General features: G+C 40.2%; 1 protein-coding gene and 1 pseudogene across 1 annotated transcript; one reads left to right on the top strand and one right to left on the bottom strand.

Annotated features, from left to right (window-relative positions):
* Window positions 1-41,685: 41,685 nt before the first annotated feature.
* On the top strand, window positions 41,686-66,740 carry LOC139462636 (A disintegrin and metalloproteinase with thrombospondin motifs 20-like). Its single transcript, XM_071244469.1, has 6 exons — window positions 41,686-42,003; window positions 42,808-42,898; window positions 43,964-44,137; window positions 64,299-64,576; window positions 65,907-66,074; window positions 66,582-66,740. The coding sequence occupies exons 1-6, from the start codon at window positions 41,686-41,688 to the stop codon at window positions 66,738-66,740; spliced, it is 1,188 nt and encodes a 395-aa protein (XP_071100570.1).
* Window positions 66,741-76,559: 9,819 nt separating this feature from the next.
* Window positions 76,560-116,040, bottom strand: LOC139461739 (cell surface hyaluronidase CEMIP2-like; annotated as a pseudogene).
* Between the last annotated feature and the right edge of the window lie 18,444 nt (window positions 116,041-134,484).

Consider the following 134,484-nt stretch of genomic DNA (forward strand, 5'->3'; position numbering starts at 1 on the left):
CATGGGTAGGTAATGAAGTCATATGGGTAATGAAGCACATGGGTAGGTAATGAAGTCAGATGGGTAATGGAGCACATGGGTAGGTAATGAAGACAGATGGGTAATGAAGCACATGGGTAGGTAATGAAGTCAGATGGGTAATGAAGCACATGGGTAGGTAATGAAGTCATATGGGTAATGAAGCACATGGGTAGGTAATGAAGTCAGATGGGTAATGAAGCACATCGGTAATGAAGCACATGGGTAATGAAGTCAGATGGGTAATGAAGCTCATGGGTAATGGGGTCAGATGGGTAATGAAGTCAGATGGGTAATGAAGCACATCGGTAATGAGGTCAGATGGACACGTTGGATAAAGATTAAAAAGATTAAACAGTTATGACAAACTGATTGGATCCTATTTAAAATAGTTTTTGCTTGATTAGATCTTCATAGGCAGACGAAACTTGACTTGACAGTGACAGGTAATCCAAATCTTACAAGAATTATATTGAACATATAATCGAACCATTGTCTCCAAGATAGGTTTTATCAGAACACTTTGAAACTTAGAGAAGCAAATGCGTGAATTATTTCTTAAACATATTCATTCAAAATAAATAAATAGATACAACAAACGAAAACGAAAGAGATAGGAACATTGTTTTTACAAGAAGATGGTTAATCTGTTATTCAAATTATTAAGTGCCTTCGTGTTTGTTTCGCCTTTGCCAATACAACTTTATCCAATGAGTACGAATCCTACTCCATCATCGAACGACAGAATGAACGTTGACACGTTCACGCAATGTGTACCGACAACACAGGCGAGCGTAAACACATCAACATATTCATACACGCCAGGGCCATGATAATGCGAAACCACCTACATACACTGGACACGTGATCGCAAGACTCTGTCACTCATGGTTTTGCAAGCACTTATTATTTCTCATTCAGTCCCCCCACTCATTGTAGAATAGACTATATTAAAGGACTGCTGTGAGTCGAGGTCTTCCTGTGCCTACTGGAACGCTGCCTCGTTGCTAAGGTGAGGTCTCTTCTCTTCTCATTATGCTAGGGCACTGTCTCTTAAGAGTGATGCGTGTTTCAACTGAAGGACATGCATCATATTACTTTCTTCGAACGTTTTTGTTATTCTTCTTCCCATGAATCCATCATTGGTACACTTTTAGCGGATTTAGTAAATGTAACTGAAAGCTATAAAAATTTATTTAAAATGTTAATTTGCGTGTTTTGGCATTCTCTGGTGTCATTGATTTTCAAGGAACCTTTCATATTATTTCAATCCCTATTTTGCCATTTACGTTCAATTGAATCTGTTTCGGCAGATAATTGAGACTGAAAATATAGACGTTGTATATTTAAAGCTGTATTTTCTTAAACCATTTTCGTGCCTTAAGCTTTGCTAATGATGCGTTTCCTTCATAAAGAAATTTGTAAAAGTTACTGCAAATAGATCTCCGTTGAGTTATTAGTATGTAGAGCTGAACAGAAAGTCCTGAAGTGAACTGATCGATGTATGTACAAAGCCAGGCGTGTATCAGATGATATCACAGATGCTCCTGGATGTAAAAAAAAGCTTACGATTAACTGTCGGTTACAGTTATGGAGTATTCTGTTCGATGTAGTACAATAGCAAAGATTAAGAACACCTTTGAAGTCACCGTATTGTTTGCACTATCCATGAATTACTTTTTATGAATGGTCAGGTGAATGCCAATTATTCACCATGCACCGATTACATGAATGTACACTTGAAATAATATTTTCTTGGTATTCTTACGCTGAAGTGAATGATATCAAATTTTGTCGGAAAAGATTTGCCGCCAGCAGTGCTCGAACCCACACCGTACGATGGCAGAATGGTTAATCCACAAGAAAGAATTGTGTGAAATTAACATAATATTTAAGATATCTGTTTAACCTTTAAAGGCTCAGACAATAATATGTAAAATGTTGTGTCGCATTAAGTTACCTGTAATGATGTCCATGGTAAGTAACCAGATGACCCATTAATGAGAAAAACTAAACTGCAGGCCAAATATACAGATCCTTGTGTAGAGCTCTTAATTTTCCTGTAATTCCCGTTAGCATGCTCTCAAAACGTGAAAGCGATTGATAAAATACTTGTTTAAGTCTCCGCTAAATTATAAAGACTCTTGTACCATGCGGCGTGCAGAACAACTTTGCGCACGTGCATCAAATGCAGAAAAAGTAGTTCACGTGCATCACACAGAATATTTTCCAAAAAGGAATGTTGGGAAAAAGTCTAAAACTGGAGATGTGAGAAATCGTAGAAAGTTGGGATGTGCTTTAACCTAGAGAACTAAGAGTAACTGTAGGCTCGTGAATGGGAATTCCCTTGCCCCCGCGGGACTCTGCGATTCCAATTGACGAACCGAGAGTTTTGTACTTATATGTTTCTGTTGCGGCTTCCGAATGTAGTATCCCATAGATGGTCATTGATCCAGTGAAACCTTGCTCCTTTGAATCGTTGAATGCTGTACAGCATCTTCTGCGTTCAGACGTGTCTGTACGAATGAGACATAAGGACACAGAGAGACATGTTCCTGTCTCTTTACTGAGGAATCATCATTCATAAAAGATTACACTGTTATAGACCTGATGTATTCTTCAAGATAAATACTCGGTCATTGTGTGTATCTAAACAGCATACTGGCGGGTATGGATACATTTTTCATGTAGGTAATAACATACTCTTATGCAACTTTGCAAGGTATAAAGCAAATAATACATAAAACTAGCTACCCATTGATGGCCCTTATTGGTCTGTAATGTATTTATTTATTCAGATACATTACTCGATATAATACCGCCTCCGTGGTCTAGTGGTAGAGCGTCCGCCCGGAAAGCGAAAGGTCCGGGGTTCGATCCCCGACCGCGTCATACCAAAAGACGTTAATAGATGGTACTTGTTGTTACCCTGTCTGGCGCTCGGCAGTAAGGGGCTAAAACAAGGACTGGTCGGCTCGGAGTCAGTATACTGTGTCTGAGTGGGGTATTCATGTTAAACTGCGACATGGTATCTCAGTGAGCTAGCACTATAAATCGTCATCAGTCCGGACTAGTACAAGCAGCCACACACGTGCATGCACGTCGCTATATAAGTGCAATAATCTTGGACGCGACGTTAAACCCCATTTCACCTCACCTCACCTCACGATATAAGGAACGTATCAAATAAATATGCAATTCGCGTGTTTTATTACAATTGGGTCACAGATGGCCCCGTCGAGTAAGGCGTGGTATTACCTGTGCAGAATTGCGTCCCTTAGGCGAGCCAGGAACGTTGGTTGGAATTCCGATTCGCACCGATTATGATCCTTGGTTTGTCATCACCATACAGTGTAAACGTTCAAACCCGCATATCTTCGGGATCACCTCCTCATATGCCGCATTAAAACTGAAATATCGTTCAAGACTGCGTAAACCACAGATCACTCGTTCACCGTTACTCTTCCTGTTACGAGTGTGATTATAAACAGGGTGACGAGTTTGGTCGAGGTCATATTTTATATCACCTTCCACGGACAAGTTACCTTCAACTAGGATCAGTCCCTGATCTACTATGATTCCCATGGAAACTGGAATAATTAAATCCTGCTGACAAAATTAATGTCATCATTTCGAACATTTCAGATTTAGGTAGTTAAAATTCCAAATCGCAGTCATGAAGATATAAAATATATTTTGTGATTAGAATATTTATAGTCGGTACCAAAAGGTTTGCTATTTGAATGAATTACCTGAGAAGATCCGGGTTAGAATAGGACTAACCAATTCTTGCCGTAAAAGGCGACTATGCATGTCGTAAGAGGCGATTGACGGGATCAGGTCATCTTCTCGAGGCAAGGGAGTTAACTGACTATAAAAGTCCAGTTTCCCCCCTTGCCGAACTGGGCTTGAATTGTGGAGATTCATTTTGGCTGGAGTATATGCAGGAGTCTTAATTTTTTAATGTTTTTAATCAAGGTGCTCAAGTGATTTGATGCACTTCGCGGGGTAAGACTCGTTTAATTACAATATAGATCTTGATTAGCGATCAGACCATCTTGACAAGGTGCCGCTATTTTGTTTGTGGAAAATGCAAGTGATATGAGTGATGGAGTCTGATTGGTCAATAGGAGGGACATCACTCTGTAACTGTAATACTGTAATAGCCACTGGTGGCGCTACGATCGAGCTTGGAAATCCCAGCCTAGTTCGGCAAGGGTGGAAACTCAGTTAACGCCCTTGCCTCGGGAAAATGGGATCGGGTGGTCAGACTCGCTGACTTGCTGATGCATGTCATCGTATCCTAATTGTGAAAATTGATGCTCATGATGTCAATCACTGGATTGTCTGGTCCAGACCCGTTTATTTACAGATCGCCGTCATACAGCTGGAATATTGCTGAGTCCGGCGTTAAACAACAAACAAATAAACAAACAAACAAATAAACTTGAATGAATGGTCATATAAGTGACGAGCAACTTGAGAAAGTACTCCTGGTATATGGATATGTTCGATCTGTTATTACAGTATTGAAGATGACAGATACGATCAAGTATGATTCATGTGTTCATGTGGGCATCTGATAGTATCAATAGGGATTCCTGACCACGTGACGCCATGTGTCCAAGCAGTCGAAGACGTTCTTGCTTTTTCAAGGGCACATAGGACCAGTGAGGTGGCCTAGTGGGTAAAGCGTTCACTCGTCACGCCGAAGACCCGGGTTCGATCCTACATGGGGACAACGTGTGACAACTTGTGGGTGCTACACTTACGACCTACCTTACTTTGGGGAGTCATTTTAGGTTAGGCTGGGGTAGGTATTTAGTGGTTAAAGCCTTCGCTATTCGCACTAAGAGCACAGGTTCGATTCTCTATAAGGGTACACTTTGTGGAGACCTATTTTATGGTGTCCCAAGCAGTGATGTTTCTGGAATATTGCTAAATGTAAATCCCAACTCATTCACCAACTCACACACACTCACGCGCACACCGGACGATTCAATGACAAATTAAAGGGGGTTCCCGTGTGTATCCCCACCCCAGAAATATGAGTGAAATGATTCTAAAACGGCGTTAAACCATCCCAGTCACTCACTCACTCAAGGGCACATACACACACGACGTTCTTACACAGAGAACACAACATATCTCTTGTAATGTTTGATCGTGTAAGGGACGACTGGGTAGACTTGACGGTAAAGAGTCCGCACGTCACGCTGGCTACCACACACGTGGACATTGTGTGAAGTCCATTTGTGCTGTCCCCTACCGTGATTTGGCAGGAATGGTGCTACAAGCGGCATGAAACCCGACTCACTCGTTCTTCTCTATATGTTCTCGACGACAGAGGAAGGGTGGAAGGGTAGGGACCCACTACACGATGTGCAGAGTTATGTCCCCTAGGTCAAGAATCCGTTCGAATCTCATATCCATGCCTTCTGTCATCCTTATTCTATATCTTTCGACTCAAATATTTTCAAAAATAGCGTTTAATCGTCAAACAATAAATTTGGGAAACAAAAAGAAATATATACCCATAGTATCCACATTTGGCATAGAGTTCAACAAAGCGAGACATTGTTGTCGACCATATGTGCCTCTCACGCCTCTGTGGGTGCAGTCAGCTTTGTCCAATGAACGCGTGCATTAGATGGTTACAAAAGATTCGCGAAGAGACATGTCATTATTCTGGAGGTTGCTGGTTTCTTCTCAAATTAACGGGTAAGCATGATTTCCGGTCTAACTAGACTCATCACCAGTCTTCCGGGTGCTGGAGTTGGTGCAGGGATGAGGTATTTCTGGGTAATGAGCCGATTCTAATGTAGATCCACTGCATCCGATGCAACTCCCCATTTTGACTTTATCACTCTTCCCGTGTTTGCTCAGGCGAACACGCGACTAGCTTTTGCATGTATTTGTAACGGGTACCACCGGTGGGGCAGGAAACGCTCACCTGATACCACAAGTATTTGAGGGTGATACATTTACACTTGTTTTTATGGTATAGTTGGAAACATACAATGGACTAAGCTTTAAGCAGATTTTTTATGATACGGAAAACGTTTTGTCGCATCTATTTTCATACGTGTATTCAAGAGGAACAATAAGTTCTGACCAAAAATCCTCACCATATTCACAAGAAATATCTGTAAAAAATAAAAGCCAACTGTACGATTCCCACTCTATCAGGAACAGGCGTATATTAATCACTATTAACTATTGATGGAAACAGGTGTCCGCGGAAAAGGGTAAGAGCAACCTTTGTACAACGTCTGTAAACTGGCTGTTCCTGATTCACCGATGGGACGAGATACGCGCACCTGTTCGCTTACATCTGCTGTTATAATATAGTCGTACAATGGACTGCGCTTTTAGCAGAGAGATTTCTTTTGACTAGGGATAGGTTTGAGACTGATTTCAACGTCTAGGCTACCCATGAAATGGGCTCCATTCTTAAAGAGCAGTCCCTCTTTAATCACTTCCTACCGTGTGATAATGCAGCGGAATGACCAGGCAGAGTCTTTAATTCACACGTGGAATCTTAAATATACGATCACGTTCACTGGCGTGGCATCTTTAAAACGTGACACGAAACAGGCTGTGGCGACACAATACACCGTCGTTGTACACGCTGTCACAACATGTTGTCACCGATCCTGCGATGTCCATCATTTCCCGATATAGTCTTCTCTGAAGTGACATATCAATGCCATCAACGCCAATCTCTGAAAAGTTCATTCTGTTAGTAAAGTGGTGTTTTATCTCAAATGTATCCCATCGGTAATGATTCGACAATGATTTCAACAAAAAGCAATAAATGTCAATGATACAGACATTCTCCTATTTTTCCCAGTAGGTTATTGACGTCAAGCGTTTTGAAACAGCCTAGACGAGAACTATGCTGCACAGCCTTGTATCCATTTACAGTCTTGATCAAGATATTGTGATTTGTGTCAAACAAAGACATTAAAATTTATCTGTGTATGAACGTACTCATTAACTGTTAGATTGACATCAATACACTTTACACTCAAAGAAGATTTTGAATCAAACTTGCAATAATTGTCAAAATTACCCCAATCCCATGTAATATGGAATTGGACGTACCTCATTCAGACATGCAAAGATGTTCAAAACGCGATGTGACGGTGGACTATCAACGGTAGACTATCATGCTGATTTATCTTAGAGATAACCTTCGATTCCTCATGAAGCGTACTGATGAATTCAGCTTACTATTCGGTTCTTAAGTACCCAATCCGAATGCAGGTCAGATAACGTGAGGTTGTAGGTAGGTTGTGTGGAGGTTACACTGGAGTTACTAAAAAAACCGAACGCCAGTCACTTGATGTCAAGCTTAAAGCATCTCCACTGCGTTGCTTTGTAAACAAGAACCGATGCGTCTTGCAGGATTTACTTTTCTGCCCTACTTTTCAAACTTTATTGCTCATATATACACTGTAAACAGAATTTATGTACTTATCTACTGTGACAAACTCTTTTGTAAATAAGTACTGACACTTTCCAAAGCTTCATTGTTTATTTATGCACTGTAAACAATTCCATATAAAGTAATCGGTTGGGACCAAACCTTGTGGACAAGAAATGATCTTTTTCGTATGATCTACTCTATTTTTTACCATTGGTAGTTTTATATACTCTGTTATCATCTGGCGCTCCATCGTTACAATGGATAACGATTAAGGAACAATGTATAATGGGCCGGTGGCCCCCTTACGAAATAAAGTCATTCGTTCATTCATTCATTCTCTGCCTTGCTCGTCTTTCATCCTCAATCTCCGTATGTTAAAAATTCGTATTAAAGATATTACTAATAATCTCTGTATCTCATTTGTTATTTAACGTGATCTTCCATGTTTCCGTCCTTTCTGAATCAACACAGACACAGTATGAAATCACTTTCTAGGGATTTAGTCGAAATTATCCTGGTTAAAAGACAACTCTCCAGAACTTGAGTTTAAGTGCAAATTATCCCCTGAACACCATTTAACCAAACACAATCTGAGTGACACTCGCCCTCAGTTTAAGTGAACAATGCGCTAATAACGCCGTACGTTGCGCCTGCGGCCAAGTGGTTTATGGTGGATTAATTCTCTATGTAGAGTTACGTCCCTTATGCATGGCAGGATATCCTTGTCGCTGGTGCGACTATGAGATATGCCATGTTTGAAATCATTGTTATTTCGAAACAATACCATGTGCATGTTTGTTCACTGAAGTGGCAAACGTGTCGTGCGTCATTTGGAGTTTTAACGAATTCAACATGATACGAATGAATTACTGCTCGAAGTGGTGTGGACCCAAACAAACCAAACTCTCTAACTCACTCAGTGATAAAATGACCCAACAGGGTGGAAATGTCTATTTACCAGTTTTCCTTCCTTTAACGTGGACCACATGCACTAGATGTGATTCCTCATATTCACGAAAGTGCTCTCCATGCTGGAAACGTCTACTCTATATAAGGGTTTGGGAGTATATTCTCGGTTTGGGAGTATATTCTCGGTTTGGGACTTGAATTTTTCAAGTTGTTTTTTTATCAATATTGTTCCCGAAAGAAACGAGCAAAAAAAGCTTGCCTCATGTTTTGCGCACAAAAACAAAAATTGTTCGCTGTATTGTGATCCAGGTCATGACCTTTCCTGACCTGATTGGCTTGCATCCCCAGCAAATATCGCCCAGTGTCAGCACAGACGTAAGGCAATGTAGCAATTGTCTTAATCAATACACATATCATGTAGCATGCATATCACTAATGAGACGCTGGTACCTAAAGTGTGCGTTTGAATATCAACCTGGCTCTGTCACCTCCTTAATGAACAACAGGGGATCATGTTCAGAGAATATTGGCCATGCACTTCTGGTTTTGTGAAAGAGACATGGTAATTAGTGCCGCGGAACCATCATCCAGCTTACGCCCAACGGAAACTGCTAATATACCTTTGTTAGCCACCGAGAACCTATTGTCATTCAATGTACAATAGAAGTCTAAACGAATACAGTCCAGCGTTATGCAAGACAACCATCACTTTTTGCTGCGTGGGTTTAATAGAATCGCTGCGTTGTCGCAACCAACAAAATGATTACATGTAAAGAATCTTTTAGAAGTTTTCAAGCGACCCTTAGATTGCGAGAAAACACTACTTGTGTCGTTGTTAAATTGTTTGATATATGCCTGACTTGATCATACACGAAAACAATGTCTGTTCATGCTCTTCCAAATTAGGAATTAATTCTGCGTCAGAGAACTTGGGTCGGTTGTCGTTTAAATCTGACTTTAATCATGATCTGAATAGAACCACATAAAACATATATGCAGTAATTGATATTTGATAAGCCAAGTACGAACATCCGAGAAATATGACACTGATTGCTCTCATAAAGTCGACATGCACGTTCGTGGCCAGTCATTTAGGAAGCACAGGCAACTTACATGACAATTCCTGTCCAATTAGTTTTCGAGTGTGTGTCATTTAAGTACTAAAGTATAGTTTACGAAGGGACAGTCACATATTCTCTAAATATGTCTTCATTTGAGACGTTTTCTTTGCAGTAATGTTCCTGTTTATGACAAACACCACTCCTCACATGTTTCATCGTGGTGCCAGGACGTCAACTTATATTGGATCATAAAAAATAATTGAAGGCAGCTACCTTCAAGAAATGTGATATAGTCGTCATTCTGTCTTTTTCAAAAACAATACATAACGATGATTAGAAGAGAAGTTTGCCAGGCTTGTATTATAGATGTCATAAGTTGTAGCAGGATCACGAGGCGTACATGAGGTTTTAAGCGTCCAGCGTTAAGTTTTATACAACGAGCCGGATGCGAGTGGTGTAAATCGTGGGACGCATAAAACCTCATATACCCCTCGTGATCCTGCATCAATGAATTTATCTTACCGACATGTTTTAATGTGACATTGTAAAAGATATGACCCAAATTCAAAATTGATAGAAAACAGCTGTTCGACTAAGCTGTCTCGAAAAAGTGTGTTTGGCTTTTTGCTTCGAAGCGGGGTACAAGAGATTTATTCTGCCTCTGAGAAATCCACGTGCAGCCTGTATTGCTCGTGGCGGGGTATAAGAGATGTATTCTCCGCTGAGAAATTATTTATATCCCCCAAGGTGGGTTACAGAATACTTTATCAAGATCACGTGGGCCAATCAGATCTCATCATTCTGACGGATGTGTGATAATATCATATGTAGATAGCAACTTCTTTATTACTCGAATGCAACTCATCCAGTGTGCATTGTAGGATTCTGACTATATCATAGGCTTGTGTGTATGAATCACTATCAAATGCTGATAACAGACGTAAGGTGGGCCTATCCTGCTCAACCTGTGGCAAAGATAAAACAAAGATATTATATCAATTTCGTTTTATTTATTGAGCGAGTTTGGTTTTACATTACTTTACAATTACCCAAAGCATATCATGGCGATGGCAATTAGGAATGAGCTTTACACTTTGTTTCCATGATAGGAATCAAACCCCAGCCTTCGACTAGACGACCGAACACGTTAACCAATGGGCTACCCACGCGCACTTACTTTGTAAAATATTTCCTACGGTGATTTCCATCTTATGTTGCATTGCTAATAGACGGCTTGTGGAATAGGATAAAACAAAGAGAGGAAGAAGACACAACGCATGCCCCGCAGACACGTCGTGGTACGATACGCTGTTCAATGATACAGTATCCCCTCTTGGTGAGACTCATTCTGCTGACTACTGCCTGTTGGCATCGCCAGTCACCCTGCTGTTCCTTATATCAAGTTGCGTGTATTGAGCCCGTGGTAACGAATCTCCATATCCAGCTTAATACGTTGCACTAAGGGCTTTGTCCCAGACGTATCGAATGGCTGTGGTCAAGACGATCCCCGACTTGACGAGATCTAGACTTTGATGCGTATGTTCTGATTGAAAGCCAGATCTTACAGAATAATAACACCCGTGTGTTGTCAGCTTTAATAAAGCTCTCATAGTTTACAACTTATGCATCGTTGCATTTGTCTGAGAAGTGGATTCTTAAATGAGGTGAAATGGGGTTTAACGTCGCGTCCAAGATTATTGCACTTCTATAGCGACGTGCATGTACTTGTGTGTGTGGCTGCATGTACTAGTCCGGACTGATGCCGATTTATAGTGCTAGCTCACTGAGATACCGTGCCGCAGTTCATGGTTCATGAATACCCCAACTCAAACACACTGACACCGAGCCGACCAGTCCTTGTTTTAGCCCCTTAATGCCGAAGGACAGGGTAACAACAAGTACCATCTGTTAACCACTTTTGGTATGACGCGCCCCGGGATCGAACCCGGACCTTTCGCTCTTCGAGTGGACGCTCTACCACTAGACCACGGAGGCGGTCGGTACTTCAATTACTCATCAGAACAAACTAATCATGGCCTGGACCAAGCGGTCCGTTAAGCAATGTGGAAAAGAATAGATCTGTGGGGTCGGAAACAAGAAACATTACTTATGACACAGCCGCGTGCCTTCTTTTTTTACAATATAACTACACTTCAAAAACGATCATCTCGAAGAAAGATTTTGCTTACCGTACCCTCACGATATCAACATAGTATACCACCAAGTCTCTGAAAATATTTAACAGATAAACACCTTGTTAAATGATCTTAATAAATGGGAATACGAGAACCCCGACTCTCAACAGCGGCGTAAAACCATACACACTTCAGTGTCATTCAAACTCTTAATATCGCCACGTCTACCAATCTCAATTAAGAGATCGTGCATCTAAACCGTGCAAGGGCTTTTCGAAATATATTTAAACCTACGCGTAGCTCTTTCAAGTGTTGCTCAGCAGTAATGTGAAGTTTGATTTTAAGATAATTGGTTGTCTTATTGGGAATGTCCTCCCTGAAAGTAAATGTCTTTCAGATATAAAACGTCAACGCCAGAGAATAATCAGTCTCAACTATCTGCCGAAACCGATTCCACTGGGCGTAAAAGGCAAAATAGTTGTGGAAATTGTGAATGAATCGCTGAAAATCAGTGACGACAGTAGGTGTTCACGAAAAGGGAAGGTAAGGATGGCCTGCCCCATCGGTTGCACTCGTCACTCTGCTGTATAAAACGGTCTGGTGTGCGTATCTTTTGTCCAAGCCAGAATATAACCTCATATATGTACTTCTGAAAGGAGGGCTGGCGGCTAGCCTAGTGGTTAAAGCGTTCGCTCGTCAAGCCGAAGACCCGGGTTCGATTCCCGACATGGGTACCAAGTGTGAAGCCCATTTCTGATATTGCTGGAATATTGCTAAAAGCGGCGTAAAACCATACTCACTCACTCACTTCTGAAAGGGCGAAAGAAAGTATACACTTGAAAATGGAATTTGATCAATAAATTACGAACTTCATCAAAACGTTACAAGGCTAACCTGTTTGTGAGATACTCGTGATACGATGCAACGGAAACCATACACGGTATATGGTCTTTGTAATATCGCCTATGATACCCGAAGTAAATATATTACTATTGAGGGGCAGTCGGGTAGCCCAGGGTAGTTAGGGCGTTCGCTCGTCACGCCGAAGACCCGGGTTCGATCTCCGTCATGGGTACAATGTGTGAAGCCCATTTCTGGTGTTCCCGCTGTGATATTGCTGGAATATTGCTAAAACCGGCGTAAAACCTCACTCACTCACATCGCTATCGAATAAATGTTTCTTGTCTTTTTCATTTTTAGCCAACATGGGTGTTTACTTTCTTTTGCACGGCAGTATATGTCAATAACATTCTCTTGGATATTCGCCAACTTTGCAACAACCAGTTTCGACATTATTCTACTTTATTATTAAATGAAATTCTTTATTAAAACAGGGGAAACTTAACACTTGGCTTTGCAGTGGTGCACTAGGTGTGGTAGAGAAAACACATGTGTATTAGGCTTGAGGACAACCCTTAATCTTTGTTATGGATCATGTCGATCGATGAGGATCTTCAGATTTGAAATGTTCAAGATGTTTAACGATATTCATCCACGAGAGAGGATCTTGACATTATTCCAAATGATGATTGAAATAGATCGATCTCATCGGGTTCTACTTGTGTCATCTGACGAGTGTTAATGTCAGTTTCAATGTAACGTAATATTTAGGCACAATTACACAATGAGTGAAAAGAACACACATCAGTTAGACATGGAGATGATATTCACTTTTTTAAGTCATCACGCTTATGTGAAATGACAACATGTAGTGCTTTTGAACATGTTTTTAACAATTTTTTTAGGTTCAACAAAATCAGTTAATAGGATATCGTGAGACTGGATTCTCTGGTCCTTGACTTGATTATCTGGTTTTGTTATCAGGCCGGGTTCTTCCGGTAGGGCAGGACATGCTTACCTTTTTCCCCGGTGCCAACACTGATTTCAACGATATTTTCCATTTTACGCCCATATGTTATCGGTTTCGCCGGATATTTGATATTGGTTACTCTCTGGCTTTAGCATTTTATATCTATTAAACTTAATAAGTGATTTCCTCGAATGTAGAAATCATTTAATGAACAGATTATACGTCTGAATACAATTATAAGAAACAATTTTACAGTAACAAGTGAATATTACACTGACACTCCCCAATGAGCGATGAATGCAAGACCTAGTCAAAGACATGCTGATCTCTGTTTGGTATTAAGTCTCTATGAGGCCCCATTGTCTTCGAATTCGAAAGCTATCCGTCGGAGTGTTGTTGTGAGTGTATGGTTTTACGCCATCTGAGCAATATTCCAGGAATATCACAGGGACACCAGTAAAGGTTTCACATGTTGTACCAGGAGGAGAAATGAGCGAATGTTTAAGAACACGGATACCCCCACGCCCCACGTTATAAGAAACCGACCACTGACATACTGTTTTGATAGGATGCTGTTAATGATGACAAAGACGACCACCCTGGAATATGTCTGGAGATGATCGCATGATAGATAGGTCTTTGATAAGTAAGGATATGATTTATGGCCATACAGGCCATACAGGTCATACAAATTGTGCAGGCCATACAGTCCATATATATCATGCAGGCCATACAGGCCATACAAGTCATACAGGTCATACAGGCCATACAGGTCATGCAGGTCATACAGGCCATACAAATCATGCAGGTCATACAGGCCATACAGTCCATACATATCATGCAGGCCATACAGGCCATACAAATCATGCAGGTCATACAGGCCATACAGGTCATACAGGCCATACAGATCATGCAGGTCATACAGGCCATACAGATCATGCAGGTTTATGCAGGTCATACAGGCCATACAGGTCATACAGGCCATACAGATCATGCAGGTCATACAGGCCATACAGATCATGCAGGTTTATGCAGGTCATACAGGCCATACAGGCCATAAAGGCCATACAGATCATGTAGGTCATACAGGTCATACAGGTCATACAAATAATGCAGGTCATACAGGCCATACAGATCATGTAGGTCATACAGGCCATACAGGTCATACAGGCCATACAAATCATGCAGGTCATACAGGTCATACAAATCATGCAGGTCATACAGACCATACAGATCATGTAGGTCATACAGGTCATACAGGCCATACAAATCATGCAGGTCATACAGGTCATACAAATCATGCAGGTCATACAGGCCATACAGATCATGTAGGTCATACAGGTAATACAGGCCATACAGGTCATACAGGCCATACAGGTCATACAGGCTATACAGATCATGCAGGTCATGCAGGTCATACAGGCCATACAGGCCATACAGGTCATACAGGCCATACTGGTCATACAGGCCATACAGGTCATACAGGCTATACAGATCATGCAGGTCATACAGGCCATACAGGCCATACAGGTCATACAGGCCATACAGGTCATACAGGCCATACAGGCCATACAGGTCATACAGGCCATACAGGTCATATAGGCTATACAGGCCATACAGGTCATACAGGCCATACAGATCACAAAGGTCATACAGGTTATTCAGATCATACAGGCCATAAAGGCCATACATGCCATACAGATCATGCAGGTCATACCGACCATACAGATCATGTGTCAAGGCGATATGTTTGTCCAGGTCAACCTTTTCTGTATGAAGAAATTGACAATGCATGACAGTACAATATTAAGAAGGCCCTGTCGGTTATTAATTGTCATTCTTGTGTGTGGAGAACATTTACTGACCATTCCTTGCCCAAATTGACAAGATCAAATCGTTTTTCTTGATCTTATAAATACTGTTATTTGACATTCATCCAGTTTGAGTGACATACCAGAGAGAGTAACAACATTGATTCTATCAGTGTCCATTAGTATTCGCCAAATGATGACTCCGACTGCGTTGTCTCTGTCAAGGTACCGCATCTCTTTGCAATGCTAATATCAATACTTTTTCCTTAACAGTTACTGTACATAAATTCTTTGAGACAATAACATAAATAATTAATGATTAAATAATCTTTTCAGACGTATTCGTATCAACCGTATTTGTTTTTTATAATGTATGTTTCCGTACTGCTTTAAAATATTATGGAATTAATTTACACCCGTTCAGATTGGATATGGATAGTCCAATCGCCGCATTTCGGTAGGCAGTGTTGCGTCTCATTGGCGTTCGAAGCAGCAAATTCGCGTTAATTATGAGCCTTGTTTTGTCGGAATTGAGTATTCAACTCAAGAAGCATATGCTACATGGTGATTGTTATGATTCGGATTTCGATTAATTTTTTTCTGGTCCTTTCATCTCGTGTTCCCTGGTACGTTTAAATGGAAGATACATATATTGTGTTAGCCTGCTGTATCAAGTTAATAATGAAGAAATATCAAATATTATGTAACAAAACACAGTCGGTTCATCTCATTCGTAACATGAGACAAGTTATACTACATGCGGACATTTTGGTGATATCACACATGAGTATTGAGACTTCAACTAATGTTTTGTCGTCACATGACCTGGCAAGTTACGAGAACCTCACTGCAGCTTACAGTGAAGCTATTTAGTAATCGATTCCCATCCCATTTTATGGCAAAGATTTGTTTTCACATGATTTGAATGGTGCTCAAAACAACTCGGTCAATTAACACGAAGGAAGAAACAGTAGCAATATTAATTTACCTGATTGCATCTTAGCAATAAGATACGGACACCGAATCATTAATATTAAATTCCAAATGAATGTTTGCTGCATTTCGTAACAGAACAGGCAGTGTCAGATTGTCAGTATTTTTACCCTTATCATTCATCGACCGCACTTTAATCTGTGTTCGTCGGCAAAATGCGAAAATCAAACTGTCACACTTTATAGGTAATCGGTAAATATTAGTAAGGTGATAGTTATTCTGGTTTGATACCTCTGAATCGTGGATTCTCGTATGACTTGTAAGCACGTATTCTGTTCAATTTATTTTCTATTTCTGGATGCATGGGTGTCTTCGTGGTCTTTGACGCCATTACTCTTCCCACTGGAGAGCTAGAATCAGCTGGTTGACGGCCTAACCCCTTGACTCACCTCCAGCATGACCCGGGGGGGTCGGGTAGCCTAGTGGTTATAGCGTTCGCTCGTCACGCAGAAGACCCGGGTTCGATTCCCAACATGGGTACAATGTGTGAAGCCCATTTCTGGTGTCCCCCGCCGTGATATTGCTGGAATATTGCTAAAAGCGGCGTAAAACCGTACTCACTCACTCACTCACTCGAGCATGACCCCTGGCCAGACAGTCTCGTGGTTTTCAAATGACAAACAACTTGTGCCTCAATGGTATGTTCATGCATATGATACAGAGAATATATGTTAAAGCGGAATTAAACCCAAGCCCACTCACTGTATAATATCCCGAAGAACCCAGAAGTGTTATGATTAATCATTCTTAACATTCTTGTATTGTACTGTTCCCGGTTGTCCAGATCATTGTGACGTTGAGGTATTATTCACATATTCTTCTTATGCCCGCGGCTTTAGACTATCAGACAATTCTCTTATATTATCTAGCATTAAATGTCTCGCCTTCAAGACACACCATGAATCATTCAACTTGCAGTCCATATCTCGTTATTTCATCTGATTTTTTTACCGACACCATAAATTCCTGGGCAAAAGTAAGTATACATTCGAAAATTAGATTTGACATAAATATTACAAACGGTATCAAAACTTTACCAGGCTGAAAACAGTTGCCGAAAAATAACGAAATAAGCTTAAGTCCAAATAATTACAATGATCGAATAACTATTTCTTGTTTGTTTTTAGCCACCATCAAACATTGGTGTATACTTTCCATTACGCCGCAGTTAAGTGCATACCTTGATGAGTTTTTAGTACCATCACAAGTAGTAAGTCGTATTTTACAAGAAATATGTGACCCGTGAAGATCCGGGTTAAAATTAGGTCTTCAGCAACCCATGCTTGCTGTACAAGGCGACTATGCTTGTCGTAAGAGGCGACTCACGGGATCGGTTGGTCAGTCTCGCTGATAATAAAGAGATAGTTTTATTTTCCATGTATGGTGTGATAAAAGTTACATGTGGAACCTGTTCCTATTGATTCTGTTTACAGTGCGACGCTGTTTTGTGATTTCAGTTGGAATAATGTCACATTCATTTGGTATTGTTACGATGTTTGGCACCGTCAAGGTTTCATTTTAATCGGTTAGATTGTCTTGAGGTAAATGCATTGAACAGTTAAGATAGTTAAATACGCCATTTCCCAAAATGGGCTTAACCGCAGAGAATGAAATTATAAAGTTGACATAGTTGAATTGGAAAACCGAAGTCACACAGTAATGGTTTGATTTGATGAATAACTGGAAATGAATTACTGGTGATGAATTACTGGTGATGAAATACTGGTATCCCATTGCGTGGTTGGATACTCTCATGTTATCCCGTGCATCGCAGTCTCGCTTTGTGAACCGCTGTGCTGGTGTTAATTTCTGACAAACAAACATGTGACGTTGCACTTATATCAATAATCATTACAATCAGAGTTATATCTGGTGAGTGAGTGAGGTTTTAGCAATATTCAAGCAATATTCCGGAGGGGGGCACCAGAAATGGGCTTCACACATTGTACATGTGGAATCGATCCCGAGTTTTCGGCGTGACAAGCGAACGCTTAACCGCTACCTTACTACCCCAGCTTTACCTTCAAATCTAAGAGCGTATTACTAAACGAGGACGTGTTTCAACAGAAAGGATTCACATCATTGTATTTAATACTCCAAGATAAACCTCAGTCGTATAGAACGTATAAATACTATTTAAGAGTCAGTATACGATCAATACCATAACACTTGAATACATCTACAGCGGTATGCCGAAACCCAGTAAGGATGTTATACGTGGGTTAGAAATAGATACGTGGGCGCCAAATTGTCCAAGAAATTCCTGAAAATACAGTAGAATGTGACATGAAGACCTCTGCAGATCTCTCGGGATCGTGACTTACATTCATTGCGCACACACTTCACATTGCCTCGTCTTTAATCCTCGTTCTTTTGTAACACTCAAACCTGCGGACGCACGTAACTGTGTCTTAGGAGCAGTGATTCTTGTTGTATTGCCGAAATTCTGATTTAACACCTCATGGCATTGTCACTATATCTTTTTGGACAAAATACATTGTTGTAATTATCTCCTTCCAATGGAATGCAAGGTACAAATCAATGCTTATAACAACTTACAGTCGCACTGATTAATAGCGATTTTAAAAGGATAAAACTAGATAAATAGATTCATGATTTAACACATACTTCTTATGCTTACTGACTTCCGTTGTAATGGCCGTTGTTAGGCTCAAGTTGTAAAAGGCGACTTACGGCAGCGGGAGTTCAAGCTTGTGATGGATGTCATCACAATTGCGAAGATCGATGCTCATGATGTCAGTCACTGAACCGTCTGGTCCAGACTGGACCGACCGCCGTGGTAGAACGAGAATATTGCTGAGTGAGTTAAACAATAAGCAAAGTAATACACATGAAACTTCGTCAATCCCAATGGCACCGCATTAAGTGAAATATACAGCGGATTAAAAAATGTCGTAGTTATGCTTCACCCACAGTAATCGACCGTAAAGCAGAATTTCATATTCATGGTTTTGCTGTATAGGAACTTTTTCAGAGTGAATCTTTGCCTACCTAAACATCACATATATTCCTACCCTCAAATGCCAAATACAGTACACTACGAATATAACAAACTCAAAGGGACCACTAATATTAGTTCGTAATAACCGAAGTTCGTTATAAGCATATCTACAACATAATTACAACAAATGGCCGGGAATAAACTATAAGCTCGTTATATCGGTCAGTTCGTTATAAGCGTGTTCGTCATAAACGTAGTTTACTGTAGCTCACCCAGGTTACACAATCCTCAAAACATCAACATCACCATGATGGTAGCAAATTCTCCTTACCATAATCCAAACGTTTCATATACACCACTTGAACCTTGGATTGGGTTGTGTGAGTGTTGACAGTGAAGGGGCAGCACTCACATGGCTGATCTGGATAACAGTGTAAATCATGACGTTATCTAAGCCTCGGGTCTTATCCAGCACATTTCTGAGCCAAACGTGGGTGAACATCTTGAGTGTTAGGCGTCACATTTTCGAACTATTTTATAACTCATGTATTTTTTACACGATCCGTGAGAAGTATGTGGAATAAATCTCTTGACACTGATTTAGAAATGGTTTACAAACCAGACATACACATTTAGAACGTAGAATCGGCTTTGGTTTTAGCAGATATTTCTGATGAATGTTGAAAGAGCTTTGTCGCTTGTACGCTTTCACTGATTGTGACATTAATCTAGAAACACACTATCTGTTTTTGTATCTTTACTATCAGATGCGGCTGATTGTGTGAACAGGCGTCATACGTTTACTATAATGCCCGTCGCCCAATTGTACTGCCAGATGCTCTAAGAAGTTGACACCTCTTACATCAATCCGGGATTCGAAACCACAATCTGAGAGAGTGGGTTTGAATCCCGGCTGGGATTCAACCCCCAAAAGTACTAGAGTCTGTACTTTACCATCTTCCCGAGGCAAGGGCGTTACATGACTATAAAAGTTCAGTTTCAACCCTTGCTGACATAGGCTGGAATTCCGGAGTTATATTTTGGCTGGACTAATGCGTCTATGCATAGCCCAATCAAAATCGTGTAATGAGCTAGACATCCGGTTCGTAAATAACATGGGTTCAACGCGCAGAATTCAGTCGACTGCAGGATTTGCAAAGGATGTGTACCGCCAACTCGGCGTCGACAGATATTTTGCAAATCTTTTCATGTTTTTAATCGAGGTGCTCAAGTGATTTGATGCACTTCGCGAGTTAAGACTCATTTTATTACAAATGAATACTAGTATATATCTTGATTATCGATCAGATCGCCTTGACTGGGTGCCGCCATGTTGATAGAAGTAAATGCACGTGATCTGTGTGATGGAATCTGATTGGTCAATAGGAGGGACATAGAAGGGACATAACTCGTAATAGCCACACGATCGAGCTTGGAATTTCGAGGCTAGCTCGGCAAGGGTGGAAACTTGATTTGTATAGTCAGTTAACGCTCTTGCCTCGGTAAGATGGTAATTTACTAAGAAAGTGTAATCCCAAATATAAGACTTGTTAAATTTGACCACTTTCTAAAAGGCATTGTTTATTCATACACCAATACCACCGACATGAAGGCCTTAAAGGAACACCTTGATGTCTATACAATTTCATTTGATCTAAGTTACACAAACTATCATCAGGAAAGTGTTATTGTGAGTAAACATGTTTTGTCGTTGCAGTACACAATTAAACAGTAATGACTGTTCAGAAGTGCCAATCCTCACGACACGTATATATATCACATGTTGTATACGTACAAGCATGCTGCCTCTATTTGCGCAAGGGGGACCACCGATCTACGCTGCCGCACTTCGCTATGCAGAGTTGCATCCCTTAGGCGTGTCAGAAACCTACGGTCGGCGGTTCGAATCCCGGTTCGACCTAATAACGTTGAGTTTGTTTCTAGGCTTGCCAGCATCTTACTCGGGTCCGTGCGTTTCACAAAAGCGGTAAATGTCAAAGACCTGAATCACTTTGAACTTTCATCCCACATCAAGCTGACGCTCACTGATCTAACTGAAATACTGTTCAAAACGGCGTTAAAAAACACTCCAAACCAAAGACAATGGCAGTTTACATGTTTAACATGTAGATAAGTGTTTTACATTGTAAGTGTGTAACACTTCACAATGAAGTGTCGATGCTCGGACCAAAACATGAAACCACGTTTAAAACAAGCTCTGTGAAGAAAGAATGACCTACTGACAGAGTTTAGTATAATGGCATTGCTTACAGACGTAATTTAAGCAAAGCATTTTTATTGTTTCGACATTTACGGTAATGAGTCCCTGATCGGATGGATAACAGGCAGTTTTGAAATTACAGACAATGTAATGAGTTAGAGTATTACTTTCACAAATAAAGAACCCGATTTTCATTGTTTCTCTCCAATAAGCTACCACCAATCCCTTTCAGCGCCACAACAGAATCTAGAATGTCTTTGAATCTAAGTAACAGGAAAGCAGATTCAAGGTTTTAAGAAAGGTTTTAACTTTATGGTTACCTACAAAGGATAAAAGTTGTTAATGTCGAACATTGTATTTATGTAACAAAGAATGCGCCATCACGAATAGTATCTTTTCAAACCCATCTGTACAAATGATCAATGTCGTGTATCAGCTTTATTTAAACATGATCACGTTCTATTTCTTAACCGCTAAGTGCAGTTTGACTACTCAGGTGTACACAGATCTAGAGTACGTGTAGATTGACAGCAAGTGAATTCTTAGTCTGGAATGTTTCTGCACAGTAGAAATTCAAAAGTAACCGTAAAATATGCAAGCAAATATATTCATTCTTAAATACAAAACGCTTGTATCTTTGGACCCAAGGCGATATATAGACGGAAATAACACATTTGCAACTCGAAATGCCGATGTATTTAAACTAATAAGATACATTTAGGCGAAAGTGAATTAATCTCCGCAGAGTATGACGCCAAAAGGACCACGGGAGCTTTACTATTTCACTGTGGTGTCTATGATTTCAATGATTCACATTTTCATGTATCACATTTAGCCACAAAAATAGATCATTCACCCAAGAGGACAATGACGAATGAATGACGTTAATTGTTAGCATATTTTAACTGACTGGGCCATGACTTTTGTTTCATATATTAATATCATGCTTCTCAGTTTCCCATTCTGGTGGCTAAAACCTGGATATGTATCCCGATATTGTTATCTCTTTTACGCAAATAAAGTGGCCCAAAGGGAAATTTCAATTTCAAGATGTACGTCATTTTTAAGTCAGCTGCATTGCAACGTGCACATTTGATATCGAACACGTTTCTTATCAAATTAAATATGGGTAATACTATTGTTATTCAAGACTATTATTTCGCATGGAGAGAAATACAAGTGACATGATCAATATTGCCATGTGCTTGAATGTACAGACGTTTATGAAAATTGAAAATGAATTTCAAAAACATATACTGCGTATTTGAATGTTCTTTGGATATATTTATATCTTAGCCTCTTATCAAATCCCAACATTTGACGGCTAAAAAATGACTCTCCTAACATCTTAGGTAAGAAAACAGAATGTCAGAAATCTGAAATTTAACACATTCATATATGGACATAATTGTTCACACCACCATTTATACGTTATGTTTTCATTTCCAGTACGACTAGTAAAGGTTCATGTACTAAATACGTTTCAAACAAATACTTGCAGGAAACAATTAAGGTCTGTCATTGGAAATAATCATTGCGCAGATAGAACGAGTACGTCAGCTGGGTCGCGTCTCCCTTTCAGATTATTTCTGTATTCAAGTGAATACTCCAAACCCTTGTCACACATCAATCCGATTGGAGAAAGAATTGAATATTGGCTGTATCATCGAGACCTCTAATTCGGAGAAGATGTCAATCAATAACACATGTCAAGTATTTACTTCCTTGAATGAATGCAACATCATTTCAAGAGAAATGCAAATATAAGTGATTGCCTATTGATTGTTAAGCAACTTCACCAAGTCGATAGAGTTATCTATCTTTTTTTTAGTAATGACAAAAGAAGAAAAAGCAATGAAAGTTTCACCCGTCTGCAATAGTTTGCAATGACAAGTAGTTGTGTAGAAGTTCTTTTGTTCTATAACAGATAACATATTGGAAATGTATAACAACTTTATATATATATATACAAGTGATTTCTTCAGGTGTATAAGTATTAAATATAGAAAAAACAGAGTCCAGATATTCGTGCTTGTCAAAACTCCTTTTTCCACACAAGATCTTTTGCCGTTCAACGGCTCTTCAGGTGTAATGAAAACTTTAACTCACATTGTAGTCCTAGGCGACACATAACAGTAGTATTTGTGGCGTCATGTATTGTAGAAGGTTCAGCATACCTTCATAAGTATATAAAGTTGTGTACATTCTTGTTATTCTCAAATCAGTTTAAACGGTTATTAGTTGCAAAAATAATCACTGCTCGTATAATACAAATGGAGTCAGGTTAAATGGCACTGGAACCTTTTAGTTTTTATGTCGTATCTGGTGTTTGATGTACTTCCACATGAAACTAATTCCATTCCCAATATGCATGATATAAATAGGTAGATCATTTTATGAGGTGACCGGTATTGAGCAAAGAGTTATGTTCGGCATTTGAAGCTAATATTGTTCCACTGTTGATAGCGACGTGAGCTCGCCAAACACAAGCGTACATATTAGTGTCTCTTGTCAGAGATTCAATGGATGTGACGGTCTGTGTTTACACACCAACTGTTCTGGTCATTGCAACAATACCCCTCCTCTCTTCTTATCGGCCTGTAACATTGTATTCCCCCTGAAACTAAAACACGACGGTCCATTTAACTACGTCAGTCTACATGACAACAATGTTACTTGATATACGGAGCCCTGAAACTGTAGCGTGCTGAGCAACGATAATGATATACATGTTTTTGAAACTAATAAGAATCGTCTCGCAAAGTCTCATCTTCATACACATGTGGATTGAACCCATCTTATCTGCCTGCATTCATTCGCAAACTGTTTACATTTGGCTATCATTATAGCGGAAAAAATATCCTTCTGAGAGCTCTCATTCAGCGAGTGCTCATTGAACTGTCTATAGAAATAAGAACACACAGTCATCACGTTGTCCGTATATGTTCCTGTATGTCAAAGATGGAAACGTGTAATTTCTGTATGGAAGGTGATAGACATGGAAGACAATATAACTTTTGCAAAAGTGAGTTGGGTTAATCACCGCTTTGAATAGTATTTAGCTTAATGTGGGGGGAAAGCCAGAAGTGATGCAGGTCTCAGACGTTTACCAAGACGGTGAAACCCACGGGTATGGTGCTGACAAACCTAGACACGTATACATAGCTTCGAGACGACTTTTACTTAAGTAGTCAGGGCTAACAACTACATTCAAATGTACATAAATACACCTGACCTGTGACTGAAATATAAAACATATGTCGCTAAGAGTGTGTGAGTTGACTTTTGCCGCGTTTGGTATTAGTCCAGCAAATCAAGGCGGAGGACATCAATGATGGGATTGACATGTATCCTCCAGGGGAACAGAGCCAGGGCCTTCAGCGTGACGAGGCCACGCGTTAAACTAACCTTGTCGCTACGAAGCAGTTCTATATCTATGACAGAACAAATGCTATCAAGCTTTTGCTTTTTAAGTTTAGTGAACGTTTAATAATAATATATAAAATACTAGTTCATCCGGTGATTCGGAACCTGAATTTTAGCTACATGCACTGTCGGTCACGAACATGAACAAATGAAAATGTCACGAGAAATGTCCCACCGACAAAACAGTCTCCTCACGGACGTAACAAAGGACGCCACTTCCACACGTTAAACTGCAGGCTTCTTTGTGACGTAGTGTAGGTTGCTATTGTGGTCCATCTGTTTCCGATATAATGAGGCAGGTAGAACCCATTACGATCTCTCACATGTTTTAAAGTCTTGGATGGGCATTTAGAAGTAAGAACATGAATACATGACACTTTTTATGGATAAACAACTTCTTGTATTCTTTTCAACGACGTTTGAGAGCTACTTCCTTCCCCTTCTTCAAGTGGATGTTACATTGCGTCAAATTAAGCAGTTTTGTAAGAATATGTCATCCGCAATGTATCTCATATCTTTGTTTTAATTAACTTTACTGATGCATTACTGTGGAATTAACAGTTGGGTTTCTTTTCCGATAGATTACCTTTACGACAGACGTGAGGAGGTGCGGTGAGATGGAGTTTAACGTCACATTATTGCACTTATGTAGCGACATGCATGCACATGTGTCTGTGTACTAGTCCGGACTAATGACGGTTTTATAGTACTAGCCCACTGAGATACCATACCGCAGTTTAACATGGATACCCTACTCCTCTAGGCTATACTGGCACCAAGCGGTCCTCTCTTTGTTGTGTCTCCTTAATACCGAGCGTCAACAACTACCATCTTTTAACGTCTTTTTATATGACGCGTCCGGGAGGCGGTAAAGACAGACATGATATTCCCTAGTATTATTCATTGTACTTATACACATGTATCAATATACAAATATATTTCAGAAATGTAACGCAAATAAAAAGAAAACTGGCAAGCTAATATCGCGTTACTCGTTTTATTAGATGATGAGTGGTATAAATTTGGGTTAGTAATGCGAATACAGTTTGTTAACGTTTTTCACTGAAGTTTTCCATTATACCTGATAGTGCGTTGGTATGTAAATATTGCATGGTGAGTAAGATACGCCAATTTGCAATGCAAACTTAGCAAATGGTGAACGAGCTAGCATTGACACAGACGCTTTAATATTACTATGCCATGGAATGGAAATCTGTGTTAGACATCAAAGTCAAAAGTAGTACACAGTTTGCAATAGTATATAGACAGATATAGGTAGCATGCTGCATCGATACATTCAATTGATGCGACTACATATATCATTAAGTTTAAAATGTGTTCACATTTACAAGTAAAATGCAGTGTACAACTTGATCAAAATAACTATTTCAGTCACAGTCAGAAGTTAAAGTCAGATCCAGGGCTTCAATGCAAATGCCATGTACCGCCAATCTGTAGTATCCGTCTTGGTATGGGCGGCAAGAGACACAGAGGTTAAGCGCCACTAAAATGGAAATATGTCCATATTGATACGTGCCATAGTTTGTGAGACTCACGTGTGGATGACACAATGATACGTACAATGGTTTTCTTAGAAGATATGACAGTCCAAGCATGGATTGAACAAGAATCTAATCAGCCTCTGAAACTATATTAATGATTCTCGGCTATCATGAAACCAAGTGTTGATGATTGTAGACCATACCTACAAGCTGTTAAACAGTAATGGTCTGTGACCCTCGTGGACAGTCCATAACAGTGTACAGACGCTGCTGCAGTTGCTTTCCGTCCTCATGCTAACAAGATTACGCAGATGTGGCCCTGGAAACCCTTGACAACATCGGAAGTGGTGACCGGAGTTAATTGTTTAGTATCCATGCTCTTTCCATGTCAGGTAATTTGAACTTTCGGATCGTTCCTTTGAGGGTTGTGCCTATTCATGGGTTTGACTTGTCCTCGCCAAAACCCTTTGACCTTTGGACAGAAACGACGCATGTGTATAACGATGATTCCCTATGTGAATGGGTTGAAGGGCAGACCAGGTATATTTTGACGGAACATGCCAAATACCAATTAGCGCCATATTCTGTGTATTAAAGTTCGATTTTGTCTCATAATTACGTATCTACAAGTATGGCGGAAAAGACAGTTAAGAATGTATGTTAAATAGTCAGTATACCTATTGTTGAATATACTCTTAGACTATATGTGGATGGCAATCAAATATTTGCCTTCGTCTTTCCATTTTAAGGTATTAACATCATGGTTAAAACACGCCACAAAGTCTTGTCATGCACAAGCAAATACTGCAAGACAAAATAGAAAGAAATATAAGCGTGAAGGCGTATTCCCGTTTGAATAGATAAAAGCATTCTTTCACTTTCAAGTCCCATGGATTATAGTTAATGACTGCGGCGTTAAAACAAACAATCTCACATATTCAAAATTATATACAATGTTATGTACGTGAAGGGCCGTAGGAATGGTACGATGGAGAGACGAGGCTAATCTTTCATCGTCTTCATAAGTGCTTCAGACGTTTTTGTTCATTACAATGTGTGGTTCACTGTCACCGTAATTCACTATCTGTTTAACACATTGAAGATCACACCAAACTCGACAGTCTTAAGTACGTAATGCTGTGCCATAATCGTATAAGCTGAGCTTAATCACTTTGACAATACTCATCTGAAGCCACCGATGTCATTGCTTCAATGCTAATTACTCGCTACGATGTATCATTCCCAACGAATTACCCAAGTGGCTGATGTGTAACGGATGATTCAACGTGAATAACGGACGTGTGGTGTTTGCGTTTTGGTTTTCAAAGTACATACAAGATCAGAGTACTTTGACTTAAACGGATTTAAAGACGTTTGGAGTGTCAGTGTCCGACATATTGTATTCGTGTAATGTCACAGAGGTACTGTATTCAGAATGTTGTTGAATGAAACTGATTTGATAGATAGTTGTCTTTTACTAACATTTACGCAAACAGATATACCCTCCTCTAACCTTTTGAACAAGGCGTATGGGCTTCTAGAAATTTAAAATTGCAGATGAACCTTCTCTTGTAGGATTTCGTCAATGTTTTCAACAAGTACACAACAACCAACAAGCAGTTGGAGTCAAGGATTTCGTCTATGCTTTCATAATATACACCACAACCAACAAGCAGACAGAGTATCTATAGAGTCTTTATATCATCTACCGGCTGGCGTCATCTGTGATTTTCATTGATCCATTCATATGATTGTCACTGCAGTAATTGCCTTTTACGACCGATTGCATCTGATAATCCAGACTGGCTTTTATCTGGCGTTGACGTTTTCTATTTTTTTGTATTCTTGGTTGTTTGCACAACAAGAGAATATTTTCATATTGAAACTCTTTTTGAGAAATAAATCAATTAGGTAAGCCATGTAGAGAAGGGGAAAACCTGTAAATGTCATCAGTACTCAAGTTCAATTTGGCACCTTCTTCAAACCAATGTCACTTTCACAGGTCACGAAAACAGATGACGTTATCAGTCTTAAACTGGTGCTATGCCTTCTAGGAGATCCTGTTCTTCAAACAAACGTTACAACCTCACATTGCTCACAGCAATATCTATGATAACACGACCTCTTGTCGAAACCTTGTTCTTTAAAGGTGAGTGAATGAAGGTAAACGATGCTTTGAGCAGTGTTTCAGATATATCACAAAGCGTCAGCAGATTCTATGAGAGAGTGATTGAGTGAGTGAGTAATACAACAATGGACTTCACAATTTGTACTCATTAAGAGAATCCAACCTAGGCCTTTGGCGTGACGATCGAATGCTTAAACCACTAAATGACCCTCACTTCAACGGGCACCCCCGCCCCCTCCACCACACACCAGTCTAGAAGGACACCCTAAAGTAAAGCAGATCGTAGGCTCTTACCACATTATTAAAAGCGTGGTGCTGCCAGATCTAGGGCCATCGTATTCGAACTTCGGATCCTTGGCGTAACACTGCCCGGCAGATTGAAGCGCCAAAGGCAGTGGGACCACCCGTACTCCATCAATAAGCATAATTATTATTATTATGATGACAAATACATATTAATACATTTAGCATGACTAAGTCGTAAAACTTTTCTTTTTTTCAGAAACAAGATGCAGACAATGAAAGCAACCGTGCTGGTAGTGATGGTGATGATGGCAGCTACAGCAACAGCACAGCACCTCCCCTTATACCCGTGCGAGGCATGCACGCTAGATGACTTTTCTGACTCCCAGATAATGTCAAGAATGAACACCTGTGCAGGCTGCGGTGCTATGTACGGACCAGTGCTAGAACACTGCTGCATGTGTCATGATAAGTTCTTCAGTTTGTGCGAACTTGCCAATGCAAGAAGGAGGTAGACAGGAACCAGGCTTGCAATAGGTTCTAAAGACAATAACGCCTTTCTTGGGGCATCTCGAAGAAACTTGCTCTTGTTTTGCTGGACATGGTGTTATGTTGTAAAATTCTCTCGAACCAAACAGTGTTTTTAAACCAAATGTACCACACACAGATCTTTTTGGTAGCATTCGAATAGGTTAATGTGAATCTATTTGCTTTGTACTATCTCAAATTCATGTTGAAATAAATCGCCTGTTCGTCTAATATTTTCTTTTTTTCGGGTTGTGATAAATATGTGGAGGACCCTTCGAAATTTGATACAGCAGTCACCAAAGTGATGACGATGCAATTCCCTTCTTTCACTTGAACCATATAAGCCCGTGTTTATTCAAGGTGACACTTGATCTGCCTTTGCATGTGTTTGTGGTGAGTGACGCCGCTGTGTCAGAATACGCTCACCGTTTCGTGAAAACCTGGTATCATCACTATTTTGCTAGTGTTAATAAACACATGCTTATGACACAGTCGGAATCGTAAAATGGACTTATATCGCTTACGGTTATGGAAAGGGTTTGTCGATTTCAATTATTCGAATATTGCCTCGAGAATACTTAAACATTATGAATATGTTCAGGGGACTGTAGCATATGTGTAATTGTTAGATTTTTTAGACTTAACTTGTAGTGAGTGACGGAACTCCATAACAATCTGTACAATTAGAGAGCTATTGTAAGAACCAGTAATGTACCACCACACAAAGATTAACCATAATCCTAAATACAACCAAGGAAGGACATTCTTCATATTTACAGATTGAATTTTTGCAATCTATTTGAAAGACGTTCACTTCTGTCAAAATGTTTGATTTTTCAACTTAATACACAACTATCCCTCCCGACAAATTTGAGGAAACATTCAATTCTTGATTCATGGGGCCTTTGTGGTGACCATGGATATATTTATATAGCTATCTTCAGAGGTTCTGGACAATTTATAAAAAATGAAATCAAATGCCATCTGAAGTTTACTGAGGACCTCCTCATTTATACCATCATTGTGGAATTTAGGGATACGTCATTTAGACAAGAATTAGGCATCCCCATGGGCACCAATTGTGCTCCCCTCATTGCTGATCCGTTTCTTTCTGCATATGAATCAGAATTTCCTCTTGGACTGGCAACACAAAAAGGGAATCGGGTCAAGAAGTTTCAGTGTCAGGTATATCGATGATATGATACCGTTCAATATTCATCAAATAGCTAATTCCCTTCCACTGATTTACCCCCCTGAACTAGCAATAAAAGTGACAAGTGAAACTGCCTCCATAGGCTAGTGCATAGAGATTCAGAGTGACAAAAAACTAATCACTGCACTGTGTGACAAGTGTAATGACTTTCCAACAGTCAACTGTCTCGTTATGTCAGCAATATTCCATCAGCTCAAGCCCGTGGTGTCCACATTTCACAATTTAATGTACAATCGTTGGTTGGTTGGTTGGTTGTTTAACGCCGCACTCAGCAATATTCCAGCTATAAGACGGTGGTCTGTAAATAATCGAGTCTGGACCAGACAATCCAGTGATTAATATCACGAGCATCGATCCACGCAATTGGGATCGATGACATGCATCAACCATGTCAGCGAGCCTGACCACCCGATAGTCGCCACCCGTTAGTCGCCTTTTACGACAAGCATAGTCGCCTTTTACAGAAAGCATGGGTTGCCGAAGACCTATTCTACCCCGGATCTTCACGGGTCTTATGTACAATCGAGCATGGTCTTTCTTCGAAGACTGCAAAGAGCGACCTCACAATTTTATAGTGATGCATAAACACATGCTTTTGATACAGTCGAAATCGTACAACAGACTCTGCCTTTGCCTTTCTTTTGGATATGGAAAGAATTATGTCATTTTTATTTACGTCAAGGATGTCGGAGAACCATCATGGCATGTCTTACTCTCTGTTATCTTGCGTTGAAACGTGTAACGTAAATACGCGGTATGACATGTAGGGACGTTTTGGAGCAAGTTTTCATCACAGCCTATGTTAGACGTGTGCTTGTGTCATTGCGGATGAATGAATGGTAAATAACACAACATCAGCAATTAGGATGCTGCACGCTACATTTTGTTATTCAATACAGACATAACTTAGTGACCTGTGTCAGAAAGGTATTCTCAAGGTTCGCGACAAAATAATAATAGACATGAGGCACGGAATCAAGTAATAAACTATTCATGGATGCACACGCGCTCTGGGAAACACACCAAACCTCAGGCTCTTCAACGAATGCAAGGAATAACGACCAAGAAACCAATAGATTAGCAAAATGATCTTGGCGCCATCGATGCACAGATGTACGTTCGTTATCTGTCTCAGCTCTGAAATATGCTGTTCATCAATATTAAAACACTATTTGTCACTCTGCACGTGTTTAGATGTCAGTTCCGGATACATGTTCAGGGCTGATGGAGTGTGTATAGAAAAGCTGTAGGAAGTATAGCATGTGTGAGAACTGGTCTCCAGCAACCTAAGCTGATCTTAAGAGGCGGCTTAATGGATCGGTTGGTCAGGCTCGAAGACTGAGTTGATTGCGTCCCATTGTACTCCGACGGCGGGCATCGTTACTCGTAATATCAATCACTGAATTGTCTTGTTCAGACTCGATTATTTAGGACGACAGTCTCTAAATACATCACCCAAATACTTCACACAAACAAACTGTCCATGAACGGATAACAACAATCGGTAATTATGCAACAGTTGTACAATTATGACAATAGTATAGCGATCGTGTTTTAAACATCTCGATATTATGATAGCAACAGAGCGAATGAGACTTCTCCCAGGAAGATTCAATGATATAAATGATTTCATTGGATTTATCAAAAAGGACAAGATCAGGTTTGTTGGCCTGTATTCGTCTGAGGCTGTAAATGGGCCTATTCCAAAGAAGTTTGTATTTATCATTTTCCATGACGCCCTCTACATATTCCTGGTACGGATATCATGAACATTGATCCACACAATTGGGAAACAAGGACATGCATCAACCGAGGCAGCGAGCTTGATCACACGATCCCGTTAGTCGCCTCCTACAAGCACAGTCGCCTTTTACAGCAAGCAAGGTTGCTGAAGACCTATCCTACCCCGTATCTTCAAGGGTAGAGGACCGCCTCCGTGGTTTTGTGGTAGAGCATCCGCCGGAGTGCGGAAGGTCCGGGGTTCCATCCCCGGCCGCGACATAGAAGACTTTACAAGATGGTACTTGTTGTTACCCTGTCTGGCGCCCGGCATTAAGGGGCTAAAACAAGGACTGGTCGGTTCGGAGTCAGTATACTGGGTCTGAGTGGGGTATTCATGTTAAACTGCGGCATGGTATTTAGTTAGCACTACAAATCGGCATCAGTCCGGACTAGTGCAAGCAACCTCTCTCACACACACACACGTGCATGCACGTCGCTATATAAGTGCAATAATCTTGGACGCGACGTTAAACCCAATTCAAGGGTAGAGAATATCCATGTATGCAAGTTAATTGCTAAAGTACTGTATTACACTACCTTGGTATACATTCCAGCCATCTACATCTTCAGATGTAAACACGCAGCTAATACCCCGTGCACGTGCAGAACATGTACTAACTAAAGTAATTTGACACATGTTTAATTATACATACATGCGTATGTATAAATTTACTATGCGTTCACATGAAAAGCATCTTAGGTGTGTAAATAAAGTATGTAGATTGAGTAAGGCACACATATTCGTCAGTCTGTTCACGAATATCAACACAAAACAGGTTGTTTTCCAATCAAAGTTGAATGAGAAGAGAGTTACTTCACCGAAAATTTTCGCGTGAAGCAACATGTGTTTGATTGATTTTATACACAAAGTTTTGACTCCTTGAAACCAAAAGAACACACCGTCCGGTATACGCATAATAGTTGGCAACTGTTGACAATTTGTTTGGTGTTGGCAAACGGACAGATATTAATAAGAACCTCCTCTGACGTTGGCATAAACATTCACATTGCAACATAACATACAGTGCAAATTTACATTTGCACCTGCTCCAGACATGATGCAATTTTGCTCATGGTGTAAATATACACACATGAGTTAACGCGTTCACGTGACAAGTATACACACGTATATTTCTACACACATATGCAAATATGCACACATGTGTATAGAGGTGCATGTGAACGGGGTTTAAGTGTCACATCACACTGTCGAAGGTTCAAAGGGGCGTCCTTCGTTAGCGACGGGAAGTCAGTGACATCGATTGCTTCCGTGATCTCAATAACAGTTGTGAGAGTACATCATGGTCGTGGAACACCTACTCTCACGGTGTCAACAATTTACACAAAGTGGATGCTTTCAATCATATTTTAATTAATCCCTGCACGTGGGTGGGTGTATGAGAGTCGTGTACGAAAAAAAGGCCGTTGATCCTGTTATCGTGATACTGTGCTCAGTAATGGTCAACATAGGCCTTAAGTACGCATAAAGGTGTAAGGGTACTTTTGTTCGCTTTGGCCGTTTCAGTTGTACCAAGGTGTATCTGGAAAACTGTGAGGTGAGGTGAGGTGAAATGGGGTTTAACGTCGCGTTAAGATTATTGCACTTATATAGCGACGTGCATGTACGTGTATGTGTTGCTGCTTGTACTAGTCCGGACTGATGCCGATTTATAGTGCTAGCTCTCTGAGATACCATGCCGCAGTTTTACAGACACATTATGCTGACTCCGAGCCGACCAGTCCTTGTTTAAGCCCCTTAATGCTGGGCGCCAGACAGGGTAACAACAAGTACCATCTTTTAACGTCTTTTGGTATGACGCGGCTGGGGATCGAACCCCGGACCTTCCGCTCTCTGGGCGGACGCTCTACCACTAGACCACGGAGGCGGTCTGTGGAAAACTGTAAGAGATATTCTCCCTAATTAAAATGGCAAAAGAGCGAAGATGCGAGATCGCGAGATTTGGCTATTAGCGTACTAAGGAACTATTTTGAACCAACAATACCAGATATGAATATATGAACAACCATAATAACTAATTAACTAATCCATACCTTCCATGTATTGTCACCGTTGGGTTTATAGGTTGGAATAGATCTTCAGCAACGTATGCTTGGTTTAAAAGGAGTTTAAATGGTTCGAGTGGTGAGACTCATTCGCTTGGACAAGTGAGTGTGATCGTTCCCGATAATAAACATCACTGGATTATCTGATCCAGATTCGAATAATTACAGGCCAGCCTAATAAGCTGGAACATTGCTGTTTGGTAATTGTAAATTGTTCGATAATCTCTGGGAAGAGAAAGGGGGGGGGGGAAGAGAGAATGTTTCGATCACTGCTTCAAAAACAAGTATTTATTTTGAAAGGAGGTGTCGAAATGGGTTTAATTTGCAAAATATTATTTTTCTCGGGTAAATTGTGATGACAAATTATTTCGGTTTCCATTAAATATAAATACCATTTGACAGGTTGTCATGCATTCCTGCTGTCAGGCAGCGTAAAGGTCACATGCATAAACGTGCACACACGCTGTGAAACAGTCGGTGAGGAATACATATATAATATATGATCATGGCTTCCCATCTTTGTGTTTCTTCTCGTAATTTTACAGTAGAGAAATAACTTTCAATATCCTGATAATATCTTCCACTGAGATGAGTGAGTTTGGCTGAACGCCGCTTTGAACAGGTATGCAGTTATATCACGGCTTGATGTGGGAGGAAAGCCTGAAGTGTTGCAGGTCTTAGACGTTAACCATTATGGACGGGAACATTTACACTCTTGTTCAATGGTGACGCGTGATAGTACGTTATATGGATCATTGTGCCAGTAGAATATAACACTAACGTTCGTCATCATTGATATGAAGCCAAAGATCGTTTGCATTGCAACAACGATCTACAGTAAATCATTCGCACGTCACGTCGAAGCCCCGGGTTCGATTCCTGACATGGAGACAATGTATGAAGCCCATTTATGGTGTCACCATAACGGCGTAAAACCAAACTCACTCACTCATCCATTTAGGTTAGGTGGTGGCCGCCAGGGTGTCTGTGTTAAAGGGGTGGGGAGAGTGTGGGGTGAGGTATCTGCATGTGTTTGTGACGGGTGCCTGGCAAAAACGTACACACAAACCAACATAAACTATTCTATTTGTGATGACCCTGTGTTCGTTTGTATAGGTCATGTCTATATAAGCTTAAAGAGAAGGTCTTCCCTTCTTCCGGAACAGCGACACGATACCCCACACCAAGTACACTTGAGGCGTGATGGAGATCTTTAAACTATATCTCTCAGTTGTAACTCAAGTTGCTATGGAATCCCAGAAGACACATGGTCACGTTGTCGCATTGTAGCCCTTACAAAAACAAGCAAAAAGTGTCAATATTAACCAAAGCGAAACAATCCGACAACGCGACGTGTTGGCCATTTGTCGCAATGTCGCCTTTTAGTTAAAAATAAGATTATTCAAAGCGCGACATTGCGACAACGCGATAATGTCCCTGCTGATTACATAAGTCACAGAAAAGTATGACCCGCATATTTTTCAATTTGAGGGGGAATCGTGTCTGTAAATCGATGATGGTACTAGTTTTTATGTCATGATTATATATCATGAATATAGTGGACCAGAATGAACACACCTGCAACATATATGTTCAGTGCGATCTGAAGAAATATGTAAGAAATATTTTCAGAAATATGTGAAGAAAGGTCACAAGAAACGTTAGTAATATAAGATATACCAAGATGTCCAGTTGCAAAAGCACGCACCACACATGGATGTTTCAGCTCAGAGGCAAACTGCAACTGATCAAAGGAATACTTTTTATTCCGAATTCATCTGTAAAAAAGATTGTGATAAAAGCGACCAACCTATCTAAGCCTCGGGAATGAGTGTTGCAGCAGACGGTGTCAGGAAATGGTCTGGGCGGTCTACACATACATATAACTATTATAGTTGACATATATACACGTGTTGTACGCCTTGGGTTGGAACACAAGCTTCAAGTTCTGATGGAGGCTAGATACAAACGACTGACACGACTGGATCTATGACAATGTTTGTACAGAAAGTGACGTACTCATGTTTTGTAACGGTTCCATTGTGATAGCTACGCGGCTACTTTTACTGCATCCGTCAAACAGAGCATTTAGCCATAGGTATACAGTAGATGTTTACAAACGGTACATGGAAATTCCAGGATACACGAAAAGAAGACGTGTTGCTTGTTATTAAACCTCAACATGGCAAGAATACAATAACGTTGTGTAAGCTTGGAGCGTATTTCATCTCTATCATTTCTAAGACCTTGAAATCAGATGTGAGCAGCGCAATTAGCCTGTCATTAGCCTTACATTTACGTATTTTACATCAATACACCTGTGGCAATTAGGTGTTTGTCAGCATTGATAATTTGGCCAATCTTTGAAAGATCATCGCCTTCAAAATCATTGATTTTTCACTGATGACGATAAGGATTAAAACAGTTAAACACATATGAAAACATACTATTCCCTTTATCCAATTAATGTAACTTGATTTCATGTTAAAATGGCCTTTTGTCAATATTTGAAAATAATATATAAGGAACACAGAAATTATTGAAATTAAGAATGTGAGATCCTTTTCTTAAAAATATTTTTTGTGTTTTTGTTAAATTAACATTAAGCACAGTCGTCGGTCCATTCATTTAATGATTTTCGTGTTTTGGGTTATCACTTATGATATCGGGGGGGCACGGGGGGCCCAGTCGTCTAAGGCGCCGCGACTCGCTGTGCAGAGTTGCGTCCCTTGGGCACGCCAGAAACCTATGATAGTGGGTTCGAATCCCGGTTCGGCCCGATTATGTTTCTGGGTTTGTCAGCACCATACCCGTGCTCGTGGGTTTCACTGAAGTGGTAAACGTCAGAGACCTGCATCACTTCGGGCTTTCCTCCCACATTAAGCTGACACGCCGCGATATAACTGGAATACTGTTAAAAGCGGCGTTAAACCCAACTCACTCACTCACTATGATATCGGTGTCATCAGCATAGAGCTGTATTAAGAGCTGTTAGGTTCACTTCAACAAACGTCTGATTTAAATACAACGCACCGTGGCATTCATGGCACTATAAAGTACTATTCTATAGATGTAACGCTGTACCGAACAGATGGAAAGTTATATCACGACAGTTGGAAGTATTTGATATTGGAAAGTGGTCAAATGTATGAAATGTTATATTGCGATAACACTTTCTCAGTAAAGTATACTTTTACTTTTTTGGGTTGGGTCCCAGCCGGGATTCGAACCCATGCTCTCAGAGTGAGGTACTTAATCGCCAGCACACATATAACCTCGTTCACAGATCGCTTGATTTCCTGATTTTCAAACGATTTACTCGCAATAACATTATTATGCTACACATTGTTTTGGTTTGTGATTGATTAATTTTGTCATGTGTGTATGTTGCATGAATAATAAATAGATATGGTCGTCGATAATGGAGTTATTAGAAAATAATAACGTTTTACGTGTAAAAAGACAAAAAAAACTTTGATACGCTGTATTTGTGCCAAGGCCCAGTTAGTACTAATTCAGTTGTTTGATAATTTATATATTTTGTATATTAACTGCATTTATTTAAAATCTGAGATAAAAAAAACAAACAGTTTTTTTTCATTTCCGCGAGTACTTTACTAACATAATTATAGTGTTGGGAATGTGAGCTAACTTGATGGGAAAAGTGTACCAACAAGAACGATACAATTCAAACGAAACGTTCGTAAAATATACATGACGTCTGAATGTTTTGAGGGTAAATGACAGCAACAAAACCCTGCCCATATTCATAAGAGATTTCATCTTCACGAGGCAAGTGAGTTAACTGACTATAAAAGTCCATCTTCCCGAGGCAAGTGAGTTAACTGACTATAAAAGTCCATCTTCACGAGGCAAGTGAGTTAACTGACTATAAAAGTCCAGTTTCCACCCTTGCCGAACTAGGCTGGTATTATAGAGTTACATTTTGGCTGGACTAACGAGTCTATGCATAGTCCAATCAAAATTGCGCACCGAAATCGAAATCCGGTTCGTAAAGTGTCATGCAGATTTCGGCCGACTGCAGCATTTGCAAAACATGTGCACCGCTAACTCGTTGTCAACAGATTTTTTCTAAATCTATTCATGTTTTAAATCAAGGTGCTCACGTGATTTGATGCACTTCGCGATGTAAGACTCGTCTTATCACAATATAGATCTTGATTATCGATCAGATCGTCTTGACTGGGCGCCATCGTTTTGTTTGAAGCAAATGCAAGTGATACGAGAGGTTGAATCTGATTGGTCAGTAGGAGAGGCATAGAAAGGACATCACTCGCAATAGCCACTGGTGGAGCTACGATCGAGCCCAGTAATTACAGCCTAGTTCGGCAAGGGTGGAAACTGGACTTTCAAAGTCAGTTAACTCTCTAGCCTCGGGAAGATGAAGTGATCTCTGCCAAAACAGAGTCGACTGTACGATTCCGAGTACATCATGTATGTTTTCGGTCCAAGTTCGTGGGGGGGCACGGGTGGCCCAGTCGTCTAAGGCGCCGCGATTCGCTGTGTAGAGTTGCGTCCCTTGGGCACGCCAGAAACCTATGATTGTGGGTTCGAATCCCGGTTCGCCCCGATTATGTTTGTAGGTTTGTCAGCACCATACCCGTGCTCGTGGGTTTCACCGAAGTGGTAAACGTCTGAGACCTGCATCACTTCGGGCTTTCCTCCCACATTAAGCTGACACGCCGCGATATAACTGGAATATTGTTAAAAGCGGCGTTAAACCCAACTCACTCACTCACCCAAGTTCGTGGTGAAGCTGAAACTGTGTAGCTGTTCAACAATAAGGGTATTTGTGTTCAAAGTGCAGAGTGAGTTAGTTTGGTTTAACATCACTTTGAGTGAGTGAGTGAGTGAGTGAGTGAGTGAGTGAGAAAGTGAGAAAGTGAGTGAGTGAGTTGGGTTTAACGCCGCTTTTAACAGTATTCCAGTTATATCGCGGCGTGTCAGCTTAATGTGGGAGGAAAGCCCGAAGTGATGCAGGTCTTAGACGTTTACCACTTCGGTGAAACCCATGAGCGGGGGTATTGTGCTGACAAACCTAGAAACATAATCTGGGCGAACCGGGATTTAAACCCACAATCATAGGTTTCTGGCGTGCCCTAGGGACGCAACTCTGCACAGCGAATAGCGGCGCTTTAGACGACTGGGCCACCCGTGCCCCCTAACGTCGCTTTGAACAGCATATCAGTTATATCACGTCGTGTTGGCATTATGATTGGGGAAAGCCCGAAGTAATACAGGATGTAGGTTTACTACTTTGATCAAAACCATGAACACGAATATGCTGACAAACCTGGAAACTTGTACAACGGAGAACCTTGGCCCCGAACCCACGATCGTAGGTTTGTGGTACGCTGAAGGGAGGTAACTCTTCACAAGGAATAACAAGCGCCTTGAAAACTCAGCTATCCGTGCACTCTCAGCCCCATCACATCCCCTACCGCTATTTTGAAATGGATAGCTGCTGTTCCGATTAACGGAGTAATGTCATCTCGTGAAGGTTGTTCGGATTAACGGTGTCCGGACTAGTGAGGTTTCACTGCATGTTCTAACACTAGCCAACCTAATTAACATAAGTACCCGATTAATATTCAATTGCGTGTTGCACTACTTTCACAATTCTCCCCTCAAGAAGACCACTTGTCTCATTGTTTGAATGCATCGTCAAGTATCTCATTGTCTGAATCAATTTTCACTTACAAACACTCCCGACAACTTTATTGATTCATGATGTATAAAGTCAGCATGATTTGCAGGCACTGACAGCAACGCTTTCCTGTGTGGCAGTGAAGACAGAGGGTTGCCGTCACAAGGCTTAATTGTGTCAGTTTTCCTTGACACTATATCATTGAAATGTAAGTGCCATTTTCATCCTTCCTCGGTCTCATATATGTATTTATATATGGTAATCACCCATTAGTTACACATAATACATTGTTGATTTACCTCAAATCTTCTGTCATGTACCTGCACATGTTCATGGAATGATCCAAGGTAACAGACAGAAATAAAGGGTATCTTTTTATGTACAAATTTACTTTTAATGATCCACTGTTCCGAGGGCGGTCGGGGAGCCTAGTGGTTAAAGTGTTCGCTCGTCACGCCAAAGACCCGGGTTCGATTCCCGGGATGGGTACAATCTGTGAAGCCCATTTCTGGTGTCCCCCGCCGTGATATTGCTGGAATATTGCTACGAGCGGCGTAAACCATACTCACTCACTCACTCACCCACTGTTCCGAATGAAGGTATATCAAACATATTTAATGTCTTCCAATGAACATCCCAACATCTCAACATCACTTAATAGTAAATATGAAATGTACATGGAACATAGTACGTCAATCTTAAATAAATACCCTACGTTAGTCCGGCAGAGAAATGAATATTTTCCCTCAACCCAGAATTAGGGGATAAATTTTTTAAATCCACAAGCATCCTAGCTGACACTGTATAATATAATAACAAATGTTTATATAACGATATATACTGATTTGGGGGTTTTCATAGACAACATTGCCTATTTTTTATTAATTACATTTCCAAATGCAACATTGCCTATTTTTTATTAATTACATTTCCAAATGAAACTATTTCATTAAGAATAACATATTCTAATATGTTAAAGGCAAAACAATAGTGATGTGCACCAAAAGTAGTCCAATATTCCATACATACGGAAGAGATATTTTCATGTTTTAGCGGCCATTTTGGCGGCCATCTTGAATATTTTAAAATGCCCAAAGATGACAGAGTGTCATCAGTCAATTTCATAACCTAGAATGTCTACTTAAACAAATCCCCCAATTCTTGTTTTTTGTCCTCTCTGCCGGACTACATCAGACCGTGATATAAATTACATACTGTTCAAAACGCCATGAACTCACATCCGACAACCCACCAACCCATCCACCCACTCACCCAAGCAATCACCCCCACAAGCAAACACCCACACTCCCTGTCAGGTTGGGTAGTCTAAAGTAATTTTTTGTTAGCTCCTTTACAATTTTATGCTTAATGAGTGTTTGTATCAAATTGCAAGTGTAACACATCAGAGACAACCGTTCATTACACACCCATTTAAGATTCCACCGCTTCATAATTTCGTACACTCTTTCTGTCATGTTGATTGTCAGAAAACTTCACGCGATGTGAAAAAAACGGGAAATTGATCGTGTGAACTTTCGCCGGAACCACTTTTGGGAGTTTCCCCGATCTCTCACTGTTTAAAATTAACTCGTATTTCTATTTTATTTTCCATGTGTAATCTTTGTATTTTAACACCTCGCAGGTCCGCATTGTTTAACCAGGGCTTTTAAATTGTTTACACTTCCATGAACACACCCAAACTGACTTGATTTTGGTACTTAAAATTAGTATTTTATCAACAGAAATCATTGAAGCTTGTCTGCCTGAAGCCGCACAGACATGATGAAGGATCATCGTCTACATCAGTACTATTTCCTGCTGCTGATGGTCGTTGTCACCGCGACACAGATATGCACGGACGTCAACATGCTGCACCAAGTACAACGCGGTGTAAGAGTGACCTCGCCTTACTTTCTGCGGACTGTGACTTCTGGTCTTATCACATGTGCTGTGGAATGTTTGTTGCGGAGCCGCTGTAGGGCCTTCAGTCATGGAAGTGGGGAGTGCACTTTATTACCATACAACAGTTCTTCAAGTGACTTCAAAACGAATTCGGATACAACATCTGTCTTCTCAGACATTGGTCACTGGCCACAGGTATGGTTATGCTTTAATGTGAGTGAGTGAATGTAAACAGACAATAAAAGGATGAAATGAAAAGCAAATTAATTCCCAGGTTTTATGACAGGTCGAATATTGCTAACGGTCCACCCTTCTATATTATGGCGTTACATACCAGTGTGAGTGAGTGAGTTGCGTTTAGCGCCGCTTTTAACAGTATTCCAGTTATAGCACGGCGTGTCAGCTTAATGTGGGAGGAAAGCCCGAAGTGATGCGGGTCTTAGACGTTAACCACTTCGGTGAAACCCACGAGCACGGGTATGGTGCTGACAAACCTAGAAACATAATCGGGGCGAACCGGGATTCGAACCCACAATCATAGGTTTCTGGGGTGCCCACGGGACGAAACTCTGCAAAGCGAATCGCGGCGCATTAGACGACTGGACCAATAGACAGGTTCGATAGTAGCAAATGTTAATTCTGTAATTAGTTATTTTGAAAACAGCTTGATATTTGGGGCATAACTACAATTAGCTCTGACATAATGTCAGATTAAAGTGTGTTACGAATTATTGATATTCCCTCAAATAAAAATTCAATTATAACACTATCTTCTGCCCTATGACGTTGCTAACATGATCAGTGGTTCTTTACATAATGGAGGCCTCCGCAATTTAATGTGTCAGATATTTTGTTTCAGATTAGATTCATAGGTATCAACGATAACAAACCTCAAAGTACAAGACACTTATGTCCGTTGTGATTTTTTTGGTGTGTTTCGTAGTTAAATATTCCCATTGGGCAGGCGTGAGCTGTGTATGTTTGATCATGTTTTCACAGCGTGTCATAGGAGTGTGTGCTTCCCACGACTGTCCACCCAATGCGAGATGTCAAGAAAACTCAAAAGTAGACCACAAGTGCATCATTACAGGTGAGCTCAAGGGAACCTTTTGTAGCAGATGTGTGGAGGTTATCTCTTGCTAATTTCAATAGCCTGCTAGTTATCTTCCTAAAACCCCAGTATATAGCTGGAGACGGTAAGTGTCCAGTAAATCAATCAATATACAGGACATGACGACTCGAAGGGTTCCTTTGTTACTGTCGTAACTGCTTTCGGGTGTCCAGTGCGACCTTAATACAGTTACTAAATGTATTGCCTTGAAATGAAATGTACCTTGAAACTCTATATTTGTTTCATTAATAATGAACGATAGCCTGGAACCAATCAAATGATAATTATGAATTATGTTCAGAATACACTTGTGATAAATGTGAATCTATTGATTCCTTTCAAACTAAAAGTTCTGTCACAAACTATATCTAATGCAACTCCTCATTGCAGCTATAATGGTTTTATTTGTTATCATTTTCTAGTGTTTTTTAGATGCATATTTAACCTTATAACATTACGTTAATCTCTTATTTTCTTATGCTTCAAACTGGATCTGTAACGGTCGTTCTTGCATCTGCTGTAGACAACGTGTATTACATAGTATTCATTGATTGCTTACAATATCCAGTCCGGAAAATTGAGATATGATTATATATATGACCGTGCCGCTTCCATTTCGAATGGGAAAATATATGCCCGAGGAGACAGCATGCATTCTCAATTCTCGTCATGGCCAACTGATGAAGTATTAGATATGCTGAGGAAATATGTTTCTTGTAAAAAAAAATCCCTCAGCTTCATTAGAATATGTTGACTCGTTTATTTTGTACCAATAAAACATTTTTCCTTTGACCGTCCGGATGTGGGATATGTTTTGTTTATACATGTATATTAGTGACGCAGGTAGCTGACATCACATAAATTGCCATCGAATTAGAGTTGAATCAAATACATAACCTTTTAATCAACAACATTATAGATATGTTTGGAACTATCCCTTATTGTCGATTGTTTCAGATGAAAAAGAGCCTGGTAAACACATTGTCAATCAAGCTAAATATTCACAATGTTTGCTTGACGCTTTTGAATAACTATCATTGTCAGGTTGCCTAAACCATCCCGGTATCGATAACGCTACACTAGCAGCAACAGCCAATCCTCTGGCAGAGACCCCTTCTGGCAGCGTCATGAACTACACGTGCGATCCTGGTTTTCTACAGGAGGGAAGTACTGTGACATGTCTACCCAACGGAACATGGTCATCTGTGAGGTGTCGACGTGAGTCATGCGTCATCTCTTTAGATATGAAAGGTCGGATAAAGAGCTAAAATTATACACACAAGTAAAACAGATTCATACATTAGTACCAAATTCAAAACTCCAACGCCAGAACATAATTAGTCTCGAATATATACCTTTAAGGGAAAATTGTGATAACAGTTTTACAGTTTTTTATACCCTTTTACAGATAAATGAGTCCTCCACTGCAGGTTTCGTTTTTTTAATAATTTGCTGAATACAAGAAGAGCTAAGAAATTCCTGATAACTTCATTTGCGTAAATTTAATTCAGATATGTTTATTGTACTCAAGATCATTGGCTTACATACATTTTTCACACAAAAGCAGAAAAGGCAAAGTAAGTACCGCTGAAAATGAGCAATTTATCTTTAGTTTTCTGTTAACGTAATAATACCATATGTTTACAGAATTTCATTAAGTTAGCTACAACAAATGTTCGCTTTTCACACATCAGAATGATTCGAAGGTACCGTTATAGAATATATTAGGAACATTTTTTCTTAGCTCTATATATACTACTCAAAAGAAGTTAAGGATCACCCCATTCTTTCATATTGGTAATGTTAATCTGTCATGGCGTGAAACATTACACTATTGTAATATGAAAGAATCAGGTGATCCTTAACTTCTTTTGAGTAGTATATACAATGAACATTTTATAATAACATAGATTTCATCTTCAACAATATATATATTCCAGAATGTGCACATTCTTTCTTAATGTTATGACAGCGACCAATTGCCCAGTTGCCCAAGAATATTTTTCACACATCTAAAACGTATAGCATTCCATAAGTCTTTTTAGTAAGAAGGTAATGAGGCATGCCAATCAGTGTTAACCAGTACTTAATACATTTAAGAATAAAAGAATGATTAATTAATGGATACCTACCACACTCACCATTCACCATGACATGAGGTGTAGTTTGTGAAAACAAGACTTTGCCAGCAGTATTGCATTCGCCTGAAACTTATTCGTCCTGAAACCTCAAATGTCAGAGCCATACACATTTATAGGTATTATTTTCATGTTGAATATTGTGAAAAACATTTCATAGGTCAAATGACCGAAACTATTCATGGTTCTTAAAATTTCGTACAGTGCGCGTATTTGTTGTATACTATTTCTTCATCACTATATTTCTAAGGCTCACATTTTTTCAGAGGTCCATATTTTCTAAAGGCAAATTATTCAGTTTTAACAATATTTTTAATGTCCATTTATCACGATGACAGAGTGTTCAGATGATTCTGAAGTCCAAACATGGTATCTTAGAAAAGTACAGTATGGCTGCAAATAGTAATATCAACAACGCTATAAGATCTGGGTATAGATGCGTTTCTTTTTGACGGTTTATATTGAATTTGGAGAAAAATAACAAAATAAATGGACAGCTGCTTCGTCGCGATAACGTGATTAATCTGAACATTCTCAAACGCACACAGCCACCCGCTATCCCGGCTGTGCTTCTGTGCGAGAACTAACGTTTCCAGTTAGTGAATTAGTCCCTTTTGGTGTATGTTGGAAAACCTTATAAACTGCGGTCATTCCTACTGTAGACTCGTTACAGATGTCGAGTACGTTAAGCATGATCTAAACTGACGCCCAAAAGAAAGTTTACCATAGTTTTCAATCACTCTAGTTTAAAACCCACAAAAGATTGATACATGAAGTAAAATGTATTGACAAGAACGAAATCCTGCATTTAAAAGTATTGTCATACAGCATCCGATATTGGCATGACAGTTGCCTGAATAAAGGTGGGTAGCAAACACAAGCTTTCCAGGTAAAGACAAAGGGCACACACATCTAAAACCGCTCAACTTCAATGACACGTCACATTGATACGTGTATGACCACCCTCCGCCACAAGAGACGCACGAACTCTCCGGCGTACAGAAGTCAGTTGTCTGATGAAGTCACGTCGCCATTCTTTTTAGAGGGCCTGGATCAGTTCTTGCCAGTTGACAGGATGATGTTGTCGCTGTCGAACGCGACGATCCATGACATCCCAGAGGTGTTTTATGGGGGGACAAGTCTGGGGAGTGGCTGCAAGGAAGTTCAGGCTATATGGGGTCTGGCGTTGTCATGCTGATAAAGGACATCACGTTGCAGCTGTTGTAGAACTGGTAGGACCATCGGACGAAGAATGCCATCCCCATGTAACTCTGAGATGTCAAATTTTCGTTGACGATGGCCAGTGGTGTTCTCTCATGCCAACAAATTCCACCCACACCATAACACCCCTTCCACCACACGGCCCGACCCCCAGAACGCAACATGACGCCGTTCATTCTTCCCTTCGGCGGTACAAACACTGCCTTCTATCAGGTCTGAACAGACAGAAGCAGCTTTCATCAGTAAAGACGAACCTCAGCCCGTCACGTCGATGGATCAGTCGTGGCATTTCTGTGGTGACTTTTCATCAGTGTAAGAGTCTGATATGCCGTCCGTATCATTTTTATACCCTTATTGCAAGTGTAGTTTCAGCTGCCTAAGCGGCACGTGTTTTTCACTTTTACGCATTTTTATCAAAAAAAACCCGTGCCCTGGACGTGTATCACTTTTTGTACAGAACATTGTTGTGTTTAGACGATGCATTTTGCATTGATTAAGTTTAAACATGTGCTTTTGAATTTTTGCAGTTTCAATTATAAGGTGGTAAAGTGTCTTTTAGCCATCAATTTAGATTGGGCTCCCGTCTCCACACATCTGCTCACACTCGTTATTTATTCAACTTACCCAAATCAATACTGCCATCCCTAAATCGCTTTGACAGTATCGTCTCCTCACAGTGATGTTTATATTGCTATGACATATAAAAATCAATAAAATGGGGATGGTTGTAGTTAGATCCCAAACAAATCCTCCCAACAACTGCATTAACCATTAAATATTTAAACCCAACTCAGAAAAAGCCAAACGCAATCTAACTCTTCGTAACCAGTCTATTGTTGCAAAGGGGGAATTAATGCACGATGACATTTTACCTGATCTCAAAATATTACGAAGGGATATCGAAAGCATATTATAAGTAATTAATTTAATCCATAGCTGCAAAGCAACAAATACCATTTTCATAATCATTCGAGATTTCTGCTGAAAGTCCATTGTATGCTTTCGACTATATCATGACATGTGTTGGCGAATCAATATTAAGGGGTGATGATACCATGTGTTTGCGAAAAGGTGAGCGTATCCTGCATAACCAGTGCACCCGTCACAAACAAGCTGAAGATCCGGTGTAGAATCGGTCTTCAGCAACCGATGCTTGCCATAAAAGGCGACTATGCATGTCGTAAGAGGCGACTAACGGGATCGGGTGGTCAGGCTCGCTGACTTGGTTGATGCATGTCATCGATCCCAATTGCGTGGATCTATGCTCATGAGGTCAAACACTGGATTGTCTGGTCTAGACTTGATAATTTACAGATCGCCGTCATATAGCTGTAATATTGCTGGGTGCAGCGTTAAACAACAAACAAACAAACAAACACAAGCAAGCGACGTGTCAAATTGAGTAAATCCATCAGAATGTCTACCATAACTTTTCTGGATTTACTCAACCTGACCTTTCATGGTCAAAGCTTCATTGAAAATCTTGATTGTAAGCAAACTGCCTTTTCCCAACAAATTTGAATAAACTGGATATGCTTCTAAGTACCTAAGCAACTAAGCAAACTTTACGATTGAAAAGTCGAAATGATCCGTCTCGTCGTGCTGACGCTGTTGTCATTTTGAATTTCTATGCTCAGATCTAGAAAGGACTTTGCATTGGGTTTCTCTTTAATGTCTTCGATTTCCAAAACTCTTGTGGATAGGTGAGGTGAAGATTGTCACCGGGTCGTAAAACCAAGGTCGTCCCAGAGAAGTGACCGTAGCGCTTCCCCAACTCCTTTCTGTCTGACTGTCCGGCGGTCGGGACAGTTCGGGGTCGTCCGGCACAGCTGTATGTCTTTGCGTTGATTAGAGTATCGTTTGTGAATTTGTTGCCTTTACATTTAATTCTCTAGAACGCATACTTTTGTCATGTTTTCATTTGATATAAGTTATTTCATAGATGTATGCAAACTTATTCATGCATCTACGTCTCCAATATTGCTTCAGTAGTTAGTTTGCTAATCGGGTTTTCCCTATTTTAAGAAGAACAATGCTGTAGTATAGCATGTGCCCGAACAGTTTGGGGAGGTTGTCGTCTCCGACGTCCGCACGTCTCGTGTAAGGTCCTTAGCGCTATTATGTACCATCATGCAATCAGCCTGAATCAATTGTTCACTTGTTGCTGGAATGTTAAGAGCATATCTTTGGTATTCAGCATTGTGGAAAAATAGATTTTTACAAAATGGAAATAAACTTCGTATTTATAGATTGTTCAAACACTCGCTGTCAGCCACACCCTATGTTACATGTATTATGAACAGGTCCCATCGTAGTATTTGTCTGCTGACCGGATGTCCTACGCTATTGGCAGCTAATGACGTCACAGTAAGAAATCTGTTCCTCAGATGAAGTACCTGTAAAAAGCGGTCATCCTGCGGAGTCTTGACCTTTTGTCTGCCACTCCGTGGTCTGTCTGCGGTTCTGCAAGTCTGTCGAAGACGTGCAACCAGTCTGGTAATGGTCATCTTGGACCAGTTCATGTTAATGGCAACCGCTCTATGTGTCGCTCCCATCTGCGCTCTCCCTCTGGACAGCAGTCAGTCTTGGCATATCCGTTGGTATTAAACATCAGAACCAATGATACGGAACAGATCCGTGCATAATTTATACCCGGAAATTGCATGATAATTTGGGAAAGAATGTTTTAAAAAATTGCTGAAAAAACCCAATATCTCCTCAAATCCGCAAAGCACGTGCAAAAAACGACAGAGAACATGAAGGCAGTATTCGTGAGATGTGTACTTGACTGTTTTTGAACAGGTTGGCATCTTTGTTTTAAAGTGGCAAATCAGTTAATGTTGGTAACGTTTCTTTTGTCCCTCAGTTTTTGTCGGCGAGTAACAGTACATTAGTTTTTAAGTACAGATCATGATAATCGCCTAAATTCTTGCAGCCTAATTTATCCCACACATTAAGAGCGTGTTTATCATCAGCACCGGTTATTTTGGATTCTGTTAAGTTACTATAGAATGATTCAACGGGTGGTAATTAAATTTCATCGATTCTAGACCATATATTCCATATATCCATATATTCGTAAGGATATACACCTTTTCTCGGCAACAAATGCCATGTTAAACGATCAGTATATTGATTTGTTATAGCAAAGTCATCGGGATTGTTTGCATGAGCTGAATTGTCCAGGGAAGATAACAGAAACTGTACACTATGTATAAATCTAAGTCCATTAGTTTGTTTTGTTCTCGCTTTCCCATCCTTGTATAATGTATAGTTTTAGTCAACGAGAATGATATATATCTTTCCATATTATTAAGATTGCATGTTAAACCACCATCAGTCTTTGAGATAGCTTGCATGATGAGGAGATGAGAATCATATCCTCCAAGGAAATGAAACACAACGCGGATTTGTATTGTTTGAGAATTCATGCTAAGTTTCAAGTTACACTCATTATGCGCGGCTCCTCTGTACTTACCCGTGACGTGACAATGATCTCTTAGAGAATCCCAATTCAGGGATTTATCATACAAACATGACAACTCGTTAACTTCTTATAGGTCCTTCAATCATCTCTCGTCATTCACATGGGTTTCTTACGTGAGTAATGTTCCCTGATTATTCTCTCTTCATTTTGTGAAGATTCTAGGAACTTTCCCGGTGCATCAGGACCTCTGTAAATCATGGGCGCATTTGTTTTCCCATCATACCTTACAACAATACTCAACAACAAAAGTTCTTGTGACACCAATACTTTAGTGTATTTTTCAAACAAGTAAAGTTGCGTTTTCAGTATTGTAGTACATATATGGAATCAAGTCACAACAACGCAACTGCTACAGAAAAGCATGCATTCCATGCAAAAGTTGACTTTTATGCATGCCACATGCTTTTCACTACCAAAGAATGGGTATAAAAACATATGCGTTAACAGGATTCCATATGCATTGTTGAGCAACAGCCACTTAGAAAAAAACATTACGAAATGCCATTACGTCTGTCCGAAAATCAGCGTCTGCGAGTCATTGGTATGCTTGAAGCAGGATTGAGTCAACGTGATGTTGCAAGACAATTTAACGTCCACAGAAACACCATTTGGTGTTTATGGCAACCTTGGCAACAGATCAATGAGACTATCCTCGGAGTGGCAGGCCACGAGTAACCAATAATCGATAAGACAACTGGATTCAAACAACACACACCTACAAAATCGATTCCAGCCAGCAACAGTGACTGCAAGAAGCATCCCTGGCAGGCATCCAGGCATTACCTTTCAACATGACGACGCCCGACCTCATATTGCTCGACTTGTTCAGGATTCTCTTCAACAAAACAACACAAATGTCATCCCCTGGCCGGCTCGCTCCCCTGATCTCTCGTCAATCGAGCACATGTGGGATGAGATGGACACTCCAGGAACTTCGAAACATGCTCCAGCAGATATGGACAGATATCCCACAGGACTTTGTGCGATGTCTGGTCCATTCCATGAGATGGAGATGTATTGCTTGCATCGCAACCAGAGGTGGATATACACGCTATTGATTTGTAAATTGACATTTTGGCATGTTCATGTATTTTTATGAAATCATGCTTTTTCTGAAGTCTGTATGGCAAATTAAACCATTTGAACACTTACAGGAGTCTTTTATCTGTTGCAAACCGAAATTGTTTCAGATTTGGTAAAAAAACATAACTTTGCATTGCATCTTATTCAATGTCACAGGAACTTTTATTGTTCAGTATATATATCCAAACCCACAAGGAGTATGTTCTTGAGTTTTGTATGTAAAACTACATTCAGTACTGTGTTCGGTATTTTCTATCCGTTTCATAAGTGCTTTGAAATCAACATAAATTATGTATGGTACTGGCATTTGATTACAATAATGCCCAAATTTAATATATTTTTTATCCTCTTGAGGCATATCTATCCTGATAGCAGTCTGCCTAACACCTCTGCAATCTTCTTTATGCACTTCTAAAATATCTTGTCTGCTGTATCCATGCAGACATCTTTCTTTTTCTTATGGTTTGCTTGATTGTATAACAGCCAGTCTAAACATTTTATCCATGTATAATGATATTCCCCATCTTTTCCGAACAGAAATTAATTGATTCTGGGAGTATTTTCTGGGGCAGGGCTCAACCTGTGTACAACTGTTCCTTTAAAATGTCCGAAAACACTTATAGCTAAATTATTTAGCTTTTCCACCTTATCAGTTTGCGAGGTCTATCTGAATTTTTGTTTGCAGGAAACAAGGCAGATCTTAACATCCATCTTAAACAGTTATTACCATTATATTTTACATTAATTAGGGCTTGTTTCTTCATATGTGGGTAAATCTATATCTGGTCCATAATTTGCTATATCTAAATATCAAATATCGATTCTATCGACACCCGACCCGAACCTCTATCAGTCCAGCGGTCTAAAGTTTCTTGTATCTGCTGAATTGATGCATCTAATGATGCACTTATAGAATCAGATTCGGTTATAACTTCTTGGTTGCCGCTTAGATAAGTTTCAATATATTCAACGCTATCATCCTCGTTATTTTTACTTAATGACACTTGAACTGTTAGCTGCTATTATATACTATTTAATTTATCTAACTCCTCATTAATTTTGCTTGATATGATGGGTTGTTATTAACATCCATGTTAGAATTAATATCTATCTTCCAAACTCTTAGATATTTACTAACAGCATGATCTGTGGGTACAATCTTAACTGTGTAACAACTGGTTGATTATCCAGTAAAGTTTCTCGCTTAAGCTTTGAGTTCTCTAACAGTCAGGGGATTGTTGTATTCAAAACTGAGTAAGGTAATCAATTCAGCTTCTCCGAGCTTCAGATTCTTCGAGAAACACCACGTAGATTACGTTGTTCAGCCCTCTGACATAAACCATTGTGATGTTATGGTATACAGAAAATAAAACAAATCTCTAAATGTTTTTATTCATATATCTAAACACTGATTCTCCCCAACCTATTCCTCTCATTGATGTAATCCCTCTAGTTAATTGTAAATGATCTGGTTTCTAATCTTGCCGTGAGTCTTGCATGAGCAGTAATGACATTTGACCCCAATCCTGCATACATACTGTGTAGTTAACAGTACCCTGTCTGACTGAGTAAGAATGAATCCCCCAATGTAAACCGACACACCGCCTGTTACAGTTTAGTGGTTTCCCCATAAGCGTAAATCTTCACCAGTTTAACATCATGTCTGTTAATACACCTCTCGTATCATTTGTCTAAATGCAAATCAGCCGAGTCTCTGCCCCGTCATGGTTCTTAATACCGTGTCACAAGCATATAGCAAATTATACCCACCAATGACAATCCCAGAACAATAAAGGTTATATTGCGGTCTATCTGAGCCTCGGGTGGTGTATAAAACTAAGAGAGTGGTGGGTTTGTACAAATTAGGTCAAGTGTCTTTCCGTAAACAAGGAAGTTTTCATGCATGGCTGTTTCAACATCCTTTAACGTTTGAATTGAATGATTTTGCCAACACAGCTCATCATTAATAAAATCAAGCCTCTGTATTCTTTTCCTGGACCATTGTGACTGGGTGTTTTCAAGTTGTTCTAATGCTTTATTGTGTTGTTTCTGCTCCTCTCCTCTCATAGTAGAGAATAAAAAAATACACCCCCAAAAAGTTAGAGCATTTATACAATAGCTCAACCAACCATCATTGCAATTGATGCCATACTATGTTTATAAATATTCAAATGTTAAATTATTTCATTATATCTTCTGGGATAAGCCCTTGTTTGATTAGCATATCTTTAGTAGCCATAGCTACATCTAGGATCATCATACCAATATCATAACCATTACAATCTAGCTTGGGTGGTGGTGCTTTAGCAATCATTTTACCTATGTGAGCATAGCCTATAGCTAAGCCCCTAACAAATATTAAATGATATGCTGCATTTAGCAGCATTTTACCATCTGTAACTGGAGTAGTCATGTTTTATAACATTACATGAGGGTTTAACTCTCATTAAAGATGATATTTGAGTCTAACAAAATGAAACATGAAATATCCAATACATCCCAAAATAAGAAACTGTTGCAAAAGAATGAGGATTTCCAACCACATCATTACATAAATGGCTGCTAGTGTTCAGTTTACCGCATTTCGCTATATTTTGCTAAGTAGTTGCTAAATTTTGCTGAGCAGTTGCTAAATTTTGCTTAGCAGTTGCTAAAGTTTGCTAAGCATTTGCTAAAACTTATTAAGCAGTTGCTAAAATTTGTTAAGCAGTTGCTAAGCAGTTGCTAAAATCTGCTTAGCAATTGCATAAGCAGCTGGTTGGTCAGTTTTTAATACGAGTTTAGAGTGTTTCATTTCTGCTAGCAGTTTGATGATTTTATCTCGCTCGACATTGGTAGAGATAACATCTTTTTCACGTAGACATTCCTCTGAATGAATCTCGGCCCTTGCAATGAAACAGGGCAACCCACCTTGTCTGCTCTCTGAGATCTTTCAGGACAGAGTTGTATTTTTGAGTAAGTATCCTAACGCTATGCTCCATATGTCGTCCGGAGAATGCTAAATATGAAAGCAAGTCTTTCTTTTTGGTAAGTTCTTCACTCGCACTGGAGTCATCAATTATGAAAAGTGTCGATTCTACTTTGAATTTTTCGTGGCATACCCATAAACGATCAAATTTGTACACCTTGGGATCCTTCATTACCCAATCTCTTGATAGGTATGTTTTATTAACATTTATAGTCGGGCACAGAATAATAATATGGGTGAAACAATTTGATAAAATATCTAGAATAAAATCTGTTTTTCTGCAGCCTGTTTGCCCACAGATGATGGCGCAGTACGGTTCTTTAGGTAGAAGATTATTATTAATAGATCACTTGCACGATTCTTCCATTTTGTATATTAAGTTGAGCATCCATAATCATGTACAAATGTTAGTTTAATTTACCAGCCGTTTCAGCCTTCTTCGTTATCTGTATAGTAACACCCTCACAACCATTCTCAATTCTCTGGGGGAGGTCGGTGTAGCCTAGTGGTTAAAGCGTCCGCTTATCACGCCGAAGACCCGGGTTCGATTCCAGACATGGGTACAATGTGTGAAGCCCATTTCTGTTGTCCCCTGCCATGATATTGCTGGAATATTGCTAAAAGTGGCGTAAAACCATACTCACTCACTCACTCTCAATTCTCTGCTCATTACCGTGTGTTTGGTCATTAGCTGTGGTTGGCATGTCGAACAATAGTGCATACTTTGAGGTAAGGAATTCAGCCAGTAATACATCAACAAGAGCCAGATCTTTTGTGACTGCCTTAACTTCTGGGCTTCGTCTTACAGAAGGGAGTTTATTTAATCTCATCCCACTGTTAATCTGTTTGCATGCCTTGACCATATAGTTCATTAGGCACACCCTTGTACACTTTTGTAATCTTTTGGTTATAGAACTCCTCAGTATCTCTTGAAAATGATTCAGAAGGGTCCTCGAACAACTTTAAAATACCCTTCAATGATCTAGCGGCACGTTTGGATTGATATTCCACATTGTATCACTTTTGTCCCTGGAAGTCTTTCGGTGCTGAAGAAGGCGATCAAACAAAATGGCTAAACTTCCGCTATATTGGTTACGATTTTGTGTGGCCAATTCAGGATCTGTTATCATATCATACCGACGTTAGATATTAACAATGGATTGGCTAGCTATGTCAACGTTTTTGATTACTCTGTGGTAGTCATTAAAAGTGAGTTCATATTCTAACCTATCACCTTGGGATGCTTGACAGAAGGGCATGTGACTATCTAGTAATTCAAAGTCAAGCAGAATACCTACATCCGCAACAGCCTTATCTTCTACGATGGTATTATCACCAACACGCAGTCTCATTACATTTTTATTACCAATACCTTGACGCTGTAAGTTTTCCCATTCTTTGGCTCTTCTCCAAAGATCCGTGTAACAGAAGTATACATCACTGTCGTCAATACTCAAAACATTACCGCTAATTATAATCATGATCTTCTTTACAATTGCATGACCTACATGTATTTTCTGAACAAGCTCCCTGATAAGGTCAGTAGAAGTCAAACTAATTGCAAATCATCACTCATTAATAATATAGCCAAGCTAGATGAAGACAACATATCTTATGAGAAACCGAAACCTACACAGGCAGATGATTAATTCAGTAGACACCATGTTGCAGAAAGATTGTATAACTTAGAAGATGAAATATCAGCCTGTTTGGAAGCAGCTTCCACTAATAGAGAAGCACTTTGTTCACAAATCAGTCGAATTCGAGAAATTATTGACCAAATCCTCAACGATGATACCACACTAGCTGAAAAAAATTAAATATTGTTCAGAGAACAGGGATAACCATTACCAGTATTTTAACTGCATTGGGATTTATTACATCAAATTTAGCTCTCGCGTTAACTAGTGGTAGAGGCGGTGGCACGCCTCCTAGTGATAAGGACGATGTAAAAGAGTGGATAAAAATGCACTTAAAGGCATTAGGAGAAGCACTAGCAAATCTCACTGGTAAAGCCACGTCTACACTTCCTGGTATAATAGCTCTATTAATTTATGAATTTATTAGCCAAGAACGCCACTTGGCTTAGTCAACACTTGTGGGCAGTGATAGTAGCCATTGCTGGGCTGTTGTAAGTAGCCGCTAAAGACTCAAAGACGCTAAAGATCGAAATCGTGACTCCACCTACTATAAGCACTGTTTTTTCATCAATATGTTGTTGATTTTTTATCGCAGTATGTGGCGTGACAATTGTGGCTGTGAAACACATGGTTTTGTAGATGACTGTGGTTTTACTTTTCCTGTTTCGCCTGTAATGGTTTGTATTATTAATTAAGTGTTAATATCTGAATTTATACCTTGTTTTTGTTGATCAGAAGCAATAACAATCATTATAGCCTACAACTTCACAAGAAGATGGTATGTCAACTGGTGAAGCAATAGCATCCCCTACATTTGCAACAAACTGTTTTTGTTCATCAAGCGCTGTCCCAGAACAAATTATTCCTGTTCGCGTTTGCGACTGTGCGCCAAAGATTGTCCATACATTAATTCATATTGATTCATTAACTCTTACAACTCCTTGGGTTAGTAAAATAATTTTCTGTGTTATCATTAACAACTTCATTCCAAGCGTTTACGGGATCATTTTGTTGCACAAACTTTGTAAAAATCTCAGCTAAACAACTCTTAAAGCTCCTCTCCAATCGTTATCCATGATTTAGATTATGCATTCTTACAAAAAGATTGGTTTCAAATGGATTGAATGATTGATGACTTTCTTTAACTTAGTCATCTCTTTCTTCTTTAACAGTTATTTTGCCACTGTAAGGAATACCTAGACCATGGTTAAGTCCTTAGATATGCCAATATTTAGTTGTAGAAACATAAAATTCCTGGTAAATACGTTCATATGCCCACCTATTGTACGGATTATTTGATGCATTCAATGTTTGATCCTGCAGTAATGGGGCACTTATGTCTGTAAGTATACATCCAATCTGATATTATACATGAAATGACTTATTTTGTTCAAAGCCAGCGGCATCAAGAGATACACAACATCCTGTTGTGGCAAACAATATGGCAAAGTTTGACTGGTTTTGCCAAAATTGCATTGGATTGTGGAACCAATCATACACCATTTTGTCGCTAGTTGCTGTGAACCTGTATTTTTTCAAAGATATCAGGGAAATGTACAAAAAACATAGCACCAGAGGCTCTTACTAAAATCGACTGGTTTGTAATGTAAGTTGATTTCATATTTAAGTTATAATATAGTTTCTTTTTATATTTGATATGTATGTTACACTACTGGGAATGACAAATGGCCAGTCTATTCAACTGCTTCACGCAATGGATAACTGTGATATAACGTATTACCCACGGCGGACCAATATTAGTACTACAACAGGTAAGTATAGGTTATTACTAGATAAGGACCATCACACTATATATGATGGATATAACAGTGTATGCTCACTCAATGATGAATTTTTAAAGCCCTCGGGAGCTAGTCTCACACTAAATGAGTCGAATGGGGTGCTGATTTTACACATTCTATAAAACTTGACAGGGACTTAGCAAATACACTTGGATTTATAAGAAGTGAAGTGGCAACCACCACAACAGCGCATGGATTTAAATGTACCGATAAAGTTCCCTGTCAGGAGTTGTGCATCCATCTTGAAGAGATTAGTACAACAGATAATATTCAACTTGAAAGTCCTTCAACTCTACTAATAGCTATTCCAGACAAAGATGAAAAGTACGATAGTTGTAGTACAGAATCTTTCTCATAATTTCAGTTTAAGTAGTTAAGGCGGGGCATTATTACAGAGCCCAAAATTCCTGTAGTATTTATAAAACATCAACCTGTACATATAGGATATTTAAGCGTTTAACTCAATATTATAAATAATTGTTGATTTTTCAGGTGCTGGAATACATAACCTTAGACAGTGTAATACATTTGTGCTTTCTGATCATGGAGACACAGAAGGATTTGATAAACCTGGTATCGAGGGCAAGTTATATGCTTTGAACTTGCAAGATAAAGTGTAAAGAAGATAAGAGGAAAGAAGTTATATTCACAGCACCTAATGCCCCAGCACCTAATTTAGGGGATGTAAGTGATGTCGACGTCTGTGGTCTATTAAAACACTTTGTATAATCTTGTTTGTGCTGATAACAATAAATGGATTATGCTCAAAACAAAAATCGAATGGTTACTGAATATCGTCATTGCCCCACCATATGTGACTACAGATAAGCCATATCATTTAACTAAGATGATAAATGAAGTAAGACAAGTTCTATGTCGATCACTTGCTTGATAAAGGTGTTAGGATCTACACCGAAACGTTGCACTAATTGTAATAAAGAAGTTGTTCATTCATAGAACTTGTCTTACTTCATCACACCAACTTCTAAATGCCACTCAAAAAGATAATAAATAGCGGGATCGTACTCTGGGCTTATATTCCCTCAAAACGAAAGAGTCCCAGGCTCTATGTTATTGAGACGTCCAGCATTAAAAGATATGAACTTAAATTTGGTTACTGAATTCAATGATATAAGAAATAACTTTAATGCTACATGTAAGCCCCCAAGCTCTATCCTTCTTATGGAATTCTCGTCCGGGGATGCGCCAGAACATGGCCTCCTGATATTACCGGGTCTATCAATTAAATGGTTTGAAAGACATGAACGTCAACGTTGTAGTATTATTTTTGGTGCAGGAAACAATCTCATTACTTCAAACCTCAAGGGGGTTGAAGTTATTATGATGCGCGCCTTTCGTTTCTTTTGATATTTATACCCTAATAATATAATCTAATAAGGCTGATGTATACTCTCTGGACATTGTCGACTGACCAATTCAGCACTCTTGTAGAATAATATATATCATGGGTTTATATCCAGCGCTTGATGAAGCATCTGAAAAGATGGATACTGTTGATGGATTTCGATTACATCAAATAAGTGAAATCAAACATCAAATAGAGAAGGAGCGTGATTCTAGACTTGGATTATATAAAAAGCATGTGAATGCTCTTGACGGAGTTGACACTGCATTTGTAGAAGCTAGCATGGGACTTGGTGCAGCCGGTGTTGGTTTATTATCAACTATAATTTCTATGCCTATCGTACTTGACATGGAAGTAGCAGCTCTGGACTGGCGGGAATAGTTCTTAAATTTATTTCTCGTAATTTGCAAAAGAATGCATTAAAACATTAAAATAGTATTCGTGTGTTGGATGAAGCAAAGTGAAACAGCATTGAGGATCATATATCAACAGCACGAGCTGATTGCAAGATTTTCGAGGAGGAGTTTCGTTTAGTGTTGTCAGAACTCACCAAATATGAAGCAGGAGATTCGATCAAATTCTCGTGAAACCAGATGAGAAACAAAAGTTCATAGAAAAGGGGAGACAATAAGCACGCCAAGTACTCCGAGCCAAAACCAAAGAACTGGTTAGAATAACTTGTGTCCTCGATATACATCTTGAATCATGACAATCATTGGATCTTATTTCATAATTTGCATAAAAAAATATCTCTGAAGTAGCATTATTGGGGTATGAGTCTGATCAAAGTTAGCTAGAATCCCCATTCCCTTTTCTACTATTTCTTGTGATTTATTTGGTAAAATGTTTCTACTAATATTCACTGAAGTGTAGCGAAATTCTTAGAAGAAGACTCGTTAACAATGCTCCAGGCCTTTAAATATATATAGTCGAGATGAATAGTCTATGTCTTCACCTTGAACGTAGACATACAGTTGACAAACAATAGAATTTTACAAATTAGTGGTGAAAAGAATGGCGCCTTGTTATGGTGATAATCTCACTTGTAAATGTGAATAACATTACATCGGAAATAACTTGAAATAATAATTAGGAGATAAACAAACTGTGTTTTCGATGTAGAGCTAGGTTACCTGTAGATTTAACCGCGCTAAATTTAACATTTGAAACCTCACGCTGCGCGTTCGGTTCCAAATTCAATTTAGCGGGGTTAAATCTACAGGTAACCTAGCTCTACATCGAAAACACAGTATGTTTATCTCCATTCTACCATTACTAAATAAAACGCGAACTCTTTGGTGTTAGCAAATATACTGAGTGAAGCGGCATGGGTTGAGTTCAGTGTTTTGAGTGGGTTATCGATCTGAATTACGGAATCACCGAACAAAATATGGTGCTGTATATACTCAAGCAGTTTGTTTACACCGTTATACTTCACTCGAACATATGACAGGCATTGAAAGCATATAAGCAAGGCAACTTGGTAAGCTAACATGAGGTGGGCATCCCTAAAGAAAACAAAGCAAGCTTTGCCAGGCTTTCGCTCTACATCGCGCGTCACCATTATGACGTCATATCGCTCATTGTGACGCAAAAAATATGACGTCACAGTTGTATATAGAAAAGCGCCAAAATTCCAAGCTCTCTGTTGTCTCCAAAACGTAAATACATTCCCTTTGTTGATTTCTGTCGTGTTTTTTCTACACGAAATGTATTGCCACACATCCTTTGAATATTGTAGTAACCGCATATGTGCATTTCGTAACCTGTAATTGTAGATATAATTATTTAAATATGCCTACCGACAATGACCGAAAATAGTACTATTCTGTGAATATTAGCTTCCGCGGTGATGTGGCCGTCAAACAAGCTGTTTCAATCAGAGGGGGTTTATTGTGATTTAATAGCCTCTGATTGACCAATCAGAATCGAGTAAATTCCAAATTCATGGTAGAATTGCACATTATTCCACTGCTTTACTGTCCAGATCATATTACACAGCATCATGAATTAATCAGGTTCTGTTAAAAAATGATACTTCACATAAATTTCAACATCGTCAAGTTTTGTCACGTTACTAACTCTGAATATTTGACAGTTGTTATGGCGTTTGATTACGACATCCACTGTCGCAATGTTACATTAGTTATTTGACCCTCTGGTTTCATGAGGTTATGCATGTAGCGTGTTCACTAGTGCGTAAACATGTTATTTTATGTAGACGCATAAGTAGTCTCATTATAAAGACATGTTTTAAAAATACAGAACATCATATCAGAAATTTCAGAGTTTAGTAGATTTATCATTAACTGACAGTCTTTAAAAAACCTTGCAACATCGGGAGAAATTTGTACCTTAAATGGGAATACGTTTCACATATAAGTAAGACATGGTATTCATCCTCTACTTCTCCGGATGAACAGTTTGTACAATAGACTTCAACAGCAAAAACAATGTGTATCAACCACAAGGATTCGCTAGACCGTATACAGGTGTTATTGTCACACGTTGGTCAGGTCGAAACTTAGTTGCACTCGTAAGTAGTCATGGGGCGATTTTGATCTTTTACTGAGTTACCCCTGGTGTTACTGACCTAAACAAACTAATTGGCTGGGGTGTTTTATGTTATAACCCTTTTCTAGTAATCCGCGAAAAAACAATTTGTCCGGGATTGCCTAGTTAATGCCAAGTATCTTATTATTATTGTGAGCCAGGTAACTCTTTCGGTTTATTACCTTTTTATTGTCGTGCATACTCAGTTCAAGCGACTGTGATGCTGTATTTTTATTCAGGCGTTTTCGTCTGTCTCAATTGTCCAAGAGGCATAGTTTAGGGATAAAGTCTCAGACCTGCATCACTTCGGGCTTTCCTTCCCACATTAAGCTGACACGCCGTGATATAACTGAAATACTGTTAAAAGCGACGTTAAACCCAATTCAGTCACTCTCCAACCGAGCCGAGATTATTCACTCATTAGAATGTAGTAACTCCTATGTGTTAATTGGTCACAGCTCGCTTAATTGGCTCTCTATGCATTTTGGTGATTTAGTTTTGTGGTATGTGTTATACAGTAGCTTAGCAACCGTATATGTGTTCTGGTTATACAGTAGCTTAGCAACCGTATATGTGTTCTGGTTATACAGTAGCTTAGCAACCGTATATGTGTTCTGGTTATACAGTAGCTTAGCAACCGTATATGTGTTCTGGTTATACAGTAGCTTAGCAACCGTATATGTGTTCTGGTTATACAGTAGCTTAGCAACCGTATTTGTGTTCTGGTTTATTGATGAGTGATCATTGTCACTATCACTCGGGGCCTTGATCCTTTAGATTGCCTTGCTTTTGTTACACGTTTTCTATTATTTCTTTGTTCTTATTTATGACACCCTGGTCTCAGGAGCACATCTCCGTGACAAAGATACACATTTATCTTGGCATTTTTTAAAGAAATTGTGACATCCATACAACAGAAACTGAAGTTCAACTCTTTGGTAACATGTCTCCTCTTTCATTTAACTAAAAGAGTTCAAAAAGCAAATTCGAATGCCAAGAGAAACATATCAACTGGGAGAGGGCACAGTTACTTTAGTAATCATAGATATACCTACTATTTGTCTTATTGCCATATCAGCATATTTTACAATTGTACTGCTAATAGGGAAATCAAGCAACTCACATATTTGGTGTCCGAAAATATCTGTTTAGAGTTAATTTCAGTCCTAACAAATCAACTAGACCACATCCACAGTCAATCGATGTAACACAATTAAATTTCCGAACCTCTTTCATGGAAATAAAGAAACGTGTTAGTTTGAGAATATCAATTCTAATTAAATTTTTCATAGGTTTGTAAGGGTTGGAAAAATCAAACGTTTTTCAAAGTTTAAAAATGTTTCCTGTTAAAGAGATTGTACATCGCCAAGTAAAGCTTTTGAATTGATCAATATTCACATGTTTTTTGTTGGTTTGTTTGTTGTTTAACGTCGCACTCAGCAATATTCCAGCTATATGACGGCGGTCTGTGTAAATAATCGAGTCTGGAATAGACAATCCAGTGATTGATATCATAAGCAGCGATCCACGCAACTGGGATCGATGAATATTCACATGTGATTCAATTATATGTTAAGATGTTAATTCAAATTTGTGATGAAATAAACCATTTTCAATGAAATTCTTTTAAATATTTTGGGGCAAACATACTTTCATAATTTATTGACAAATAACACGTACGTCGTAATTCCCAACTGTGAGTAAATTCTTAGATTTTATTGAAATAAGGATACATGAGCTCTATTGTTTGTAACATGTCCTAAAAACTCATTTGTGACGCCATGAACAATTAGTTGCAAAACTACACTTCGTACACAGTTGGCAATATATTTCTCAGTGATGGGATGATCAGTGAATTAAATTCCCCGATATGAGTACCCCTACTGTTATTATTTATTTGTTTCACGCTTTTATTCAGTATAACATTGGTGACAGGGTATTACACAAACAAAAGTTTGTTTGGTCTGTTTGTTTGTTGTTTAACGCCGCACTCAGCAATAGCTATATGACAGCGGTCTGTACATAATCGAGTCTGAACCAGACAATCCAGTGATTAATATCATGAGCATCGATCAACGGAATTTTGATACGATGACATGTATCAAGCAAGTCAGCGAGCCTGACCACCCGATCCCGTTAGTCGCCTTTTACGGCAAGCATGGGTTGCTGAAGACCTATTCTACCCTGGATCTTCACGGCTCCACAAAAGTCCTGCTGCTTTATGAAGTGGTGTGTCACCTGCATTATTGTGTACATTCACTTTAGCTCCAGCCTCCAGTGACACTTCAACACACTCTGTAGATCCCCGTCCTGCTGCTGTATGAAGTGGTGTGTCACCTGTATTATTCTGTACATTGTCTTTAGCTTCCACCTTCAGTAACAAGTCAACACAGTCTGTAGATCCCCGTCCTGCTGCTGTTGGGAGTGGTGTGTCACCTGTATTATTCTGTACATTCACATCAGCTCCCGCTTTCAGCAACACATCAACACACTCTGTAGATCCCCGTCCTGCATCTTTATGAAGTGGTGTGTCACCTGTATTATTCTGTACATTCACATCAGCTCCAGCCTTCAGCAACACATCAACACACTCTGTAGATCCCCGTCCTGCTTCTTTATGAAGTGGTGTGTCACCTGTATTATTCTGTACATTTACATCAGCTCCCGCTTTCAGCAACACATCAACACACTCTGTAGATCCCCGTCCTGCATCTTTATGAAGTGGTGTGTCACCTGTATTATTCTGTACATTCTCATCAGCTCCAGCCTTCAGCAACACATCAACACATTCTGTATATCCCCATCCTGCTGCTTTATGAAGTGGTGTGTCACCTGTATTATTCTGTACATATTTTACACAGAATTGCAGAACTTAATGTTCTGCCACTTGACATTTGTTTGGTGAGTCCATCCGACTTCAATGGAATGCGATACTCATATCTACATTTCTGTATATAACTAAATAATTTCGTGGAATCTGGGGAGGCTCTTTTTCTAATTCTACTTGAGACGAAAAAATATTAACTAACAGGATTATATACGCAGCTATTTTGGAGGTGGGGTCACCAAAAATGAAATGCTTAACTGTAAAATCAACGGTTCTGTTTCTAAACTATTTTAGCAGCGCCATCCTCTTGTGCAGATGTCAAACAAAAGGGTATTTCTAGTACAGATGGCGAATTCTGGCTTTATCTTGGAGAGAACCAAAGAGCGAGGATATACTGTTACAACATGGCGTCGACAAACCCACAAGAGTTCTTAACTTTGGCCAAACCTAACAGCGGTTATTATCCTGATATCCAGAATAACCTATGCGCCGGAGAGACTCCTTTGACCGATGTCGAAAAAAGGATGTTTGCTGGAACAAGAACTTTCCGGAAGATAAGAATAGACATACAGGTATGGAATTATACCGACCAAAGTAAGGGAACAATGATTTTGAATGCAAGTATTGTTGATGTGTACACTTTCAATACCTACACATTGCATATTGCATGTGAACAGCGCATGATGCACGTGTACACAGAAGGCAAAGTATGTGTGCCAGTAGGGGAATTGACAATAACTAATGTAATTGAGGTAAGCACAAGCTCAAAAATGCCTCCGTGACAGTTCCTCAATAAACACACAAAATGGCGAACTGTGTGGAGTTGCAATGCGACCTGGGTGTGGCAGGCCTAAAAGACGAAAACTAGACAAGATCGTCTCATTAAATTAATTGCACTGCAAAAGATTCAAATCTGCTCCTGTTAGCAAAAGAAATCCGTACAATAACATGAAGGCGAATTTCAACATCTCATACAGCCTGAAGTCAAGGCTTCCTGTTAAGGATGTGGTCGACCCTTACAGTTTACCATAGTCGGCAACGATTGGGGTAGGCTAGGCAACACGAGGGGCGGTTGTGCGCCACGATTACAGACGAATCAAGATTCACAGATAGCAGAAAACGTACGCTTTGTTGGGGAAACTGATTTGTTTATTGTGAATGGACATTAGACTGGTCAACGATACTGACCAAACTCTGCGTTCCGTCACTGTTCCATTCGCTGGAATTATCGGCAGAAAATTTGAACTGTATGATTAAAGTGCCAGACCATATCATGCCCAAGTCGTCACCGATTATCTCCGACGAGAAGGCATACGCACATTGGGGTCGTATAAGTCCCCTAACATCTCCCCAATAGAGCATCTGTGCGATGTTCTCGGGCGGTCCGGGGGCACGGGTGGCCCAGTCGTCTAAGGCGCTGCGATTCGCTGTGCAGAGTTGCGTCCCTTGGGCACGCCAGAAACCTATGATTGTGGGTTCGAATCCCGGTTCGCCCCAATTATGTTTCTAGGTTTGTCAGCACCATACCCGTGCTCGTGGGTTTCACCGAAGTGGTAAACGTCTGAGATCTGCATCACTCCGGGCTTTCCTCCCACATAAAGCTGACATGCCGTGCTATAACTCGAATACTGTTAAAAGCGGCGTTAAACCCAACTCACTCTTCAGGCGGAATGACGGGCAATACCAGAGACAACCCTACGCAGGTTAATCAACCGTGAATGAATCGGTCATGTATAATGTTGGGGATTGTAAATATTTTTGGTAGTGAAGACTGAGTACACAATTTCATAAAAATATTTAAAAAAATATTCATGATCCCTAACTTTGTTTGTTTACGCTTTTCATATCATCGGAACGTTGTTAAAAGCAACCTTGCACCAAACTCACTCCATCTATTTGCAGAATTTGACTGTGGTAGTGAAGGATACGACGTTTGCGGATGGCACAACAAAACTGAAGCCATACGGTGGCGCCTACGACTGTTATGGGGAACAACCTAAAGAAGCATGTCCATCAAAGGGAACTTTCAGTATCGATCTGTCAGGAACTGGATTTCAACTGAATCCTTCGGTGAAATCATACATTTCAATTTATTTCTAGATTTCAAAATACACTACTACATGTACAACATGATAACATGTTGGTAACGAGTTGGGTGGTCCAGGCACCTCATGCTTTTTTCAGTTCAGTACCCAACAAACTCACTGACTTCCTCACGTTAAATCGGTGAAAGTTGGTATAATTTAACGGTTTAGGAACTCTTTATGACATCAATGCATTTAACACATATTCTTAGTTTCCTCAAGCTTAATATGATATATGTATATCTTTATGTAACTGAGTGATAGAGTATTAGCAATCGCCACATCACAAATACTGTAGTTATTTCTGGCAGCATGTTTCAGGGTCATCTTTGAATAGTATCATAACTACTTCAATTGCTTAAAAGACTCAAAACTATTTGAGAATGTAAAATCTACAGGTCAGCAGTTTGCACACGTGAATGTTCATGAAGTGTATAAACGTCTATTTTCTTCACCTTGTCCTAAACTTGACATCTCTTTTTTCGTTCACCAGCAAACCTGGATTGCCATTGGTTGGCGTGCCAGTCAAACAGTCGACTGGGTTGATGCTTGGAGGGTTAATCTGCGATGTGGTGGGAGCTGCGGAGGCTGTGAGCCAGAAGGCTCGATGAAGATTAAACTAAACGAGAGTGAAGCTACAATAGTGGATTGATGACTCCAGCATATGCCCTTTGGGTTCCGTGCGTGTAGAATATGGTTTTTTTCTATCGCTGTTTTGCTTCTTTTATCTCATTAATTAATGCCGAGCGCCAGACAGGACAGCAACGTGTACCTTCCTTTTATGTCTTTTGGTGTGACGCGGTCGGGGTTTGAACCACCGACCCTCTTTTTTTCGGGCAGACGCTCTTTCCACTAGACCACGGAGGCCGTGTGTAAATGATCACATCTGGACAAGGCAAACTAGCGGCGCAAGGAAGATCCCCACTATATGAGGAATTGGATCATATAAAAATCAACCAGATTTAACATTAAAAGATAGCGATCCTGTTGGCCCTCAACAGAAGCATGGGGTATTGAGGAAAGATTGTGCCCAGAAATCAGAAACAGTTAACCTATAAAACTTAACTACCGAAAAGGAGATACTTGTGTTGGAATGAGTTTAGATGCTAAATAAAATCTCATTCGCCAAGAAATGTTTATTGACGTGTGGTAATAAATTTCATATCAAAGACACTCAGGTGAGATTCTCTACAGAAATAATGCTACTGTTACCATGGGAACATTGGACATAATTTACAAACATTTCACAAAGTTAGGGATTAGGTGTAGTGAAAAGTACGCTGTCGGTTCAAAATGAAATATCCTGACCTATGATACTAAATAACACTGTAAGGAGGCTTTGTAAGTATAGGTGATTGTACGTTTGTCCGGTGCGGGTGGGGCGTGGATGCAGCCTATGTGTATGTATATTGTGTGTAGGTATGTTATGAATGCTTGCTGTGGAGTGATGGTATGTAACTATTAATGTAAACTGTGTTCGCGTTGATGTATTTTAGTTAGTTTATGTCGTGTTTTAATTTATATTTTACTGTAATGTATTGTACTTTATTGAGTCTCATAGGTCATTCTAGCTGGACATTTGAAACAGTTGTTTCTTCTCAAGACTTGAATTTTGCATGTACTAAATGTGTAACCCATTCGTAATTTGTTTTCTCTTATCTCTATATTTTTAGAAATTCTCTTTGTAATTGTGTTGTGAATAGATTGATTATGTCATTCCTGTTTTACTTTATATATGGTTTTACATTGGCAAGTTTATTCTGATAGACATATACTGTATCGTGTGTGAATAGGTACTGTGGTATAAATGTACAAGGGGTGGGGGGAAGGTTCTGAGCCTAATGTGAGCGTTGATGGACTTACATGTAATTGCTAATAATTTTCCAACATAACACCCACCAACCACCACCCCCACCCCCCACGCCCCACCCCCACCCCCACCAATGGACCATATACTTCTGTCAACGATGCTGGTGCCTAGATTCCACGGGTGTGAAAGGCTTCCCATGGTGGTGCAAACAGTTCTCCCATCATAAAGTCATCATCATTTGCATAATTAAGACCAGACAGTTCTTTCTCCAAGTTTCGGAAGAAGTTGATATCTGACGTTGCCAAATTTGGTGAATACGAAGGATGTTTAATGAGTTCAAATCCAGGTTCATGCATTTTAGTCATGACAACAGATTTGTACATTTGTGCATTGTCCTGGAGAAACAGCGTACTTTTAGTGAGTTTTCCACGACGTTTATGTTTGATATTTTCACACAGTTGCCTGATTAGATTGTCCAGATTAGCTTAAAATTGACCCTTAATAGTCTGACCTTTCGGGAGTTGTGCACCAGTAGGATTCCTTCCTGAAACGGAAGCTATCACCTCACCAGCTGATGGAACAGACTTCGCCTTCTTCGGTCACAGAGACGTTTGATGCTTCCACAGCTTTGATTGTTGTTTAGTCATAGTGGTGAACCCAACACTCATCCACAGTTACATCAGCTGGGTCTGCTTCAAAACGACCCAAATTCTCTGTAGTGTTTCTGCCCAGGAGTTAGAAGCCTCGGAGCCCCGTTCATTTCCTCAACAACCTTCTGATAGATGCCTATCGGCCTACTTATTAGCTATGTGACTTGTGATGAGACGTCGATCATCCATGATCGTGTCATCTATTTTATCAAATTATATAGTGGTGTCACTTTAAGGTCCACCTGATCTTGGATCACTTTCGCGGCTCTTTCTTCCCCTCTTGAAGTCTGCTGTCCACCTCTTGATAGTGGCGGAAGGATCATTATCCCCTAAACCATGTCCGCATCAATGGCTGTTGGGGTTAGCCCTTTCAACCGGAGATGGTTGATGACAGCGCGGTAGCCAATTTTTATCCATTTTCATCAACAGAGAAAACCTATTTTCACAATGATAAAAGGTAGCGTATTTGGTTCAAATGCAGCCTGTTAGAATGGAAAGAAGTGTACTTAATACATGCTTATACTGTTAAGGGTTTACCATACATCCTTCGTTGTTAGGCTCAGAACGTTTGAACCACCTCTCGCATTTGACGTGGGGATTTCCTCCCACGTTAAGCTAACACGCCGTGATATTACTGGAAACTATTCAAGCCGCGTTAAAACCAACTTACTCACCCAGTCTGTGTACATCTGTATATTTATTATCTATAAATGATTGTAAACATTCTATAATTGACTGTAAACATTCATCACTCTGTGGCTAATACACTCTTGTGTTTTCACTCAGATTTTGTGTTATTGTGTTGGTTGGTGGTATTGTGGTACCTCTGCATGAACGAGCTAATCGATAAATCTCATATTGATAAGAAACTTCATGTTTTTATCGGTATCTATTAGTATAGAATATTTGAATATATTTGTAAACTTTGACATTTCCATGGTCTTGGATCAGTCTTCACTGAAAACTGATGCTTCACTTGTCTCCTTGGATACGATTTTACACTGAAACTACTCTGAGTGTTTTGGTATGTCAACACATTTGATGGAGAAGAAAATATAAAAGTGTTTTAATGTGCGAATGAAATATACGACATATCAATATCTAGTAATTAAGGTATAATATTTATGTCTTGTAATTACATATGTATCTTAATTCCTCAATATAGCGACAACAAAGTGTTTTAATGTGCGAATGAAATGTACGACATATCAATATCTAGTAATTAAGGTATATTATTTATGTCTTGTAATTACATATGTATCTTAATTCCTCAATATAGCGACAACAAAGTGTTTTAATGTGCAAATGAAATGTACGACATATCAATATCTAGTAATTAAGGTATATTATTTATCTCTTGTAATTACATATGTATCTAATTCCTCAATATAGCGACAACAATATTGGCAACACTTGTTTACCCTTCATCAAATGTATGACGTAAATAATGGTCGAAGAATCCAAAGCCTAGAAATCTTCTTGGTATAATCACTGGTATATGACAACTGCTGTTCTTTACATGTTTTTCCTCTGTCATCCGTTATTTGACAACGTCATTTTATTTCTAAACAAGAGTAGTCCTTACAAATCCTGAGATGGTACACACTCGGGACCCGTGAAGATTCCGGGGTAGAATAGATCTTCAGCAATCCATGCTTGCCGAAAAAGGTGACTATGCTTGTCGTAAGAGGCGACTAACGGGATCGGGTGGTCAGGCTCGCTGACTTGGTTGATGCATGTCATCGATCCCAATCGCCCATGTTACAGCTATTTAAGAAATAAGTATTTACCTATTTATTACTCTTCCAATCCTAATTTATTTAAATTTAATACACTATTATCTTGTAACCGCACTAGTATTGTAACTAATTGTGTTAAGTATATACTGGAAGCACTTGCAATCCGAAATACTGTCACTTAATACCCTCTGTCATCTGCCTCATACTGTATTTTTCAATGAGTATTTGTACGTGGGCCTATGGCCTTTATACTGAAATAAAGAATTGAATGGGGTTTAACGTCACGTCCAAGATTATTGCATTTATATAACGACGTGCATGCATGTGTGTGTGTGTGTGTGTGTGTGTGTGTGTGTGTGTGTGTGTGTGTGTGTGTGTGTGTGTGTGTGTGTGTGTGTGTGTGTGTGTGGTTGCTTGTACTAGTCCGGACTCATGTCGATGTTGTAGTGCTAGCTCACTGAGATGCCATGCCGCAGTTTAACATGAATACCCCACTCAGACACAGCATACTGACTCCGAGCCGACCAGTTCTTGTTTTAGACCCTTAATGCCGAGCGCCAGACAGGGTAACAACAAGTACCATCTTTTAACGTCTTTTGGTATGAGGTGGGGTGAGGTGAAATGGGGTTTAACGTCGCGTCCAAGATTATTGCACTTATATAGCGACGTGCATGTACGTGTGTGTGTTTGTGTGGCTGCTTGTACTAGCCCGGACTGATGCTGTTTTATAGTGCTAGCCAACTGAGATACTATGCCGCAGTTTAACACGAATACCCCATCTATTATCGTCTTTTGGTATGACGCGGCCGGGGATCGAACCCCGGACCTTCCGCTCTCCAGGTGGACGCTCTACCACTAGACCACAGAGGCGGTCCTTTTGGTATGAGGTGTCCGGGAGTCGAACCCCGGACCTTCCGCTCTCCGGGCGGACGCTCTACCACTAGACCACAGAGGCGGTCCTTTTGGTATGAGGCGGCCGGGAGTCGAACCCCGGATTTTCCGCTCTTCGGGCGGATGCTCTATCACTAGACCCAGGAGGCGGTCTATTCATTATGCTAAATAACCTGGTCCCAAAGCTTCGTGTGGGAAGTGACATACAGGTGGAGTAATCAGAGTCACAGTGGCTCAGCCTTGTCAAAGGTGCATACTAGATGCGGCAGTGCTGAATTTACTACTGATTGATGGCAGAAATGTTCAGGATTCAACTAGAGAAGTTTTTACGCCTTCTTCACCGATATTCCATCAACATCATGACGGGGGAAACGTTAAATGGACTTCACACATTGTACCAATGATGGGAATCGAGCCCGTATCTCCGGCGTGACGAGCGAACGCTTTAACTACTAGGCTACCTCACCGCTAACACGATTCAACTAACACATACACGCACACTAATGTCTTGACCACTGTGCTCTGTATGATTTCCTGGGAGTGTTGCATGGTTTTAATGGGGGTAATTCATTTAGCAACTTTACAGACGATTGCTGATTTCAGAATCTCAACAGTTCTCAGTTCAGTATTAACAGATTTAATCGCATTCGGATATTATCGTAGATGCAGTATATCAAATGTTATGATTGGATTAAAACAAACTACTTACGCGATCCAAAAAACGTCAATTTCATTCCATACACTACATACCATAAAATATATCATACACAATCTATCATGCTTTCTAACATTCTCATAGAAGCTGATTAAGTACTAGCCTTTCACAATCCCCGTCAAAGTGAATACTTAAGTATATCATGGACAATTTTTCAAATCTCTTTGCGTGCAGATTCTTATTTACAATGTCAAAAAACATGAGTGAGTGAGTGAGTGAGTTGGGTTTAACGCCGACTTTAACACTATTCCAGTTATATCACGGTGTGTTAGCTTAATGTGGGAGGTAAGCCCGAAGTGATGCAGGTCTAAGACGTTTACCACTTCTGTGAAACCCACGAGCACGGGTATGGTGCTGATGAACCTAGAAACATAATCGGGGCGAAGCGGGATTCGAATCCACAATCATAGGTTTCTGGCGTGCTCAAGGGACGCAACTCTGCACATCGATTCGTGGCGCCTTAGATGCTTGGACTACCCTTGCCCTCCGAAAAACGTGACATATTTTCAAAAAACGATCATGACATTTACGTATGTTAGCTGTTCTATGACAACAAACACCAGCATCTCAACATTTCAATGAAGACAATCCCCATGGATATTCCAAGGGAAGAATAGGTCTGACTTGAACGTAGCTGGATGTTCCATGGAGACTGTTACATTATTAAAATAACATAACTTCCCCTCTTACAGAATACTTAGTGGAGAATGGTGGATGTGGACGATGATAAGTGGTCATAAAGATAGATGGGTGCTAATGGAATGGTCCCTAGAAACGCATTGTTCATACGTATATTACTATTTAATTTTTCAAGTGTGTCTTTAGTCTGAAAGTTTCCCAAGATCAAATGAGTGACATTTCGGCTTCCATTTAGGAAACTTTTGAAACAAATACGTTGAGAGACAGACCGTTGTCAATTATTCATGCTCGTTCAAAGGCTCCATACTTCCATTAATTCCCGTCAGTATGTTCCCATAATTATTAATTCAAGACACAACGAAAATGTAAATGGTTTTATACTGTGTAAAGATCAGGTCGCACCGGAACATGGCGGCCGTGCATCAACAGAAGAAGATTCCAAGTGCATCACGCAAGGGCGACTCACACACTAAAGATACAGACTGTAAAAACAGTTCTGGTATATTTTCCTAATTTGTTCCACAAAAGAATGTTCTGTCAGTCTAAAAGTAGGGCTTTGATTTAAGGTTAAGCATGCAGGGGTGTGATGTAAAGTTAAGCATGAATGAATGTGACTAAAGGTTAAGAAAGTAAGGGCGTGTTTTAAGGTTAAGCACGTAAGAGCGTGTTTTAAGGTTAAGCACGTAAGGGCGTGTTTTAAGGTTAAGCACGTAAGGGCGTGTTTTAAGGTTAAGAAAGTATAGGCGTGCTTTAAGGTTAAGCACGTAAGGGCGTGTTTTAAGGTTAAGAAAGTAAGGGCATGTTTTAAGGTTAAGCACGCAAGGGCGTGTTTTAAGGTTAAGCACGTAAAGGCGTATTTTAAGGTTATGCACGTAAGGGCGTGTTTTAAGGTTAAGCATGTAAGGGCGTGTTTTAAGGTTAAGCACGTAAGGGCGTGTTTTAAGTTTAAGCACATAAGGGCGTGTTTTAAGGTTAAGAAAGTAAGGGCGTGTTTTAAGGTTAAGCACGTAAGGGCGCGGTTTAAGGTTAAGAAAGTAAGGGCATGTTTTAAGGTTAAGCACGTAAGTGCCTGTTTTAAGGTTAAGCACGTAAGGGCGTATTTTAAGGTTAAGCACGAAGGGCGTGTTTTAAGGTTAAGCATATAAGGGCGTATTTTCAGGTTAAGAAAGGAAGGGCGTGTTTTAAGTTTAAGCTCGTAAGGGCATGTTTTAAGGTTAAGCACGTAAGGGCGTCTTTTAAGGTTAAGCACATAAGGGCGTGTTTTAAGGTTAAGCACGTAAGGGCGTGTTTTAAGGTTATGCATGTAAGGGCATATTTTAAGGTTAAGAAAGGAAGGGCGGGTTTTAAGGTTAAGCACGTAAGGGCGTGTTTTAAGGTTAAGCACATAAGGGCATGTTTTAAGGTTAAGAAAGTAAGGGCGTGTTTTAAGGTTAAGCACGTAAGGGCGTGTTTTAACATTGTCGCGCTTTGGTTAATTTTTACTCTTTTTGCTTGTTTTCGAAAGTGCGACAATGTCTATTCCAGGATTCCATTCATTATCGATAGTTTGAAGCTAGTTAGCGTTAGACCAACTGATTCCGTATCATGTCTCACGGAATAACATCCCAAGCTATCAGTGAAGACAATTAGCGCGTAGAGGCTACTGGGTCCCTTTGGAATTATATACAAGTTAATAATTAATAAAGGTTCGTGTTGCAACATGTTATGTATTTTTATAGGAGAAAGAGTGATCGGCAAAAGACTTCATTTGGCAAAATATATAATCTAATCAAACATATGTACAGTAACATCAAATCATGTTTAATGATAATTGGTGGGCGTTAGACAAGGAGATAATCTTTCACCACTCTTATTTGCTGTATACCTAAATGACTTAGAGCAATATCTCATTGATATTAATTGTGAAAGGATTCGTTTAGAATACAGTAACTGGAATGAATCGTTAGCTTTTATCAAGCTCCTTTTACTTCTATACGCTGGTGATACAGTACTGTTTGGAGAAAGCATACACCATCTACAGAGCACACTCAATACATTTAATAAGTACTGCAACGACTGGACACTAGATGTTATCATAGAAAAAACGAAATGTAATCATCTTTGGGTCAGGTACATCTAATAGGTGTAAAGACCATTAATCGGTCAGTATCGGATAGACGTAATTGACACCTATAAATTATTTAGGTATCCCTTTACACCGATATAGAAAAATAGATACTTCTGTTAAATAAGATATTGATGAAATTGGCATGAAGCTACAAAGAGCCTATTAAAACGTGCCATTAATTTACAGTTACTACTAGCTTGCCTTATTGAAACGTTTGATACAATTGTTGTCCTTATCTTACGTTATGGTTCTGAAATATTGGCTTCCATAACACCGAAAGGGTACATCTAAAATTCTTAAATCTAGCAGCAGGTATAAGACTGTCCACGCCAAACTTAATGGTATATGGCAAACTCGGGCGCGAACCGTTCAGCATGAAAAGTGCTGAAAGAATGGTAAGTTATTGGTGCAAACTGAGTCAGCCTTCACAACCTAAACATAACATCGCGTCTTATATGTTAAAGTTAATGACAAATCACAACATAAAGGATACCCCCTTTCTATGGCTTAAAATATGAAAAGTATATTTGATAATTGCGGCCTCACGTATAGGTTTGATTCCCTGATGATTTTAACAAAGCGTATATTTTATTTCAACTTGAGAATACCCTCCGCCTTCAGTTTATCCAGTCATGGAGAAGTGGTGTCGTCAACTCGTCAAAAGGGAATGCAACAAGTATCTTAAAGACTACCCATCTTTTGAAAGTTACTGCCTCGAAATATTTCACAACCTTTACTATCCTTCCGTACATGTCACCATAAATTGCCAATAGAGACGGGTAGATGATATGGGCAGGTATACCTCATGAAGATCGCTGATGCACATCCTGTGATACAAATGCACATGGGGACGACTTCCACTACCTGTTCCGTTGTCAATCGCTGTTCAATAAACGAGCCGTCCTTATTGATAAATATTATAACGATTGGCCAAATATCTTTAAGTTTGCTAAACTAATGACCACCAAACGCATATCTGTTATCAAGAATTTATCGAAGTTCATAGTATTCCTGAATAGTCATTTTAGTGGAAGATAGATCCACTGTTTATTTCCTTTAGTAATTGCTAAATTATACTTGCCCGCAAAAACAATAATACAGTGGTCCTTATTATTTTTCAAAAATGTGGAATGATGACCCCAGGTCTAAAAACATGTAACACTATTTGTATCATCTGTGGAGTTTATTGTTTTTCCGAAAAATATTATTCACAACGTTACAGTTTATCCAAAAAGAATGAACTCCATCATTGCGTTTATGTACTTGCCATTTTGCTGTGTCATGTTATATATATCTAATATTAATGAATTGCATTGCTCATGTACAATCGCTGGGTGTCACCTAGAGTAATTAAAGGTTGTTGTTGTTGTTGTTGTTGTTGTTGTTGTTGTTGTTGCTTTGAGCATGCGCCTGTGTGGAATTACAGCTGCGTTTGCTGCATTTAGCAAACATGCGGGAGCCAAACACCTATGGTTCAAATCTGTAACCATATTCGGTTATTGGTGCGCATGCGTAAAGATGAGATATACAAATAAGATAACCAACTGCTCTGTCAAGAGCCCTCACAACAAACACAATTTGTGTTCATTTGACATCGTGCGAATACCACTGAATGCTAGGTTAGTGTCGTCGAATTGCAGGCAACGAGGAATGGGCAACCGTCTGTCTGCTATGTTGACTGGGATCCAGTCAAGAATTTGTTTTGAGGGAATCGTGCCGAATCAAGGCTTAAATCGGCAGTGTCCATCTTTCAAAAGCTTGATAACATGACTCACCATGGAAGACACTTGAGGTGCTGGAGACACGAACAAAAAAGGAGTGGCAAGCAATTGACGAATTTTTATCATGACTTATTATCATTACACATTACAGGTATATTGGCATATGATTTAAACCTTTATTTACTTCCAACTGCAACATTTACGCTCCCGCGGGAGCCTTACAGATGACGTTCCCTGACTTGGCACAGTCTCTGTTGAACCATTTCCCGTCAGAGGAGCGCAACCGCGCGCACTTCCCTTTGACCGTATTGCCAGGTCCTTCCGGCGCTTTCCAATTGTCATAATCGCCCTCTGATCCATCCACCCACTCAAACAATTTGGAGTCGGAGCTATATTTGTTACCTGAAATGGGTATTTATAAAACTCTTACCCGAAGTAACGATGTTCACGTAATGGCTATGACGTCGTGGAAAATGGTTTTGCGTATGGAACGTTCAGCTTAATGTATGGAATGGCATTTCTCTTTACTATACGTGTATATAAAGAGAACTAAGAACTTACCGTATTTAAAGAAAACTGGATATGAAAGACAATGTGTGATGTGGAAAAGGCATATTTCCTTGTATAAAACAAGATAATATACTAGTACCTAAGCAAAGCATTCTGACGTGAGGTGTTCTTGAATATCGTCAATGTAAAATTTTAAAGTGACAGAACTTAAAAACATTTGAAGCAGTAGATACAGTCAATATGATGTATTGCATGAGTGAGTGAGATGGTTTCACGACGCTTTTAGCAATATTCCAGCCATATCACGGCTTGGGACACCGGAGATGGGCTTCACACATTGTACCCATGTGGGGAATCAAACCCGGGTCTTCAGCGTGACAAGCGAACGCTTTAACGACTAGGCTACCCCACTGTCCCTAATGTATTGAGAAGGTGTGGTTTCCTACCAATTTTCTCTATCACTGTAAAGGTTCGGCACAAATATATTCATTTACACATTCTTTGATATCACAACCATGGATTTGGCCAAATAAATATGAACTTAAACCTAAAAACCCCACATTTATCAAGTATACGATCCAAATGTAAAACACACATTGGTGCAATAGAGTAATCGGAACTGTCGCATATTTTACGGCTAATCATTAATGACTGTATTACCTAGGTAGATGTTTTTCCTTCCCAGGTCATTCACGATTTTGGACGCAAACTCGTTTTCAGCTTGACTATGGACAGTCAACATTACACTGGCGCCTCTGAAACACAACAACAAATTTCTAGTCCTCGATACAACATTGTGGATACCTACAGTGCATAGAGGATAGTTCATGTGTCGAGTGAAATATAATGTTTCTCTCATCGAGACATGTTGAAAAGAAGATATTTTCACGAGTGGCGTAGCCACCTACGAGACCGCTGTTGGAAGCCAAAGGATACACGCTGGTCAAGTAACAAAAATGGCACTTTGCAAAACGGGCAGTCTCGATTGACGAGTTAAATGAGAAATTTACAGTTTAACGAAACATTTTCAAGAGAATAACAAACGGCAAGAAGTGAAATTGACTCCATAAATGACCATTGTCATTATTTTGCCTTGTCAGTGTGGAACTAACATAGTTTCTGTATGGGCCAGACAATGACGATAACGGAAGACAATTTGCGGGGAGGTAGCTCTTTTATGACAATAGTTCCGTCAAAGTGTTATCTTCACTGCAGTGACCTATCAAGTGTTATGTTCAGTCAAAAGGAAAACATCACTTGTCTCAACTTCAGAAAACTCAGTCTATCACACTGAAGTATATAATAAAAAGTAATATCCTCCAAAAGGCCTGTTTCGGGGGTGCGGAGATCACATGATCTTAATCAGAGGCGAATCTGAAATTTGAACCCACGATCAGCAAATCCTTTTAGCACTAAGGGACTTAACCATGCACAGCGAACTGAGGCGCCTTGCAGCACTAATCCACCCACGAATTGTTTCTGTGTTTAACAACCACTTTGAAATTGCCAAAATAGTTATATGGCGATAGGCAAGTCTCAAAACGTTCCTGTATTCATTAATTGGACTTAGTATAAAGTGTATGGCAACTTACTGTTTGCACAATGCATACGCTTTGTCAAAGCTTGAGGCAAAACCTTTGGTATAGAGGTAGCAGCTGTTGGTTGCTTCCAGATACTTCCATCCTGGAACAATACCATTCAGAAATAAATTAGAAGTGCTTAGGTTTTAATCTGGAGCTCTATACTCGAATCCCAGAATCAACCTGGCTATGTTTCTATGTTTGTCAGCACCATTCCCGTCCTCACGCCGTGCTCAAGCCGAAACACTAGTGAGTGAGTGAGAATGGTTTTACGCCGCTTTTAGCAATATCCCAGCAATATCACGGCGGGGGACACCAGAAATGGGCTTCACACATTGTACCCATGTATCGAAACCGGGTCTTCGGCGTGACGAGCGAACGCTTTAACCACTAGGCTACCCGACCGCCCCCGAAACACAACGAGCACTCGCTCACTTATTATTTTAACTGTCAAATTCATAATACTTTCATTGTATTTAGATTAAACCATCTTCTGCACATACATGTATAGACGATCAATTAATATGACCTTAATTGTACAAGCCCTGAAAGTCTCACCTGTTGAGCATGGTTTGCTTGTTGAAACGGTTTCTGTAAAACAAAGGATTCAATATTATTGGAGGTTTCTGTAAAACAAAGGATTCAATATTATTGGAGTTGGTTTAATACCTCCAATATGTTTGTTTGAATACAAATGACATTCATCTGACACGTGAAAATATACGAGTAACAAAAGGGGACTTTTAAGCATGAAATACTCATATCCCTAGCCAATATGATATGTCCGACATCGTTGCCAAGGAAACTCGAAACACAAAGTTTTCAAAAATCCCAAATTACCAAAAGGCACCAGATCTTCATCAGGCGTTTCTATGTGCCAAGTTTGGTTAATATATCTCTCATATGTTTTAGCATCAATTCCTATATCCCCCTCAATGCATCTAAGAGAGTTCAGTAGTTTCTGCACATACCCATTAAACATACGGCGCCATTCTTCTTGTTAGGCGATGCAGTTGCCTTGGCGTAGAGCATTTTCAAAGCTAATTCTGAAAAGATATATTTACGTGATTGAAAGGATATCAATCACTCGATGTTCCAGCCTCTGGCTACTTGTCTTCCCTCAACAATATGTGACTGATATAATTGATCAATATTACCTTTCCAATATACCTCTATATATACCTTCAATATTACCTTTCCTTACCAATATACATACATACATACAAAGGACTGTAAATACAATTAGAATGTCATTTACATTAACAGTATTCATTTTGCATCGTTCAATATAGGAGTTAATTATTCCATTAACACTTACAACGTGACGTAATGTCATTTTGTGATAACGTATATCATTGTGACGTCATGGCCATGCAATGACATGTTGACCCCAATTGCACTAATTTCAAGTAAATTAAAAACAAAAACTAATAAACCCAATAACAGTGACGGTCTACATTTATATTTGTCATCGAATGTTTGCATTTTAGATAAGGGACTTACCGTAGCGCTTCTTTAAAGGGGCCCTCTCCTCTGTCCAGTAATCCACTGAGACTCCATACATATAGATGTGTTGAAGAATTTCAGCCTAAACAAATCGTATGCACATGAAATGGAATAATGTCGCTCCTGTTGCAATCTTTTGTATATAAGGGTATAATGACAATGCTATTTTTCATGTAGTCGTTTTCCAAGAAAGGACGTTTCAACCCAACGACTTTCTGTGAAGTTTGATACTATTCACATCCCTTCAAATCATATACAGGCACAACATGCAAACAGCTTATCAGTTTGAGAATTAAAACGTTCGTGTGTAATGTACACTTCGTGAGTAGTAGCACTCAAGTATTGAAAATGTACATTCACCAACACGTAAAACACATCTTCACGTAAGCACATCGACCTACCCTGTTGGCGTCCGTGACCGTGACAAGAGTTTCCCATCCTTGTGTAACACGCGTACTGGGATTCAAAATGACTGCCCAGTGTGTTAACCACAGCGTAGGCACGACCCTGATCCAAAACGTTTTCCAAGACCGTTAACACCACACTCCTCTGTGTAATAATAATAATAATATAAAAATGATAATAATAATAATAATAATACAGTCTCATTAAATTCGTTACATAATCTTCATTTCATATTAACATTTTGACGCAAAATCACACATTATTATTGATCATTCTTCTTCTTCTTAGAATATTATTATTTACAGATTAAATTAAAAAAATGCAGCAAAGAGGGTATGAGTGAACCTGGTACAGGCCCTTGCCCCCTCTAGACGCAGCCCAGACAGCGAATGGGACTTCTCCAAGGAAGCGCTGCCTAGTCAAACCCACCCAGAACTTTCGGAGAATGTGAAGACTGCAGCCTTCTGCATTACCCAGATTATCAGAAGGGCTGTATTCCTGGTAGCAAACCCGGGTACTCTCCCAATGTCAGTCAACAGATTGGGAGGTACCACACCTAAGGCACTGAGAACAATGGGGAGTCGGACAACTTGGTACTTGGGATGCAAGCGTGACATTTTGAAAACGAGGTCCGCATATTCGCCATGTTTTTCTTCAATCTTGTCAATCACATTAGTGTCAATGGGGACAGGAAAATTCAATGATATAAATGATTTCATTGGATTTATCAAAAGGGCAAGATCAGGTCTGTTGGCCTGGATACGTCTATGGCTGTAAATGGGCCTATTCCAAAGAATTTGGTATTTATCATTTTCCATGACGCCCTCTACATATTCCGGGTCGTACCATGGGTGGACCCCTGTGTCAAAACCACGAACATGGCGAAGTCGGTAATAAAAATGATCGAGCTACACCATCATGTCGTTTAAGATACTGTGTTTGTGCCAAAGCTGTGCATCCACTGACAATGTGTTGGACAGTTTCATTATGTTCATTGCATAATCTACATTTCATATTTACATTTTGATGCAAAAAAAACACATTGGCGGTTTTCGAGTGGATAGTGACTGGTCCTGAGGAGCAAACAGAAAGCCTCCAGTTTCACTTTTCAGGCCAGACGACTTCATCCAAGCATAGGACTCTGCAGGATTTCTGATCTCAACGCACTGCACATACACCATGCTTGTGGTATTGACACAGAGGTCTACCAATGGTACGACCCGGAATTTGTAGAGGGGCGTCATGAAAAATGATGAATACAAATTTCTTTGGAAGTAGGCCCAGATATGATTTTTAATATTTTAAACTGTAAATAATAATGATGATGATGAGTGAGTATAGTTTTACGCCGCTTTTTGAGCAATATTCCAGCAATATCACGGGCGGGGGACACCAGAAATGGGCTTCACACATTGTACCCAATGTCGGGAATCGAACCCGGGTCTTCGGCGTGACGAACGAACGCTTTAACCACTAGGCTACCCGACCGCCCTGATGATGATGATGATGATGATGATGATGATGACCATCCATCTCCTTTCCGCCGCTAGCGTTGCTTTGTAAAACGTCTTCCTGTTTGGGGGATCTGTATGGCATGCACACTTATCACCCTGATGGATATTAGATATATTAGTAGAATCTCATCTTCCCGAGGCAAGGGAGTTAACTGACTATAAACCTCCTGTTTCTACCCTTGCCGAACTAGGCTGGAACTATGGAGTTATATTTTGGCTGGACTAACGAGTCTATACTTAGCCCAATCAAAATCGAGAAACAAAATCGACATCCAGTTGCAGGATTTGCAAAGCATGTGTACCTACAACTTAGTGTCAATAGCTTTTCAAATGTGGTGCACTTCGCGAATCAATCAGATCAATATTATCGATCAGATTTGATCTTGATTATCGATCAGGCCGTCTTCACTTGGGGACGTCATTTTACTTGAAGCAAATACAAGTGATATGAGGTGATCTGATTGGTCAATAGGAGGAACATAGAAGGGACATAACTCGTAGTAGCCACTGGTGGCGCTACAATCGAGCCAAGAAATTCCATCCAATTTCCTCAAGGCTTGACACTGGACCTTTACAGCCAGGGAACTCCCTTGCCTCGGGAAGATGGTAGAATCTAAACCACGTAAGGTTTATTAATGTTGTATTAAGAATATCTCCTGGTGAAATTGTGTTGAATAAGAAGAATGACAATTGTAAAAAGTGCACATACAGTTGGCAATAAGTAGGACAATAAGAATGAGCGTTGAAATATGAAAGATACGAAAAATGACACTGGAGACAAAGCATTACCTCCTGATGGTGGCTTGGTTTCAAGGGGAATCTCACACAAAGCCTTCTGTTTCTCATTGACGGAGCGATCGTTCCATTTGTAGAGCACACTTTGCTGTATAACTGAAATAGAGCGGAACAAGGCATCACAGCTGCGTGCAATTTCGCTTTGTTTACAGGCTGGCGTCGCGTGGGTGAGTGAGTGAGTTTAACGCCGCTTTTAACATTATTCCAGTTATATCGCTGCGTGTCAGCTTAATATGGGAGACCACTTCGGTGAGAGCCACGAGCACGGGTATGGTGCTGACAAACCTAGAAACATAATCGGGGCGAACCAGGATTCGAACCCACAATCATAGGTTTCTGGCGTGCCCAAGGGACGCAACTCTGCACAGCGAATCGCTGCTGACGTCTGCCCCCCCCCCCCCCCCCCCCCCCCCCCCCGTGCCCCCTGACGTCGCATGGAAGGAGTACAGCTGTGCGGCGTCACGCAACAACACTTACTTTTTTATAAAAATTGTGTGAATGACGGGTGCTACCGATAGAGCAGGACATGCCCACCCTTTTCGCGAACACCTGGTGTCATCACTGATTTTCAGTGATCCATTTATATCATTTCCACAGCTATTGTGCCCTTTACGCCAAACGGAATCTGTTTCGGGAGAAAGTCTAGGCTGGTTATTCTCTAGCACTGAAAATTTATATTTGTGTATGAAAGTGATTAACCTTCCATAGTGTCATGCAAATGCCTCCATTAATACCTGTCATTGATGTTGTCCTCGGATGACGTAATCTTCCATTTACACGTGTTGAGTGTATATTTAGTATATGACTCTCATCCTTCATAGGGAATTAAACTGTTTTATCTCGAGTATATTTGTTACCTGACATCGCACAGGACTACTGCTTATAAGTAGGAACGTCCATCATGATAACCATTTATATTACAGATTGATATCAAGACAACATTAAAACCATAATAGGGTACCATCACAACAACCAGTATGTTTTTCGTAAACAATACAATGAGATAAGTTCTGATAAAGCGCAGTTATAAATCATGTGAATCATGGAATATTTTTAACTACTATTTCTGACTGTTCAAACACGGATGTGGCGAAAACTCGATCCTGATCCTGAAGAGTGAGTGATTGGACATCAGTATGACAAGTGAAATTCAAGCAACCATGTAACCATTGACAGAATGAACAACGCTCCACACAATAGCGTCTTAGTTCACACGATCGTAAGTATTCAGAACTTACGGCAAGCATAGGGATCAGGCGACAGGCTAGCTCGTCACGCCGAATGCCAGGGTTCGATTCCCCAAATAGGTGCGAAGCCCATTTCTGGTATCCCCTGCTGAGATTTTCTTGAATATCGCTAAAGGCAGGGTTACTCACTCGCTGCTTGGACAAGTGGTGCCCGGAATCTCCCCAGGGACATTGTAAAGTGACCAGGGCCCCGTACCACAAAGTGATCTTAGCGCTAAGTTGATCGAAACTCCCATTGTTTAACACTTACTTACGACAATCGTAGTGCTAAGATCGCTTTGTGGAACGGGGCCCAGATGGGTTTTGTGTGCTCACATACCGTATCCGTCCTGGTTCTCGTTGCCTCCTTGACCGTCCATTGTGTTGTCGTAGGTGCCGAAAGATGTTCCGTCCACATACGCCAGCGTGCCTTCTTCTGCGATATCATTCAGGCCAAACCAAGCATCTACCCTTTTAGGTCGCATGTATTGTACCACTTCATTCTGGTAAAATTGTGAAAACGTTTGAGATATCGGATACGAAGAATCGCACGAGGAAGGATAAAGACTCTTATTGGTGGCCTTGGCGAGGGCCGTTTTTATCATGATTTATCTTCTGACAGTGAGTCGAAGACAATCCTTGTGTCACTTTCGGAGTGACCTTGTGACCTTCAATCGACTGGCTATTGTTATTTTAACTCTGTCAACCTAAACATAATGTTACACACATGCTCATACTTGTACAGGGGCCACGGGTGGGCCTGTCGTCTAAGGTGCCGCGATTCGCTGTGCAGAGTTGCGTCCCTTGGGCACGCCAGGGACCTATGATTGTGGGTTCGAATCCCGGTTCGCCCCGATTATGTTTCTAGGTTTGTCAGCACCATACCCGTGCTCGTGGCTTTCACCGAAGTAGTAAACGTCTAAGACCTGCATCACTTCGGGCTTTCCTCCCACATTAAGCTGACACGCCGCGATATATAACTCGAATATTGTTAAAAGCGGCGTTAAACCCAACTCACTCATACCTTCACACAATGAAAGTCTTGTATGTGACGTCGGTAGATATACAGGTTAAAATCAATGCTCAAAACAAGAATCTAAATGCGTAATGATTGAGCTACATTAAAAAAAGGATTCAGATAGGACATGGGGATATTTCAGTAAAGTATTGGTGATATCACAGAGATACAGGCCATTGGACTGATGGTTCCTGGGAAGGGAACTATCTGAAAATGAATGAACCAGACCAAATAATTCTGTACAAAATCAGCTCTTTCCAAAATTTAAAGCTAATTGCATCACCGTCTCACCTGAATGTCTTCTGTATTGATGGTTGCAAGGTTCCCTCCAAGTTTAACGCATGTCCGTTGGCCATCACTGTAGGTGCCCTTCTCAGATGACAAGTAGTAACACCTGTTGTTAATCACCACACCAGCATTTTCAGGTCCACAGGCTGTCTGGCCAGCGCTGGTTGGTTCTGAACAATAGTATTATACGGATTTTATATATCCCATCTACAACGCTCGTAAAAAAAATTTTGTTTAGATTTCAACATCATGTTTCGCTTTCGACATTTTACGTCAAACCCAAACGTCCAAAGCATACAAGTCATCGGAATATGAAAAGTACACCCATGACAATTTTCGGATCGTGATTCGGACAGCTGTACATGTATAGCTTTTCTTACACTAACACGGAATGAAAATTACTGCATTAACATTGTACCTATTCCTGTAGCATATACAGAATTCCTATCCATGGCGCCACACGTTTGATCGCTATTTCCCGTGCAGTCCTTGTCACAGTCGCCGGGAGTTTCTCCATACGCCCCATAAGTATTTCCACAGTAACACCGGTTGCCGTTCTGAAGGGCCGCATAGGCATAGTTCCTCTGGTAACACCTATGGACCAGTGTAGGGATGTACTTATAGAGCAACATATGTATACATATAAATAATATGTCAACTGTAAATCTAGAACATTTTGCTCCATGAATGTAAAGCGAGTAGCTAACAATAGCCTTTGCAGCGCCTGGAAAGTCCTATGACACCCAGATTAACAAAGCTACTTTTGCACGTGTTATTTTTGAATCATTTTTATTATTTTTCGGAAGCGGCATGGTGAAGTGGTAACTCAGTGTTGTTTGTAAACGATAGATGCATTTAGAACTACACACGTGTTATTTTTTAATTATTTTATTATTTTTCGGAAGCGGCATGGTGAAGTAGTAACTCAGTGTAAGTCAGTGATGTAGTAAACGATAGATGCATTTAGAACTACATTGCTGCGTCCAAAGTGAGCCACCTTGTGTTCTGCTGTTCAGTAGTACATTTTGATCTCAGAAATAGTATTAAAACTGTAATTTAACATGTATGTCTTTATGATGTGTTCAATGGATTCCATATCCTTCTGTTACCGTTGAGAACAAAACTCCACCGTCATAGATGTGAAGAGTGTTGTCCTAGCATGGGGAAGATCGTGATGGTCAGACACATCCTTATAACAGCCCTTTGAAACTGGATCTGAAAACAACATAAAAGCAGGCTCTTATGAAACAATGAAACCTCGTTTAGTTTGTTTGTTGTTTAACCCCGCACTCAGCAATATTCCGGCTATTTGGCGGCGGTCTGTAAATAATCGAGTCTGGACCAGACAATCCAGTGCTTGACATCATGAACATCGATCAGCGCAATTGGGATCGATGACATGCATCAACCAAGTTAGCGAGCCTGACCACCCGATCCGTTAGTCGCTTCTTATGACAAGCATAGTCGCCTATTACGGCAAGCAGTGGTTGCTGAAGACCTATTCTACCCCGGATCCACACGGGTGATCAATGTTTAAGATACCAGATGAGGAGTTCGTGTAAGACTGTCTTCATGTGTCTGTATGTATGTATGTTTCTCGTGATGGCCTTAAGGACAAGGTCATCTCATATGATATGCTGACGCAGCGGGAGCAGCTAACATTTAAGATAACCCCACAACTTTTGCCGAATTATTACAAAAAATGTCAGTACATAACTAATTTTGGAGTAATATAAATATGTAAACAAACGCAAATATGTTTATCTTAATATAGAATACGATTTTTTAAAATTGCTTTTTTATAGGGAAATATATACTCAGCGATGTTTTTACAGGCATTTGTCATTTACACTGACGCAATGTCACAGTGACATAGAGTCAAAATAAATAAAGGAATCGGTGCCCGTGCACACGCATACATTAATATGCAGGGGGAATACTATGGCGTATACACTGTCGTATTTACCGAGCTGTGATAAAAATTAAAAACACATCATATATTAATCGGCGCATTATGCATGGAACGTACTATGGAGAATGGACCAATGGTTGAACGGAACATACATGTGACATTGGTCGCTTTAGGAAGGATGTGTCCTAAGATGTAGCCGTAGGTACGAAATTTGTGCCGAGTAAGCTCTCTGTTCAATGTGATCATATATATACATGTATACATGCATAATTTTTACCCACCAGGAGAAAAGGGACCTTATGGGTGCCAGGATACAATTGTGCTATGACGTCATAAAGACGTCTGACGTCAACTTACGTCAGTGAACATCGATATGTGTGATGCTATTATCTCTGTAATAAATGTTAAATAAGACTTGCGAATCGTATTTTTGTGCTCCAAAGATGCTGTAGATTTAAAATATAATGAAATGTCAAAATGTGACTTCTCACGAATAATGTCCCTCATCTCCTGGTGGGTCACATATATATTGACGAGGGAGAAACTTACTGATGTTATACTCTACGATGTGCCGAACATTGTCATTAATAACATCAAAAATGATTTTTCTGTAAATTGAGAATTGACAACTACGAATAATAATTAACCCCTATGCCAACAGAAGACTGTGACGCTGGTAGGACTGAGATCCTCCTTACATCCAACTGATGTCATGTTACAGCTGTTGTTTGTTTGTTTGTTTGTTTGTTTGTTTGATTGATTGTTGTTTAACACCGCACTCAACAATATTCCACCTATATAACGGTGGTCTGTTAACAATCGAGTCTGAACCAGACAGTCCAGTGATTGACATCATGAGCATCGATCCAAGCAATTGGGATCGATGACATGCATCAACCAAGTCAGCGAGCCTGACCACCCGATCCGTTTGTCGCCTCTTACGACAAGCATAGTCGCCTTTTACGGCAAGCATGGGTTGGTGAAGACCTATTCTACCCCGGATATTCACGGGTCTGATACAGCTGTGACAGTTGTCAATGTATCAATAAACAAGCCAAAAGTAGATTCAAAACGTCAACGCCAGAGAATGTATAGGCAGCGAATGTTAATAGATGAGACTAAAGTGTGTCGTACCTGGGTATTCCGGCTCTGCTGGACACCTGGGCTTAAAGGTCTCGGTTGGGTAGTTGTTAGGCGCAATTGGCATTCCTAAACCCTGGGACATATGAAACGTGGGCTGATCAGTTTCATTTGAAAAGTTTATACGTACCATAATATTTATTGAGGTAACGCTATATCTGCATATGAGATGCGAGTCTCTCGCCTTATGATTGGCAAGCCGCCGTCTTGTAAAAAGCCATCAAGCAGCTCTCACACTTTGCCGAAGTGGTTGCCGAGCTCTCCCGAGCCTAACTCGGTTAGTACTCGGGAAGAGACTACATCTATACGAGTATCATACGAGTACGCTACGAGTGTGTTACGAGACCCATAGGAGTTCAATACGAGTCCAATATGAGTCTAATAGGAGTCCAATAGGAGGCCAATAGGAATCTAATAGGAGTCTATTAAGAGTTGCATACGAGCACTGGAATTTGTCACATGATTGAACATGGAGGCTCGTATAGCTCGTATTAGACTCGGTCAAATCGGCAATAAATTTTGCAGACGATCCTGATACGAGTTCTGTACGAGCACCACGAGGGTCGCCACGAGGGTACTACGAGTAGGACGGGTGTGTTACAAGTTTGTTACGAGTTTGTTACGAGTTGGCTGGCGTCCCGACTGTTTTGAGCAGTTCCAAAACTCTCGCAGATCAGTACGAGGTATCCCGAGTTACCCCGAGTTAAGTACAACCTCGCTACGAGCTCCATACGAGTACACCCGAGTAAGCTTGGGGCCATACTCGGGACGCAACTCGGCAAAGTGTGAGAGCCCAGTTAGGTAATAAGTATTGTTATCATGACGTCATAGTGTTTGATGTGACGTCACTTGCTGGCCATATCGCAACTGAACATACTGAAAGTTCGTTTGCGATCACAAACCCGATCTGACATGACTTTGTTACATGTGAATTCGTAACGGATATTCGTTACATGTGACAACAGCGGGTTTACGGAATTTTACGACCTGAACTTCCATGTAAACCACTCGATCTCATGGTATACAAGCCATTATAACTCGAACAGTCCATTACATCCCGCTGGTGACTCATGTAATTCAATGAATGTTGATAAACCATAAAGCCAAATAAATTAATCATTCTTACTAAATCGGATCATTCATCTCACAAATCATTCTCCGCCATTTATCACGAAAATGTCAATCTTTAAGATAGTTATTCCATCTTATTGTCTTCACAGCGCATATTTCATGTCTGATGGTAGATTATCGCCAACCATTTTGTTAACAGAGAACCGAAGTGAACATAAGAGTGAATCTTACCTTAGGTGTTCCAATTTTGCAGGTAGCCTTGGCAGGTATGGGCGTTGATGTCTGAAACAAACAGTCTTTAATCAACGACTCATTTTTTGCTTTATATCAATGACATGTAGTGCAGAAAAACGTTCAAATTCAATTCTCATATTATAAATATTCGAAATTAAGATTTTGGTTTGCCTGTGAATTTAAGATTAACAACTGCGATTTATTAGATATTGAGAATTCCGCGTAGCACCATTGCGACAACGTACACACCTGGGAATAGGTTAAGAACCGCTCCTTTATTTAATTATATCCCAAACGTCCTTATATGGAAAAATCTACACAAGACAAGCTGTAAAATATTCAAGCTACAACCTATTAAACCTGCTATAAGGACACTGTGTGTCATACGACCCGTGAAGATCTGGGGTACAGTAGGTCTTCAGCAACCCATGTTTGCCGTAAAAGGCGACTATGCTTGTCGTAAGAGGCGACTAACGGGATCGGGTGGTCAGGCTGGCTGGTTGATGCATGTCATCGTATCCCAATTGCGTCGATCAATGCTCATGATGTCAATCACTGGATTGTCAGGTCCAGACTCGATTATTTACCGCCGTCATGTAGGTGGAATATTGCTGAGTGCGGCGTTAAACCACCTCATTCACTCACTGTATGTTATGCAATGACATATATGCTGCAAAGAAGCAGAGGCAGCGATTGAAATAACTAAGATCATGGAACAGCCACATAACATGTTATAAAGTTCGGTTTCTGTATTTCAATACAATGAACAAAACTGAAAACAATTCCCGTCAGAAAATTAATACAGTATACGATTTTAGAAAAATATAGCAAGAGATGCTTAACTTTTTTCTTATTGAATACTTACATCCTCTTCCTTTGTGTATGGTCCATCAACGTAGGCATCGTTGTAACAGTCCACCGTGTCCTTGCTTCCACCCACACGTGTGATAGTGATGGCGGGGCAGTTCTTTCCGGGGCAGATCTCGTGGTTGATACGGTTGGCAGATCCAACTATCTTCAGGAATAGCAGACTGGTGACAGAGTTAAGGACATTGGTTAACTAAACGGCATAGAAAGTATACACCATGTTGGCTGAAAATGAAACAAACAAGAAATAGTTATTCGATGGTGATGTATTTGATACGGGTATCACAGTTGTCTTTTGGACCTTAAGTGTTTCGGCGACTAGTAAAATTTGATAGCGTTTTTAAGTTTTGGGTCAAATCCAATTTTCAAGTTTATACTGTTTTTACCAGGCATTTTAAGTGGCGTTTTCGAAGACGTAACCAAATAACATTATAACGAATGTTGGACATAGAAATATAGGTTTCTGACTCGTGTCGGCTGGCCATGGTTGGTTGGTTGTTTAACGCCACACTCAGCAATAATCCCGCTATATGACGGCGGTCTGTAAATAATCGAGTCTAGACCAGACAATCCAGTGATTAATATCATGAGCATCGGTCCACGCAATTGGGATCGATGACATGCATCAACCAAGGCAGCGAGCCTGACCACCTGATCCCGTTAGTCGCCTCTTACGACAAGCATAGTCGCCTTTTACGGCTAGCACAGTCGCCTTTTACGGCAAGCACAGTCGCCTTTTACGGCAAGCATAGTTGCCTGTAAACAATCGAGTATGGACATGCCAAACCAGTGGGTGACATCATGGTCAACGCCACATGCCGTCAGGGTACGATCACATGCATTCAACCAAGTCACCACCGAGCCTGTCAACCCCAGTCACTTCTCTGGAAAACTATAGACAGCTGAAGTCCTTTGCTAACTCTGGCCCCTACCCAGTACGAATGGATGTTGGACATTTTTTGTCTGGTCTATAACAAACAAAGCGACAAAACCCATTCCACATTCATAACATATCTCTGCTGAAAGCTATAAGTAACGGATTATGTTCAAGGACAGATAAGGTTTCAATATCAGTCAGGAAATAAAATATTAAATAAAATGACCCAATCACAGTGCGCTCAATTTAAAACAATACTGCGTCAGAATTTCTATTAAGGCGACCAATATTTTTTGCTTTCGTATTTAAAAAGTCAAAACAATCCGGTTATTTACGGAAGAGTAACCTTTCCTTGCCTCAATGATTTCGGAATGTTGGAAAATAAACTGAGAATGGTTGTGGGCATGTCTTATATATTGTAACGTTCTTACCCTCTTGGCTTGTCCCAGAAGTAGGCTGTTCCAGAATGTCCTTGTCAAGCTCGGAAATGGAGTTCAGTCGGGTTGCCGGTAAACTGGCAGTTATCTCAGGAAAATTACTTTTGAAGGTAAAACTTTCTGTATCAATCGGGAAACACAACCCGATACGAATGAAATCGCCCCTAGAAATAAACAAACATGAAGATACGACTGACGGTATACGTAGTGCTTGCGGGAAAACGAGTTCATAATGACTCGAAGCGCAAGTTTGAGTGACCCGCGATGGTCAAATGTGTGAGAATTTTTGTATATTGCAGAGAGTTAGCGGCTGAGCACTAATCTTCAGGTAAAAAATACAGTATTTGGTTTAATATATTATCATGTTATAAGCGCAATTTTTTTTTTAAATATGTTAACTTTATCGATAATTCATTTTGCATTTTTCAAAGAGCATGTCGTTCAATTTTCAGAGTGCTCAAAATATATGTTGAAAGTATTTCTAATGTTTTCAAGTATTGTTATATCGCCTAAATGGTATAACTATTCTTTGTTGCGTAAATGTCAGTCCAAGAATATGTTTATTTACCGTAAATGTGAATTTTCGAGCGAGTTAAATTTAGGGAGAAATCCTTGTTTCAAATTGTAATGTAAACTTTATTGTGGTAATTTTTGGGTGATAATTATGAATGTTTGAATACATTTCAAGAACTGTAATTGATTTTTTTGCTTTATTATCACTAAGGAGTATATTTATTTCATTTTTCAAAACCTATTTACTGTTACGAAGGACTCGGCCAATAAAGAGTTGGACACTATCTTCTCTTCATCATTTGTACTACATTATATTCCTAATTTTTGGCTGTACTGAAAAAACACTGAAATCTTACTTTTTCAAATTCTCCCCGGTGACCTCGAGTTCTGTAGGAGTTGACCCGTTGAAGTAAGCGGTGTAGGACATGTTCTTGATCAGAAGATAGTCCATGCCTCTTTCACCTGGAACATGCTTCCGTATGTACCCAATACATAGCAAGATAATACCTGTCTGCCAACAGCGTGTCACACAGCAGCGGCCTGGCTGCCGTCATGTAATCTGGCCCTAGTATAATCAGGAGAGTTACCCTAGTCTAGAGGTGAAACGATAAGCAAGGTCACGATACGATACGTATCGCGATACAAAGGTCACGATAATAATTCAAAATGGTGCATGGTAGAGATGCCACATTACGTCGTCTCAGAGGCAACTTGGCAGCAACTGGGTCTCAATGTTGGCAGATAAGTCGTAACTGACTGTGTATCGGGTGCCGAGAATCTCTTCATGGGAAAATTCTACCACATTGACTGGGTTATTATATAATCACACGGATATAAGTATCATATTTGATTGTTAATATAAGACTCAAACTTCATTTTTATGAATGAGAGTGAGCTGGGTATGACGCTCCAGAGGCTCAGTTACATAACAGGCCGTCATGATCAACTGATGTGAGCCGGAGGTTATGTGTTATAGACGTGTACCAGTTTGTTGAAAGCAACCAGTATGTATTGGTGATGACAAGCCATTGGCCAGGAACAATATCAGTGCTGAGCCCACTATCATAGGTCCCTGGCACGTCTAGAGGACAAGACAGTGTGGCGCCAGATACGGTGAGTGAGTGAGTTTGGTTTTACGCCGCTTTTAGCAATATTCCAGCAATATCATGGCGGGGGACACCAGAAATGGGCTTCACACATTGTACCCATGTCGGGATTCGAACCCGGGTCTTCGGCGTGACGAGCGAACGCTTTAACCACTAGGCTACCCGGCCGCCCCTATGTCATTATTTTACTGTCGAAGAGTTGGTACGATATTTTACCAATCAACCGAAAGTCCTCATCAGGTCTGTCGTCCCGCCTCATGTACATTGCGTAGTCTTTCGATCGGTTTTCCAGAACACCTCCTTTTCCTTTGAATATAGCCTGGAGTAGAACACAATTCAGTATTGTTCATAACCGTACACCCCACGCATTTCACTAGTAGATATAATGATAAATAACGGAGTAAAATGTTTCATGCCCCCCTTCTACTACGACCACGAATATCGCGAATCACCCCAAATCGGAAGCTTTCGAAATTCGTGATGATTCGCCCAATAATGCAAACTTTCGTGGAGAATCGGGAGGAGGTACGAAGCAGTTACGACAAACGTACAACGGAGCTACGAAAACTCGTGGCTAATCGGGTTGAAAAATATGAAGAATGCCCGGAATGGGTTAAGTCACATGTAGGAATTACAAGATTCATGTACGGATCATGCACGAATTGTAAGAATCCCCTACGACTAAGTGACGGATATGCCGAATGGAGGACGATCGCAACGAATAACATACGACATATTTACGAATAGTTTGTGAAAATCGGTACTTTTCCTGACACTTCGGCATGTTCTTGGCTCCCGAAAGGCTGGCCACCATGGAGGTTCAACGGAGAGCACGTGTTGCTCTGGTCCTGGTCCTTGGGGAATCGTGTTCTTTTTACTTAATTCTCACATTATTCGTAGTTGATTCGGGACATTCGTGGCTTTTTCGGGACGTTTTCGGTTTGAGGACAAGAAATTTTGGAAGCCACGATTCGCTAAGAATGCATAGGAATTGATTACTAAGCTGTTACGGAACATAAGAATTACTATGATTACGAATGGATTACGATACAGCCACGAAATTGCAATTCGGGGACCGTTCCACGAAAGTTTTTGACAAACAAACATTTTCTCGACGATTCGACGAACTCGCGAATTGTACGAATGTTTGGGAATCAAATAAGATTCATGTAAGAACTTCAAGGAATGATTGAGATTTATCTACAAACATGAAAAATTTCCTATCCGGGGTGATTCGGGATAATCGTGGTCGTAGTGAAATGGGGGCATTTCATAGCTACGATGGTCAAAGTTCAAGAATAGCGAGCTCCGGACAACCACGTTCGACTGAGCTTATATTATACTAGGTACTAGGATCTGTATATTAGTTAATAAAACACTGATAAATGGAGGGGTCATTTCAGTACTTTCCGGCAAATGTCATGAGACAGAATTGACGATGTTTCCACATGTTCACGCTACATTAAAATCAGATATTTTACTCCATTATAAAGACTCCGTTGGTCGAATTCTGCGATCGCCCTGTGAATGAGCGAGTGAGTTGGGTTGTATGTCTTTCCCGTCAATATTCCAGTAATACCGTGGGTGTGTGTGTGTGGGGGGGGGGAGGGGGGGGGGGGGGGGGGGGGCAGACGCTGACAGTATCTACCCCACACGTACCCGGGCATATTCGTAGGGGCAGACTGCCATGTTCCAGTCGTCCTCGTAGCGGCACCTGGACGTCGTGAGGAACCTGTCATTCATGATGACCTGTGACCCAGCTGTTCCGGTCACGCTGCCGTCGTAGTCATGGAAACTTGCTTGTCTGTTGCCGTCTCGGTTGCCGAACCCAGCCACGGACAGGTTGCCATTGTAGACCCAGTTGCCCCCAACCTCGAAACAAAGATGAAAAGCATAAACACAAACATATATACAGGTAAAGTGCATATTGAACATAATGGATCATTATTAAAAAAGTGTAGGAATGACACTGGCAGTACATCCGGGGACGCCAAGCTATTAAAACATGAAACGTGAAGAAACACGAGAGTATTTTGATTGGATGAATTGCATTAAAGGGAAGTAATGCCCGTATTTTGGAGGCGTTACATTCACATTGTCAACTGAGAAAGGAAAAGGCTAATGGTTACAAGTATTTATAAGGCGCGTCGATCATCACCGTACAAGTACAAGATATACATATTAACATATATACACATATCGTGGCCCACTTAAAACCATACGTACGTGGTATATGGAATACTGTAAGGGGTATTCTTGCGTTCTCGTGACTTGGAATTTTTGGAACAAGCTATATATGCAAAAGTTCGAGAAAGATATGGCGAAAGGCAACAGATTTTTCAGGGGATGGCCCCTGCTTCCCCTTGCTTGCTGTAAAAGGCGACTATGCATGTCGTAAAAGGCAACTAACGGGATCGGATGGTCGAGCTCGCTGACTTGGTTGATGTATGTCATCATATCCCAATTGCATGGATCGATGCTCATCATATTAATCACTGGATTGTCTGGTCCAGACTCGATTATTTACAGACCGCCGTCATATAGCTGGAATATTGCTGAGTGCGGCGTTAAACAACAAACCAACCAAACAACCCCGTGTTATAAGCCGAATAATGAGGTATGACTGTGTCCCGTGTCCCGAAGTTGCCTCGTTGCTCAGCAGTGGAATTGAGAGAATATTCAATGTAAAATGACATTTAGCTACTGGGCAATTCGATTTCTTTCATTTGATTTTGAAAATATCGACAAACATTTGTTAGCTAACTGTTTTGATTCGGATGAGACATATTGAAACCACCTTGTCACAAAATCCAAAGGAGATGCCCGAGACACCAGTGGTAGGAGACGCGGGGTAGGGGGTTATCCGTTTCATGCTGAGTGCTCCCGCTGGTCTGAACAGTTTGTCCGTCTGATGGGGTGTGAAGTTGTTAAAGAAACAGTTGGTTACGTAGGCGGGACCTTGGTAGAACCTCACCCCCTGAAGAGCCTCATTTCTGTATGGTAGAAACAGGGACGTATTGCCAATAAGACATATTGATCGAAATATCGGGATCATGACTTCACGGATGTGCATTCACTTCGGTTACAAAATTATTTTTTTTTCAGAATAATTAATTCGTACACTGTACAAAGAATAACATAAATAACCATTGCCAATGGATCGCTAAATACCGCAGGATACATGTAGGGAAATGGTAATACCTCCTTGTGATCGGTATACTGTAAACTACGGTTATAACGAACTCAAAGGGACCACTAATTTTAGTTCGTAATAACCGTAGTTCGTTATAAGCGTATACACAGCATAACTGCCACAAATAGTCGGGACAAGAAAGTAAGTTCGTTATATCCGTCAGTTCGTTATAAACGTAGTTTACTGTACATGTATGTTAATATGTCTGTGTTACATTATTATGTTGAACGAGGACGATGTTTGACATTTATATAAATTGCCGGCAAGACATTCTGACAATACCAGAGGCATTCTGACAATATCAGGCACTTCTCTTCAATTTGTCCGAATTGTATATGCCTAGTTCTTCGTACATATAAACATAATTCTTAGTTTTCCTTGACCATTACATCGTCGTTTAACCAGTTAATGTTTCTATTAGATTATGACAAATACCTTGGGCCAATTCGAATATCAAATGTACCAACACAGATCTCAACACACAACACAAATTTGAAGGATCTCTGGATCGACTCCACGCCGTGCAACATGCGCTACGGTTATAACTAAAAGGGATCACTAATTTTAGTTCGTTACTACCGTAGTTCGTTATAAGCATATATAATTAAATTTTCGTCGTGTTCATTAAAATTCCTGCATTCTGATTAGTTGAATTGGTCACGTGTTATTGCATTCATTTCCCAATGAATGTAAAAAATAAACCACGCCCACCGAGGCGCGCTACTTTTATTACTGCGGAATGTCGGGGAATCCCAATATTACAGTCGAGGGAATTCCCTTTCTACTCATGTGTACCGTCATGCACAGGACATTTAGCGACTTTCATGCATATTCATTGTGCAAACTACCCTTTGAAACCGAAGGCCGAGAATGAATGAAACAGCAAACTTGCAGGGTCGCTAGCCTGTTCTTTTCCCCTCGCCTCGGTTCAACTTTCATGTCTTCGGGTTTCATTTCTAACTAGCATTTCTCCAACTGTGTTTTACCGTAATCAGGGAAGTAATGTTTGAATCATGCAGTAAATGACCATGTTATTTGAAACAGCCCCCTTCTCCAGGACATATTTCTTCCGGTTCGTTACAGTCTGACTGTTGCAGTTTTTTTCGCCTCTTGCCTTAATTGATCCTACTGTCCATTGATTGGTTACTGACTGTGTAGGCGTGTCAAGTTATGTACATAAATAAAACGATCACCTGTTTCATGTCACGCCACAGTATGTATGCCTACACCTGGAATGTTTATCAATCTCGTCATTTTTGTCTGTTTTGATATATACAACTGTTTTTGGTTAAACTATTGTAGATAAAACATGTTTTACGTTGTCGAATTTAATTATAAGCATTGACTGTGTATTTTATTCTGTTCATTGAGGTATGAATCGAAAAACCGATGTGTAACTTTGGTTTTCACATCGGTTTATCGATTCATACCTCAATGAACCGAAACAAAATACACAGTCAATCCTCAAATACAACAAATGGTCGGGACTAAAACATAAGTTCGTTATATGGGTCAATTCGTTATAAGCGTGTTCGTTACAACCGTAGTTTACTGTGTATGAAAATCAACGCCATGTGAATGTGGCATCACGAGTCAAATCATGATTTTGCTCAAGTAGAACGCAAATATATATATCTACATTTCACAACTTTCAACGCACAGTTGTCAAGCTCTTCCTACGAACATTTCAAAAAACGTCATACGCTCTTGCTCAAATGTTGTTTGATCAGCTTACAACAAGGCCTTAGGAGAGCTTTTAAAGGGGAATTAACTGTAAACGTCCAGCTTCCAACGTTGGGCTGGAATTATGGAGTTACTTTTGGCTGAACTAACAAGTCTGCATAGTCCAATCAAAATCGCGGAACGAAATCGACATAGACGTGTGGAGTACACATTTACATATGCGACGCATCAGTGATCAAAATGATGCAATTCTCTATTTTGACTTTTGACACAACAATATATCACCGTATTTGTTCAAGGTGAACTAGCCTTTACATGGTGGGGTAGACTAGCTCACCTTTACGCAAACACCTGGTATCATCACTGTTTTAGAAATTATTCACTGCAGAAAATTATAATGATTATTGAAAGGGTCTATTTCTCCCTTTTTTTACTACAACATACTATCTTAGTGAACCTTCAAAAGTTTTATAAAACTGACATGAAAATAACTCACGCCATTGCGGGCCGGGAGCGACCAAATGGCTCCTGTTTAAGACCAAGATTGCCAGTTTCTCCAACAAAGACTGAATTCTTTATTTCTGTGTATGTATGTGGGTCGCTTCTAGCCATGGTCAGTCCACGAACCGAATCTGCTATCCTGAAAATCAACGTAATGTTACATGGTTCTTAGCCATATCAGAGCTACTGCACTTCTTTTTAAGATAGGTTGGAAGCTCACGGAAGCTAGGAACACGATTTCCACCAACCAATATACATTATAGTTAATAGTTAGTTGATAGTTACAGCTACAATTACATTTTTCTAGGACCCCAATGTGTCTCTGTGATCCACCAATAATGTCAGAAATACGTATAATAGTGAGTGAGTGAGTGAGTGAGTGAGTATGGTTTTACGCCGCTTTTAGCAATATTCCAGCAATATCACGGCGGAAGACACCAGAAATGGGCTTCACACATTGTACCCATGTCAGGAATCGAACCCGGGTCTTCAGCCTGACGAGCGAACGCTTTAACCACTAGGCTACCCGACCGCCCCTATACGTATAATAATAATCAGCAAATACGAAAAAAACCAAATGTACTATGTCTGGTAGCAATTGGATACCGTGACTACAGTATCATTCAATTTCATAAAAATAACTCATAACTAAACATCGAAAATACAAATGGGCTGAGTACACAACCTTGGCGAACACCGATGTTACATTTAAAAAAGTCTGAATAAATATTATTATATTTTCCACATGAACGGTATTCAGAATAAATAGCCTGGATATATTTTAACATTTTAACAATCATCTCTAAAGTACATTGCACAATTGTGTCCTATTAATTAAATCGAATGCTTTAAAAAAATCGATGAACAAAACATACATTTTACATCGCATTTTTTTGGTCATAACCTATTAATAAAAGATTGCAGCATACATATAGTATCAGTGGTTCAGTATCCACTGCGAAATCCTGATTGCGATTCCACATTTGTTTCATATGCATCAGCCTAAAACGATAAACGAGAATTCTGAATTGAAATATATCTTACTAAATATACTTAATATAGAAATTACCATGTAATTATTTGGAGACCTTACATTTCCTTTCTTAGAAAGTGTTACAGTAAAGTAGAGATGAACGAAGTGTATATGTACTTGAAGTATGAATGAAGAGTCTTGAAATTGTTGACTTACGTGAAGCGATTCATCACCAGATTCCCGCCTTTAGTCCATACATTCTGGTTCGAATTCTTATAAAAACGGGACCTGGATGAAAAAACCCACGACATTTAAGTTCTTGTATCACATGTATTACGTTAAAATGTGATAGTATTGATAAAAGTGTTGGGGGTATCGTCACTTTTAATGTTGATATTTCAGTACTTGACATTTGACATCTTCAGTATTTCGAAAACCAATCATATACAGCTTTCCATTTTTTATTCTTGATACAGAGGTGCAGCTGAAAAACCTTTACAGGAGGTTACAGGAAGTTACAGGAAGTTACAGAAGGTACTATTTGTTGCCATCAACACTTTTTCTTTCGCATTCATCAAATACTGAAGTACATTTTGAATCGTATATTTGCATCGTGATCGTATAGAATCAAGATTCTGAGATGGCCGTTGGTGAAAATATTTCATGAAAAGACCGTTGATAAAAATGTTTCATAAAATTATTCTTGGTGACAATGTTATATAATATGATCGTTGGTGACAATGTTATATAATACGATCGTTGGTGACAATGTTATATAATATTATCGTTGGTGACAATGTTATATAATATGATCGTTGGTGACAATGTTATATAATATGATCGTTGTTGACAATGTTATATAACACGATCGTTGGTGACAATGTGTGACCAGGCTGATTGTTTGTTAATGTGACCCGACGTTGTGGATCGTTGCAACCACTGGTCAACTACTGGTTTGCCTGGTCAATTATTTAGGTGAGGTGAAATGGGGTGTAACGTCGCGTCCAAGATTATTGCACTTATATAGCGACGTGCATGCATGTGTGTGTGTGGCTGCTTGTACTAGTCCGGACTGATGCCGATTTATAGTGCTAGCTCACTGAGATACCATGCCGCAGTTTAACACGAATACCCCACTCAGACACAGTATACTGACTCCGAGCCGACCAGTCCGTGTTTTAGCCCCTTAACGCCGAGCGCCAGACAGGGCAACAACAAGTACCATCTTTTAACGTCTTTTGGTATGGCGCGGACGGGAATCGAACCCCGGACCTTCCGCTGTCCGGGCGGACGCTCTACCACTAGACCACGGAGGCGGTCGTCTATTATTTAACTTTATACATGTGTGATATGACAGCGGCTCACACAACATTGTCATACCTGCTCATATAGGAGGTAACGGTTTTCCCATCAGGTTGTGGGGGGTCTTTGGGCACGTGGGTGGTCTGCGCCTGGAACACCCCATTTTGAGGAACCCACACACCTTTAGCATCATACTCGCCATCAGACAGACGGTCATCAATACGTAGTCCTCGCTGTAAGACGGAAATAGCCCTTGGTTAACCATGCATACAGGCGTCAGCATAGCATACGTTTTATCAACAAACATGGACTATAAGGTTATATAGCCTGGACTGCCTTGTAATGACTGAGTATAACAAATTGGGAACGCGGACTTGTATATGTCAATGGCCCTTAGAAAGTGTAGCATTTCGGCACGATCAACCTGTGGATTACAACTTCCTTTTCATTCTTTAAATACGATATGTCGTTGCATATGCTAGTACCTTATAACTTACACAATTCCAGTCATATTTGGGGTGGTCGGGTAACCTAGCGGTAAAAGCGTTCGCTCGTCACGCTGAAGACCCGGGTTCGATTCCCCACATGGGTACAATGTGTGAAGCCCATTTCTGGTGTCCCCCGCCGTGATATTGCTGGAATATTGCTAAAAGCGGCGTAAAACCACACTCACTCACTCACACGCTCAAGGACAATCGTAATGAATCAATCTGCTACTCCATGGAAATTTTTAAAATTCACAATTTATATATGCTCCTTTTGTAATGTTAAAACCTTTTCTGGTGTCCCCCTCTGTGTTATTGCTGCACTGTTACTAAAAGTGGTGTAAAACCATACTTACGCACTCACTCCAGTCATATTTCATTCTTAACTTGCTCCAAGGTTTTATGGCAATTTAACAACTTACCCCTTTACAGGAGTGAGCCACATTGTTATTATATTCCAGGATCTTGGAATGGAAAGCGTGTTTGAAGCCGACCAGCTTCCTCTCCACCTGTCTAGCCCTAGAGGGGCCAAGGGGTAGTGTTGAGACGAGGTACCAGTAGCCAGCGTTCTGTGAAACAAGGAACGATCAGTGTTTTCAAACTTAGGTATACCCTACGAGGAGTTAAGGATTGTCTGTCCGGAGTGAATTAATGTTGTTTTATTTATTCCGCATTGCGAGTAAGTTACTCTGTGTAGTACGCAGTCTTTTTTATGAGGAAATATTGAAAAATGTGGGTGTCACCAGTTGAGACATCAGCGCCGTTTGGAGTTTGAATCGTTTATTACGACATGAACATTGACTGACGCCATCTTCCATTATTTGAGACAATGTGTTCACGTCTTTGGAACTAACTAGATAACCAGAATGATGCAAAACGATAATGATTAGTGATGCTTTCTGAAAATATGTTCATATATATCCGTGTCCAGCTGGATAACAGCTTAACACATGATCCGAGGCATGTTTCTCATCGTAAGTAAGTAAGTTTTAAGTTTTTTATATGTTTCTTCTTAATGGTGTTGAGAACGGACCATTATTTAACCTTGCCTTTCAAAACTAGGACACACATGTATGCTTTACGAGACTTTTCATATATTATCCACATCAGACATGCAACAAATATGTTCACTCCACCATCTGTTTGTTCACATACATCGGAGCCGGCCGCCACGTTGTTCCTCACGTAATTGTTTGGATGTGTCAGCCAGAAGGTAGACAAAGCACTGAAAATCCCAAATCATAAACTGGAATCACATCTTAATGGGGCTCAAAGCTCACCAATTTGGAACCATTACAGTCTAAATCTAGACGTCAAAATCATTGATTTTGTTGTTGTTGTTGTTTAGCGCCGCACTCAGCAATACTTCAGCTATTTTACGGCGGTTTGTAAATAATCGAGTCTGGGCCACATTGACAGTGACTGACACCATGAACATCGATAGGTGCAATTGAGATACGACAACACACAACCAAGAAAGTCATCGAGCCTGGCCACCTGATCCATTTAGTTGTCTCTTATGACACACGGGGGCAGTGGGGTAGTCTAGTCGTTAAAGCATTCGCTCGCCACGCTGAAGACCCGGGTTCGATTGCCCACATGGGTACAGTGTGTGAAACCCAATTCTGGTGCCCCCCGCCGTGATGTTGCTGGAATATTGCCAAAAGCGGCGTAAAATGTGACTGACTGACTGACTGACTGACTGACTGACTGACTGACTGACTGACTGACTCACTGACTGACTCACTGACTCACTCACTCACTCACTCACTCACTCACTCTTATGACACGCATAGGACTCGGAACCCGGAATCCCAAGGGTTTTTAACCAGAAGAGATTACACAGTGAACGTGGTCAGTGTGCTTGGTGAGGGTCCACTTTCTGGGGAGGATCCATCTGAAGCAGCGCGTGTCCGTAATGACACGGCCTGATACGGTGTATTGCCTTTTGCATTGGTTACCATGCAGGCTGGCAGAGAAGAACATCAGCCTTTTGTATTTCGACTCTAAATATTGTATAGAGAACTTGCAACTTTATTCAATTTTTATTTGCACTATATATCTCTACACGTTTATGAGCTTTAATTAATGTTGTACACGGAATACGCTGTTTGATACTTAGAAGTTGACGGATGACAAAGTAGACACAATTTTATGGACAACAACTTCTTTAATACTGTAATCATCTTCCCGGGGCATGTGACTATAAAAGTCCAGTTTCCACCCTTGCCGAACTAGGCTGGTATTATGGAGTTACATTTTGGCTGGACTAACGAGTCTATGCATAGTCCAATCAAAGTCGCGCACCGAAATCGAAATCCGGTTCGTAAAGTGTCATGCAGATTTCGGCCGACTGCAGGATTTGCAAATCATGTGCACCGCTAACTCGTTGTCAACAGATATTTTCTAAATCTTTTTTTTGTTTTTAATCAAGATGCTCACGTGATTTGATGCACTTCGAGATGTAAGACTCGTTTTATCACAATATAGATAGGTCAAGTGTGTTATTGTCTGCGTGTAAAACATAATGAACAAGCATAGAACAATCCCTTCGTTTCGGCATATCTAATTTTGTTTTGTTCTTTAAAGCCGCACTCGGCAATATAACAGCTATATGACGGCGGTCTGTAAATAAACGATTCTGGACCAGACACTCCAGTGATTGACATCATGAGCATCAATCCACGCAAATGGGATCGATGACATGCTTCTAGCAAGTCAGCGAGCCTGACCACCCGATCCCGTTAGTCGCCTCTTACGACAAGCATAGTCGCCTTTTACGGCAAGCATGGGTTGCTGAAGACCTATTCTACCTTTATGGACTGAGCTTAATGGATCTATGGAACAACAGCCAGGCTTGGCAAATCAAGCAAACGTTTCAACGTCCCAGGTATTTTTAATGTCGTCACTTACTCGCAATAGGGCTTCATCGTGTCATTGCACCAGTCTACTCGCATGTCTGCCAGAGTGTGGGTGCCGTGTTGGGTACCGATGCCAAGGTTACCGTCGAAGATGTTCCATTGCTCGGCGCCGTCCTCTAAGAAGTAGCCGTGCCCATGTGTCAGGTAACACATGTTGTCGCTAACCTGTCAAATAGTTAAATAAATCCTCATTTTCCCGACTTGGTGGCTGTGTTTTGTTACGTGACAACATTAACTATTCCAAAATCCTGTACAAATTCGGGTTGGAAATTGTGTTCAGCAACCCAAGCTATTTGTTTAAATTCACCGTCAGTAAGGGATCTTTAGTTTTTAATTTTTCAAAAATAAGAATTAATGTAGTCTTTTAAAGTCATTTTAGGCATAATCATTTTTGACATACATACGCACGCACGCACGCACGCACGCACGCACACACACGCACAAAAGCACGATGGTATTCTGGAAAAGACTGTCGTTCCCCAACCCATGCTTGTCGAAAAAGGCCTCTGATGGGAAAGTTAAGTATATTTGGCAGATAACACGTATATCGTGGGAAATGCATTCCGGTTATTTAGAACCTTTGAGTTGAAAAGTATGTTTCAGACAAAACCTATTTGTTATCGCCGTGTCCGTACAGTTTCTGGTACTTTGAAACAGTGGTGGTGATAGTCGGAATGCTTTTTATTCAGCGATTTTTTGAGATTATGGAAAAGGTTTTGTCACTCTGATTTTGTTTTCTGGTCCAGATAGAGCTCGAATATTGCTGAATCAAAGCTTTCAATTCAGACATTAACCCTGCATATATTCCAGGACAGAATGATAGTACGGGCCGATTCGTGACACTGCGAACAGGATGGTAGCATTGTTCGACCTGACTGAATTAATTGCAACACTCGCTCACCGACCCCACCAACCAACCAACCAACCAACCCACAACCCAACCAATCACTCAGGATCTTGTATTCTTCAAAATCATGTCGGAACATGTTACTAAACAACATTTAGACAGTCGGTTTTGACATTACAAAAGGAGCATATATTAATTGTGAATTTTAAAAGTTTCCATGGAGTAGATTGGTTCATCACGATTTTCCTTGAGTGGGTGAGTGAGCGAGAGAGTGTTTTACGCCGCTTTTAGCAATATTCCAGCAACATCACGGCGGGGGACACCAGAAATATGCTTCACACATTGTACCCATGTCGGGAATCGAACCCGGGTCTTCGGCGTGACGAGCGAACGCTTTAACCGCTAGGCTACTCGACCGCCCCTGACCCTTAAGTACTATTTTCAGAACGCACATACAGCCGTTATACGTGTACACTTTCTTTCGTAAATCCTGACACTCAAAAAAGGGCCAGTCTCTCTGTGGTCCTATTTGGAAAACCTTGACGTCCTGAATTATTTTAAACTTTGAAACAAGGATGTCCTAATATTCAGTCAAGGAATGGAGAAGTGTTTATGAGAAAGACACCCACCTCGGCACGGTCGGTTCCGTGTACTGTTACACAGCGAGTCAGGGAGTGATGGATGGAGTTGTTGCGGAACCAGTTGCCTTCCACGTCATCACACATGTGAAAGTGAAGCGGGTAGCTTCCTGCAGTCAGGAAAACAGGAGTTATTCCCCTTGTTGTTCAATACACAGATTATGTCAGCACTACATAAAGCAAGGTGAGGTGAAATTTGGGTTCAACGTCGCTTCCAAGATAATTGCACTTAGAATATGCCAAGTAGGTTAAACAAACGTGTTTAAAGGCTGTAAATGGTTGTAACAATTGGAATGGCAGGGTTCAGTAATATGGATTAAGGACACCTGTTGAACGCAATAGGTTCTGTAGATAACATTTCTGTGTAAACACAGGTGGAACAATGGCGTATGAATGAGCATGGTACCCATTGGAGTGATGTGTTAAGAAAATGGGAGTGGCGAAATGGGCTTAACAAATTGAGAGTGTACGGATGTTACAAGCAAGTGTATGGGACAGAATTTTATGTTTTAAATAAGAAGCCTAGAATCTTTAAATCGGCACTAGCCAAATTTAGGTGTGTCGTGGCTTTTATTCGAGTGGAAACCGGTCGGTATGAAGGTGTACGAGCGTACCTGTCCAGAATAGAGAAATGTTTTCACTGTTTGGACAGCGTAGATGACGATGTCCATGGTTCGTTTAAATGTTTTCGTATCATATGACGATATCACAGCAACTCTTTTTTCTGTACATTCTATCAATGTCAAGTTTGTTCAAGTTGTTTTATGTATGTATCTTCCCATTTGTTATGCGGCATAAAACAACATGGGACACGGGACATGGGATGAATGCAACTCCAATCCAAGTTATCATTCTATTTCAGCTTTCTACTAACATGAATTTGGTTTTGCCAATGTTCTTTTTTACATTTTTAACCAATTTAGCTGATCAGAGGGGTACACAATGTACGTGATCTAGACTATCAACTGTCGAACTTTCATTTTGGTGGAAGCTGAGCGAGTTAGATCGCTGTCATTGTGTGCTGGCGATAAGGTGTTTCACTCTGGCAGTGTGGGTTCGAATCCCGGATGGGACTCAACCCAAAAAAGTCAAGAATCTGTACTTTACTAAGAGTAACATTTGTTACTATTTAGCAGGGTTTGTATATTCATCTGGAACATACAAATCTAATCATATCATCTGCAAACAAGTTAATAAATAATATATAATATCAATGTTTCATATTTGTATCCTCATGCCCTTAGCAGGACATGTTTACCCTTTTCGCTTACTCCTGGTGTCGTTACTGATTTTCAGTGATCCATTCATATTATTTTCATGACAATCTTCTGTTTTGGTAGAAACTTGAGACAGATTACTCTCTGACGTTAATGTTTTATATTCGGCAGACTGGACTGTTTCGTTAGGCAAGAAGGTGATTCATTCTCCACTGTATAAAAAATTAGATACAGCAGAGTCTATTTGAGTCTAGTCTCCATCTTAATTACTTAGGAAATGTTTCGTAACTTACCTACGAATTTCTGTTGTCCCATATGATAAAGTTCAACTCCTTCGATGTGAGCAGCAGTAAATCCTCGAATGATCTTAATAGGGAAGACATATGGAATATTAGCGAAAAATGTGTGAATAAATTGTGTCATTGCACTGTATCTCACCTGGATACGTTGTTGTCAGTTTAAAACGTCAACAAAGACAGCCTCTTAACATGAGTTGCTGACAGCACTGATATCAAAATATTTTCGGGATAAATGATAAGCTGATAAATATAAAGAATAACTTCATACAAACATTCGTTACCTCAAATATTATGTTTGCCAGTTGTCATTTTGAACTTATTTATTTTGTTGAAATTGTGATACATCCATCTAAAGATTCTGGGAGAAAAAAAGTGAAAATATGTGTATGAAACATCATCTGCGTCTCAAGAAATTATATTCCTTGAGTGGTGCCATGAATCTTCTTATAGTTATAAGCCTCCCACATTAAGCTCACATGCCGTGATATAAGTGGAATACTGTTAAAAGCGGCGTTAAATCCAGCTCGTTCACTCTCTCTCATAGCTATTATCACTCACAGAAATTTTCACCTTTCATCCTTTAAGAATATAATATTTGAACTTTCATATTTAAATTAAAATAGCAATAAATTTATCCAAGTTATGGTATCAGAAATTCAGAGGCACACTTTCACCTTTAGATGTCCCCCGTGTACGTCTTTCGTGAAAATGTTGCACAGGAACCTGTCCTTGTCATCAAACTCGTAGCATTCATCCTCCATGATGCCCTCAATCAAGATGGTACGAGTCATGAGCCCAACTTCCGCTCTCTCATCTACTCCGTCAGTTACCTCCCCATAGTGAAGATATTCGAAGGGATCTTTGTTCAGGGCAAAACATGTCAGAATCTTAGATAATGATTGACGAAGCAGCTGTTCTATACGATATCGGAGCCCTGCATCAATCTATATCAGGATGTATACACGGATTGTTAACGTTGTTTTAAGTCTGAAAAAGTCTGCTGATGTGCATTGAAATCACTTTCAGTGTTTAGTAAATATGCCCATGACATACAATCTACACGTGGTTTCTGATATGAAGATGTTCCATGTTGTTTGATTAATAAGGGTTATGTTTGCTCGTTACAAAAAGGAAGACCACAAGAGATGAAAAATATATAGAATTGCCCAAAAATTACAAAAAGAGTTCAATCAAATCACGGTCTAGGCGGACTTTGCTCGTTACAAAAAGGAAGACCACAAGAGATGAAAAATATATAGAATTGCCCAAAACATTACCAAAAAAAGTTCAATCAACTCACGGTCCAGGCGGACTTCGTTGGCTTGACAGTCGCTACATTCAACCAGTCTAAACTCTTCTGCTTGTCTCCAGTCAAAATCGGTTGATGCTATGACAATGTCGTCACCTATGAAAGAATGAAAAGGTCATAAATGTCTTTTATATAGAAAGCATCATTATTTGTCCATAATTCCTATCGGCGACGTATGTATATTATAGAAAAGATAGACGATGATCACTGCTTAACCCCACATTTCTACATATTTCTACATTTCTAAATATTTCTACATTTCTAAATATTTCTACATTTCTAAATATTTCACATTGTAACATACATGTCATCTGAAGACGTCAATACTCAGTAAACCACAGCTCTGCTCTGATCAAATCCATGAGCACAACTGGCCCATTTGCCACTCTGGTTTGAAGAGCTTCGTTGCTCAGTCGTACGAGCATCTTAATACCCGAGTGATTTGGTTCTATTATGGATCTGTCAGAATCATGGGCAGATTCGTGGATTTCGCAAACGGGTAACCGTCGACGACTTCCATCACTTTAAGCACTGTGAGTGAGTGAGTGAGTATGGTTTTTCGCCGCTTTTAGCAATATTCCAGTAATATCACGGCGGGGGACACCAGAAAAGGGCTTCACACATTGTACCCATATCGGGAATCGAACCCGGGTCTTCGGCGTGACGAGCGAACGCTTTAACCACTAGGCTACCCGACCGCCCCTTAAGCACTGTGACATATCTTTCAGGCGACACGCCATGATATAACTTAATTCTTCACAGCGGCATTTAACCAAACTTACATACCAAATAACTTAATCTGATCTGTCTTTTCAGTAGCCTTCACCACAAGCATGTTAAACAACATGTGTTAAAAGGGGAGAATAAGCTAACAAACCGGCAGTCTAGATTGCATGGTGCATATCATACTCACTGTTAATGGTCACGGTAATTAGGTAGAGAACAACTAGAGTGAGAGAGTGAGTTTGGTTTAACGCCGCTTTTAACAGTATTCCAGTTATATCACGGCGTGTAAGCTCAATGTGGGAGGAAAGCCCGATGTGATGCAGGTCTCAGACGTTTACCACTTCGGTGAAACAAACGAACACGGGTATGGTGCTGAAAAACCTAGAAACATAATCGGGGTGAACCGGGATTCGAACCCCCGATCATAGGTTTCTGGCGTGCCAAAGTGACGCAACTTTGCACAGCGAATTTCGCGCCTTAGGCAACTGGGCCACCCGTGCCTCCGATAACTTCGAGAAAATGTTTCCCTAAATTGAAAACGGAAAAAGGATTTGAAGTACAACACAGTAATTGAATCGTTCACGAAGATGTCTTCAGTTACCTTCAATAATCTAAACTGTCTTACAAAGGAAAATATTCACTGGAAAATTGGATTTGACCAAAACGTTACAAACATTATCAAAACGTTACTGGGTCGGAACAGTCGCCGAAACACTGGAAAGTTGAGTGTTAAAACACAACCATGATACCCGTACCATATGATATCATCGAATAGCCATTTCCTTTTTGGTTCATTTTAAACCATCAAACAAGGGTGTATATTTTTTCTTTGCCCCGCAGTTTATTTTGTAAAGTGCTTTCAAACGAAACTTGGATTGATCACGGTTTAGGGCAATGGAAAACGCCATCTTGATGTCGCCTTCTGGAATACATGTTACGCATTGTAAATCTGAGCAAGACTTTTGCATATTACCAAAGGTAAAGTCTCTTACCGGGTCCCCAGGAAGTGACGTCATCGTTGAGCTTAATCTTAGGCCGTGCTACGTCAGCTGCTAGAACCCGGATGTCAAGGCCCCTGGTCATCGTGGCATACACGGTGCTTTTCACGGAGAATTTCAGGTTATTGGTGTCGTCAAATATGGCCAGCTCGCTAGTGGAAACAGACGCTTCATTGTTCCTGTTGGGGGCGTGTTCTTCCAGAGTAGAACTTGCATCCCCTAAAACACAAAGTGAACGCACATACAGTAAGAACGCTTTAATTAATGTAAAGATACAATGGTTCTCACAACCCTGCAATACATGCTGTGTAAATCATATGTTAGGGTGATCAATACGCTGGATTTTTTTCTTTCCGGTTAAAAACAGTTCTTATCAATGCACTTGCAATGTCCAGTTTGCTCGGAAATGTACGGAAGAGTTATCTTTCCTTGCTCACAATTTGTTTCCAACATGGCGGACGAGATTCTGCGGTAATAGAAACGTGTCATATTTAAAATCGGATTCTGATGAGAATGGTTTTGTCGTATCAGTTTTTGTATTGTGAACACATGTTCAGGATTTCACCTGGTATCATCACAATTTCATAGCGATTATGAACACATGCTAATGATGTCACGTGAGTCGGACTCGTGGGTACTGCTCTTATCGGAGATTTCGGAAGATAATCGATTCTCTGACGTCATATATTTATGATAATGAGTTGTGTAGCTTTTGGTTGTTGCGAGTTGCGGTAAAGGGCAATGGGGGCATTTTTTTAATGAGGTGTCCTATGTGTTAATCTATGTTCTGAATGACTACATTCGCACCTTCAAATTCATAGTCAGTGCTACCACGGGTTCTCATATACTTTGAGACCGCCTCCGTGGTCTAGTGGGAGAGCGGAAGGTCTGGAGTTCGATCCCCGGTCGCGTCATACGAAAACACGTTAAAAGATGGTACTTGTTGTTACCCTGCCTGGCGCTAGGCATAAAGGGGCTAAAACAAGGACTGGTCGGCTCGGAGTCAGTATACTGTGTCTGAGTGGGGTATTCATGTTAAACTGCGGCATGGTATCTCAGTGAGCTAGCACTATAAATCGGCATCAGCCCGGACTAGTGCAAGCAGCCACACAAACACACACACGTACATGCACGTCGAGATATAAGTGTAATAATCTTGGACGCGACGTTAAACCCAATTTCACCTCACCTATCATACACTTGGTTCCTCCATGACACGAGACTGCATCGTGGCCTGGTGATATCGGCTCTACACACTGCTCCAATGTCTGGCAATGGTACGATTCGCACAAAGTTCGCGCAAGGAGTAGGGCACATTTGATTTCCGCGATTAAAACACGGCCAAATTTCATTAACTAACGTAAAATATGCACTCGTCACCATGCCGCCGCTTATCGACCCAATGTGTTCATGGGTGGTTTACGAACTTAGTGAATACAGTCGCGTGAAGTATAGACGAAACATAAAGATGAATATAAAGAAAACAAAATATGGATATCGTATATTACTAATTGTTATGCAGACCCGTGAAGATACGGGGTAGAATAGGTCTTCAGCAACCCATGCTTGCCGTAAAAGGCGACTAACTGGATCAGATGGTCAGGCTCGCTGACTTGGTTGATGCATGTCATCGTATCCAATTGTGTGGATCGATGCTCATGATGTCAATCTCTAGATTGTCTGGTCCAGGCTCGATTCACAGACCGCCGTCGTATGGCTGGAATATTGCTGAGTGCGGCGTTAAACAACAAACAAAACAAACAAAATTGGTGCATATTTGACGCAGGTCTCTTGTGATAACAATAGCAGTCGTGCATTAATGTACCAGGAATTGATAAACTGAGGTCCATGGTACCGCTGTATAAACAACCTTAGTGCTGCGACTGTCATTGTTTAGGCATGGCAGTTACCTTAGCGCTAAGATCGTTTTGTACAATGGCTCACAGGGCACGGTAGACATTCCTTTGCTTGTACTGATGCAGTATTTCAATGCTACTGTTTCAACTATGTTCGTTCCTTACTGCAGACAAACAAGAGAGTGTTATCTTCCTCCTTTTTGACGTCAATTCTGAATGACAAACCTGTCCTCGTGATAAAGGCATATGCTTCTTGACCCCGGACGTTCCTCAGCTGCGATGACGTCAGACCCCCCACACTTTCCACGGCTGCGTAGATCGTGTCCCAGTCACGTGTCACTGTTCCCCTTCCGAGGTATCTGTTCACAGCGACGACCAGAATCTTATCGTCGGGTATGTCTGAGAAAATCAGAAACACTATATGAGGCTTTTTCCATTACTTATTTTGAAGTGCTTTTCATAATTGAAATAAAGCTGTTCTCAAAATATTGAATTTTGGATCGTCGGATCCGCAAACCAAGTACTAAAGAGATGATGCCATTATTCAAGTCAGTTCGAGTTTCAATGAAATTGTAAGAATATGTCAAAAGTTAATTCTGCTGTCATGTCTTTTAGGAATTCTCGAATGTCATCGGTCAATCAGAAAAGGAAGTGAGTGAGTGAGTGCGTGCGTGCGTGCGTGCATGCGTGCGTGCGTGCGTGCGTGGTCTCAGGTGATGCAGGTCTCAGACATTTACCACTTTGCTGAAACCTAAAAGCACGGGCATGTCAAACCTCGAAACATAATCAAGGCGAACCAGAAACTCGATCCCGTTAGTCCTATGTGGTTGTGGTACAGGACGTTTAGTAATACAACTAAACTTACTGCTGATAAAGTCATCAAATCTTTCTTCAGCTGTTGTGTCTCTAGCGTCTGCTGTTTTAAAGACGCCAACATCGTATACACTACTGTCGAGGTTGAAGGCAATGGCAAACAATCCTTTCCCGTTCTCATCCTTGAACTGACTTTCCTACAAAGGACGCAGATTTCATTCAATATAAACCCCATGTGTATGAGGTGCATAGCTCTGAAGAGTAAACTCGACTGAATCAGTGCGTGAGTGAGTGAGTTGGGGTTAACGCCGCTTTTAATAGTATTCCAGTTATATCACGGCGTGTCAGCTTAATGTGGGAGGAAAGCCCGAAGTGATGCAGGTCTCAGACGTTTACCACTTCGGTGAAACCCACGAGCACGGGTATGGTGCTGACAAACCTAGAAACATAATCGGGGCGAACCGGGATTGGAACCCACAATCATAGGTTTCTGGTGTGTCCAAGGGACACAACTCTGCACGGCGAATCGCGGCGCCTTAGACCACTGGGCCACCCGTGCCCCCTCGACTGAATCAAGCTGGTCGTAAATTAATTGAAATTGAAAAGTAATACCTCAATTTCTCGGCATGATTGACGAAAACCACACAATATCTTTCATTTAGGAAGCATCCATTTGACGTCTATGGTTCATATAAATAGTTTGTTTAGAAACATGCTAAAAATGAATAGCTTGTTAACAGTGGTAACGAAAAAGAAGAGTTTGTTTGATTGTTCAATGTTTGATGGTGCTCGGTAAATAATAGTTTGTTGGAAATGGTTGGGGAACCAAAAAAATTTCTTAAATATAATTCCCATACACATTTAGAGGATGCTTCCTTAAGGATGTTCACTGGTCTGTATTGAGTGTATTCAATATGTCCTAAGATAAGTATTTTTACAATCAAGACGATTTAATCTTCTTCCCACAGAAGCTAGAGGTGAGTATTTATTCATTGCGCAGCGTCATCTTACCGGGCCAGGTTGACGTTGTTAATACAGAGCCTTACCACCCGTAGTCCAATAGTCGCCCCTTACGACAAGCATATATTGAGTCAGTTATATCAGGACGCTTGACGTGAGAGGCATTCCCGAAGCAGGTCCTGCACATGTTCCACTTGGATGAAACTTATGATGCTTACGAGCTAATGATGTTGACAAACCAAGGACAATAATATGGGATTCGACACCACAATCATAGGATTCTGGGTGAACAAAGGGACGGAACTCTGCACAGAGAATCGCATCATCGTATTATCAATATGATGATGTTTTGTTCTGAATTACTCTTGAAGCTTTCACAATCTCTTAATTTGAACGAAAATAACTCACCCGGAAATCAAAGAGGACACCACATGTTTCCGAGGGCGGCAGTGCTGTCTGTATCAGCTGTGTCCACGATTTCTTCACGGCGCCGTGGAGTTCTATCGTGCCACCCTCGTCTACCCCTATAACCTTCATGCCGAATTTCGGCACTGTGTTGCCAGTATTGGATTTACCTGCATAGATGACGCAGATATGAGCATTTCGACGAAATATGCGTTTAATGTAGACATGTAAAGGACATTTCGAAAATTTGACGCAACAGTGACAAAAATTATGTCCGATGCAATTCCTTATTTTGACTTGAACCATATGTCCCAGCGTTTTGAACAATTGACTTGCCTTTGCGTGTGCTTGTGACGGGTGCCACCGGTGAACACCTGGTGTCATCACTATTTGATAGTAATTCATGAAGGCCTGCTCATGGTATAGTCGGAACAGTACAATTAATCTACGTTTATAACGAACACGCTTATAACGAACTTGCCGATATAACGAACTTGTTTTTTAGTCCCGGCCATTTGTTGCATATATATCTTATTATGAGGTCATATTACATAATGGTTCTTAAATCAGTATGTGGGTGAGTTGGGTTTTAACAGTATTTCAGTTATAGAATTTCAAATAAATAATACACATTCATGAACCTTCCATTAAATAACATATTTGTAATGAGTGAGTGAGTTGGGTTTAACGCTGGTTTTCACAGTATTTCCCGACGTGTCAGCTTAATGAGGGAGGAAAGCCCGATGTGATGCAGGTCTCAGACCAACGAGCATGCATGGTGCTGACAAACCTAGACACATAATCGGGGTGAACCGTGATTCGAACCCACAATGAAAAACTTCTGGTGTACTTAAGGGACGCAACTCAGTACATCGAATTCCGGTGTCTTTGACGACTTGGCCACCCGTGTCCCCTATAATTAATGATGACACGAGACGCATAAGCGTACTCACAAACGAAATAAGGTTTGAGATCAATTCACGAAAATGACATCAGATATATACTGAACTGAAGGGCGGAAGTATATACGCATGTTCAATTTGATGGTGGCTAAAAAGAAACGAACAAAAAATGAAATTCGGTGGCGATGTGTTTTTGCGAGTTTTTTTCAGCCTAGTAACATTTGTAAAAATGTTTTCATCAAGTCCAAGTTTCAAGTGAATACTTTCTTTTGCCTGGCATTCTTTTTATGATTATTATAATTACCTGTCAATCTTATATGAGCCTTCTTGGTAAAAGGACAATCTTTATCCCCGACGATAAACTTGCCCTTGACGTGGATGTAGTCCGTCGTGACGACAAGATCGTTAACATCGCCCCAAACAAGACTGGCCCCAGACTCAATAACAATTCCTTTTAGGTCTGGCGGGATAACGTTGAGTCGAATGTGCTTCCCAGTAGCTATGGTGGCTACCTCTTTAGCCTCGGGTATGTTCTCCGCCCCGTCCCAAGCCTCCGTCGAGTCCCAATCTAGAAGACTGGAATCGCTGTGTGAACAAGTTGCAGCAGCAGCATGTGCCAGAGAGCACCATGCCACGATCACGCACAGCAGCATCCTTGTCTGAACTCCTGGTGCACCTGGTATTTATAGAGAGTGGGCACTATTGATTGGTATTTATAACAGTTGGGAACGATTTTGATTATTTTTAATAACAATACCGCTGGTTTTGATGGAAAACGGAAAAGTATTTTATAAAACATACTATCATCACTGTAGCATAATTCCGCCACGTGTTGACTTAATATCCGTAATGTGGTATCGTATTTGGATATAGGTACACGGTCATTATTTCAGTAGAGTTGATGTAAGGATAAAATGGTGTAGTTCATTAGTAATGGAGATTTTCAGGATCTTTTCATTTTCATATTTCCCAGATCCATTGTTAACTGATTTTAATCTATATTTACAGCTGTTATTGGAGAGAGATTGCGTGTATCATCATCATCATCATCATCATCATCATCATCATCATTATGCGCATCGGTGAGCACATTCACTTCATTGGTCGTGACTTGTTGGAGACAGAATATACCTTCTAACAGAGTTTCAAGAAATACAATTTCTTTCTCTGAAAGGAAGACCCAGATACAATGTACTAGATCAGCACATCCAGTGAACGATTTCTCTTGTAAAACCTGAAGCAATGTTTTAAAATATACATTATCGGTCAAAGTTCGCGAAAGTTCGTTCTGACGTGACCTGTAATGGGATGTCCTCAGTGGTAGCGAGAACTTGTATCCGATTTTAATGAAATTGAGGTAATCTAGGCATGATTAATCCTGTTTTGTATATTTAAAGCAGTAATTGTTTATTGTTAAGCAAGTTTATCTCTACAGCCGTTGAATTATGCAGCTACTCGCCGACTCGTCTCGCATCAAAACAAGGGCTGTGTACTCGCGGGCAGATGACCACGGAGTACGCTGATCACTGTGTCGGATTAACAAGACTGATTAATGAGTGATTTCAGCAATTCATTGCAAATTAGGTGTGTCGGAGTCGGAGTGTGAGGCTGACGGATTAACGGGTCTAAATAGCACTGATTTAATCGGTTCCCATCATTTGTGTCGGATAAAGCCGATTGTCGGATTAACGAGTGTCGGGTTGACGAGGCTTGACTGTATTCTGAAACAAACCTAATCTTCCCGATTTCAGTTTTTGAAATGGCAAGCTGCTTTTGCGGGCTGTTACTGTGGCGTATTGGTGCAATAAAGTGTGGGTGCAAGAATGCAGTTGATGATTACGAGTAACGAGTTGTTTAGAGGCTATTTTTCCTGGCTATATATTGAATTGTTTAATAGGCATGTGACGGGTTACAAAGTAGACACAATTCATGGATAACGGCTCTTTGTCTTACTGTAATGTCGGGATTTCGGTATACATCCTTATACCTGTGTCCTTGTTTGGGAACGGTGTAAGGATCCATACCGAAAAGTCGCCATTATAGTGAAAAGAAAAAGTTGTTATCCATATATTGTGTCTACTTTGGCTATATCTTTTCAATAATTATAATGGTATTGTATTAATGAGGTTGTGTTGAGTATACAATCGCAGGTGTTACACATAAAACGGTTTCGCGAACACCTGGTCTCATAGAATTTGATAGTGATTCATAAACACATGCTCATGATACAGTCGGAATTGTACAACTGTACATTTCTTACGATTTGGGAAAGGGTTTTGTCGATTGTATTTGAATTGTGACTGATGCATGGCAAACACGACATCACACATGTGGGAATGGAACATATTCTTGGTGCGATCGACACCCATACATATGTTAGGTCTTCACAAAAATATCCTAACAGTCACGTAACGGTATATGTATACAGAAAAAAACAGAGATGTTTTTCAACCATCTGCTCAGTACCAATCCAAGTCATGCGTAATTTCTTCTTTCTTAAATTAGGTGTACGCCAAGGTGAGATGGGGTGAGGTGAAATTGGGTTTAACGTCGCGTCCAAGATTAGTGCACTTATATAGTGACGTGCATGCACGTGTGTGTTTGTGTGTGTGTGTGTGTGCGCGTGTGTGCGTGTGTGTGTGTGTGTGTGTGTGTGTGTGTGTGTGGCTGCTTGTACAAGTCCGGACTGATGCCGAGCGCCAGGCAAGGTAACAACAAGTACCATCTTTTAACGTCTATTGGTATCCCGGACCATCAGCTCTCCGGGCGGACGCTCTACCACTCGATCATGGAGGCGGTCGCATCTCATGTGAAGCATGTATTTTGATGATGAAGTCTATTCTTTCTTTCCTTTATTCTTTGTGTTAGTAAATTAAACAATGTAAGTAAACAAGAAAACAGCGCTATCACAATCCCCTGACATTGGGCACATTAGAATCTTGTTTGTTCATATAGTAATGACTATAAACTATAAGATAGTATAACGCCTTTAGACATTAATCCGTCTCCAAATTACAGTAAATAACGGTTATAACGAACATTCTTATAACGAACTGACGGATATAACGAACTTACTTATTTGGTCCCGACTATTTGCTGTAGTTATGCTGTATATATGTTTATAACGAACTACGGTTATAACGAACTAAAATTTGTAGTCCCTTTGAGTTCGTTATAACCGAATGCCTATTGTGTAATTTCTATTCTTTGAAAGACTTTGTTATATACTTTTTACAACTGCTGCTCAAACCGTGTTTGTGTTGATATTTTGTATTTCCGCTATCCAAAGTGTGCAGTGAGGTCGCCTTATTGTTGATAGCCATGTCATCAGGAAAATGATTAAGTGTGAAAATAATGCACACAAACGCCCCTTATCTGGAAAAATAACTCAGTATCTCATAGATAAGCTGACCTTAGTAGTTTTTGAGAAAACGTGTCCCAATTGCAGACACTATGCACCAAGTAAAATAACATGGATCAAGGGCCGTAACTGTGTACAAAAATAATTTACGACACTAAATTTCGAACTCATTTGAGATCATGACCAGTAATATCAGCGTGTAAAAGTTATGTCTCTGACTTATGTAGTGTTTAAGAATTTGTTTTGTCCCCTTTGAAAGATGCGAACGGACGGATGAACCCCGTTCCTTTATCCACCGCCCCACTTGGTGGCGGGGGATAATAGTCCCCTATCACAATATATTTGTTTATATGATTTCTCTACTCGGTTGTGTTAGTAAATTAATCAAGTAAGTTTAAGCCCTTGCGAGAAAGCAGCAGCACAATTTGAGTGGGTGAGTGAGTTGGGTTTAACGCCGCTTTTAACAGTATTACAGTTATGTCAAGGCGTGTCAGCTTAATGTGGGAGGAAAGCCCGAAGTGATGCAGGTCTCAGACGTTTACCACTTCGCTGAAACCCACGAGCTCGGGTATGGTGCTGACAAACCAAGAAACATAATTGGGGCGAAACGGGATTCGAACCCACAATCACAGGTTTCTAGCGTGTCCAAGGGACGCAACTCTGCACAGCGAATCGCGGCGCCTTAGACGACAGCCCCCACCCACCCCCAATTACATAGGGAAAGGGCGAAGACAAGGCCAAATAGAAGTGTGTCGGGTCATTGTGTGCCTGTCTTATGACATTTAACAACTTACTTCACAGAGTTGAAAACGATGACCACAATCACCAAGAGGTCTCGTCCTTACGATGCATTTAAGGCAAAGGTGAATGACCGAGTAAAGAAAAAGATACTAACTCCCATTCCGAAGATATTTGAAAACGAATTATCAACCTTTTCCATCACCTTTTGCCGGTTTGTCTACATATCAGTCTATAACCGTACATATATGATCTTGTACCATCGCTTTGTTGTATTAGGAGAATAAAAGATTTTATTTTCATTTTGAATCTCTATCAACACTCGTTGATAAAAGTCGAAAACTCGTCGGATAGGAAACGCCCCAACTGGTCCTCCCATGTAAGAAATGTATTATTTTCCTACGGCTTTGGTATCGCTTGGATTACACAGGATGATCCGAAGCTGTTTATTACCCAGTTTAAAGACAGGCTGTACAACTGTTCTTTCCAAGAAGACTCCTTAGACTCAAATGTATTAACTTTTGTAAAAGACCCAGAAATAATTGTGAAAAATATGTATCTCTTCAAATGCGATGGGAGTACAAACGTCTATTTACAACGTTTAGAACTGGCTGTCATTCTTTTGGTGTGCAGCATCTACGTGGGGTGTATCAACAATGACTGATGATGATGTTCTGTGTGAACATTGCAGCGCAATCGAAGATGAAATTCATGTTGTTTATGTCCGTAAACATTATGAAGATGAGCGTAAACTGTTATTACCTAAATTGTCAAATAAGCAGTATTATTCACTTAAAAGCCTATGTACTTAGCCAGATATGAATGTATTATTGCCATTTACCAAGTTCTTAACACATCTTTTAGAACGGCTCCTCTTAATAAGTAATTTTATTAATTTGAGTCTGTATAACTTCATGGGCTAACTAAAATTATGTTGTAAAAAGTTTTGTACTTTATGTCACGTGGACTTTAATGAAGCATAAACCTGTCTGTCTGTCTGAATCAATATCATCACCTACATAAGTGAGCGTGACAGTTAAAACTGAACCCGGTCTCACACCACATTCTATTTACTCTCTAAACAGAATATCAGCAGTACACAATGGGCTTCGATTTTCCGAGCGATAAAACATACAGCTAACAACGCAATATTCCGACTTGGTAATGGTCTGTTGGTTACTGAATACTATCTAGAAAATACATCAGTTCCCTCACAATATTATTTCTGCGACATCATCTACGACCGGGATGTTGACCCACAAAGCTATCAGTGCAAAGTCACATGGCCGGTCACCTGGGCACAACTTCACTTAGATTCAGGTCATAACAATACAGGTACTGAGTACGTAAAAATTTTATCGGTGAATTTTTAACGAAGGAAGTAACTAAGTATACTCATTAGCGCTTTCCGTATTGGTTGTTATCTGACAGCTGTTATACGATATGAGTGTACGAGTAGGTTAACAGCTATATTTCAATGCTTGCCGTAAAAGGCGACCACTATGCTTGTCGTAAGATCGGGTGGTCAAACTCGCTGACCTGGTTGATGCATGTCATCGATCCCAATTGCGTGGATCAATGTTCATGATGTCAATCACTGGATTGTCTGGTCCAGACTCGATTATTTTACAGACCGCCGTCGTGTAGCTGGAATATTGCTGAGTGTGGCGTTAAACAACAAACAAACAAACAAGCTATATTTCAGTCAATAATGAAGGGGCCAAGTTGGGTAATACAGAAGTCAACAGTTTTGGGGAGTCTTCACATTCTCCATTCTGGGTGGTTCCACCAGGCAGCGCTTCCTGGGAGAAGTTCCATTCGCTGTCTGGGCTGTGTGATATTTTAATATTGTACCACCATTGTATGTATGACGCCACGGAAAAGTACATATCACCCCCACTCCCCTCCACATTAACCAATCCCCCCCCCCCCAACCCCCCACCCCCCTCGTTTGGTGACACAGGAATTCCTTATGAGTCGACCAAATGAAAGCAGCCTGGAGTCGCTAGTGGGTCCGATTTCAGTTGGGTTTCTTTCGATAAATAAAGGTGAGGTGAAGTTGGGTCTAACGTCGCGTCCAAGATTATTGCACTTATATAGCGACGTGCATGCACGTGTGTGTGTGGCTGCGTGTACTTGTCTGGACAAATGCAGTTTTAAAGTGCTAGCCCACTGAGATACCATGCCGCAGTTTAACATGAATATCCCACTCAGACACTGTATACTGACTCCGAGCCGACCAGTCCTTCTTTTAGCCCCTTTATGCCAAGCGTCAGGCAGGGTAACAACAAGTACCATATTTTAACGTCTTTAAGTATGACGCGGCCGGGGATTGAACCCCGGACCTTCCGCTCTCCGGGCTAACGTTCTACCACTTGAACTGAACACAAGCCAGCAGTGGGTTGTGATTCAAAAGACTTTATTGTAGATGCAGTTAGTTGGAAATAGCTCATTAATTAATGACAGAAAGTTTATGCAAATTTTGTGAGAGGCGGGTACTACCGGTAGGGCAGGACATGCTTACCCTTTTCGCGACCACCTGGTGTCATCACTGATTTTCAGTGGTCCATTCATATAATTTTCACAGATATTTTCCCATGACGCCAACTACCTAAAAGAGGATAGTTCAAACTGTATTCAATTTACGTGTAGGAAAGAATTACATATTATTAACTACATAACTCTTGTATGATGAGGTAAATCAGCAATAGTCTGAAAGTCATATATGTTACTCACAATGCGAAACTGATCCATCCGACTGTGATGATACTAACTCTATCAATAATCGAGTCCGGACAAGACAAGCCAGTGATTGATATCATGAGCATCGATCCTCGCAATGTGGGATCGATGACATGCATCAACCAAGTCAGCGAGCCTGACCACCGGATCCAGTTAGTCGCCTTTTACGACAAGCATAGTCGCGGCTTACGGCAAGCATGTGATGCCTCTTCTACCCCGGATCTTCACGGATCCCTTGTCACCTATATGATAAACAAATCACGGTTCCACTCCATGTCGCAGACAAAGACCAAAGTTACCATGAAACTAACAAATCCAATGTCAAAGAATCAGAAATGTTGAGTTCAGAGCGCAGAAAGACATCTTACTCCAGTTGTGTGACATGTCACCACCATGTCAACACTGACGCGTCTATAGATTGCCTTCATTCTAAATGTAACTCACCAAACAACAATGAACATGCAAGCATTTCTTGCTCACTTGGATTAATATAAACAAAGCGACAAAACCCTTTCCATATCCAGTTGAACTATCTGCATGAAGAAGAATCGATTGTACGATTCCGACTATATCATGAACATGTGTTTATGAATCACTGTCAATAAGTATTGATTTGCAAAAAGGTGAGCGTATAATGGTCCACCGATGGCACCCGTCACAAACACATGCAAAGGCAAGTCAATTGTTCACCAAGAAAAAAAAACATATGGCACATGTCAAAATAGGGAATTGCATCAGATGTCATTTTTGTCACTGATGCGTCAAATTTGGACATGTCCTCCACATGTCTACTTTAAAAACTTTTTGTAACCTGTACTAAGCCCTTGAATGTTGTAAGGTAAAAAATCCCCACAGAAAGTCGCCTGTATTCCAATACCATCACTGGATCAGGTAACGCGCTTGGTACAAACCCCATGAAGATAAGGTTTTGTTATGTGTATTGACTGTTTTCTATTAGGAAAAATACATTCCTTTAAGATGTTGTAAATATCGTAATCTACAAACCTTTATCCTGCTGAAGGCTTCTAAACAAATGATGAATGTCACTGTTATTTAATATTAAATATTAAGTAAATAAAGTTGGCGACGTGTATTGAGTGAGCGTAACATTATGACCTTTTGTGACCTGTTGTTACTTACTGTCCTGGCGCATGTGTCTGATGGACCAAAGATGTATATACAAGGGAAGCCTGCAGCGATAGCTTTGGCGATGTGCGCCGCGCAAGCAGAGCAAGTAAATCGCCAACACGTGTGCAAGGCCCCTACCGTGAGGAGAGAGTGGTCGACCTTTGGCCATCTGGCGCTTGTAATAAAAACACGACCGTTATATATGTCTACTATGTGTTTGTCAGTCATTTTTTATTTCATTTACGCTGTGAACACGATGATAGATTATATATATTGGTTGTATGATTATTATATTAATTTTATATTCCGATGTTGATTTATCGGAAATGTTGGGTGAATGGACGGAGTATGAATGAGACTTTAGCTCAGTTTCATGGTCTGAGGAGGATTATAACTCTTCCAAACGATCGAAAACAAAGACGGATACCCCACCTACACCAAAGACGAACGTCTACCAGTGTCCAATATGCTTGAAACAGTATTTGTCCGTATCAGAATTCATGATCAGAGGTCATGACGTCAACAAACACAAACGATGCGATTTGAAAGGTGATAGTTCTTATGCATATCTTCTTAATGTCAATCTTCTTAACCAGATGGACTGTTCATCATACTATGCGGTGTATTTTTCAAAGAAAAAGTAGAGTCAGTTTGGGCCTTTTGACGGGACGCCTTCTTCCTGAGAGTATTTCTGTATAAGTCACAGTGTTTGCATCTCCTCTTTGATAGAACCAGTAGACGGCACTTGGTTGACCGTATTGTTGACGCGTACTGAATGTCACCTCTCCCAGCACCGATATCTTCCCGATAGGCAACAGCACTGACCCAACTTGCATTCTTATGAATACCAACACCTGACGGCACCATAGATACATATTGAGCCTCATAGTTTCCCATGCAAATGTCCCAACGCTCCAGTTTTGACTGTAACTTCTGAATGTCTTTCACAGAATTATATGTGTGTGGAAGACCGGTCAAAAAAACATGAACACAGTCAACCTTCTTGCCATGGACATACAATGTAGGTTGTAATGACTGATTGATGATCAAATTGAGTTTCATTGCCTGGCTAGGTTCATGATCATATGCTTGAACAAATCTCACTCCATGGTGATTTGCGCTGAAAAATGTTAAGTCACCAGAGGCTCTCCAATTCAGTTTGACTTCAGCCAGAAGGGTACGATAGTGTGCATATGCCCTCTCAGTCAGCAGTCTACAAACAACCACATCCAACTCATCTTCAGCGGTATACTGGAATACTTTGTGAAGTACAACATAAAACAGTTGTCGGAATCTGTAACCTCTGTGTAGTAGCTGTTAGGGATGGAAGCTGACTGATTGCTGTCTTTCACATAGAAATTCTCCCAAGCTGTTTTCCATCCAGAATTGTAATTGCAGTCTTTTCTGAAATTATAATTTCATTAAATAAAGATCACGTCACATACACATTACATGATATCTTTTAAAAGTATCATTTTATATAAACTACATGAGGGATTTGTTTATCACTCAATGAAATGTGTGTTTTATTGAAAGCGAACCTTATTTCTTTTTAAGATGACAATATTTGTTTGAACCACTATTAATGTTTTAATGATATTAATATAATTTACAAGCTTTAAAATGTTACCAGGTTTAAATAAGCATGACATCATGTCATAGAGGAACTCTGTTTATCATGAAATACGCACGCCTCGTTCTTCAGTATTCTTAGCGATCTATGGCGTTGTTGTCTTTATTAAAAAAAAATTAATAATACTTTACAACTATGATGGAATACCTAACTTTTTTGTCAATCAATCTGTCATTTGCATGCTTTTGTCTCTACTCACATTGGAAGTAACACTGTAGTGCCCTCTGCAAAGCATAACTCTGATAACTGGCTATAACTCTGAAAGCTGGCCGGCCGTAATATTCCAGGATAATATGGAATATGATTGGTAGATTGACCTGGGGTGCTGCCAGTTGAATAGCAGTTGTCTGCTGCAATATGATGATCAACTAGCTTTACTGTACGTCGACGACCTTTCTTTCTGGGACCGATTGCTTTTCTCCTTGACACAGGCCGAGGAAGACGGGGCATCTAAAAGACAAAAGACATATATGATTAAACTTAATTAATGTACAAGATAATAACAAAATAAACTTAACAAAACCCTCACAACAATCCTAATAAAAGGTGTATTATTTACCACTGCTATGTGATGGATAAGAGACATAATTTAGATAAATAGATTTCTAATTATTGTTTTCAGAATCTTTATTGTGTAAATATATATCTGGACCTTTACAATACACATGTTTATTAAAATATTACCAGTGTTCGATCTTAGAATTTTTTTAAATCATTATAAGCTGAACTCCTACAACAACCAAAATAATTAGGATAGTATACAATATTGAAATGCATATATATCCATACATTTGATATCATATAGATAGACTATCTATGAATCTAGATCTTTATAAAAAATATTGATCAAAATGACAAATATTATCTTGAAAAAATGTAAAAAAATGGAGATGGGTGAACAGTGAGCGTTAGAATCTTGGATAAAAATGGTTGTTATTATTTGAACATTTTGACGTTAAACTTGACTGAAAACAAAGAAAACTCTTCGTCAGTCGAACAAACATAAATTGAAGTTATCGAAATAATTATTCTTGAACAAATTGAACAAAAATATCGAAATAAAGATATAATTGTTTCGAAACAAATTCACCTACAGGTAAAACATAAATTGTTCTTTCATCTAACCAAAGAAACTGCCTGCATCCCCCGCTTCATAAATTGGTGCACGAATAGGACATAATTTACAATTTTGCTGATTGCACGTGTCCACCATCTTGGTTTCGAAGTCGGCGCCACGAGTAATGACTGGCTAAACTTAAAAGGGGTATCTAGCCAAGGACAAACGTTAAATCAATAAAACAAGACATTGGTAACGTTCCTCCACATTATAAGTAATGATAATTCTTACCCTCAGTTCATGAAATGCTACGTAAGTGCTGCAATCAGTACAAATCCAAACACAATGTCTGCGCTCTGTTGTCTAGCGATAGTGAATTACCCAAGGTGCCATGCTCGCATACAGCTGGCCAATGAACCCCTGCTGTGGTGGGGCACGGGTGGCCAAGTCGTCTAAGGCGCCGCGATTCGCTGTGCGTCCCTGTTCGGAGTTGCGTCCCTTGGGCACGCCAGAAACCTATATTTGTGGGTTCGAATCCCGGTTCGGCCCGATTACGTTTCTAGGTTTGTCAGCACCATACCCGTGCTCGTGGGTTTCACCGAAGTGATAAACGTCTGAGACCTGCATCACTTCGGGCTTTCCTCCCACATTAAGCTGACACGCCGTGATATAACTGGAATACTGTTAAAAGCGGCGTTAAACCCAACGCACTCACCTGCTGTGGCAATATGCCACATCAGAGAGAACCTATACGTCTTTGGATGCACATATATTTATTGTACTCTTTTATGGACCGAAGGCCTACATCATTAAACGTGTCTTATTGGTGAGCAGTGAATATCATTGAATACTGTTGTCTCGAAAGCATTTTAGCACTGGACCGTAAATAAATTGACTCATGAAAAATATTGGTGGTGCTTCATTAATTTCCAGGTGTATGTATTTCTCACCCTGTGCATATAATTTCAGGGAAGCCAGGACAAAAATATAAATACCTTTTTCAGAACATCCTTTTTGGGGAAATTATCGAAAAGTGGGTTCATGAATATTTGATCTTGGATTATTTCAGTTTTGCCTTTTTTCAGATCAAACTACCCAACTTACCTTTCTCGGCGCGTGTGTATATGTCGGGTCAATAATAGTCTGTAAAAGTGCATGTTGCCTTCAAACAAACACAGGAAAACTTTAAAAACGAAACAACTTCGTGTGCATAATTGGAAACCCAAAGGTCTACTTCGTGTTCAGAAACCTTTCCAGATATATATATTCTCTGTCAATGCGTTGGACACGCACATACATTTTTCACATGGGATATTGACGAGGTCCCGGCTTGCAGACAAGAATTCTTTGATCTTACAGTTTCGGCATAAACTTGCATAATTTTTGCGAACAACGAACAGTTGGTGTCATCGCTGATTTTCAGTGAACCCTTCACATCATTTTCACCGCTATTTTGTATTTTACGCCTAATGGAATCTGTTTCGTTGAATTACGTTTTATATTTCTACAACAATAGTTGTTATGACCTGAGTATTGATTGATAACATCCTCTGGTGTTTCATAATACCAAATGAAAATAATAATGCCTTAATACCTGACTTTTGACATATACATCTGATAAGAATAGGTAATGGAGGTTTAATCACAATATATTGCAATGCACAAGGTCGTATTGCGATATGTATCACAATATATTGTATAATTCTATTATTCTAATTCAGAAGCAATCTGATACATTAAGGTATGAACTGAAGTTCATAAATGGAACACAACAAGAAGCTGGTACAAAATAATGTTTACTCAATAAATGAGGTATGCTAATGTGGTTAAAAAATATCATATTCAGGAAAAGATAAGCAAAATGAGTTACTCGAACAAACGACTAAATGTATATGTTACATGGAATATGTGAAATCAGGGAATATGTATTATTCCTAAAATTTCAGAGAATATATGAAATGTCTGATTCACGCAGGAAATATACATAATCCCTAATATTTTCAAGTTTTATACATATTCCCTGATTTAGCAACAAAGTTTTAAGACATTATCCCTGAACCTACTTCATTCACGGTTGGTAGAACAATTATTCACTCTAGTATCAATATAATGATGTCCATGAGTATATTAATAAGAAAAAGACTTATTGACAAATGATAAAATATATAATTAGCACACATCAGTACAAACTTCTTCAAACGCAATAATGTCAATTTTACAGTAAGACGCAAGTTCTCAAAATGAGACTGATTTCTTGGTGCCAACACAGTTACATCGGGTGAAGCCTTGGATTCTCAAGCCTTGGATTCTCAAGCCTTGGATTCTCAAGCCTTGGATTCAAACTGCACAGCCTGGCAAAGAGTAACTTTATTGTCAGCAACGAGATGTTCAACTGCATAGAGTACTATCGCACACGTGTCAACTGGGTTACAGGAGTACTTCCCATTCAGTATTCCACCTTTCACTGCAATAATGTATAAGCCATTATCACTGCATTTCGCCAGGTATTAGGTTTCTGGGATTAGAACGGCCCCGGTCACTTTGGGGAATTGGCACAGTGACATTGTCACCAACTTGCACTGCTGATTATTATAAATTATCAATGCAAGAGAATAATCAGCCTAGATTTTCTCCTGAAACAGATTCCATTTGGCTTAAAGGGCAAAATAGCTGTGGAAATGATATGAATGGACCACTGAAAATCAGTGATGACACCAAGTGTTCTCGAAAAGGGTGAGCATGTCATACCAAAACACGTTTACTGCACTTCACCATTCTTTCAGCGTGCTGCATCTGGGCACGGTGTGCTTGCTGCCGCTTGACTATAAAGTGAGTGAGTGAGTTGGGTTTAACGCCGCTTTTAACAGTATTCCAGTTATATCACGGCGTGTAAGCTTGATGTGGGAGGAAAGCCCGAACCACTTCGGTGAAACCCACGAGCACGAATATGGTGCTGACAAACCTAGAAACATAATCGAGACGAATCGGGATTCGAACCCACAATCATAGGTTCCTGGCGTGCCCAAGGGACGCAACTCTGCACAGCGAATCGCGGCGCTTCAGATAACTGGGCCACCCGTGCCCCCTTGACTATAAAGATAGTACTGGCTAGAGGTCTGCATAGGTGTGGCTTCTAATATCTCGCCGATAATTTTACCATACTTTTCTTCAGGCATCAAGACACGTTTGTTGTCATATAACTTGTACAGGTTCTTTCGGAAATTGTCCTCAAATTCCATTTGGAAATGTGAGGGGGTAGATACTGTCAGCAACTTCCTATCTTGAATATCGCAACATCCACGCGTATTGTTGTGACGTATTGTTTGACTTGTACCATATGTTCCCGTGTTTTTTTAGGTGAACAATTGTCTTGAATTTGCATGTGTTTGTGACAGGTGCCATCGGTGGGGCAGGGTACGCTCACCTTTTCGCGAACACCTGTTATCATCACTATTTGATAGTGATTCATAAACACATGCTCATGAATCGTACTATTTCTATTGGATATGCTGTTGCCGCTGTTTGAGTTCACACGGCGTCCATTTGCTATAGGCCTCTCTAGGCAAACAATGAAAACAAGCGAAACATTATTTATAATAAATGTTTTGTTACGTCAAACTTTTCTGTTGAGAACTGGCATACAATTTCATTGTGGAAATATCTCTGTGATAATGGCTCGCTTCAGGGTGGAAGGGGACGTGTACATATGTTTTTGTTTGGGAGAGCATGGAGTTTGGCCTTGAGTCGAACACTTGAAACTGTAGCTTATCCTCTTTTCAGGTGAGGTGAAATGGGGTTTAATGTCGCGTCCAAAAATATTGCGCTTATTTGGCGTGTGTGTGTGTGTGTGTGCGTGTGCGTGTGCGTGTGTGTGTGTGTGTGTGTGTGTGTGTGTGTGTGTGTGTGTGTGTGTGTGTGTGTGTTGTTGTTGTTTTTTGTGTGTGTGTGGTGTGTGTGCTGACTCCGAGCCGACCAGTCCTTGTTTGAGCCTCTTAATGCCGAGCGCCAGACAGGGTAACAACAGGACCATCTTTCAACGTCTTTTGGTATGACGCGGTCGGTGATCGAACCCCGTACCTGCCGCTCTCCGGGCGGACCCTCTACCACTAGGCCACGGAGGCGGTCATTCTTTCTTCAAGCAGAGTCATTTTAATTAGCTGCATGTTGATACAATTTGCATTCCCGATTCCCGATCCGGGTTAGAACCTGTCTTCAGCAACCCATGATTGTCGTTAGATGCGACTGACAGGATCGGGTGGTCAGATTCGGTGACTGGGTTGATGCATGTCATCATATCCAAATTGCGTAAGATAGATGTTCATGACGTCAATCACTGGACTGTCTGGTCCAGTAGTCTTGAAGTTAAATCAGCGTGGATTTTGTAAACGTTCTGCTAAAGATGATATAATGTTTCACACTAGCCTTGGTTTTGTTTGTTTGTTGTTTAACGCCACACACACCAATATTCCAGCTATAGGAACCCGCTGTTATACATGCGTTGTTGTGTGTTTACTATCGAAGCGAACCTGTCCACGTGATAAGCTGAAATAAGCTTGGGAACAGTTACCATTCGTACTGCGTGTTAAGCTGGGACAAGTGAACGTCAGTTGTGAACGTCCTGCGATTTGGCGATTAATATTACCCACAACTCAAAGGCTTTTTCCTCATATGCTCGAATCTATTTGGGTCAGTTTTCTGCTGTCACCGTTGATCGATGTTATCCATGTCATGGTCCAGTGCCGCTATCTTCCCCGACTTTATTTCCGACACTGCTCGGTAAACTCCGGCGGCCGTCATTGTACAGTGCGTGATCATTTGGTGTTGGAGAACTTGTGGCCCAGCTATTTTTAATGACGTTGTCTGTTGTCTCTCGTAGGTTCGCTACCATATTCTTGTATTGAAAATATTTTTATATTTAAGATCTGCACACGTTCGGGAAATTTATGTCATTCAGATAATTCTCATGTATTTATGGTCATTTTTGCCTCGTCAATAATTGTACATAGCTTGTAGTGATTTTTAAAGATACCATTGGATAGCTTATGTTCAGCGTTTTATTTTGATACTTGAGTGTAGATATAGTAGTTAGTTTTCTATTCGTGTTTCCCCGTGTTTAAAAACACCCGTCGGATTTTATTCCCTTTAACCGTGCGCGGTCTGTTTATGATCCCAATCTTCACCCTCCAGGCTTCGTTAAATCGTTCACGATTGTCTCGCTACTGGGCGGTCACGTTCGAAACTCAGGTTTCGTCAGTAAGTGGTTTCGGGTCTATGACGATCTATATTCTGACTTAGACTAGTTGTACTCAACTAGTTTCTAGTGTCAGAAAGCCTTTTGAGCCCAAATGTCTATTATTTCGTTTCGTTGTTTAATTCCACTTTTGTTATACATGTATTTGATTTCGTTTCCTTTACCATTTTCCAATTTCCATATGAACCAAAATGGCAGCCTCCAGGCCATGTGCTTGACTAGGGTTTGTAATACCGAGTTTTGATAGTAATCCGTGGATAACCACCTTTCCCGTGATTTCTACACTCTTAGTAACTAGTGTTTCTAAAACTCAGTTTTCTAGCAATACGTGGATAACCAACCTTCCCGTGTTTGACTAGACGCTTGGTGACTAGTGTTTCCAATACTCTGTTTTTCTAGTAATCCGTGGATAACCAACCTCCACGTGATTAACTAACTATTTCGGAACTTTAGTATTTCCTGGTTCAGTCAAAGGGACAGAAAACTAGTTGATATTCAGACGTAATCTTCTATTTTCGTAGTCTAAGTGACTCATTTTGGGGATAAGCTCTCGGTGTTTATTTCCCCTTTATTTACTGAGCCGAGTTTATTCACTCATTAGAGTGTGGAGATAATTGATTCAGGTGTTAAATGGTCGCAGCAGAAGTTCTTTTAAATGGCAGTCGACGCACCGGGTCAGAATCTTGTCCCTCCTTCTTATAGCTGTAATGCAGTTGTTTGGCTAAGCCTTGGTTGTATATTTGCGCTAATAGAATTAATTTGTGATCTGTGTGAGCCTGCGCAGATTGGATTCATTTTTAAGTGTCAACCATTAGTACAATTAGTGGTTATTTAATAAACCTTTGAACCTATTACCACGTTTTTTTTATCACTTTATTCTTATTGTATGACACCCCTGATCATTGGACCACAGCTCCGTGGCACTGCAAGGACACCTAGGTAAGCCACTGTCACTATATTGTCTGACACCCCTGATCATTAGACCACAGCTCCGTGACACTACAAGGACACCTAGGTAAGCCGCCGTCACTATATTGTATGACACCCCTGATCATTCGACCACAGCTCCGTGACACTGCAAGGACACCTAGGTAAGCCACTATATTGAATGACAGAAACTGTATATATTTCCGTGCAATTTCTGTCTGAAGGGATTCCGAAACCTATGAGCAGGAGTTGCTTGGAACATCCAACCCCGATGGCTGTCCATATTTGTCCTTGTGTGTGCTTTGGTTGCCATTCATCCCACTGACAGACTTAATCCACCACCTTAGCTCCGTCTTTGCATCAGTCGATTGCAGCTGATCTTCCCAAGATTTTGTTTTAATGAAATTGATGAAACCCGTACTTTAAATCGTACGGGTAATATTATTACCAGCCGCTATAAAAAGTTGTAGGTAGGGAATATCTTCATATCGAAATTGAGGCACTGGGATGTGACTGTTCACTTATCTGAAATCTGTAATAGGTCTGTTATATTTTTATAAACACATCCCGATGATCTGAGCGGTCAAAAACATTTTGGAGTATGTGATACTTTCCTAAAAGCACATGATAGCAAATCTTTAATTTCAGAGTCAATCAAACGTTTTCTGAACACTGTGGTTGTCAGTCTTGAAAGATAAAACCTCTGGAAGAAACTCACATTCACATTCTGAAATAATCGACACCCATACCCTTTCACTCATCCAAGGTTAAATGTAGTGAAGCGGCCTTAAAATCTACGTCATTTAATCACATGTTTGTTAATATATCACTGGCACAACCCGAAGAATGATCATGAAGTGCGCGCTCATTTCTGAGCCCCAAATTCTGCTGTGCACATCTCTGTTCACTAAGTCTGCCGACGCCATGGAGACTTTGACAACCACTGTAGCTGCCTGGGCTTCGCTGATTACATTTTCGCCGAAACTGTTACCTCTCCTACGGCCGTGGTTCCCCGATGTCGAGGTTAAATCACGTGTAGATGTTGTAATTACTGATGTTAAGCTTGCAGATGTCTGCATGTTGTCAATCTTTTCAAACAGTTTTTATCTCATTGACATATAAGATAGATTGTTTATAGATGTCCCGATGAACAATGAATCAAGCACGCGCGTACTGGAAAAGGAGTCCGTCATTAATTATCATATTAGTCGTAATAGATTTTCCTGTCAAACGTGATGAGTTTGAAGATGATCACACGTTTTCCTTCTTAATCTAAATCAGTGACAACATATGTCTGAGGCTAAACGAACCGTGGTCGTTTTTTATTGTACAATAAAACACTGCAGGGAGAATAAACCACTCGGGACTGCGCCCCTCAATAAAACACTGCAGGGAGAATAAATCATGACGGGCGGAGTACCGAGTGGTTTGTTCTCCCTGGAGTGTTTTTTTGTACGATAAACAACGACCACGAGTCGTTTATTTCCCATATGAGACATCAACATAATGTACAGCCTCTTTCAGGATGTTAATAAAATCAGGTACAGACTTTAGAAATATTTACGCGTATTTAAATAATGATGACTCCCTGAATACAATATGACCTCGGTAATGCCGGACAAGTCCATAACAAGTCCATAACAAGTCTTTAACAAGGGGTTAAGTTTGGATATTCTCACAATCTTCAGGTCGATTATCTGAACTTTTTCTCCCAATACCGATCGTTTGAACATTGCGTTTATCTACGCTTCCCACCTACATCTGAGGAGAAAAACTCACTGGAAACGTCCCTATCAAAAATGACGTTGTCCAATTTACGACGTCATCAGGTTGCGAGCGCATGTTCGGAGCTCCAGAAATGACGTCATGATAGACAATGTTTTATCGTGAAATAAACCACGCTTCCCTCTTCGTAGTTCTTTGTGATTTATCGCGTAGCTGTCTCTGATATATGTAAATATAAACGCCAGAGAATAATCACTTTGGATTTTTCTCCGAAACAGAATTCATTGGCGTAACAGGCAAACTTTCATTGAAAATTGTATGAGATGATCACCGATAATCAGTGATAACACCAGGTGTTTGCGGAAAGTCGAAATAGCCACATGTATGAACCTAGTCACCACAAAGTCGGCGATCTAACCCACTCAGCCACCGAGGCTTCCACAAAAATGAAAGTCCGACAACTGGTAGTCTAGATAACGTACTTTGTGACTTTGCTGACTTTGTGTGCTGGCGATTAGGTGCCTCACTCTGGCAA

The sequence above is a fragment of the Haliotis cracherodii genome, unplaced genomic scaffold (genome assembly GCF_022045235.1).
Source record: "Haliotis cracherodii isolate W230 unplaced genomic scaffold, xgHalCrac1.p SCAF_15, whole genome shotgun sequence".
NCBI classification, from domain to species: Eukaryota; Metazoa; Mollusca; class Gastropoda; order Lepetellida; family Haliotidae; genus Haliotis; species Haliotis cracherodii.

Coding starts and splice junctions, on each gene's coding strand:
- LOC139462636 (XM_071244469.1), top strand. CDS start 41,686: ATGATGAAGGATCATCGTCTACATCAGTACTATTTCCTGCTGCTGATG. Junction 44,138..64,298: donor GTCATCTGTGAGGTGTCGAC/GTGAGTCATGCG, acceptor AAACTATTTTAG/CAGCGCCATCCTCTTGTGCA. Junction 64,577..65,906: donor AGATAAGAATAGACATACAG/GTATGGAATTAT, acceptor ATCTATTTGCAG/AATTTGACTGTGGTAGTGAA.